Source organism: Coregonus clupeaformis, chromosome 24, assembly GCF_020615455.1.
Source record: "Coregonus clupeaformis isolate EN_2021a chromosome 24, ASM2061545v1, whole genome shotgun sequence".
NCBI lineage: Eukaryota > Metazoa > Chordata > Actinopteri > Salmoniformes > Salmonidae > Coregonus > Coregonus clupeaformis.
This window is the reverse complement of record NC_059215.1, coordinates 35,626,521-35,770,699: the sequence shown is the minus strand read 5'-3', so window position 1 is coordinate 35,770,699 and position 144,179 is coordinate 35,626,521. Positions and strand designations below refer to the sequence as shown.

Here is a 144,179-nt window from a genome sequence, read left to right as displayed (position 1 = left end):
GGTGTCCACTACAAGGGACGGAACGCCACACAGAGATGGGTTTATTATTGGGTCGGTGGTGAAACCACTGTCAATATCATAGCCCACAAGACGATAAACTCCTCAGCACAATAAAGCAACTCAAAATAGCTCAGGGAAAGTGTTACCCTAAATATCACCATTCATCACAGGCTTGAGCTCACTCCAAAATAAATGAGAACAAAGTATCTGTGCTACAAACAGATCACAGAACAGGTAGGCTACACAAACACAGGTTTGAAGTTGATCTAAATTTAAAACTGCCACGGTTTCTATGACATACACACTATGAGGTTTAGATTTGGTTAGATTTGTTTTTATTTGACCTTTATCTCTATCTTTTTTTTTGGGGGGGGTGGAAGCAGCAGTACTAGCCTAGCATAGAGACATTTGTTGCTACAGGTTTACTTGGGACCCGGGTGACGTTCAACATAGAACAAACGTGCCTCTCTGACGTGTAGAATAAGGAATCACGTCAACTCTAATAATGAGAATCCACAACGTTCACCTAGAGCTTGGCCCCAGGTTCAGAATCAAAAACGAGCCAACATCCATGCCACTGCGTCACTCACCGTCCTCCCAGGTGCAGCGGTAGTAGTCGTGTTTCTGGGGCGACTCTGCGAGATGCATGCCCGTGGCCGGGTCCAGGCCAGTGTTGTGGGCCTGTCGCTGGGCGTGACGGAGGATTGCGCCCCCCATGTCACGGAGACGCAGGGCAGCACGGTGGAACAGTGTATCCTTGGTGTTGTACAGCAGGCAGTTGGCCACCATCAGGTTGAAGTCTGCCTCCAGGTGGGCCAGCGAGCTGTAACTGTGGGCTTCCAGCTTGGAGCGCATGGTGGAGAAGTCCATGGGCTGGCTGATGAACTCCAGGTAGTCTGGGACCTGGGGGGACAGAGGGGGAAGAGCAGAAAGACAGTCAGGGAGACGGACACATATAGATAGTCTAAAGCAGGGGTCTCCAACCTTTTTCCCCATGAGAGCTCCTTAGTGTACAATAGAAAGTAGTGCACTGTTCTCTTTCTGCCAATATACCAAGGCTAAAGGCTGTTCTTATGCACGACGCAACGCAGAGTGCTAGGACATAGCCCTTAGCCGTGGTATATTGGCCATATATCAAACCCCAGAGGTGCCTTATTGCTATTATAAACTGGTTACCAATGTAATTAGAGCAGTAAAAATACATGTTTTGTCATACCCATGGTATACGGTATTGTTCATAGAGAAACAACAAAATTGGATGTTCTGAGTCCATGTCAATGCTTAAATAATCATATCAGAAGACCATTATTTTTTTGTCAAAGAAAACCAACCCATTTTTATTTGAGTGTAATTCCTCGCATCTAGCGAGTGAGGAATGTGCCGTCTAATGTGCCGGTCTAGCGATGGTTCTGCACCGTTGCTGCTCATTTAATGGCAAAGTTTGCAAATAAGATACAAATGATATCGCGATCAACCTGTTGGAGACCCCTGGTCTAACGCCAAGCCGCCATTATCATATTGATGACATTAATCTGTTGCAGATCTGAAAGGACTTGGGATGCGGGGTGATTTGGGGCTGAGTAAAAAACATAAGCACCCTAAACTAAGCAACAGAGGGAAACGGACTATGAACGGACAACGGGTCTAACATTGACTTGTCGGCAGTTCCCAACAAAGCTGAACAGAACACGTGGTAGTCTTTCATGACGGATGCAGCAGGACACATCACTACACCCCCGCAACACGCCATAAACCATATGAAAGAATCAAATAACCAGTATCAAATAAAACAGATCTCAGTACTGTGCAGGCTATGTATCATTTTCCCTGATCCTCAGAGATTCAGGACTGGAGGTCATTGGGGAAAATAAAATGTCAGTGACTTTGAAATTCATGTAAAAACAGCTTCTAACCTTTATAAAAAAATATTGACAGCGTAAATTACCATGGATTTTCGAATAATTTAGCCAGGTACTGTAAATATGTTTTTAACACATATGCAACATTTACGTTTGTCTGTAGCATACACAAGTTTTGCATTTAATACCCGGTTTGATATTGCCCAATCGGTTGACCAGTCAGTAACTCTGAGGTTCTACAGTATTAGCATGGTGACTGACCTCCTGGAGGTTGACGGGCTGTGCAAAGATCTGGCCCGCATCTTTCTCCTGCAGCTGGTCCAGTGTGGAGCACAGCAGCACCTGCACTGGGGTCAGCTGTAGCTCCAGGGCCGCCTGGTGAACCTTGATCTTTGTGGGAGTGGAGGGTGAGATGGGTTCGAGTTCGGAGGGGAGACCAGCAACACACATGTAAATCTAAATTCCTCAGCAGACTATATGGAGGTACTGTATGAAATAGTTTTTTTGTGAAGAGAGCATCTTAACCTTTATTTATGTGGGGAAAACACTGAGAATAAGTTGTATTTTTTCAGTAACAACCTGAACAGTCAAAGCATGGACAGACATATAGAGCAAGTGCATAAACAGACAGTCTAGTCTCCATACCTGCTCTCTCTTCAGTTTCTCCCGCTTGCGGATTAGCTCCACCAGTAGCCGGGCTCTCTCCAGGTCCTGTCGCAACTTCTGCCAGTACTTCAGCTCCTCCCTCACAGCACACACCTTCTCATCGGGCTCCGGCTGCAAACACAGAGATGAATTCAAACAACTCCCCGACACACAATATAGGGGGTGCTTCAATTGTATGAGGCGTGGCTTCCACTTGTCTTCTCATTCCCTTCATCTGCCATGTTGGGAAAGAAATTGGACAGGCCAAAAGCAAATTCCGGGTAAAGTCCCACCATATTGCTTTCACCTGTCCGTTTTGTCCTATTTATTCAGTGAAGATGAAGGGAGAAGAGGCCTCTACATAATATTTTTGAGATGCAGCTGGGGATTTGAATTGACTTAACATAATCATTGTTATAGGATACTCCGAGGAGCATATTCAATTTAACAGTTAGAAATTTATTAGAACACATGATTCCAAAAACATACACAATTTTAAATGGAGCCAGCCAGCTCTACCGATGATATTTCTTCAGATTGTATATTTCTACTGATATCTGCACTGTTCTATTACGTTGAATACGACAGAATAACCTCCTGATGTTAACGCCCCCTTTGACCTTGGAGTGCCCAATGACATCTGACCTGTTCAATGTGCCTCTGTGATTGGACATGGGAATGCAGGCGACGAATGAGTGCGACCCCGTTCCGTGACTGGCGTTTCAGGAGCCAATAGTTGTGCAGCCTTTGCATGAACTGGTTCTTCCTCTGGACGAGAATCCCTTTGCAGATGGCGTTCAACCTGTGTGGCATCGGGAGGAGTTTAACACACTATTCATTACTACAACATTTGAAAGTTATTCTTGTCATAAGCACAATGGGCCAAATCCTAACTTAAGATACCGTCTGGGCAACATGAAACTTTGCACATTGTCAACGTGCATCTGGAGTTAGGATGAGGCCCCATGTACGTTTAAGATACTTACACACTAATATATACCTACGAGCCAAATGCAGATGGCAGTATAGGTAGAATCCTGCCAGCTAAAGTTCCACTAACAACAATAAGAAGCTGGTGAACACAGACAGACCTTGGAGTGGGGATCTGTGGAACTACGATCATCGGTGTAGTGGCGGCACGGTGGGCAGCTGCCTCCAGACCCTTCTTCCCCTTCCTCTTCCCGTGCTTGACCTCCTTCTTGCGCCGCTTCTGCACCTGTGGGGCCTCAGTGTAGGCACTGCGCCCCCGGCTGGCCCGGCCCCCCAACGCCCTCCCCGTGGTATCCTCCTCGTCCGATCCCCCCGCGCCCCTCTCCTGGCCCGGAGGTGAGTGCACCTCACAGAAGGCGGTCTTCTTTACCGAGAAGGTGGTGCCGTTGACGTTGGTCTCTCGCACGGGGTCGATCTTCATGAAGAGCCCGGCGCGCTGGGCGCATGTGACATGGAAGGCTGTGTAGCAGTTGGCCTTGTGGCACTGGATGGCAGCGCCACGGCCCTTCTGCTTGCACAGGTAGCAGGTGAGCTTCCAGCGGGCGGGCGGGATGTTGTCCACCCCTTCCACGGGCTCCAGGAACACAGTGTTGGCGAAGCACACCTCGGGGATCCAGATGGCACACACCACGTGGGCCCAGTGCCCATCACTGGTCTGCTTGAAGGCGCCACCCCGGTTGGGACATAGCACACAGTCCACAGGCCGCTGGGGCGACTGCAGGCAGCAGCGGCACAGCCACTGGCCCTCTGGGATGTAGGGCACGCCGTAGCACTCCTGGTGCACAGCCAGGTTGCAGGCATCACAGAAGAGGATGACGTTGCTGTTGAGGCACTCGTCGTCTAGGCACACACAGCAGAAGGCATCGTCGTCGATGGCGCTCTGCGAGGGCGCCCGGCTGCGAGCCTCCCGGTATGACTCCTCCTCCAGGCGGTCCACCAGCAGCTCGAAAGTGTCGGGGGAGACTGTGGTGTGGCCGTCTGACATCCGCCTGGTGTTCACCATCTCCAGCCAGGCCGCGTCCTCCTCATCCATGTCATACTCTGCCTCCGCCTCCTGCTCCTCCGCTGAGCGCTCTATGTAGCGGTAGTAGGCCATGGGCAGAGGGGGCGCCGCACAGGGGCTGAAGGCCTCCAGCATGCGAAAGGTGGGCTCGGGAAGGGGGGTGTGATGATGGTTGTGTGAGGAGGAGTTGGTCTTGTTGTGAGGTTGTGAGTGAGAGTTGGGGCAGTGGTTCTGAGGGGTGGAGGAAGAGGACGATGTGGAGGAGGAATGTTTGGAGTCTTTCTTGCGGCCTCTGGGCATGGCGGGCGGCTTGCGTCCGGGGTTGGCGCTGGCGAGTGCGACGGGCTGCTCGCTGTTCTCTTTGTTGCTGTTGCACTCAGTGATGTCCTGGGCCGTCATCTCGCCCTCTGTGATGACCGTCAGAGGGTCCACGATGGAGATCCGGTGGAGCCTGCCATCCAAGTCAACTTCCACCACTTTCTGGGCCTGGGAATAAGTCAGTGTCTCTCTGGTGGGGGACACCTTGAGGCTGTAGGGTGAAGGGGAGCGCTGCCGGGCCCCCCCTCGTCCCCTACCAGCTTGGTAAGACTTTCTCCCACCCGCATCCCCTCCCCCGGCCAGGTGGCCCCTCCGCCGTGGCTTCCTCATGGGCCTCCAACCACGCAGTGCCCGACACCCACTGCTGCAACCAGATGAAGGCGAGAACATACCATTAGAAACTCAAAACTGCAAATGGCTAGCTAAGAATGTTTAACAGATGGACAGCCAAGGCCAACCATTGCCTTCTAAATGTTATGCCACTCAATGTGTGCGCAAATTATTTTTAGTTGGCCAACGATAGCCATCTAACCACATCCACACAACATTTCAACCATCATTGTCAGTGACACACGGTCTGAATCTGAGCAAAGTAACCATGCACCCTTTTAATTTTGGCAGGTCCTAGGGGCGGAGTTATGGCTTAACTGATAGTACAGGAACTTGGGGGAGCTATGGCTATACTCAAATGGAATGAAAACTGTCAAATAGTGGATTGCACACCACAGTCAACACATACTAAACTAGCTGTAGTCTACTACAGTACCCTCCACAGCCAGTAAATCACGAGTTGATGTTTCTGTAAGTTATCCTTTGCGTCATCTCGTCACACAGACAGCAACTGCCAACAGCAGCGTTTGGTCAACCCTACAATACTAGCTACACAGCCAATCATTTCTCCCGTTATTTGGATCAAGCCACCTCAAAACCAATCAAGTGCCTAGTTCCCTTTTCCAGATAAAATTATCCGCCATTTGTTTTAAACAAATTGAAAACCCCACACAAACCCAATCATTAAACATTATAGAACTGACTAACGTTAATTTAACGTGCTAACGTTAGCTAGCTAGATCGTTTGTTACGACTGTTAAACAACTCATAAAATGAAGCGATATGAGATCTGACCAAGAAAGTCCAACACTTGCTAACTAAGTTAGCTAAGTAACTGCACGTGCTAACGTTAACTAGCTAATTGAACAACTGTAGATAGCGGTGGTAGCTAACTAGTTGCTCCAAATGAGTACACTTAGCTGGCATTGGCTAACGGAATAGCTAGCTAAGTTACGTTAGCTCTTTAGCTCGCGCTTCTTTTACCAACCTACTAGTGACGTGTAGCCGCTACTACAGGCTAGCTACCGTTACTGGGAAGTCAAATGCGGTTCCTAACATATATGTGTATGATATGAACCAGCTAATCCTTATCGTTGTCAACTGTAACAACGATGTTATCTTACCTTCACTGGCAGTTCGGCAACCGGTAATGAAACAGGTTTATCGTTGGCTAGTTTAGCTAGCTAACGTTAGCTCACCCTGCTACACCAAAAGCCAGTAACGTTACAGTAGATTTCGTTGATAAAACGTATGTTGCCTCAGTCCTTCCTTAAATACACGACCAATCGTTTCCAAATACTGACATTAAACATAGCTAGCTAATTTATTGTCCTAGTATAAAAACGAGTAAGTTGTCGACCCAGTTTTGACAAGGAGAATAGCATTTGCTAGCTAACAGCAACCTCGGATGTGCGGTACGGAGTAGGGAAAGCGAGGCTAAAACACGCCCTTGACCAAAGCAGGCCATCCGGAGGTTATGGTTTCGCGCGCCGGCTACACATTTGATGAAAGAATTTAACACTTTCAAACGACACTTATGGCTTTTGATTTTGTTAATATGTATGGATATTTACACATACGAGTATCAATACAATTGAGACAGTTGTTGCAATGCCTCAACTTTGCTCCGCAAGGGAAACACAGTCAGTACGAAAGAGCAAGTTGTAATGCCTAATTGCAGATCAGGTTGCAACAGCAAGCGCTATACAAACGACTCTCGGAAATACTTTGACGCAGTTTGATGCGAAATCACATAGGCCAGCAGCCAGGCCTACAACCTGTGCAAAATAATTAGACTAAAAAGTATGACAGCGCAATGAGCATGAGGTGAAAACAAATTAGTTTAAAAGTTTAGTGTATTAAATGTTTGCTTTCTTTTCAAACAAACACGCAATCCGTTTTAGCTGGCCTATATTGTTTTACACTAAACAGAAACAATAATGCGCTAAGAAATTATGATTTTAGTCTGTTTGAATAGTCCTTTAAATTAGCCTACTTGTATTTCAACTGAATCTTGTTTAGAGAATACTGAAAAGGTAGAGGAATTAGTTTTTTAGATCAATTTTTTTTTTTTTTGCCACATGCGCTGAATACAACAGTTGTAGACATTACCGTGAAATGCTTACTTACAGCCCTTAACCAACAATGCATTTATTTTTTATAAAAAAGTTAAAAAACAACAAAAGTGTTGAGAAAAAAAGAGCAGAAGTAAAATAACAGTAGGGAGGCTATATACAGGGGGGTACTGGTGCAGAGTCAATGTGCGGGGGCACCGGGTAGTTGAGGTAATATGTACATGTGGGTAGAGTTAAAGTGACTATGTATAAATCATTAACAGAGTAGCAGCAGCGTAAAAATATGGGGTGGGGGCAGTGCAAATAGTCCAGGTAGCCATGATTAGCTGTTGAGAAGCCTTTTGGACCTAGACTTGGCGCTCCGGTACCGCTTGCCGTGCGGTAGCAGAGAGAACAGTCTCTGACTAGGGTGGCTGGAGTCTGTTGATAAAACAAGTTTACTGGAGAACGGAGACCAAGTAGAGACTTTTGGACAAGGTGGATAATTGTATAATATAAGGCAGTTTATTCAGAGGTAAAGATATCTGAGAATAGCGTGCACGGACCCGTTCGTCAATCTCGTAGGGAGATATCTGAGAGAGAGCCCCTAAACATTGTGTGCTGACATTTTATACAATAAAATAAAGTAGGTTGATTCTAGTAGTTCTGATCTTCTGATTGGTCCTGATGAGTTGGTCGAGGTCACCTCCATTGCATTGGCTCTGAGTCGGGTTCTCTGTCTTCAGATGTTCAGCCTAAGAGAAGGGGGTTTTTGTGTGTGTGTGTGCTTAACAATGATGATGTGTGTGTGTGTGTGTGTGTGTGCGTGTGTGTATGTGTGTGTGTGTGTGTATGTGTGTGTATGTTTAACAATGATGATGTGTGTGTGTGTGTGTGCGTGTGTGTATGTGTGTGTGTGTGTATGTTTAACAATGATGATGTGTGTGTGTGTGTATATGTGTGTGTGTGTGGGGGGTGTGTGTGTGTATGTCCTCAGAGCAAGAAGTCGTGAGTTGGGAGAACTGAGAGACCTATGGCGTGGGTGTTGTCCATAGCCACCTGCTGATAAGGCCGACAAGATAGAAGTCTCTTGTGTATTGTATTAAATACAAAGGCCCAACACAAGATGGGTCATGCACAAGATTTTAGTCAGACCAAGCTATAACATTATATATATTTACTACGACAAGTCTTTGACAATTTTGAGGGCCTTCCTCTGACACCGCCTGGTATAGAGGTCCTGGATGGCAGGAAGCTTGGCCCGAGTGATGTACTGGGCCGTATGCACTACCCTCTGTAGTGCCTTGCGGTCGGAGGCCGAGCAGTTGCCATACCAGGCGGTGATGCAACCAGTCAGGATGCTCTCGATGGTGCAGCTTTAGAACTTTTTGAGGATCTGAGGACCCATGCCAAATCTTTTCAGTCTCCTGAGGGGGAATAGGCTTTGTCGTGCCCTCTTCACGACTGTCTTGGTGTGTTTGGACCATGATAGTTCGTTGGTGATGTGGACACCAAGGAACTTGAAGCCCTCTACAGCCCCGTCGATGAGAATGGGGGCGTGCGCAGTCCTCTTTTTCCCCCCCTGTAGTCCACAATCATCCTTTGTCTTGTTCACGTTGAGGGAGAGGTTGTTATCATGGCACCACACGGCCAGGTCTCTGACCTCCCTATAGGCTGTCTCATCGTTGTCGGTGATAGATGAGTTAGGTCGGAGAAAAGCATTCAGAAACCGAAGTAAGGCTATATGCATAATTTGCCATTTATTGAGAAAACAAAGTCCCTATCACATACAGTGAGGGAAAAAAGTATTTGATCCCCTGCTGATTTTGTACGTTTGCCCACTGACAAAGAAATGATCAGTCTATAATTTTAATGGTAGGTTTATTTGAACAGTGAGAGACAGAATAACAAACAAACAAATCCAGAAAAACGCATGTCAGAAATGTTATAAATTGATTTGCATTTTAATGAGGGAAATAAGTATTTGACCCGCTCTCAATCAGAAGGATTTCTGGCTACCAGGTGTCTTTTATACAGGTAACGAGCTGAGATTAGGAGCACACTCTTAAAGGGAGTGCTCCTAATCTCAGCTTGTTACCTGTATAAAAGACACCTGTCCACAGAAGCAATCAATCAATCAGATTCCAAACTCTCCACCATGGCCAAGACCAAAGAGCTCTCCAAGGATGTCAGGGACAAGATTGTAGACTTACACAAGGCTGGAATGGGCTACAAGACCATCGCCAAGCAGCTTGGTGAGAAGGTGACAACAGTTGGTGCGATTATTCGCAAATGGAAGAAACACAAAATAACTGTCGGCCTGGGGCTCCATGCAAGATCTCACCTCGTGGAGTTGCAATGATCATGAGAACGGTGAGGAATCAGCCCAGAACTACACGGGAGGATCTTGTCAATGATCTCAAGGCAGCTGGGACCATAGTCACCAAGAAAACAATTGGTAACACACTACGCCGTGAAGGACTGAAATCATGCAGCGCCCGCAATGTTCCCCTGCTCAAGAAAGCACATATACAGGCCCGTCTGAAGTTTGCCAATGAACATCTGAATGATTCAGAGGAGAACTGGGTGAAAGTGTTGTGGTCAGATGAGACCAAAAACAACTTCACCGCATCAAAGGGACGATGGACGGGGCCATGTACCGTCAAATCTTGGGTGAGAACCTCCTTCCCTCAGCCAGGGCATTGAAAATGGGTCGCGGATGGGTATTCCAGCATGACAATGACCCAAAACACACAGCCAAGGCAACAAAGGAGTGGCTCAAGAAGAAGCATATTAAGGTCCTGGAGTGGCCTAGCCAGTCTCCAGACCTTAATCCCATAGAAAATCTATGGAGGGAGCTGAAGGTTCGAGTTGCCAAACGTCAGCCTCGAAACCTTAATGACTTGGAGAAGATCTGCAAAGAGGAGTGGGACAAAATCCCTCCTGAGATGTGTGCAAACCTGGTGGCCAAATACTAGAAACGTCTGACCTCTGTGATTGCCAACAAGGGTTTTGCCACCAAGTACCAAGTCATGTTTAGCAGAGCAGTCAAATACTTATACTTATTCCCTCATTAAAATGCAAATCAATTTATAACATTTTTGACATGCTTTTTTGTTGTTATTCTGTCTCTCACTGTTCAAATAAACCTACCATTAAAATTATAGACTGATCCTGTCTTTGTCAGTGGGCAAACGTACAAAATCAGCAGAGGATCAAATACTTTTTCCCCCTCACTGTACATAACATGTAACTCATCTTTAATATGTCAATATATAGAAAAAGAAAATCATACAGTAAAACCATTAACCATCAGGTATGAGAAAACATGAACAATTGTGATACATAGAAGGAACAAATTAATAGTACACTGACGGGTGGGGACATGGGGTTGAATTTGAAACAATCTGATTGCTGAAACACTGACTCACAATTACAAATTAGGCCAAAAGAGACAGACAGCACAATGGAGTTCAATACTCCCCTATTCGAAAAACAGAGTATTACAGGATTGTTTCAGGGGCAACATGGTGTAGTTAGGCCTACTGCCGTTTGCTGGTGTGTGGTAGCAGTGTTTTCTGATATCACAAGCATGAAATCACGGAGAAATTGTCAGTGTGTTTCGCCTCTTGGAGTCCCGTCGTGGAAATGGCACAAAGCTCTTCACCTCTTTGAAGGATAACCCTAGGAGAAGGGCAGACAATGGAAAGGCAATGAAAGGGTTCAAGGGAAGACAATGAAATACAATACATTGCAATAGAATTCTGTGGGTAAACACCTAAAGTAGCTTCATAATTAAACACATTCTGTTACATTGTGACACTGACATATGACTGGCACAGAATACAAAACGATCAAATTTAACAAAAATACACTATAAAATTCCAAATTAAAATAGACTTCGCACTTACGCCTCCAATCCTCCAGAGGCAGCGTGGCATTGTCGTGACTGTCATCATATGGCTGTGGCTCAGGACAGTCCTCTGGATCTCTCAAGCCATCAAAATACGGGTGTGTCAGAGCACTCTCTGCAGTAGGCCGAGTCTCACCATCCAGAACCAGCATCTTCTCAAGAAGGTCAATCGCTGGGAGAGCAGTTGAATAGAGAATGAAAGCCAGAAACATGCCACAGGTTGGAGAACTTATTGGCCACACAGAGACGTATATAAAAATGCATACGCATTCATCAATTGTCAGTTTGTCTGTCGAAAGTTAAAATCATTTAAACTTTTTCCATTCAAGTTGCATCCTTTAACTCACCATGTGCACCTGCTCTGGGGAACAACTTAGAGAAGTCTTTTCTGGGAAAGTGAGGGAGGGACCGCACATAGCTTTTTGCCTATCAGAAGACCGGAAGAAGAGAGAGAAAAAAATAACTAGTTCAAGGACCCTGACTGAGGAGTTTGTTTCATATTCCAATTCAAAATAAGGGAATTATGCACAATTGACAAAATATACAATTCAAAATATCAAGTATACTATCAGTGATATCCAGGTGCCAACTCTACCTCCTGACTGTCCAGTTTCTGAATGAAGTCAGGTCCGGGTACTCCAGTTACTCTCATGATCTGAGTCAGCTGATCCATGTCTGGGAGTCAAGAGTTAAAGTCAAGGTCACTCAGGCCCAACACATTCTAGTACATGTCCAAACAATTTCAACATTTACATTTTAGTCATTTAGCAGACGCTCTTATCCAGAGCGACTTACAGGAGCAATTAGGGTTAAGTGCCTTGCTTAAGGGCACATCGACAGATTTTTCACCTAGTCGGCTCGGGGATTAGAACCAGCGACCTTTCGGTTACTGGCACAACGCTCTTACCCCCTAAGCTACCTGCCGCCAGGAGCAATATCATAGATTACCCTCTTCCCATAACTGTATGTGCCATAGCCAACTCTTCTATTATTTGTTGTCATGCCTGTAGATTACTCTACTGGGCGATAGAAGAGTCGGCTATGGTACAGCACATACAGTATGGGACGACGCTAATCATAGATGGGTTTGTCATGCTTTGATTTTCTGTCATTGATAAATAGCTGGCTTGGGTCAGGTCACAGAGTATGTGGTACAGACACTATACAGATAAGAAAAGAGCAGAAGTAGAGGAGTAACAGGATACAGTCTTTCCCTTTAAAAAGGGTCTTCCCATTGATCATCTCTCCCATGATACAGCCCACAGACCAGATGTCCACTAAAATGGAGGAACAGACATAACCAATCAAATAGTGACATTGAAAACAAATTGAAAACAAAGCAACGCCTTGCTGTTTGCTCAAGGGACTAGTCTCAAAGCAACCCTGTGTAAAGGATTGAGTGTGGTAGTATTATGGAGACAACTTGACTCCAAGGCCAGGCAGCTTGGACTAACCAATAACAATGATAACACAGCACTGATTGTGAACAACTACAACTATCATGCACAATGTGGCAAATATTGTAAAAGAGCACATACAGAACCTTAAACAGAGACCTTTTACCTCAATAGTTACTGTGTTAAGACTACTGTAATAACCCTCTACTAAGTAAAAGTACACACTGTTGTGTATAAAAACACAAAGGTAAAGAAAATCCACTGTAAATGTCAAGTGTTACTCAAATAGTCTTCATCAAAACACATTGCACAAATGAAATGAAAGTAGACTGTCAGCTCTGTTTTGTTTCAGGCTGTACGTAGCAACATGTTAGCGCCGTAACACACTACATAAACAAAAGTATGTGGGCACCTACTCGTCGAACATCTCATTAAGAAATCATGAGCATTCATTTGGAGTTGGTCCCCCCTTCCCTGCTATAACAGGCTCCACATCTGGGAAGGCTTTCCACTAGATGTTGGAACATTGCTGCAGGGACTTGCTTCTATTCAGCCACAAGAGCATTAGTGAGGTCGGGCACAAAGGCGTTCCAATTCATCTCAAAGGTGTTCGATGGGGTTGAGTTCAGGGCTCTGTGCAGGCCAGTCAAGTTCTTCCACACCGATCTCGACAAACCATTTCTGTATGGACCTCGCTTTGTACACGGGGGCATTGTCATGCTGAAACAGGAAAGGGCCTTCCCCAAACTGTTGCCACAAAGTTGGAAGCACAGAATCGTCTAGAATGTCATTGTATGCTGTAGCGTTAAGATTTCCCTTCACTGGAACTAAGGGGCCTAGCCCAAACCGTGAAAAAGAGCCCCAGACCATTATTCCTCCTCCACCAAACTTTACAGTTGGCACTATGCATTGGGGCAGGTAGCGTTCTCCTGGCATCCGCCAAACCCAGATTTGTCCGTCGGACTGATAGATGGTGAAGCGTGATTCATCACTCCAGAGAACACGTTTACACTGCTCTAGAGTCCAATGGTGGCAAGCTTTTTACGTTTACGTCATTTTTACTACTCCAGCCGACGCTTGGCATTGAGCATGGTGATCTTAGGCTTGTGTACGGCTGCTCGGCCATGGAAACCCATTTCATGAAGCTCCCGACAAAATAGTTATTGTGCTGACGTTGCTTCCAGAGGCAGTTTGAAACTCGGTAGTGAGTGTTGCAACCAATGACAGATGATTTTTACACGCTTCAGCACTTGGCGGTCCCGTTCTGTGAGCTTGTGTGGCCTACCACTTCGCGGCTGAGCTGTTGTTGCTTCTAGACATTTCCACTTCACAATAACAGCACTTACAGTTTACCGGGGCAGCTCTAGCAGGGCAGACATTTGACAAACTGACTTGTTGGAAAGGTGGCATCCTATGACGGTGCCACGTTGAAAGTCACTGAGCTCTTCAGTAAGGCCATTCTACTTCCAATGTTTGTCTATGGAGATTGCATGGCTGTGTGCTCGATTTTATACACCCGTTAGCAACGGGTGTGGCTGAAATAGCCGAATCCACTAATTTGAAGGGGTGTCCACATACTTTTGTATATATAATGTATCAGGCTGTACGTAAAACATACTGCCAGCTCTGTAATGTTTCAAGCTGTACATTAGTCCGTCAGCTCTGTAACGTTTCAGTCCGTCTGTAAAACAGCCTGTAAACTCCGTAACATTTCAGGTTGTTATGAAGCTGAGCAGACAGGCCTTCGGGATGGATGAGGCCGAGAGTGAGAGTTTTTAATATATATGATTGTCTTGCCAGTCTGGGTGTAGTGCATCCAGTTTAGAATGACCTCTGGTGCCCGGTACCAGCGGGTCACAACATAGCCCGTCATCTCTGCCTCGGCATGGCGAGCAAGACCAAAGTCCAGGATCTGCAAAGCAAAGCATAATATGACTTTTCCCCCATATAATTATTTATCTAATGAACTTCTATTCATGTTACAAACCTTTAATTCACAGTCTTGATTGACAGCCAAGTTACCAGGCTTCAGGTCCTGGAAAATAAACATTTGACAAACATAAAAGTGTGGCCATTGCGTGCCTGAGATTAAGACATGAACATGATCATACACAGCACAGAAACTGTGTCAATAATCTAATTCCAGAAATAATATTGAGGGTTTTTGATAAGGGCAGATACAATACATAGATATTGTTTGCATATCCAGTCAGGAAAACTGTGGGCTTCCTCTATTCCTCTTATAGTTTATAGCCAAACAAACTCCAAATTAATACAGATATTAGTACACACATGGATGTGTCTTTACAATTCTAGACATGCATGGAGACATCCGTGGCATATCAGAAAGAAGGCCTACTCATCCTACATGTTAGGGCAGGGATGGCCATGATGACTCAATGTCCATGATTATTTAAAATACGGAGCGGCTGTGGATCCGACTTTTCCCTGACCTTTTTTCCCCTGGACTAAACCTCCCGTAGCTTCTGCGTATGTGCGGATAACGTTCAATTTGACCTCAATCAGTTTCATGGGGATATACATTTAGATCTTCTTGAGTTATAACAGTGTTGTCTTGAATGATGTACAGTGAGCGAATTGTAGAGCAGATGGTGTTAAACTGTAGCATAGCCTACCTATGTATTTTGCCTAGTGGCACACGCTGTGAGTTTTGGCCACATGAGAGAAAAATGCGGTGGTGTTATTTGATTTGATTTATTAGGACCCCCATTAGCCGACGCCAATTACGACAGCTAGTCTTACTCGGGTCCAACACAACGAAAAAGTCATTACAGACCAAATACTTTACAATTTACATACATTTAAAAACATGAACATGTAGAGTGCATCTATCAGTTACACATACATGTCAGTACATACACACAACAAGCAGGTCACATGGGGGATATACTGCACTATTATAGCTGGTTCTGTTATGTAGAATACTATCATTATGTGATCTTACAGACGTTGATTCAGCTTTGATCTAACTTTATTTAACAAGCAACATTCGCCAGAGTAGCTTGTTCTCTACGAGTAGAGCACATTTGGTTTCTCAAATGACTGCCTCGCCTGGTTCACCAACTACTTCTCAGATAGAGTTCAGTGTGTCAAATCGGAGGGCCTGTTGTCTGGACCTATGGCAGTCTCTATGGGGGTGCCACAGGGTTCAATTCTTGGGCCGACACTTTTCTCTGTGTATATCAATGATGTCGCTCTTGCTGCTGGTGACTCTCAGATCCACCTCTACGCAGACGACACCATTTTGTATACATCTGGCCCTTCATTGGACACTGTGTTAACAAACCTCCAAACGAGCTTCAATGCCATACAACACTCCTTCAGTAGCCTCCAACTGCTCTTAAACACTAGTAAAACTAAATGCATGCTTTTCAATCGAACGCTGCTGGCACCCGCCCACCCGACTAGAATCACCACTCTCGACGGGTCTGACCTAGAGTATGCGGACAACTACAAATACCTAGGTGTCTGGTTAGACTGTAAACTCTCCTTCCAGACTCACATTAAGCATCTCCAATCCAAAGTTAAATCTAGAATCGGCTTCCTATTTCGCAACAAAGCCTCCTTCACTCATGCCCAAACATGCCCTCGTAAAACTGACTATCCTACCGATCCTTGACTTCGCGATGTCATTTACAAAATAGCCTCCAACACTCTACTCAGCAAATTGGATGTAGTCTATCACAGTGCCATCCGTTTTGTCTCCAAAGCCCCATACACTACCCACCACTGTGACCTGTACGCTCTTGTTGGCTGGTCCTCACTACATGTTCGTCGTCAAACCCACTGGCTCCAGGCCATCTATAAATCACTGCTAGGCAAATCCCTGCCTTATCTTAGCTCATTGGTCACCATAGCAGTACCCACCCGTAGTCTGCGCTCCAGCAGGTATATCTCACTGGTCATTCCCAAAGCCAACACCTCCTTTGGCCGCCATTCCTTCCAGTTCTCTGCTGCCAATGACTGGAACGAATTGCAAAAATCTCTGAAGCTGGAGACTCTTATCTCCCTCACTAACTTTAAGCATCAGTTGTCAGAGCACCTTACCGATCACTGCACCTGTACACAGCCCATCTGAAATTAGCCCACCCAACTACCTCATCCCTATATTGTTATTTATTTTGCACCCCAGTATCTCTATTTGCACATAATCTCTTGCACATCTAGCATTCCAGTGTTAATACTATTGTAATTATTTTGCACTATAGCCTATTTATTGCCTTACCTCCATAACTTGCTACATTTGCACACACTGTATATATATTTTCTGTTGTATTTTTGACTTTGTTTTTTTACCCCATATGTAACTCTGTTGTTTTTATTGCACTGCTTTGCTTTATCTTGGCCAGGTCGCAGTTGTAAATGAGAACCTGTTCTCAACTGGCTTACCTGGTTAAATAAAGGTGAAATAAAATAAAAAAAGAGACTGTGCATAAAGTAGAGAAACACACACGCAGAAGCTTCTTTAGTCTGGGGGGGAGGTCTGTGAAAAGTCAGATCCACTGCCACAGCCTTTAAAAGAACATTCTCATGAGCCACAATAGAAATAGTGCTGGTTTAAGATGCTGTGGCAGTGTGTTACCAATGGCTCAGCCAACTTACCCTGTGGATGATGCCAGCTTTGTGAATGTACTGCCAGAAAAACAGAGAATACATCATTATTAAGTGCTGTGATTAAGCATAGCAATGGTAATTAACTAAGAGTAACATTGAATCTGATATAAACAGAATCACATTGCAAAAGATTTGCAGCACCAGAATCCACATTTATTTTAAGACTTTAAGCACAAACAATCTCACCCTTAGTCCACACAGCATCTGATAGACAAGGAACTGCACTCTGTCTTCAGTGAGAAGCCCTTTGACTTTGGAGAGGTCGGTGAACATGTAAGGCATCACCAGGTAGCTGTGGACAGACAAATCACTCCATCTATCGAACTCCTCAACACCTATATGGACTTAAAATTACACCTGGGTTGCGTTCAGTGGGGTCCAATGTTACAGAATGTCCAGACAGAAATATAGTACTAGAACAGACATGCTTTTGTCATAGAAGAGAGGGAATCATGTCAGCTCTACACAATATTTATCTGCAACATTCAGAATGTTGCTCCCTCCTTTACGTTGGGCCTAGGTCATATGCCAGGGAGTCAATTTTAGTGTGTGGGCACTATGGATGCTGATTAGGGAGGTGGTGCCTCACAGAGTTAATCTATAGTGTGTTTGGGTTGGCTTTGTCCTGATGTGAAATTAGAACAATATTTCACTGGATGGCTAATGTAGGTTACGCTTAGTGCCTGTTCATACCTGTCCTAAGACTGCACATCCTATTGTAGTGTTATGTAAATAGGAATCAGTACTGGCTCCCAATAAATATATTGAACAAAAATATAAATGCAACTTGCAACAATTTCAAAGATTTTGCTGAGTCACAGTTCATATAACGAAATCAGTCAATTGAATTAAATTAATTAGCTATGGATTTCACATGACTGGCAGGCGCGCAGCCATGGGTGAGCCTGGGAGGGCATAGGCCCGGGCAGTGGCCCACCCACTGGGGAGCCAGGTCCAGCTAATCAGAATACGTTTTTCCACACAAAAGGGCTTTATTACAGACAGAAATACTTATTCGCATCCCCCCCTCCCCGACAATCCCGCAGGTGAAGAAGCCGGATGTGGAGGGGCTGGCATGGTTACACATGGTCGATGGTTGTGAGGCCAGATAGACGTACTGTCAAATTCACTAAAACAACAATGGAGGCAGCTTATGGTAGAGAAATTAACATTCAATTCTCTGGCAACAGCTCTGGTGGACATTCCTGCAGTCAGCATGCCAATTGCACACTCCCTCAAAATTGAGACATCTGTGCCATTGTGTTGTGACAAAACTGCACATTTTAGAGTGGCCTTTTATTGTACCCAGCACAAGGTCCACCTGTGTGATGATCATGCTGTTTAATCAGCTTCTTGATATGCCACACCTGTCAGGTGGATGGATTATCTTGACAAAGGATCAAATGCTCACTAACAGGGATGATTTGTGCACAACATTTGAGAGAAATAAGCTTTTTTGTACGTACAGAACATTTGAGACTTTTATTTCAGAATAATGGGACCAGCACTTTACATGTTGTTTATATTTTTGTTCAGTGTATATGAGCCCCGCCAAATCACCAAAGCCATTCTCTGCCTCTGACTGCCATAGGCATTACTCTGTGTGATATCACGGTGTTAAATACTCACAAATCTGTGAAGTCATCGAGCCCAGCAGCAGGCGTAAACACATCCAGAAGCCCTATCACCTGAAGGAAGTTTGCACATGAGAGAAGAAAAACAAGTTGAGGAATAAGTCCCACTAGAGGGAAATGGCTCCCACCATCTTATGCCAGCAATAGCTATTAGACTGAAATTGTATGTCAGCAAGTGTCTTGAATCTGCTGATTTGGCTATATAAAATCTGTGAAGAGCAACACATCATGGGTGGGAAGATGTGCGAGTCAAGGAGACTGGAGGGATAGAAGACAACGATAGTGGTATTTGATTAGGATCCCCATTAGCTGTTGCAAAAGCAGCAGCTACTATTACTGGGGTCCACACAAAACATTACATAATACAGAACATTAATAGACAACAGCTCAAGGTCAGAACTACATACATAAAAATAAAAATTAAAATTGTGCCAGGATGTGTCCAGTCCATACTCACATTTTCATGTTTCATGTGCTTGAGCAGTCGAAGTTCCCGATAGGCCCTCTTCGCAAAAATCTCAGACTGGAAGGGCCGATGAAGCTTCTTAATGGCCACTTTCTCATTGGTCTTTACATTTATTACCGAGCTGAGGCAGAGAATATTGTTATTGCATAACATACTTCTCAGGAAATGTGGCGTCTTCCCTTATGAGAAGGATAGTTAATAAATACTGGTAGGTTATAAGGCCTAGGCTGCTGAATCAAAGTGATAAGTTCACATGAACAACACATGCTTTCATTTGTTCAGACAAAGATTATACCCTACATCGTGCCTCAACATGTTCACTGAAGCTCTGCAACAAGTAATGGAAAGAAAAGCCAGGCATGCGCTCCTACACCATATCCGCCTACACCAGGGTTCTTCAATTCCGGTCCTGGAGGGCCGAAACACTTCTGTTTTTTATTTCTACCTGGTAGTTAATTGCACTCACCTGGTGTCTCAGGTCTGAATTAGCCCCTGATTAGAAGGAGAGGATGAAAAACAGAGGTGTTTCGGCCCTCCAGGACCGGAATTGAAGAACCCTGGCCTACACAGTGGATTTGATTTATTGGTATTGTAGCAAATTGATGCGTCATTTAACGTGCAGTGAGCGAGGTTTACATATATATTTTTTAACATTGTAGGAATTAATGCAAGCGATACATTATTCCAGAACAGAAGAAAGTCGATATCTTTCTTTCTTTCTGATTGATAGCCCTGTCAAGTACTTGACAACACACCCCAGCTTTGGATAGCGGCATCGTCAACGACTCACCAAACGGAACCGTACGCCCCTGTCCCAATTTGCTTCAATCGCGTGTACTTCTCCGGCACTTCCCAGATCGTGCTGTTGATCTCCTCTCGGATGTACTGTGTCTGAGACTCCATGTTGTCGCAATATGGTGAAAATGAGCTCCTCAAAGAAAATTTGCGGACGACTCCTTTCCCCACCTCCCACGCGCTCTTTCTGCAACCACTTGGTAAAAAGGTCACGGTACCAGTCCCAGTCGAACTAATAGCCTACTCTGTCAATTGCTCACTTGATAGCGAGGTTTGCATGATAATTTGTTGCAAGAGCTGCAGTTGTGGATTGAGTGACCGTATACTACTATTTACTATAGCCTAACAACAGCAGCAGCATACCCCCCCATCCTCCATCAATAAATCTGACGACCAAGTAATGGTAATCATCATCGCCCTCGGAATAATCGTGTTGTTTGCCTGTTCGGCTCCGGTTTCCGCTCACACCCATAAATAGAAGTCCTAAAACCCGGAAATGAGTTACCGCTTGTTCGTTCAGCCAAAGCGTATGGATATACTGACAAGCTACTATCCGCCCAAACAATGAGAGTTGTTGTCTACAACGCCGCACCGAGGCCTGTCTCGCTCCCGCCTATCCTTTCTTTGGATTGGTGGATACATCTCATTATTTTAATCAATATTTGAATATTCGATGAGGGTTGTTGACGTCATCCACCTCTATTCAATGGAGAGAGACGCTATGCTACTAGTCTCATGTCATGAATATGCATAGCCATCTCGACAACTCCGATATTTTCTCAAAGTTGCCGAGATGTCACGTGTCCTACTTATATCAGTAAACTCTTAACAACTTAAGCATTACGAAACTTCTAAACGATCAAATAAACATCATGTAGCAAATAAGCCATTACATTTTTTGTTGACCAAATTCGACACTCATTGAACTCCATACAAAAACTCCTTGCTTGGAGGGAGACAGGTTTTCCGGCAAATTGGGCATCTTTCTTCCTCTTCCTCTCTGGTTCAGCCATCTCTATGGAAAAAATGAATGGGGAAGAATTGGCGCTAACTCCGCCATTGGTTCGTTGGACAAAGCCTATGGGGAAAATGAATGGCGTTTTTGTAGGGATTTTGGATAAACGCCGAAAATAAGGTCTGAGGTTAACACAGATCATATACGTCTAGTTCTATAAGATAGCCTAATAGCATTCAGCTAACATAACCTTTATGATGAAGCCTTTGTGTGTTTTTTTTATTACATAAATTCTTCAGAATTCACAAAATGTTACTTTAGCTGATGAAGATTATCTCATAGAACAAAACGTATAAAATCTCCTAAGCCTGTGTTAGCCACATACCTAATTTTCGGCGTTTATCCAAAATCCCTACAAAAACGCCATTCATTTTCCCCATAGGCTTTGTCCAACGAACCAATGGCGGAGTTAGCGCCATTACTATTTCTCTCTATAGACAGTAGGTGGGTGGTACTGTAAGCCTACTTCTTAGGAATAATTAACCTCCATATTATTACATTGTTATTGAAATAGAAGCCTAGTAAAAAATAAATAAATAAAAACATCCCATGAAAATGAGGTCTAATTAATAATGAATCAATTAGGCCTATTTGCTTGATTTAATTTAAAGTCATTTTTATTACTGTAGCGAAAATGGTGACTCAACAACAACGTATATTAGCTCTTTATTGTCACATGCTCTTATGTCAGTCTTATTAAAACTGCAGAACTGGCAGTGGACATTCTCAAACGTTTATTAACACAACAATAGAGTACTTAAAGGGATATTTCGGGATTTTGGCAATGAAGCCCTTTATCTACTTCCCCAGAGTCAGATGAACTCATGGATACCATTTTTATGTCTGCATCCAGTATGAAGGAAGTTAGAGGTAGTTTCGCGAGCCAATGCTAACTCGCGTTAGCGAAATGACTGGAAGTCTAAGGTATCTGCTAGCAGTTACCATAGACTTCCAGTAATAATAATAATAATAAGCCATTTAGCAGACGCTTTTATCCAAAGCGACTTACAGTCATGCGTGCATACATTTTTTTGTGTGTATGGGTAGTCCCGGGGATCGAACCCACTACCTTGGCGTTACAAGCGCCGTGCTCTACCAGCTGAGCTACAGAGGACCACATTGCACCAGTCATTGCACTATTGCTAGTTAGCAACTGCACCCAGAGATATAAAAATGGCATCCACAAGTTCATCGAACTCTGGGGAAGTAGATAAAGGGCATAAAATCCTGAAGTATCCCTCAACACTTCAACTCATTCCTCCACTAAACCATGCCTCCCAACCTATGAGGAGGCCTCTACGTTACATTGCCCCTAGTCTCGGGTAGCCAGACCTCGAAATCGTATTGTTTTCACACCTTTGGAGGTCTGGAGAATATTCTAGGCTATTAGCCGATAGTCTACAATGGTTCGCTGGCTTCCAGCAGCTACATTTTTATTGGATGTTACATTTCAAGAACCCTCCCCCCACATGCCTGTAGAAGGGGTGCCTCGTCTTATGTTCGTCACTGTTTCCCGGCAGAGAGTTGTTGCATATGCTAGTTTGCAATTTGCAGAAAATGGAAGAAAACCTTTTTCAGGAAAAACAGCATTCTGTTTTGCCAGAATGCTGTTTCGAGTCGATGAAGGCATTACAACTCCTCTGCTTGAACACTCTACTAATAAAAAGAGACGTTATGGCGTGTCAACCTACAGTACAGGCTATGGCAGGGGCGTAGGAACGACTGACATTCTAGTATCTTTTCAGAAAAGGATACAGACACATCTTAGCTTACAAATTGACAAATGTATAAGGCTAAGGGGCAAGCACATGCCCCCCAAGGGTAGATTAAAATATTACAGGTGAGAGTGCGTTAAAATGTACAAATTCACAGCGCCGAATGGTCCAAGTAAGAGAGGAGAGGCTACCAGATTTGATCAAATGTTGATAATTTATTGCTCAGACTATATCTAATTAATTCTAAGTGTAGAGTGTAATTTGGTAGAGGGAGCTTCCTTCCTTTTCCAAAACAACAACATAAATGTTTATGCCGAAATGAGACTGTAAGAGATTCGTTGTTTTTGGGGGTTGGTTAATCTGTTTAGGGTTTCTGACACTCCCAGGATAATCAGAAGCGGGTCTGGGTCAATTGAAGTCTCCAGAACTTCAGAGAGTATCCTACAAATTCCACACCAATAACCTTACAATTTAGAGCACAGGGCAAAGCAGTGGAGTAGTGTACCCCCCCGCAGCATGACATGTATCACACATAGGGGATGTATCAGGAAATATCCTATGCAGCTTAGTAACCTTGAATTGTATGAGACGATGTCTGGAGTTAATGGAGCAGTTGTGGATATACTCCAAGCTATCTTCCCAGTCTGCCACAGAAATGTCAGTCCCTAGCTCTTCCTCCCATTTTGCCTTAATGGCATCTGTAGAAGGTGTGCTAACAGATTGAAAAGTGTCATATAGACGAGATATCAGTTTGCCTGAGGTAGGACATCTTTTTATGCATCCGTCAAACATGGAGGGTTTAGCATTTCCAAATGCCGGAAGATGTTTTCTAACAGTCTCTAATCTGTAGTTATCTGAAAAAGTTACTTCTGGAAAGATTATAGGTTTCCCTCAGAAAATCAAAGGAGGCAAAGGTCCCTTCTATATATAGATCCCCTATGGTATTTATCCCTAGCTCTCCCCATTGCTCAAAGGTATTATCAAGGTTAGAGGGGGCAAAGGAGGGATTCCTCGCAATAGGGAGCAGGAATGATATTGGTCTAAGGTCAAAGTGGACCTTAATTTGCTTCCAGATTTAATTTAATATTTTCAATTTATAATACAGTTATTATACTGTAATAATAACCAGCAACATACATAGTTAAAAACTGTTTTAATAAAAAAAAAGGTTAAGCATGAAAGTTCAAACTGAAATTAATCTTCACTCTACACAATTATCAAAAATTAAATATCATGGCTGCCCCTCTACTGCATGAAACTGCTCCTACTTAAACTGCTATCATTTCATAAAAAATCATATATAATAATTCAGATGTATTTACACTATGACAGATCATCAGTCTATGAACTCTATGAGCTTGAAGAGGCACTTCTCACTATCTTATGGTGGCGTGTTTTCATGGATGCCAAAGGAAGCAAGGCTTCCCCTAAAAAAAATTGACCAAGAAAAAATAATTGTGTTTAATAATTTTCCTTCAATTCGCAAGAGGCTGAATGTACAGTATCTCACAGGAGAAAGCATCCGAACAAGCGAAACAGCACCCCTCTGTCTTTGTATGTGTAGGCCATCTATCTGATGCTGTCTGGTCCAAAAGAGTATGACATTGTTGCTCCCATCGCATTGAATGCAAGGGAAGCCAGCGAGCATCTGGCCTCACTTGATAAAAAAAGTATAAAATAATAGCCAATCAGCGTTGAGCTAAACTGAGTGAGCTCAACTGTGAATGGTCCTGGCGCACCAAAAAAAAGTGTCAATGGGAAGCCAGTTTGGATTTGACATCACTCCTATCAAATCGTATTGAGAGCAAACGTCATTGAAAGAAACAACTTGAATTGTTGCATCTCGTTGTGTTGTTGTCCTCAGGTGGCTAGCTAGCTAGCTAAAATGGACCCTTTCCTAAATTAGCCATGGACGGAGATAGGGATTTGGACTTGTGGTTTTACTTAATTCTCCATACTGGCCAATGATTATAACTGCGATTTTGATCCAACCATTAATTCATACATTGTGCTGCTGGCCTGAGAGGATGGAAGTTCAATATGTAGCTAGATGTAGAAGGTTAATGTTAACTAGCTAACGTTGCCCATGAGAGGAAGTTAGGCTAGCGAGCAAGCATTTTAGCCAGGTAGCCTAGGACAACAAAAAATAAAAGCGTGTACTGTATGACAGAGTGATAGACCGTTTTGTCAACATGAAAGAGAGGAGGATGGCATTGGCGTTTCTCTACAAGTAGGGTGAGTCAACATGTTTTTTCTACTTGCACGCACGCACACACACAGAAATCAGAACCATGGACAGCCACATCATATCTAGCTTACGTTGATTGGACTAAATTGTTTTAGGTATCTTTTAGTTGTCACTGTATTAGACTAAGCATAGGTGATTTGTTGATGTTGAAATGTTGAAGTTGAAATGGTGCTGGAATAGTGGAGGCAGCTCCTGTTTTCTTTGCGACTTGTGGTAACTCTCCATGGTTCTAAATCAATAGTTGTTTAGTGGTCTGAAAATGTCAGAAACATTACCTTGCTTGACCATGCTGTAGGTCATTTAACTGTTGTTACATGCAGTATGCTTTGTTACCGCAAAAATGGAAGAGGCAAGTGGAAGGGGGGAAAGTAAGCATTAAAGACCAATATTGGTTAAAGAAAATGGTGATAAAAAAGTATACCAGTTTAATTTAAGGACAAAATAATTGACAGTTGTGCCATATAGATTGCAAAATAGTTGGGAAGAGATTTTCGATGTACCGATTCCATGGCACATGGTTTATGAACTGATATGCAAATCAACGCCGGATTCAAAACGTATAATTTTCCATTTAAAATTCTTGCAACCAATAGAATACTTCACCGGACAGAGGTTGCTCTCCAGTTTTGTGATGAAACAAAGGTGTGGTTGAATATATTCTGCCACTGTGTCTTCTTATTTCCTTGGCCTTTAGGTTTATATATCACAGTTGCAAGGAATATGAACTAACAGGTTATATAGCAAACAACGCAATTATCACAACACATAGGTTGTAATATGGCTTTTTTTTCTGGCTTCTCATGTTATCTTACCTGTTGGTTTGTGGCCTCTCGCTCCCTCTCTGTCTGTTCATGGCTGTCACTCTCCTGCCATTATCATGATAACACCAAACAAAGTCTAAACACATGAAACACACCTTCATGACCCATAATCACTGTGGTGAAGTTAAAGACATTAAGCTTAAAGCACTCACATTTTCAAGCTAGTTTGCCAGGGGTGGTGTGCTGGCTATTGCCAATAACCGTACAGTCCTTTGAAAAACAGTCCTTTTTTCTCTTGTTGACTGGTGGCACACCCGTTGCTAACTTGCTGACCCTATGATGAAGACAGTGATTGTGCATGTAATTCTGTAGCTAGAAGGTATTCTTGGCTTCAAAACATTCACTATCAGTTTTTCACACAACCAGAACTACCCAGCGTTAACTTGTTTTTCTAAATATAGGTCTGGCGGATGTTTGTTTTTTTGAGGGGGAGAGGGACATTAATTTTTTATTTTTTATTATTATTTAAATTTTATATATATATATATTTTTGTGGGTAGATCAGCTTTAATATTACAGATAGATTGTAACTTCCATCAATGTAATTGTCTGCATCACTTCCAATCTCCCATAAGTATTTAGTCAGCCAACAATTGTGCAAGTTCTCCCACTTAAAAAGATGAGAGAGGCCTGTAATTTTCATCATAGGTACACGTCAACTATGACAGACAAAATGAGATTTTTTTTCTCCAGAAAATCACATTGTAGGATTTTTTATGAATTTATTTGCAAATTATGGTGGAAAATAAGTATTTGGTCAATAACAAAAGTTTCTCAATACTTTGTTATATACCCTTTGTTGGCAATGACACAGGTCAAACGTTTTCTGTAAGTCTTCACAAGGTTTTCACACACTGTTGCTGGTATTTTGGCCCATTCCTCCATGCAGATCTCCTCTAGAGCAGTGATGTTTTGGGGCTGTCGCTGGGCAACACGGACTTTCAACTCCCTCCAAAGATTTTCTATGGGGTTGAGATCTGGAGACTGGCTAGGCCACTCCAGGACCTTGAAATGCTTCTTACGAAGCCACTCCTTCGTTGCCCGGGCGGTGTGTTTGGGATCATTGTCATGCTGAAAGACCCAGCCACGTTTCATCTTCAATGCCCTTCCTGATGGAAGGAGGTTTTCACTCAAAATCTCATGATACATGGCCCCATTCATTCTTTCCTTTACACGGATCAGTCGTCCTGGTCCCTTTGCAGAAAAACAGCCCCAAAGCATGATGTTTCCACCCCCCATGCTTCACAGTAGGTATGGTGTTCTTTGGATGCAACTCAGCATTCTTTGTCCTCCAAACACGACGAGTTGAGTTTTTACCAAAAAGTTCTATTTTGGTTTCATCTGACCATATGACATTCTCCCAATCCTCTTCTGGATCATCCAAATGCACTCTAGCAAACTTCAGACGGGCCTGGACATGTACTGGCTTAAGCAGGGGGACACGTCTGGCACTGCAGGATTTGAGTCCCTGGCGGCGTAGTGTGTTACTGATGGTAGGCTTTGTTACTTTGGTCCCAGCTCTCTGCAGGTCATTCACTAGGTCCCCCCGTGTGGTTCTGGGATTTTTGCTCACCGTTCTTGTGATCATTTTGACCCCACGGGGTGAGATCTTGCGTGGAGCCCAGATCGAGGGAGATTATCAGTGGTCTTGTATGTTTTCCATTTCCTAATAATTGCTCCCACAGTTGATTTCTTCAAACCAAGCTGCTTACCTATTGCAGATTCAGTCTTCCCAGCCTGGTGCAGGTCTACAATTTTGTTTCTGGTGTCCTTTGACAGCTCTTTGGTCTTGGCCATAGTGGAGTTTGGAGTGTGACTGTTTGAGGTTGTGGACAGGTGTCTTTTATACTGATAACAAGTTCAAACAGGTGCCATTAATACAGGTAACGAGTGGAGGACAGAGGAGCCTCTTAAAGAAGAAGTTACAGGTCTGTGAGAGCCAGAAATCTTGCTTGTTTGTAGGTGACCAAATACTTATTTTCCACCATAATTTGCAAATAAATTCATTAAAAATCCTACAATGTGATTTTTTCCCCTCAATTTGTCTGTCATAGTTGACGTGTACCTATGATGAAAATTACAGGCCTCTCTCATCTTTTTAAGTGGGAGAACTTGCACAATTGGTGGCTGACTAAATACTTTTTTCCCCCATGTACATATCCTTTTAAAATATATATTTCCTTTTATTACTTTCCAACCACACCACCCCTTCCCTAATTGGATAATAATAGTAATTGGAGCTCTGCCCAAGCAAGGCATTTGATCAGGGGCGGCCTGTTCAATAGGGCGATATGGGCGACGCACTGCCAAACGGGAAAAGGAAGGGATTTTTTTTCTAATCAATTATATCACGGCAACAGTAGTTATTAGTGTTGTAATCTATACGTCTGATCTGCCACAGTGCCACACTGCCACTAAATGTCGAATCAGGCTAAAGTCGTGCTTCAAATGGCTCCCCCTTTTTGGGGGCGATTTCAGTCAGGTTGAAAATCGCCCAGAAGTCTCTCATAGCCTCTAATGTAAAATCTATTTTTTTCAAATTTCAGAGCCTTCAATACAATCTCTATGGGTGTCTGAGGGCTTGCACTTACGCGTCGTCATACGTAACGTAACGTAACCATGAACGTAACTAAGAAAAGAGCGGATTGTGTCTTTGAAAGAAGTTCCTTTTTGTCGGCGAACAAATGAAGATAAATTGGCAACGAAACAATTAGGACCTCCCAGACCAAATTTAATAATTCAACAGGTTTCTACTAAAGGCGGAAAGTCCTACACCCGAGGATTTTCCAAAAATTGGTACGAACGGAAAAATAACATTGCCACTCAACTTGATGAGGGATACAGGCTAGCTGTCCGCCGCCACAACGATGAGGTTAGTGTTGATAATCACAAGTTTACTGGAGAACTGAGACCAAGTAGAGACTTTGGACAGGGTGGATATGGTATAATAAAGGCAGTTTATTCAGAGGTAAAGATATCTGGAATCGCGTGCACGGACCCGTTCGTCAAACTCTTAGGGAGCTATAAATTAAGCCCCATTACTTACCATATCAGATAAGAGAAATTGCTGCAGCTACATATATTTTACATCCTGGCCCTACATAGTTCACTATTTGCATCACTTACCAAAATATTACATGTGGTCATATATGCTTGGAAAGTGGAGATGCCATAGAACGTCAAAAAAGTAAACATTGCTGGAGACACATTGCCGTTTTGGAGAAGACATCGCGTTTGCTAGCGAAGAGATTTGTTGTGGCAAATGAACTTGGGCTGGGAATTGCCAGGAACCTCACGATAAGATATATGCATCAGCATTGCGAGTCTCATGATTCTATACGTATTGCGATTCGATACTGTGATTTTATTGCGCACCATATGTCTGTTGCAGAGGGATCAGAAAGCCATGAGAACGAGTTTTGATCAGTCATGGAAATAAAAGTGCTGAAAACAAATTGGCTCCCAATGTGAAAAGATTGAGAACAAGCTATGAAGGAACAATAATGGTGTTTTGGTGCAGGTACAGCCAACTAGCGCTAAAATATTGCGATATTGTCAATACAGTATATCGTAAAGTATCACTATGTAACTCGATTTCTTTCACCCCAATCCCTCAAATTAACGGTAAATAACTGAATTGTTTGCCCCACATTTAGCTAAGATGATTAGCTAGCCAGCTAAAATGTTTTATTTAGTTAGCAGTCGCATCTACAATAGTTTACTGTCAATAACATGTCTCCAAAAATGACGTGGTGTCTCCAATTGTGTTGACATTTTACAATTGCGATGCGCATCCATGAGTATCCACTTTCTGTAGCTCAGCTGGTAGAGCATGGCGCTTGTAACGCCAAGGTAGTGGGTTCGATCCCGGGACCACCCATACACAAAAATGTATGCACGCATGACTGTAAGTCGCTTTGGATAAAAGCGTCTGCTAAATGGCATATTATTATTATTATTATTATTATCTGAAGAGAGCCCCAAACATTGTGTGCAGACATTTTATGCAATAAATGAAGTAGGTTGAATCTAGTAGTTCTGATCTTCTGATTGGTCCTGATGAGTTGGGCGAGGTCCCCTCCAGGCTACTGTCACTGTTGCATTGGCTCTGAGTCGGGTTCTCTGTCTTCAAATGTTCAGCCTAAGAGAGGGGATTTTTGTGTGTGTGTGTGTGTGTGTGTGTGTTTAACAGTGATGATGTGTGTGTGTGTGTGTGTGTGTGTGTGTGTGTGTGTTAAACAGTGATGATGTGTGTGTGTTTGTTTGTGTGTGTGTGTGTGTGTGTCCTCAGAGCAAGAACTCGTGAGTTGGAAGAACTGAGAGGCCTATGGCGTGGGTGTTGTCCTTGGCCACCTGCTGACAAGGCTGACAAGATAGGACCCTTTTGTCCATTGTTATTGGATAGGAACAGAACTTATAACCAGCTCCTGACCTAAATAGATCTTAGCACAACATTTTACTCAACATATCATATTCCATATTCACTATAACAAATATATTTACTACGACATTAGCAAGAACCGCCACATCCTCAGCCGGCTAATCCAGTGTGTGAAGTTTTGCGGAGTGTTTGAGTTAGCTTTGCGAGGCAAAGATGAAACTGAGGGCTCCACCAACCCTGGTAAGCCAACACTTTTGAGATCAGTCAATAAATGCTTCTGGTATTGACTTATATGCTGCCCCTGTCTTCATGTTGTTGCTGGACATATCTTTTTTAAAAATGTGTGTAGGTCACCTAAATCATCAGAAAAATTGCCCCCCCTGAGAATTTTTTCAGGAGCCGCCACTGCATTTGATTGGTTTGACGTGTTGCAAGGCGTCACTGATTTACACTGTGTTTCAGCTACTTTCTGCCATTGACTTTACCAGGCTTTCCGATTAGGGAAGCCTGGTTCTTGACAAGGCTACATTGCATCCACCTAAAGGGTCAGACGTCCCGGGCGACCCCCAAAGTCCACCACAAGTCCAGAAGCCAAGGCAGGGGCCTCCGACAGCGCCATCCTGCTGCCCGTGTGCCATTCTGACATTGCTTCTCTGGTCGACAGACTGCATGCTCCGCTGCTCTCAGGCCAGTAAGTCTCTGACACTGGCCAGGCTTCCGCTGGCAACCGTCAACCCAGACCACCTTGCCAGGCTGGAAGGACCGGTCTTCAGCCCGGGTGCCAGCCGCTCTCCTCTGTTTCTTTTTTTCTGCCTCCAACACACGGCACCGACTGTAGATTTGACGACAGCCAACCGAGTAGAACTTATCTCTCAGGCGCTGGAGGGTCTCTGTCTTCTAGGAGCAGTGGAGGTTCCTCAGAGGATGAAGGGGAGGACCATCCTCCTCAGTGAATTTCTATTTTTTATAGTGAAAAATTAAAAGAAGTTATCCTTTTTAGATAAAACTATACTAAATATATTCACGTCACCAAATAATTGATTAAAACACACTGTTTTGCAATGAAGGTCTACAGTAGCCTCAGCAGCACTCTCTGGGATAGCACCATGGTGTAGACAGCTAGTTTCTGTCCTCCTCTGCGTACATTGACCTCAATACAAAACCGAGGAGGCTCGTGGTTCTCACCCCCTTCCATAGACTTACACAGTAATTATGACAACTTCCGGAGGATGTCCACCAACCTATCAGAGCTCTTGCAGCATGAACTGACATGTTGTCCACCCAATCAAAGGATCAGAGAAAGGACTGAAAGCATAAGCTACAGCTAGCTAGCACTGTAGTGTATAACATGTGGTGAGTAGTTGCCTCAAAGAGAGAGAAAGAAAATAGTTGAACAGTTTTGAACAAATTAATTTCTTAAAACATGAAGGAGCAGCAAGAGAGAGAGAGTGCGAGAGAGAGCTAGCTATATTTCGTTGTATTATTTTCACTTACTTAGCTAGCGAATGCAGCTAGATAGTTCAGCCTACTCAAACACCCGGCTCAAACAGAGAGGGATGCTATGTTAGCAAACTGGCTATGGCTATCCAACACTGGAACTCTTCCAAGTCAAGGTAAGCTTTTGGTTTTATTAATTTATTGCCACCGGGGCCGGCCGGTGTAACTGCTAAACTCCTTACTGTACACTGATTGTAGCGGGTTTACTAACGCGTTAGTCCTAGTAGCTATGTTGACTATGACGTTAGCTAATATGGTGACAACGATGTAGGCTGTGTGTAGCGATTAGCGTTTATAGTATGAAGGTTTGGCTTGGAAAGTTTTTTTTGCCTGGTCACAGACAGCTGTTGTGTTGTACACCGAAGGGAAAAGGTGAGAGGAGGAGAGAACGTTGATGCGAGAAGGAATTATACAACGAGCAAAGTGATCATGCTGATTGTTTGTGGCTGCTATGAAAGTTAAATTGAGCTGGAATATGAGAAGTAGGCCTTCTCGCAGTGGAGAAGCAGCAGGAGGAGACGCTACTCCAGGCAGGCTTCTGGCCGGCCTGCAGCCATCCCTGCACAGTTGCCAACACTGGGTCAGCTTCCTGTTCATCCAAAGCCTCCAAAGAGAACATTCACCCTGTCTGCCACCTGGATGGTGACCCTGCCCACCCGTCGGGGCACACGTGTGTAGTCTCAACACTTGCTCTGGAGCGCAAACAGTGGATATCCCTCTCTAGTGTAGTACCTCATATCTGGGGTGCCAAGGATCTCTCCATTCTTCCTTCGGCTACCTGCCAGGTTATCCTGCATGTTTTCACTTGCGTCTCTCCAATCAAACCTGAGCTTCAATATTGTAGTCAGGGACACATGGCACTGCCATTTCCCGCTGGTTCCATCCATTCAGCCACGGCGCTAGCTGGAACTGTGCTAAATACGGCTCCCAAGGCTCTGTTCCACTATAACAAGCTACCTTCATGGTCCCTCCCAGGGGACCTTCATCTTCCAACGGCCGCTCTTCTTCCATCTGCTGCTGTGTGGAGCGCCCATGTGGCAACGCATCTTCATACAGAAATACATTATCTATATAAGTATTCAGACCCTATGCTATGAGACTCGAAATTGAGCTCAGGTGCATCCTGTTTCCATTGACCATCCTTAAGATGTTTCTACAACTTGATTGGAGTCCACCTGTGGTAAATTCTATTGATTGGACATGATTTGGAAAGGCACACACCTGTCTATATAAGGTCCCACAGTTGACAGTACATGTCAGAGCAAACACCAAGCCATGAGGTCGAAGGAATTGTCCATAGAGCTCCGAGACAGGATTGTGTCGAGACACAGATCTGGGGAAGCGTACCAAAAAGTTTCTGCAGCATTGAAGGTCCCCAAGAACACAGTGGCCTCCATCATTCTTAAACGGAAGAAGTTTGGAACCACCAAGACCTTTCCTAGAGTTGGCCGGCCGGCCAAACTGAGCAATCAGGGGAGAAGGGCCTTGGTCAGGGAGGTGACCAAGAACCCGATGGTCACTCTGACAGAGCTCCAGACTTCCTCTGTGGAGATGGGAGAACCTTCCAGAAGGACAACCATCTCTGCAGCACTCCACCAAATTAGGCCTTGATGGTGGAGTGGCCAGACGAAAGCCACTCCTCAGTAAAAGGCACATGAAAGCCCGCTTGGAGTTTGCCAAAAGGCACCTAAAGGACTCTCAAGATTCTCGGGTCTGATGAAACCAAAATGTAACTCTTTGGGCTGAATGCCAAGCGTGATGTCTGGACGAAACCTGGCACCATCCCTACGGTGAAGCATGGTGGTGGCAGCATCATGCTGTGGGGATGTTTTTCAGCGGCAGGGACTGGGAGACTAGTCAGGATCGAGGGAAAGATGAACTGAGCAAAGTACAGAGAGATCCTTGATGAAAACCTGCTCCAGAGCGCTCAGGAACTCAGACTGGGGCGAAGGTTCACCTTCCAACAGGACAACGACCCTAAGCACACAGCCAAGACAATGCAGGAGTGGCTTCGGGACAAGTCTCTGAATGTCCTTGAGTGGCCCAGACAGAGCCCGGACTTGAACATCTCTGGAGAGACCTGAAAATAGCTGTGCAGCGACACTCCCCATCCAACCTGACAGAGCTTGAGAGGATCTGCAGAGAAGAATGGGAGAAACTCCCCAAATACATGTGTGCCAAGCTTGTAGCATCATACCCAAGAAGACTCGAGGCTGTAATCGTTGCGAAAGATGCTTCAACAAAGTACTGAGTAAAGGGTCTGAATACTTATGTAAATGTGATATTTCCGGTTTTTTTTGTTATACATTAGCAAAAATGTCTAAAAACCTGTTTTTGCTTTGTCATTATGGGGTATTGTGTGTAGATTGATGAGGGGGTGAAAAAACAATTTAAGCAATTTTTGAATAAGGCTGTAAAAGTCAAGGGGTCTGAATTTTTTCCGAATGCGCTGTACACTGAGTGTACAAAACATTAGACTGACCAGTCAATGACATAGACTGACCAGGTGAATCCAGGTGAAAGCTATGATCCCTTATTGATGTCACCTGTTAAATCCACTTCACTCAGTGTATATGAAGGGGAGGAGACAGGTTAAAGAATGATTTTTAAGCCTTTAGACAATTGAGACATGGATTGTGTATTTGTGCCATTCAGAGGAATTTAAGTGCCTTTGAACTGGGTATGGTAGTAGGTTCCAGGCACACTGGTTTGAGTGTGTCAAGAACTGCAACCCTGCTGGGTTTTTCACGCTCAACATTTTCCCGTGTGTGTATCAAGAATGATCCACCACCCAAAGGACATTCAGCCAACTTGAAACAAATGTGGGAAGCAATGGAGTCAACATGGGCCAGCATCCCTGTGGAACGCTTTTGACACCTTGTAGTCTATGCCCTGACAAATTGAGGCTGTTCTGAGGGCAAAAGGGGGTGCAACTCAATATTAGGTTACTAATGTTTTGGACACTCAGTGTCAGTAACAGCTCTTTATTGTCACATGCACTTATATAAGTCTCATCAAGACTTCAAAGCTGGCAGTGTACATACTCAATCATTGTTATTATCAAACACAACAGAACACATGAACTGGTATGACAATCAGTCTCACGGGTGGCAACAAAGCACTAGCCTAATGCCACACTCCCACCAAACCACGACACCCAACCAATGAGGAGGCCCCGTTGTTATACTATATCAGAGATAATGAGGCCTGCATTCACAAAGCGTCTCAGAGTAGGAGTACTGATAGGCCTACTGTAAATGATCAGTTTGACCATTTAGATTACATGGACAGGGGGGGACCTGATCCTAGATCAGCACTCTTACTCCTAGGTTTATGAATACCTACCCTGTTCTCTACAGTTGGCCGGAGGACAATTCCAAGCTGCCAAGCAACAAGTTATTAATCATGATTAGTCAAGGTTGTGGCTGGCAGATAATCAGTCAGACCACATATGAGACTTGTCAGCAATGGTTTAGTGCAGTCGATGTAACTGATTATAAACTCAGCAAAAAAAGAAACGTTCTCTCACTGTCAACTGCGTTTATTTTCTGAAAACGTAACATGTTTAAATATTTGTATGAACATAACAAGATTCAACAATTGAGACATAAACTGAACAAGTTCCACAGACATGTGACTAACAGAAATTGAATAATGTGTCCCTGAACAAAGGGGGGTCAAAATCAAAAGTAACAGTCAGTATCTGGTGTGGCCACCAGCTGCATTAAATAATAATAATATGCCATTTAGCAGACGCTTTAATCCAAAGCGATTTACAGTCATGCGTGCATAAATTTTTGTGTATGGGTGGCCCGAGGTTCGAACCCACTACCCTGGCGTTACAAGCGCTGTGCTCTACCAGCTGAGCTACAAAGGACCACATTAAGGCCTACATAAAGTACTGCAGTGCATCTCCTCCTCATGGACTGCACCAGATTTGCCAGTTCTTGCTGTGTGATGTTACCCCACTCTTCCACCAAGGCACCTGCAAGTTCCCAGACATTTCTGGGGGAATGGCCTTAGCCCTCACCCTCCGATCCAACAGGTCCCAGACGTGCTCAATGGGATTGAGATCCGGGCTCTTCGCTGGCCATGGCAGAACACTGACATTCCTGTCTTGCAGGAAATCACGCACAGAACGAGCAGTATGGCTGGTGGCATTGTCATGCTGGAGGGTCATGTCAGGATGAGCCTGCAGGAAGGGTACCACATGAGGGAGGAGGATGTCTTCCCTGTAACGCACAGCGTTGAGATTGCAAGCAATGACAACAAGCTCAGTCCAATGATGCTGTGACACATTGCCCCAGACCATGACGGACCCTCCACTTCCAAATCGATCCCACTCCAGAGTACAGGCCTCAGTGTAACGCTCATTCCTTCAATGATAAACGCGAATCCGACCATCACCCCTGGTGAGACAAAACCACGACTCGTCAGTGAAGAGCACTTTTTGCCAGTACTGTCTGGTCCAGCGACGGTGGGTTTGTGCCCATAGGCAACGTTGTGGCCGGTGATGTCTGATGAGGACCTGCCTTACAACAGGCCTACAAGGCCTCAGTCCAGCCTCTCTCAGCCTATTGCGGACAGTCTGAGCACTGATGGAGGGATTGTGCGTTCCTGGTGTAACTCAGGCAGTTGTTGTTGCCATCCTGTACCTGTCCCGCAGGTGTGATGTTTGGATGTACCGATCCTGTGCAGGTGTTGTTACACGTGGTCTGCCACTGCGAGGATGATCAGCTGTCCGTCCTGTCCCCCTGTAGCGCTGTCTTAGGCGTCTCACAGTACAGACATTGCAATTTATTGCCCTGGCCACATCTGCAGTCCTCATGCCTCCTTGCAGCATGCCTAAGGCACGTTCACACAGATGAGCAGGGACCCTGGGCATCTTTCTTTTGATGTTTTTCAGAGTCAGTAGAAAGGCCACTTTAGTGTCCTAAGTTTTCATAACTATGACATTAATTGCCTACCATCTGTAAGCTGTTAGTGTCTTGACGACCGTTCCACAGGTGCATGTTCATTAATTGTTTATGGTTCATTGAACAAGCATGGGAAACAGTGTTCAAACCCTTTACAATTAAGATCTGTGAAGTTATTTGGATTTTTACGAATTATCTTTGAAAGACAGGGTCCTGAAAAAGGGACGTTTCTTTTTTTGCTGAGTTGATATGAAATAACATAGGATACATCAATATAGTTTGCGGTACTCTATGACATGTTATGAAGAACACAGTGCACAGGCAGCACTTCTCAGTGGATGCCAAGAGCGTTGTCTACTTTTGAAGTAGTTCAGGTATTGAACACAAGATGGAGACAAAGCATTAAATATCATTATGTGTGATCTCTTTTTACTCTGAAGAAATATCTATCTGTGTGTGTGTGTGTGTGTGTGTGTGTGTGTGTGTGTGTGTGTGTGTGTGTGTGTGTGAGTGAGTGAGTGAGAGAGAGAGAGAGAAGGGGACAGTGAGGGAGAAAGGAGAGAGGAGAGAGAGAGAGAGAGGGAGAGAGAGATAATTTCATCTGATGACCCATTTAGAAGGTTAAACTTAGACGTACCTTTTCTGATGTAGCCTTGTATTAACTTACAGTATACCCATTTACAGCCAGTTAAATTATCTTGCTTTTATACCTAGATATATGTAAGCCTGTAGCAGTTAAAATAATTCAGTTAGCTTTTAACTGAGACGTTCCAGCAGTAATTCACTAATGTAAACAGAGGAAATATATATATATATATACAGTACCAGTCAAAAGTTTGTACACACCTACTCATTAAAGGGTTTTTCTTTATTTTTACTATTTTCTACATTGTAGAATAATACTGAAGACATCAAAACTATGAAATAACACATATGGAATCATGTAGTGACCAAAAAAGTGTTAAACAAATAAAAAAATATGTTATATTTGAGATTCTTCAAAGTAGCCACCCTTTGCTTTGATGACAGCTTTGCACACTCTTGGCATTCTCTCAACCAGCTTCACCTGGAATGCTTTTCCAACAGTCTTGAAGGAGTTCCCACATATGCTGAGCACCTTTTGGCTGCTTTTCCTTCACTCTGCGGTCCAACTCATGCCAAACCATCTCAATTGGTTGAGGTCGGGTGATTGTGGAGGCAAAGTCATCTGATGCAGTACTCTATCACATCTTCTTGGTAAAATAGCCCTTACACAGCCTGGAGGTGTGTTGGGTCATTGTCCTGTTGAAAAACAAATGATAGTCATTTTACATTTTACTCATTTTAGCAGACGCTCTTATCCAGAGCGACTTACAGAAGCAATTAGGGTTAAGTGCCTTGCTCAAGGGCACATCGACAGATTTTTCACCTAGTTGGCTCGGGGATTAGAACCAGCGACCTTTCGTTTACTGGCACAACGCTCTTACCCACTAAGCTACCTGCTAGTCCCACTGAGCGCAAACCAGATGGAATGGCGTATCGCTGCAGAATGCTGTGGTAGCCATGCTGGTTAAGTGTGCCTTGAATTCTAAATAAATCACTGACAGTGTCACCAGCAAAGCACCCCCACACCATCACACCTCCTTCTCCATGCTTCACGGTGGAAACCACACATGCGGAGATCATCAATTCATCTGCTCTACGTCTCAAAAAGACACAGCGGTTGGAACCAAAAATCTCTGATTTGGACTCATCAGATCAAAGGACAGATTTAAGGCACACCTGTTAATTGAAATGCATTCCAGCTGACTACCTCATTAAGCTGGTTGAGAGAATGCCAAGATTGTGCAAAGCTGTTGTAGTATCTGAACATTCTATATTGTTGGTTAAATGAACTCTACTTTGCTTTGCTGAAACATCTGGAAAGTATTACTATAGGGGCCCCCTAAGACAGTGGACATTGGGATATGTGGAGGCCAGGGATTGGTCTATTCAAAACACGCCATCTTGTGTTACATAGGATATATACCATGTTTTAACAAAGGGACGAGGAGAGTGATCATATTTGAGATTGGGTTTGTTGCGCTCCAGATTCTGCAGAAGTCTGTAAATTGATGCTGAAATCTTTTGATATAATAAACCTTTATAATCAAAGTACAGTGTCAGCGGATTCCTTGTCAACACAGCATTGCAGCATCGTTGTTCGGCCACCACAGAAATTGGCGACGAGGATTTTGGGACGTGTTGCGTCTGTTTCAACGTTCCATCATGGGCTCCGAGCTGACTCTCGCTCCAGAGTCCGGCAGATAAGGGTGAGCTTTCTCACAACTTTGGGCGCTGGTCAGTTCGTGTGACTGTGTGTGCGTTGGGGGGACGCACCGTGACGGACCTGTGTGTGCCGTGCTGTTTGCTGTGTGATGAGTTTCCGTTCTAAACAGGGGGGCGTGTGTATATAATACAGGATCAAAGGAAAAAAATGAATTGATAACACTGGGCCCAGGGAAATGTGGCTTGAATAAAATTTAAGGGAAAAGGGAAGGAATAAAATAAGGAACTAAGGAAAACGGTATACTGATTAGGACGTCGCTGATCTACGGAAGCCCTCAAACGAGGCGATCATTAGATGGGCCACAAATCCTGTGAAGTCACTAGGTGAATTTTCGGGTCAGTTCCAAGGGACTGTGAGGTTGTAGAATACACATTCAATTGTATGTTACCTCTCGGTATATAGTTGACGAGGTATATGTCCGAAGTAGCCTCTCATTGAATATCTGCAACTCAAGGTAGCACAAATTTAGGAAGAAAATAAGGAATAGGAACGACGGAAGCATGCTTTTGGAATTGTATGAATGGATGCATTCTGGTTGATTGAATAGTTTTCATGTGTGTGTGAGAGAAAGAGAGTGTGTGTGTGCGTGTGTGTGCAAATAAATATGTCTCTGCTGTGTTTCAGCTGTGTGTCGACTCATGCTATGATAAGATTTTATGTTAGACATATATACATATATATGTTGTGGTTGAGAACAGGGGTTTTAGTTTTTTTGTAAGGAAATCTGTTAATTACGGTTAAAACCTTAGGAGTCTCCATTTGAGAGAACGTTTTCAAATTTGTTAAAATCTATGAGCCCCCGGGAGGACATTATGATTGTATAGAGAGGATTTGTAATGGATAAGAAAATAACTATAAATATGCAGATTAGAGTAGAATGGGTGAAGAAAGAGGAGAGAGAAAATAGACTAAAGTAAAGTTAAGAAACTTCGAAGTAGGATTTGTGTTCTATGTTTTGTGTTGGTTTGTGCGTTTTGTTCAGTGTTACTGTTGTCTGTGTGGTAAATGTGGTTTGTTGGAAAGAACGGAGAGACAGCTGGTCTGTCTGCTGTTTGACTTAGAGAAAAGTTACTTGCGGGAGCGCTCCTCTCACCCTGAAGTCGCACTAATAAATGAACTACGCATGTGTGGAGTTCTAGGGTTTGTAGTTAAACAGAACGAATATGCCACTCCCCTGCCTGCACTGAGCTGCTGGGACACGCAGACTTATAGCTGAAAAAAGAAAGGGGGAGATTTTGAGTACACACAAATAAAGTAATCTGTTTGTTAAAGTGGCTGTTGCGTAACTATGAACCTATTTGATTGAGATTCATTGAATTTATAAATGGGGGCTATGTTGACAGATAAAAAAAAAAAAAAAAAAAAATGTTATTGCGCTATTTATAATATTCCTGAGTTAAGCTGTTTGCTTATTTCTTAGCGCGAATGTGAACATAGTTATGTCTAAAAGGGTATTGTATGGTTGAAATAACCCAGTGAGTACATAAAATACTAAATTGTTGTCTGTTTCTTTTGTTCTCCTGTGGTGTGAGAGACGAGAGGGAGGAGACAGAGAGAGAGGAGGTGCTGACCAGTGCGTCACGCGATAGCGTGTGCTGTTCCGGATCCAGTCCAATTAAGGCCAGTACTGTTCTATCCACAAACTTACTTTCCCTTACAGGATATTATAGATGAAGGGCATTTATCTGTTTGTGTATGCCTATAATATTTCATGTTGTGACCATTTAACAGGGACTTGGCAACAGACTGATCAATTGATGTAATTGAGAATTGCACATTGAAGTTTTTTTGTGCATGGGTTGTTTTGATTAGAGTTGTGTTGGAAATCCAGCACTGAGATTATTCTGTAAAATTAAGGTGATTGGGTGCTTATTAAGCAATTGGTTTGTGGGTGCTGTAGTGTTGCTGGATTACAGGTCTTTCTTTTTGATTGCTCTGAAGTTGACTAGTTTCCTTTACTTTTCTTTATCGGATGTGGAAAGATTGCCACTAATCAATAATTTGGTAGAAAAAAATAAAAAATAAAAATAGGAGGGAATGATACATAGCTTAAAGTATTTTTTGGTTTACAAATTAATTAGTTTAAAATAATAATAATAATAATAAAATAATTCACAATAAAGGAATATAAAAGAGTTGTTACAATGCGGAAAAAGGACATAAAAACTATGAAAGTAATTACTCCTGTTGTAGTACAAAATAGTAACCCTTTAGTTAATGGTATTGCAAGGTTATCTGGAAAATGGAATAAACGTTGGCCTGACATTGAACAACCATGGCCAGTGGAAGGGACTCTTAATCCAGACGTAATTAAAGTAATGCAAGTGCTTGTGTCCACATATAAGGCAGATCAAAAGAAGGGGAAAAAAGGGGAACAGCGTAAAGAAAAGAGACAAAGAGAGCAGGGTGTTCTTAAGTTGTTTGAAAATGAGGGACAAAAACTGATAAAAGATACAAAATATAAAAGAGACAGAGGTATAGAGAAAATGGCAAAAGAGGCGAAGGTAACAGAAAAACTAATGGCAGAAGTCAATACACCTTTCTCACATAAGGATTCAGCAAAAAGACCCCCACCTTACGAGGAAGAAGTAGAGTTTAAGGACGTCTATCCTCAGCTTCCAGTGATAATTCAGGAGGGTGATTATTGCATCAGAGATGAAGATGAACGAATAATAGAGAGAGGATAAGCAGAAACGACCATAAAGATGAATCCAAACTCCAAAAGTAAGAAGAAAACGACATGTCTGGAAACTAAGGGTAGAGTGAGGTTCAGGAGGATGGAATTTGAAGATGATGATGATGATGATGATCAGAGTGATTCAGAAGAGATCATGGGTGGATATGACCCTGTGATCAGACGGAGGTTGGCCATAGCGGAAAGAAGGGGTGATGGAAGTTATAAGAAGAAGGATACAGGAGATTCGATCTCTGATGAAAGTGAAGATGGAGACAGCGATGAAGATTTGGAGATTAAAGGTGCTTCATGTTCAAGAGGATTTTATCCTACAATGACTAGCACAGAAGAAATAGAAAGAGATATAGATCGATGCATATCATGCTTGGATAAGGTGAATAATTTAGAAGAAGTAAGATAATTGGAAGAACAACTCAAGAAGTTGAAGATACAGAAGGAAAAACTGCTGAAAAAAGAATCCCAAAAATTGGAGAGGAGGTATACATTGCGGTCAAGAAAAGGGAGCACAAGTAAGAAGATGATGCCAGTGATAATCCGAGGACAGAATCTGGAGTATAAGCCTTTGCAGAATACCGATATGTCAGATATACTTGAGAAGCTGCCTACTCTTCAAGATGGAGCATATCCTTGGATTTCAAAGTTGGAAGAAATTACGGTGGGAACACAGTCTGCCATAGGAGACATTAAGAGCCTTTTGGCTAATCTCCTTGGGATTCCAGGAATGGAAGACATTTTTCAGAGAGCTGGACTTAATCGATATATGGGGACTGCGGTGAATGATCCTGAGTTGTTAGCTGCAAGTAGAAATAGGCTGTGGAGAGCACTGAAAAATACGTTTCCAACAAATGTGCATCCTGACAACATTCTGATTGACCCACTAGGACAACAAGAAAATCAGAGAGCATATGTGTCAAGAGCTCATCAAGTGTGGAGAAATATTACCGGAAATGATCCAGATGTGAGTCAAATAGAGCAGTCAATTTTGCGAGCTAAACTGAAGATGGGGCTGCCCTCACCAGTAAGGAGCAAACTGGCAGAGGTGGTTGGACTTGGAAGCATGGCAAAAGGTGTCTATCCAGATCATATAGCCCATCAAGTGAATCTATACAGGAAAAAGGAACACAACCAGAAAGAACAGGACCAAGAAACTCTCAGAAAACTCAATCAAATACAACTGGTGGAGAATAAGAAGAAGGAGAAGAAATAGGCTTTGGTTATGTAGAATCAGTGTTCACCAAATCAACAATCACTGCTACAGCTTCAACTGAACCAGGTCCAACCGCAATTGTCCTAGCCACCACTAGTGGGACCAGTTGTTTCATATCCATAGCCAGTTTCCGGACAGACACAGAATTGGAGAGGAAGAGGACGAGAAGGCTTAGGAAGAGGAAGAGGAGGAAGATTTAATCCATACTTCCAGCAATCTTGAGAAGTGTGTTATAATTGTGGACAGGTTGGTCACTTTGCCCGTGAGTGTAATGGGCCAGGAGGAAACACCAGAGGAAATTTCAGAGGAAGATACAGGGGCCAGTCAAGATCATTTGGAGGACCGGTGAACCCTTATAGGGGCCCGGAGCCAAGATTCTAGAGGTGCCCAGAAGATCCGAAAGGGGGGTGTCAGCTGGTAGCATCAGGACCGAAAAAAGATCCAACAATTGAGGTGAAAGTAAACAACCGACCATTGGAAGTGATGGCGGATAGCGGAGCTGCTTTCCCCTGTGTTCGGCCTGAAGATGCTACACATCTCCCTATGTCCAATCAACTGATTCGGACAATTGGATTTGAGGGAGTGAAACAGCTGATTCCTCTTACGGAACCAATTGAGCTCTGCTATAAAAATCAGAAAACTACAATACCCATACTGGTATCGGAAAATACACCTATTGCATTGTTGGGAAGAGATGCATTGTGTAGATTGAATTGTACAATAAAATGTACGCCAGATGGCTGTCTGGTAGAAGTGCCAAAAGAAACGGTTACCTTTGAGAGCTATGGTTAAGGATACTGGGAATGGTCAACTCCATAGCAATCTTTCCTGGACACAGGAAGGCCTTGTAGCATTTGAAACGATCAAACAGAGGTTACAAGAAGCACCAGCACTCACACTACCAGACTACTCTAAGAATTTCTTGCTATATGTGTCTACTTCTACTGGAGGTAAATATGCTTTTGCAGTTCTTTGTCAGCCGACAGGTACAGGGAGGAATCCTCAACCTATTTCCTACTACTCTACTGCCTATTCAGAAGTAGAACTAGGGCTACCACTGTGCTACAGAGCAATGGTGGGAGTATATTTAATGTATGACAAAGCATCATCTGTTACGATGGGTTACCCAGTAACAATTCTTACCCATCATAGTCTCAGAAATCTTCTGAACTATGGAAAATATACATTGACTATGCCTAGGCTCAGAGACTATCATAGGCTCTTAGAGCAGGAAGATGTCACCCTAGTGAGGTGTGATACGGTGAATCCAGCTGAGAATTTGTCAACTTCAGAGGATGGTGAGCCACATGATTGTGTTCAAGAAGCAGAGAAATACTTGAGGCTTAGATCAGATGTGCAAGCCCTTCCATTACGTGAGGCAGACCTGGAGTATTGGACTGATGGGTCTTGTTATCGTGTGGGAGATAAATTGTGTGCTGGCTATGCAGTAGTTAAAGCCCAAGGAACTGGATTTGTTGTTGAAAAGGCTGAAGTAATACCACAGCCTGCGTCCGCACAACTTGCTGAGCTTGTGGGGCTAACAGAAGTGTGTTTGTTAGCAGAAGGAAAGCGAGTGACGATATATACTGATTCTGCATATGCACATAGTGTATGTCATTTGTTTGGAGCAGTGTGGAAAGGTCGAGGGTTTAAGAAAACGGATGGTTCTCCGATACAACATCATGTGCAAATAATGAAACTGTTGCATGCTATGATGAAGCCTAAAGAGATAGCGATAGCTAAGTGTGCAGCTCATAAAACAGATGTGTCAAAAGTCACACAAGGGAACAAAGCTGCTGATGAAGCTGCAAAAGCCGTCACAGGAGCGGACAAATTGGGCAAGGTTTTTCTGATCACTCATGGAGTGGACTTGGAAGACAAAATTACGCTTAAGGATGTGATTTTGATGCAGGAAGCTGCTTCTACGATTGACAAACAGTTATGGCTAGACCGAGGTGCTGTCAAAGATGCTATGGGTATTTGGAGAAACCATGAGGGGTTGATAGTAGCTCCTCTATTAGGTCTGATGATTCAGGAAGCACATGGGTAAGCTCATGTTGCAAGGGGGGAGGTTAGGAGAAAGATCACAAAGGAGTATGGTTTTTGGGCACCATATTTGCTTGAAAGGGTTGACTATGTCATAGGCAGGTGCACTGTCTGAAAAAATTTTTTCGCAGGGGTGTGACTGTTCTTCCTGGTTAAATTCCAACACCGAGAGGTCCTATGCGTGAATTGGTTATCGACTTTGTTGATATGATCAAACCAGTTGAAGGGAAAATATATTCTGGTGGTTGTAGATAGATTTTCACGATGGCCGGAGGCATGTCCAACCAAGCGAAAAGACGCTCAGTTGGTTGCCAAGTTTTTGTATGAAGAAGTCATAAGCAGGTGGGGATTTCCCGATCGAATATCCTCAGATAATGGGAAAGAGTTTTGTGGATAAATCAGTGAAATTGATTTAGCAAAAATTGGGGAAAAAAGTCAGACCAAAACGTTACGAAAACTAGGGTTGAAGTAACTCTAGACATTTTTGAATATCTGATTGTGAGATAATTTTCACATTTCTTTGCATATTGTTGTGATATTTAGTGTTTCTTATGAATCAAAGGGGGGAAATGGAATGTGATTCATTTATATATATCATTTTTATATTTAGATATTGATGTTTTAATTTTCATGTGTTGCTTTGCAAAATATACTGGTTGGTGTTTTCTTTTCTTCCAGAAGCATATGGGAAATGTGTAGAGTGGGATTCAAATACTCAAACATGGACAATATGAATGGACTGGAGGAAGTTGAACAAGGAAGGTGTGGAAATGTTCAGATTCCATCATCGACATTGCATTGAAAGTCGACACTGCTGAGGAGCTGCAGTGTAGTGGACTACATTCCAGTGTCTGCAATGATTTATATACATATTTGCATGTGTAATACATAATTTGTGTCATATTCTTTCTGTATTAATTTTTAGAAGAATGATGTTTTCTGTTGTTGGGTACATGTGGGGACCTCAGATGTTTTTTTTTTTTGACACTTAGGGATATTGGGTCTAGGCAGGGACAGAGAGAATCCACAGGGGGGTTCGATGGGTCGACCAGCCTGAATGTGGATGGGTTTTTGATTGTATTTTGTTTTCTGAGGCTTTCATGTGTATTTGATTGTACCATAGCTTAAAATGCATTGATAAAGATTTATAAATTGATCTGTAGTACTTAGGTGGTCGCCTGAGGCAGAGGGTCCGTGAGAGAATTTTACTGTCTTGATTGATTGATTGGATATTTGGAAAGAAAGCTGCCAGACAGGTTTTTCGCTCTTACACTTCATAAAAATGTGTTCACACTCCATAAACTTGGTTTTATTGCTAAAGTTACACAATATTTGTCATAATCCTATTCTTTTTGTTTTCGAGACTTAATTAGTCTCGAAGGGGGGAAATATGTAGTATCTGAACATTCTATATTGTTGGTTAAATTAACTCTACTTTGCTTTGCTGAAACATCTGGAAAGTATTACTATAGGGGCCCCCTAAGACAGTGGACATTGGGATATGTGGAGGCCAGGGATTGGTCTATTCAAAACACGCCATCTTGTGTTACATAGGATATATACCGAGGAGAGTGATCATATTTGAGATTGGGTTTGTTGCTCTCCAGATTCTGCAGAAGTCTGTAAATTGATGATGAAATCTTTTGATATAATAAACCTTTATAATCAAAGTACAGTGTCAGCGGATTCCTTGTCAACACAGCATTGCAGCATCGTTGTTCGGCCACCACACTGTCATCAAGGCAAAGGGTGGCTACTTTGAAGAATCTCAAATATAAAATATATTTTGATTTGTTTAACACTTTTTTGGTACTACATGATTCCATATGTGTTATTTCATAGTTTTGATATCTTCACTATTATTCTACAATGTAGAAAATAGTAAAAATTAAGAAAAACCCTTGAATGAGTAGGTGTGTCCAAACTTTTGACTGGTACTGTATGTCAATTGTAAAGTATTTTGTCTGTAGAGGAGGACAAGCACCCCCACTTCTGAGAGGGAACAAGGTTCTTGGGCTCAGGGGGTATGTAAACACACTCCTCTTGATAACCTAGCAATTGAAGGCAGCCATTTTATTAACTGTCAACAGCAAGTTGTTGTCAGTTAAACACTAATACTAACAAACACAGCTTTGCCTTTTAAACGTTGACATGCAATCCAGTTAGCAGTTGTCTCAAGTCTCAGTCATTTTTATAGAAAGGAGAACATTGGTCCTAGGACATAGAAACTGGGCATGAATTCACCTGGCAGTTTATCCACTAAGGTTTGAGACTGTGAATGGCAGTTTTATAATCTTAATGTTTAAGTCAGCTGCTGTTGAGCACTAGTCAGAAAACCAGAGGGACAGAAGTCCAAACACGAAAATGAAATCACATGAATTGGACCTCGATTACATTGACCATTTGTTTTTGAAATTCCGGTTTCACTGTTCAAACTGCTTTGTCTTTGTCACTATTTATCTTTGTCCCTAGGATTCATTGGCTATGTTCCGAACCTCAAAGAGATGGTTGCTGACTGGACAGGGGAGGACGATGACAGTGATCAACTTTTCTTCACCAAGATTTATATCAACCCAGAGAAAAGAGTAGGAATCTACCTCTGTACTGATCTTGTTATGGTGCTTTAAGTGGTCTCTCTCAGAACTACCTTAGCACTTTACTACCTATGCATTTCTTCTTGGTATGAGTACTGTATGTGTATTATACTCTTGTTTCTGGCTCAGGAATGCTGGAAGGTAACTCTAACCCTAACCCTAAGGTGGAGAATTCATGGATATTGTTAAGTTTGGCTTTAGAGTACAGCACTGTAAGCAGTTTGAGTTTGTACTGTTGTTTGCTTTTATTTAACCAGGTAAGTTATAGAGAACACATTCTCTTTTAAAACCTAACGACCTGACCAACAAGGATCAATGAATCATGCCGCAAAGCAGCAGAGAAACCGAGATTCTGAAAGAGGAGGCCTGCTGATACATTGGTTGCTGGTCGAATTTGAAATGTAAGAGCCGGAGACATTAATTGAAGTGTATCAATGAATTCAATGTTTAATCTACATTAGGCTTAGGCTATTATTGTGTGTAAATGTGTATTCAGAATCAGAAACATTATGATCTATCTGGCACTACAGTTCATATGACCACTGGGTACCTCATTTGGACTGTACTGGCTGCTGTAAGAGAATCCGTGAGAGATTCGGAAAAGTAAAAGATGACTTTTATACTACATAACTTACATACTGGGCTCCCGAGTGGCGCAGTGGTCTAAGGCACTGCATCTCAGTGCTTGAGGCGTCACTACAGACTCCCTGGTTCGATTCCAGGCTGTATCACAACTGGCCTTGATTGGGAGTCCCATAGGGTGGCGCACAATTGGCCCAGCGTCGTCTGTAGGTGTAGGCCGTCATTGTAAATAAGAATTTGTTCTTAACTGACTTGCCTAGTTAAATAAAGGAACGATTAAAAAAAGACTTACAGTTGAAGTCAGAAGTTTACATACACCTTAGCCAAATACATTTAAACTCAGTTCTTCACAATTCCTGACATTTAATCCTAGTAAAAATTCCCTTTCTTAGGTCAGTTAGGATCACCACTTCATTTTAAGAATGTGAAATGTCAGAATAATAGAGAGAATGATTTATTTAAGCTTTTATTTATTTCATCACATTCCCAGTGGGTCAGAGGTTTACATACACTAGTATTTGGTAGCATTGCCTTTAAATTGTTTAACTTGGGTCAAACGTTTTGGGTAGCCTTCCACAAGCTTCCCACAATAAGTTGGGTGAATTTTCGCCCATTCCTCCTGACAGAGCTGGTGTAACTGAGTCAGGTTTGTAGGCCTCCTTGCTTGCACACGCTTTTTCAGTTCTGCCCACACATTTTCTATAGGATTGAGGTCAGGGCTTTGTGATGGCCACTCCAATACCTTGACTTTGTTGTCCTTAAGCCATTTTGCCACAACTTTGGAAGTATGCTTGGGGTCATTGTCCATTTGGAAGACCCATTTGCGACCAAGCTTTAACTTCCTGACTGATGTCTTGAGATGTTGCTTCAATATATCCACATAATTTTCCTTCCTCATGATGCCATCTATTTTGTGAAGTGCACCAGTCCCTTCTGCAGCAAAACACCCCCACAGCATGATGTTGCCACCCCCGTGCTTCACGGTTGGGATGGTGTTCTTCGGCTTGCAAGCCACCCCCTTTTTCCTCCAAACATAACGATGGTCATTATGGCCAAACAGTTCTATTTTTGTTTCATCAGACCAGAGGACATTTCTCCAAAAAGTACGATCTTTGTCCCCATGTGCAGTTGCAAACCGTAGTCTGCCTTTTTTTATGGCGGTTTTGGAGCAGTGGCTTCTTCCTTGCTGAGAGGCCTTTCAGGTTATGTAAATATAGGACTTGTTTTACTGTGGATATAGATACTTTTGTACCTGTTTCCTCCAGCATCTTCACAAGGTCCTTTGTTGTTGTTCTGGGATTGATTTGCACTTTTCGCACCAAAGTACGTTCAGCTCTAGGAGACAGAACGCATCTCCTTCCTGAGCGGTATGACGGCTGCGTGGTCCCATGGTGTTTATACTTGTTTGTACAGATGAACGTGGTACCTTCAGGCATTTGGAAATTGCTGAATCATACTTGTGGAGGTCTACAATTTTTTTCTGAGGTCTTGGCTGATTTCTTTTGATTTTCCCATGATGTCAAGCAAAGAGGCACTGAGTTTGAAGGTAGGCCTTGAAATACATCCACAGGTACACCTCCAATTGACTCAAATGATGTCAATTAGCCTATCAGAAGCTTCTAAAGCCATGACATCATTTTCTGGAATTTTCCAAGCTGTTTAAAGGCACAGTCAACTTAGTGTATGTAAACTTCTGACCCACTGGAATTGTGATACAGTGAAGTATAAGTGAAATCTGTCTGTAAACAATTGTTGGAAAAATTACTTGTGTCATGCACAAAGTAGATGTCCTAACCGACTTGCCAAAACTATAGTTTGTTAACAAGACATTTGTGGAGTGGTTGAAAAACGAGTTTTAATGACTTCAACCTAAGTGTATGTAAACTTCCGACTTCAACTGTACATTCTATATATTCTGATGACAGTATAATCCATTTGATTGCTCTCATCATTTTCACTCTCGTTACTCAGCTTCATTCATGTTGTATGAGGCTCTGGTTCACACACCACACTAATTAGTCCCTATCCTAATAGCTTGTTGCTATATGAAGCATAAGCCCCTTTAACAAAGCGGTCACCCTGCTACTGTTTTGTTAAAAAGCTGAGAGAGAGAGAAATTGAAAGAGAGAAAGAGAGAGAGATATAGAGATAGAGGGAGAGAGAGAAGGTAGCCCACCTTTTCATGAAAGGGCAGAATGAGAAGAAGACATCCATTCTCTATAGTACATGCCAAGGGGCCACGGCCCCTAATGAGTCTTCCCAAATAAATTAAAGGTGTCCTCTGAAAGGCGCTCCTCTCTTTCGCTACTTAAAGATAATTCATTATTGGTATCAATCAATGATTCTATCTCTCAGTGCCTCTTGGTTAAGGCGGGGGAGATGTGTGAATCCCAAATAGCACCCTATTTACTTTGTAGTGCACTACTTTTAACAAGGGCCAATAGAGGAGTTCACTATGAATAGGCAATAGGGTGCCATTTGGGATACTGCCAGGGAGACAGTGGCATTTAGCTCTGATTAATGAAGTGAACTTCCCTACAGCCTCCGTTGTGTCACCGAAAATCTATTCCATTTCAAAGTGACCTAGGGAGTTCGAGGGAACAGCCTATGCACTCAGCATCCAAATGCACTAAACACTAGCAGAGTGTTGACCTCCAGAGCGGTAGCTATGATTGTTGTCCTGCTGCTGAAGCAAATTATTTGTACTTCTCTTGTTTTCATAAACCAGGTTTTTTATTTTTATGTTGGATAAAAAATGTCAGACATGCCTGATGGAAACAGCTAATTTGTCATTAAACTTTCCAAATGTCGACAAAACAAAATACGCTAGATAAGACGGGATCTTTTTGTGTCTAAAATTAATTATGTGAGAAATGGCAGTGGAATAAAAATAATCTCACTCTTTTGCCCATAATAATCTCATCATGTAGGCTAACCTACCCGCATTGTATATCTGCAGAGTGGGCACATTCACTATATAACACCATATGTTTTTGTGACAAAACCATCAGTGGAGTTGAACATGTGACGGAAACCCATTTGTCGTATTTTCTATTCGGTACATGGAATTTAACCGCAAAAGTTATTTTATGTGCACCACGTCATCACGCACAGTCTTTTATCTGCAACAAGTCAATTAGACGGAAAAACATCTCTGGCGGGAAAATGTGCATAGAGTGGGGAAAAAAAGTATTTAGTCAGCCACCAATTGTGCAAGTTCTCCCACTTAAAAAGATGAGAGAGGCCTGTAATTTTCATCATAGGTACACGTCAACTATGACAGACAAAATGATAAAACAAATTCCAGAAAATCACATTGTAGGATTTTTAATGAATTTATTTGCAAATTATGGTGGAAAATAAGTATTTGGTCAATAACAAAAGTTTCTCAATACTTTGTTATATACCCTTTGTTGGCAATGACACAGGTCAAACGTTTTCTGTAAGTCTTCACAAGGTTTTCACACACTGTTGCTGGTATTTTGGCCCATTCCTCCATGCAGATCTCCTCTAGAGCAGTGATGTTTTGGGGCTGTCGCTGGGCAACACGGACTTTCAACTCCCTCCAAAGATTTTCTATGGGGTTGAGATCTGGAGACTGGCTAGGCCACTCCAGGACCTTGAAAGGCTTCTTACGAAGCCACTCCTTCGTTGCCCGGGCGGTGTGTTTGGGATCATTGTCATGCTGAAAGACCCAGACACGTTTCATCTTCAATGCCCTTGCTGATGGAAGGAGGTTTTCACTCAAAATCTCACGATACATGGCCCCATTCATTCTTTCCTTTACACGGATCAGTCATCCTGGTCCCTTTGCAGAAAAACAGCCCCAAAGCATGATGTTTCCACCCCCATGCTTCACAGTAGGTATGGTGTTCTTTGGATGCAACTCAGCATTCTTTGTCCTCCAAACACGACAAGTTGAGTTTTTACCAAAAAGTTCTATTTTGGTTTCATCTGACCATATGACATTCTCCCAATCCTCTTCTGGATCATCCAAATGCACTCTAGCAAACTTCAGATGGGCCTGGACATGTACTGGCTTAAGCAGGGGGACACGTCTGGCACTGCAGGATTTGAGTCCCTGGCGGCGTAGTGTGTTACTGATGGTAGGCTTTGTTACTTTGGTCCCAGCTCTCTGCAGGTCATTCACTAGGTCCCCCCGTGTGGTTCTGGGATTTTTGCTCACCGTTCTTGTGATCATTTTGACCCCACGGGGTGAGATCTTGCGTGGAGCCCCAGATCGAGGGAGATTATCAGTGGTCTTGCATGTCTTCCATTTCCTAATAGTTGCTCCCACAGTTGATTTCTTCAAACCAAGCTGCTTACCTATTGCAGATTCAGTCTTCCCAGCCTTGTGCAGGTCTACAATTTTGTTTCTGGTGTCCTTTGACAGCTCTTTGGTCTTGGCCATAGTGGAGTTTGGAGTGTGACTATTTGAGGTTGTGGACAGGTGTCTTTTATACTGATAACAAGTTCAAACAGGTGCCATTAATACAGGTAACGAGTGGAGGACAGAGGAGCCTCTTAAAGAAGAAGTTACAGGTCTGTGAGAGCCAGAAATCTTGCTTGTTTGTAGGTGACCAAATACTTATTTTCCACCATAATTTGCAAATAAATTCATAAAAAATCCTACAATGTGATTTTCTGGATTTTTTCTCTCTCAATTTGTCTGTCATAGTTGACGTGTACCTATGATGAAAATTACAGGCCTCTCTCATCTTTTTAAGTGGGAGAACTTGCACAATTGGTGGCTGACTAAATACTTTTTTCCCCACTGTATTGTTTTATGCTGATTTTAGAATAGTCGCATGAAAATCTGCCGCTAATTGGATGGAAACCTAGCTACTAACATGAGGCAAGCTATAATGACACTTAAGCCAACTCAAATGCCTGCTCTCTCAGTCTATAAAGGGGTGATGATGATTGGAATGGTGACGATGATGATTATGGTGATAGTGATGATGATGATGATGTGATACCGATGATGAAGAAGGCTATTTGTATGATTTCTAAGAAGACTACATTGTATGTCTGCCAGTGGTTATATTATGACTGTAGCAAAACAGTACTTATTTAACATGCATTCAACAGGCCCTGTGGAACAATTTGACCCTTTCCATGTCTCATATCTGTCATAATATGCGCTGGGCATGAATGGTTGAGTACTATCTAGCGAAAAGGATTCCCCCTGTCTTGCACATATCTAATTCATTTTTAATAGATAAACATTTGGTGATAGATGATAACATGCACACACACCACACGCACGTTGTACGAATGTACACACACACTTTATGGTCACTCACAATTCCACTAAGAGCCAGTGTCAGAGATGGGAAAACTCTGGTTCTTTTCTGTCCCAGTGCAATTTCAGGAAGGATGAACGACAACCAGGCAAGTTTCATAATTAATCATCGTTTATTTGGAAAACTTAGGAAGTATCTCTTAAAAATGGTGGTACAAAAATGTGCAATGTCTTTTTAAAAGACTCTTCTCAAAAATAGCAATTCCTCAATTTTTTTTACTATTGTGAGAGATTTATTATTTTTTATAATTGATGGGATGACTAACTTAGAAATAATGCATTCTAGACTGGGCTAATGTAGGTTGTGTTACCTGGCAAGCTGTGATGGATGTGAAGAGCTGTTTTAAGGGGTAAAATGAGATAAGGATTTGTGTCTCCAAATACTAGACTATACTGGTTCTTTGTGATCTGTGAACCATCCTTGGACGTAGGAATGGTGTCTAGGGGAGCTGGCTCTTCTTACTATGACAGGTTGTTATGATAAACGTATGCCTGGTAACAGAAGAGGCGGGGGACTAGCCTGTGCGCCAACGGATAGGCTGAGTAAGTCTAAACCACGCTCAAGTCTCTACTCTGATTGGCCAGCAGAGAGGTGGGAAACTCTCTCTGTAAGAGTATTTGAAGAACAATCTGAAACAATGGATTAGTTCTCTGAAGTGCCCTGCGAGGTATTTCAAAGAGCCCGTATATACGAAACATCATATTTACCATTGAAGGTTTTTGCATTAATTAAAATAACTAGTATATCTTAGAAGTCATGTTGACCTCTTTTGTTCCTAATGCCAGATTTGAATTGACGCAACTTTGACACTATTGTGTAAACTCCATCAATAAACATTTATCTTAATTTCCAACAGTCAATACTCATCCACGTGTAGCCTCTGTTGTCGACTCCGCCCGTGGCGTCAGTTCCTCCATTTTTAGTAAGGCCTTTTCTCCTTGGCTCTCCATTGACTCTCTCTCCTCACGTTCCAGTCTCCGTGAAGGGGTGAAGGGAGGGTTCAGGTCCGTCCTCTGGAAGAAGAAGGCAGTGTAACGTAGGGTTTTCACCAACAACGAATTCAGCAGGAGAAGTTCCGCCCCGATTAGTTTTCAATGAGGGCACGCAGAGAAATGTATGGGGGATTGTGGGAAGATGAGTGGCAAGAACCCTGCTAGCGGAGCAGTAGAAAAAGTTGAGCTCTGCTCTATTGTATGCAAATTTCAAGCGAAGCGAAGTGTTGGAGCGAAGCGTTGTCAAGAGGAGGCGCCGCCTCTAGTCTATACCCACTGTAATTATCAGAGTCAGATAGATATCACAGTTTCCCTGTATTAATTCCCATTTACTTCTATATCTTCAGCACAATGTTAGCTCATATCCTGCATAATCATAACTTATCCAAAGTGCACACCTTACAGAAGTGACGTTGATCCGTAGATGATAACGTCCAGGGCGAGAGGAAAAGAGTACTTCCCTTTGGTTCATCGTTTGTGTTGGGAGCGACGAGTGTTCAGAGACAGGCGTGGATAAGGGCTCTGTGCGTCCTAGGAATGGGCGGCCACCAGATAGCTGTGCGCCACGGTGCGGGGAGAGTGGTGCGCTCACTGGCTGTGCGCTCCTGTCTTTTAGGGTGTCCCGTTCATTTCCTTCACCTGTGCACAATCAAGAGTCGAAAGAGAGGCACGCAGGAATGTCGCCTCTCGATTTGGGTTAGAGCATATCACTGGCAAACAAGCATAATAGATGGCACTCGTGAGAATTAGGGACATTCGTTATTGGTAGCACTCGTGAATAGGTTGGCACAGAAAACGTATTTAAAACATGTGAACACAGCCAATGTGAGAGGAAAAAAGGAAGCTCTTCGTCACCTGGTGACACCAATACTATCAACACACTGGTTACCACCCACTCTCCGTTACACTAGTCTGTTGCCCAGATCCTGCCAACCTGGCCAGCCAATAGCATGGCACACTCTTGAGGAGTCCCCACTGTGCCACTTTACTTAGCCTGGGAGGCATGTACTTAGCTGGTCCATCGTTTGTCTTATTTACTCATTAATGTTGGTAGTGGGGTAGTGCATGAGAGATTTTAGCTTACCGCTGTTTGTTTTTTTGGCGATATGCCCACTGGTGAGTCAATCATTTCTAATCGGTTGTGTGGTCTGAAATGTGTTTCTGTGTATGGTCTCCTGTTTGTGTGTGTGTTTGTGTTCCTGTGTTTGTGTTTGTACGTGTGTATGTGTGAGTGTGTGTTGGCGAGCATGTGTCACAGTGTGTTAGCGTCCAAGGGAGAAAACGTGTTACTTCCGCTTGTCATCCCCCCTCGTCCGCTGTCAGGCGTGAGGAGACAGTGATGCAATGTGTCCCGCTCCCCCTGGACAGCCAGCCACCACTGGTAGTTCTACTACTCACACTAGACTCTACTATTGCTCTTCCTATTGTCCTCCCTTGCTTTTTCACTACTGCCCCCTCTCTCTCCCTCCCCATATCTCTCTCTCTCTCATCTCCCTGTCTGTCCCGTTGCTCTCTCTTGCCCTCCCTTCTGTCCCACTCACCCCTCCTTCCCTCTCTCCATCCCCCTCTCTGGTCCTGTCCAATGGCCCTTATCTGATGTTTGGCACACACACGCGCCCACAAGTTTTGAATGGCATATAGAGGGAGCCAACTGTCATAATTTATCATAGTTATGGGAATGTCTATGATATAGCCTATTTACTGCTGTCGCTGTAGTATATACAGTATTATACACAGGGTTCCCTCAAACTCATATGAAAGGTAGACTAATAATTGAAATACAGAAAATACATGGAACTATACAAATCACATTCGATTTGCTAATGATGAATAATCTATATCCAACATAATAAATAAGGTATGCAACAATAGTGTATCAGCACATGAAACACATGTAGCACACCTTGCTCCAAATCAAAGGTTACAACACCATGTATCTATAGACCTTCATTGACACCATAGTAGCAACTTCCTCATATCAATCAAGATGTGTGCCTCCAAAAAAAACAGATCCCTGTAATAATATGTGAGCAGCAGGCAGCACCCAGTCAAGATAATCCACTGATATCCAATTCACTCCCATGAATGACAAATAGTCATTTTATTATCTCGCATTTACATTCCAGATGTGCCTTGCTTTATTACACACTTTCTCTTCTTCTCCTGCTATCAAAGTGCTGCATCATTAAGCGGGATAATGTCATTTTTACAAAGCTGACAGACTCTTTGGTTTTTTTACATTTTATTTTATGAGCACTGGGGCTGCTGTTGTGGAATGGTGATGAAACCATATGGAGACTGGGCGGCGTAAATGGCTTCTTAGGAAAGCAGCGAGATGTGAAGGACGGACTGACGGGAAACGGGAGCGCGGTGGGCACACTAATGAGCTACATGCTTCAAACTGAGACACAGGGGAGGGAGGGAACGAAAGAAAGCGAGAGAGAGAGAGAGGGAGGGAAGGAAAGGGGTACTGAGAGGAGGACAGAAAAAAAGAGAGAGAGAAAGGGAGAGAGAAAAGAGAGGGGGATGAAGGAAAGAATGAGGAAGAGAGTGAGTGGTGGAGAGAAGGGGTGAGAAAGAGAGGGGGAGAGAAAAAGAGAGAACTGGTATGCAACAATAAAGTTGGTTAGTTGTGTGGGCATGCGATTTCACAACATAAGCATACAACAAAATACCTTTGAGACTTTAAATGCATTATGTTTTGTCTCTCCAACGTCTTGATGCTATCTGTATACAGTGAGGGAAAAAAGTATTTGATCCCCTGCTGATTTTGTACGTTTGCCCACTGACAAAGAAATTATCAGTCTATAATTTTAATGGTAGGTTTATTTGAACAGTGAGAGACAGAATACCAACAAAAAAATCCAGAAAAACGCATGTCAAAAATGTTATAAATTGATTTGCATTTTAATGAGGTAAATAAGTATTTGACCCCCTCTCAATCAGAAAGATTTCTGGCTCCCAGGTGTCTTTTATACAGGTAACAAGCTGAGATTAGGAGCACACTCTTAAAGGGAGTGCTCCTAATCTCAGCTTGTTACCTGTATAAAAGACACCTGTCCACAGAAGCAATCAATCAATCAGATTCCAAACTCTCCACCATGGCCAAGACCAAAGAGCTCTCCAAGGATGTCAGGGACAAGATTGTAGACCTACACAAGGCTGGAATGGGCTACAAGACCATCGCCAAGCAGCTTGGTGAGAAGGTGACAACAGTTGGTGTGATTATTTGCAAATGGACGAAACACAAAATAACTGTCAATCTCCCTCGGCCTGGGGCTCCATACAAGATCTCACCTCGTGGAGTTGCAATGATCATGAGAACATTTTACATTTACGTCATTTAGCAGACGCTCTTATCCAGGGTGACTTACAGCTAAATGACGTAAATGTAAAATGTTCTCATGATCATTGCAACTCCACGAGGTGAGATCTTGCATACATGTTTGTTTTTTTTCATACTGGCCCCCCGTGGGAAATGAACCCACATCCCTGCCGGCCAAACCCTCCCCTACCTTGGACGACACTGGACCAATTGTGCGCCGCCCATGGGTCTCCCGGTCGTGGCCGGCTGTGACAGAGCCTGGACTCGAACCAGGATCTCTAGTAGCACAGCTAGCACTGCGATGCAGTGCCTTAGACCACTGCGCCACTCGGGAGTGTAGTTCTGGGTGAGGTATCAGCCCAGAACTACACGGGAGGATCTTGTCAATGATCTCAAGGCAGCTGGGACCATAGTCTCCAAGAAAACAATTGGTAACACACTACGCCGTGAAGGACTGAAATCCTGCAGCGCCCGCAAGGTCCCCCTGCTCAAGAAAGCACATATACAGGCCCGTCTGAAGTTTGCCAATGAACGTCTGAATGATTCAGAGGAGAACTGTGTGAAAGTGTTGTGGTCAGATGAGACCAAAATCGAGCTCTTTGGCATCAACTCAACTCGCCGTGTTTGGAGGAGGAGGAATGCTGCCTATGACCCTAAGAACACCATCCCCACCGTCAAACATGGAGGTGGAAACATTATGATTTGGGGGTGTTTTTCTGCTAAGGGGACAGGACAACTTCACCGCATCAAAGGGACGATGGACGGGGCCATGTACCGTCAAATCTTGGGTGAAAACCTCCTTCCCTCAGCCAGGGCATTGAAAATGGGTCGTGGATGGGTATTCCAGCATGACAATGACCCAAAACATACGGCCAAGGCAACAAAGTTGGGAATGGGTGGTTAAAAGAGAAGCTATACTATATAGCTATCTCATGCTAAATATAGATGAGTGATGAGTATTCACAGAATCTGGCCGACAGACTAGTGTAACGAAGAGTGGGTGGTAATGGGTGTGTTGATTGGGTTTGCTCTTAGTGGAATAGTGAGTGACCATAAAGTGTGTGTGTGTGTGTGTGTGTGTGTGTGTGTGTGTGTGTGTGTGTGTGTGTGTGTGTGTGTGTTTGTTATCCATCTGTCACCAAATCTTTATCTATAAAAAATAAATTTGATATGTGCAAGACAGGCGGAATCATTTTTTGCTCAATATTACACATTCCATTTAAAGCCATCTCCTCTGAGCTGATGAATGTAGCCATTTACATCTCTCTCTTTTCCTCTTTTACTGGAGATAAGAGTTCATTACTAAAAGGCCTCTCTAATTCACTCATTAATGTAGACGTCCTCCGTTTCATGCCAGAGAGCTTGGCTATGTCGCAAATTGCTTGTCCCTGTAATACTTTATTAGGGTCTATAAGTGTTCACTCTCTCTTTTAAACTCCCTTTAGTCTAACTCACTCACTCAATCAATCACATTCTCTGTCTCTCGCTCGCTCGTGCCCATGTACTCACACTCACACACACACACACACACACACACTGCACGCACACACAGACACATGCACACACCTCTAAATCAGTGACTGCTGTAGACCAGAAATGCCAAGGACTACAGCTAGATTTTGACAGAGTATGGGGTGATTCTAATGTAATTGGGAATAAACTGCATATTTCTGTCCACAACTTGAGGCAGGCTGCTGTAAGTGATGAAACACTAAGCTAAAACAATGGAGCAGATTAAGATCTGGGGCCTTTATGTGCACCTCCTTGCAATGATCATGACTCACTGGAAATTGAGTCAAGAGTGATGGACAGATGGATGATGATAAACTGAAAAGATAGCACTCTTTTGAAAACCTTTTTTGGTTCCAGCTAGAACCCTTTCACCCAACGCAGAACCCCCCTTTGATGAAATAATCAATATGTGTGATAATCAGCAGAAAAGTTTGTCCGCACGGGTGAGAGAGGATGTTCAATTGAAGCAGAAGCTATAAGGTTTTGAGAGTTGTCACCACCATGTCAAAATCCAAAGTTGCTATCTCTTCTGTCTCTATGGTAATAATCTGACCCTGTCTGTGTCTGGATTCCACTGGGGAGAGGGTTAGCTGACAAGAGATTGCCAGGTACTACAGACTCTTTGATGACATGGTGTAGGAGGATGCTGGGATCTCCACGCACACAAAATGGACCCGTTGATATTATGGCTGTCTCTCCTCTCCACCTTGCTACAGCAACACCAGGACTGCTCAGGCTCGCTCAATGACTCCCCCTATATACCACAGAGATCAAACACACTCTCATTTCATGATAGTGGATCTCCTGAAGGGATTGGTGATGACTAATACTGTTGCTCATCATCGTCTCACTGCTCAGCCCAGATAACTTCAACTGACCTGAGGTGGATCAGAAGCAACAACTGGTCACAATTACCCAGAACATGGAAGGAAGATACCATCAAAGTAATGTTTGATGTTTCTTCGACAAAACACACGCAATCATATATTTGTTTTTTACAATATGTTTATTCCTTAAATAAATAAAAAAAAGACAGAAATACAAACATTGACATTCATTGTACTGTTGAATGGGTTGGCAAATTTAGAGGACAAAACAAAACTTAATTCACACATACAAAAACAAACAAAACAAAAAACAATCCTATTAGGTTGTACATATTATAAGAAGACAGCATACAGTCATTACAAGCAGTGTAGTTAAGCCAAAAATAAATATTGAGTGGAGTACAGCACAGAGTAGCAGCAGAGCATCAACCCAGTTATGAAGCGGGACTAGACCATTTATCCAGTATTGGCTGCCATATTTTGTAAAACAATGGACTTCTATTGGAGGTATTGTATCAAATATTTTCCATATGCATTACATTCCCTAAATCCCGTAACCACATTTCAAAGGTAGATACAGTCTCCTTTTGGCTAATAGAGTACAAAGAGAGACAGCCTTCCCTTCCTGGTTATTCCCATCACCTGTACATCAGGGTTTTTAATGGCTTTGGTCAACACTGGGGTTTAGATAAATCAATCTACTTGTGTAACAGGGTAAATTCTGTCCATTCCTCACTGGGCTCAACCAGCAATCTCATATTCCCAACAATAACTCAGCACTCTAATCAACGTTACCTGTCGTACCACAAAAGCCTTGGCCTTTGCAGAGCAAGGGAAACAACTACTTCTTAATCTCAGAGCTGGTGACATCACTGATTGGACGCTACTAGCGCACACACAGCTAACTAGTAAGCCATTACACGTTATCTGCTACACTTGAATTTCTCATGATCTCTTTATGCTGCTTAGTGGTTATTTTCTACTCCAACTCCATGCCTTGGGGTGATATAAAATAATTGCAGATATGGACTTTCAAATAAGTACTTACACTGAGAACACTGGACTCTTGAAGGTCAAGTGAGAGAGTGGGGAAGCCATTTAAAAAAAGACCACAGTCTAGTCATTGAAATTCATTTATACAACTTTGGTCTGTGAGGCTTTTCAGAGATAAAATTGTCATGCTAATTCATTTTGATTGCTACATTGGGGTGGCTAAACAAAATAAATCACTGGGCCAGATGCGACCACTGAGGCGTAAAGGGGATATTTCATAGTGAATTAGCCTGATCGACTTGTGGCATGGATCTTCATACATTTCTGATCAAACATTCACACATGGGAAATTGCTATCCATATTTTTTTTGTAGCATTCATTTGGATGTTTAATAATTGCTGTAATGTTGAATTAACTTTCTGAGTGAAAAAAGGATTAAATGATGCTATGACAAGTATGGACACTCTATATCTTTCTCTGACACTTAGGTCTACCTCAGGGAGGAAATATTTCAAGGAAAAGTATCATCATGAACTAAAAGGTCTAGCTCTGATTCCTTCAACTAATAATTTTGCACCTGCTCTTTTTGTTTCTTGATAATGTATTGATCTGAATTGTTTTCTTTCTATAAGGTGATAATAAAGGTATTATTAGGAGTTGTTGGAGACATAACATGCAAATTCATTCAATAGCACAGCCGTTTGTTGCATTATAAAACATTTATCAAAGTTGAGAAGAAGAAAAATCATGTGTTTGTCATCCCAATATACATTTACATTTACGTCATTTAGCAGACGCTCTTATCCAGAGCGACTTACAAATTGGTGTATTCACCTTATAGCCAGTGGCATAACTACTTTACATTTATTTTTTAGAAGGATTACTTTATCCTATCCCAGGTATTCCTTAAAGAGGTGGGGTTTCAAATGTCTCCGGAAGGTGGTGAGTGACTCTGCTGTCCTGGCGTCGTGAGGGAGCTTGTTCCACCATTGGGGTGCCAGAGCAGCGAACAGTTTTGACTGGGCTGAGCGGGAACTATGCTTCCGCAGAGGAAGGGGAGCCAGCAGGCCAGAGGTGGATGAACGCAATGCCCTCGTTTGGGTGTAGGGACTGATCAGAGCCTGAAGGTACGGAGGTGCCGTTCCCCTCACAGCTCCATAGGCAAGCACCATGGTCTTGTAACAGATGCGAGCTTCAACTGGAAGCCAGTGGAGTGTGCGGAGGAGCGGGGTGACGTGAGAGAACTTGGGAAGGTTGAACACCAGACGGGCTGCGTCATTCTGGATGAGTTGTAGGGGTTTAATGGCACAGGCAGGGAGCCCAGCCAACAGCGAGTTGCAGTAATCCAGACGGGAGATGACAAGTGCCTGGATTAGGACCTGTGCCGCTTCCTGTGTAAGGCAGGGTCGTACTCTCCGTACTCTCCAATATAATCTTTATTCTACCACAAGTAGGGGAAAACCCCATTCCAAACCCTATTGGCTTAACCATCTAACACATAACCACTTAGAGACCATCGACTGTGTCATACATCTCCAGACCAATGAGCAGACAGCTCTGTCATAAAGTCCTCAATGGTGCATAGGGAGCAGTGTTCTGCTGGATGAGACAAGAACAGCTTTCCAGTGAGCCATCTGGACAGAGCCCACCCTGGGGACAGAGGGCAACGCATGTTGGATCTCTCCCTCTACTTCACACACTATCTATCTATCTCTCTCTCTCTCTCTCGTCCGTACGCCCCCCCCCACCCCCTCTCTTTCTGTCTCTGTCACTCTCTCTGGCAGGCTGCATCACATAACACTCACCATGCGAGACAAAGAAAAAAAGCCTAACTGGGAAGAATCTCCCACTCACTAGCAACAAGTCATTGACAGTCTCTGTTTGATGTTTTATCCCCATGTCTATCTTTCTCCATCTCTCTGTCACTCTCTCTCCCTCTCGGTCAGTTGTGGGGCTGTTGGGGCCCTTAGGGTATTGATATGAGCGGTGGGGGACTTGTGATTCGCAGACAGGCTCCCGCCTCGGTATTCAGTGAGCCTCAACTCCCCCACACACACACTCTTTAGGCACTCCTGACACCCTCAATCTGTCACAGTTGAAACCCAAGGGTCCCGCGCCTCAAACTGGGACGGCTTGGACAATGCATGGAGCTGTGAGTTGCGCTAATCTGGCTTGGCATGACAAATCGCCTGGAATGCCGACTTTGTTTCTTTTCAGACGTTTTACAGTGGAAAAAAATATATTTCGTTTGGTTTTGAGGCACTGGAAGAAAGTTTGTCCCAGAGGGCAAGCATGTAATGTGTTCAATCACCCATATGATGTTAGTGAACAAAAAGAGATAAAGGGAGATGGAAAGGAGAGAAAGTGTTTTGGCTCTCCTGATATTTGTGTTGCTACTACATACAGCTATCAAATAGGCTTACACCAGAAATGAGCTCATATGGACAAGTGAACATTGCAGATTATGTTTAGCCTAAAAAGAAAAAGATCAACCTCAATTACATTCCTATTCATTGCAATTGACTCTCTGAACCTAAGTGTTACACAGTTAGAGGGTACTTCCTGTCACCTGGTTTTAAGCAGCAGCCTATCACAATAGTTCAGTCGGTGTCATGAGCACTCTCTCTCCCTGGTAGCAACATTAATTGCATTCAATTATCTTCCACTCTGCTCACCTCCCTCTCTCTACTCAGCCTAACTAGCTCCACCTGCCCTGCTCTGCTCTTGTTACCTGGCCAGCTGCACTGCATTTCCCACTCACCATCCTCACCTTGCCTCACTCTGTTCTAATTACTCTGCCAGCTGAACTGCATTTCCCCACTACCTCTCCCAGTATATCAAGCCCTGGTTTTCAGCCAAGCCCTGTCAGATCGTCTTCAAACCCGGACCAGTAACCTGCCTGTCTGCGCTCTGACTCCTGTTTGTGATACCCGATCTTTTCTTGACTGCCTCCTTGTTCTACTGCCCCGTCTATCCCAACCTGCCTTCTGGACCTCGACTACTCTCCGATCTTCAGCCCCTCCGGTAACTCGTTTCTGCCTTCTGTCTCTCACCACGATATTTGCCCAGCCCTGATCTGTACTTCTGCCTGCCATTCATATTGCTGTTGTGTGTGTGTGTTCCCCCAGGTCTCCGACCACCAGATGAGCGTGCCCAGACGTTTCACCACCCTCAGCCCGATACGCCGCTCCATCACTGGGGAACACACACACTAAGCACTTGGACTGGACACCCCCGGACATTTGGTGACCCCCGGAGCACAGGTACCCACAGGAGGACCCTGAAAGACCCCTGACACCCCTGGGACTCCTCTTCCCGCCTGTAACCTTGAATAAAGAACTCTGAATTTGAACTTGCGCTCTTGGGTCCTCTTCTGTTCGTGACAGAACGATCTGACCATCATGGACCCAGCGCACTCCCTGACCACGATGGAGGAAGAGCCAGAGAGGACTGCCCTACAGCGACTGGAACGCTCTGAGGGAGACATAAATCGGATGGCTGGCGACATCGCTTCCCTTCTCCAGCTATTCAACCAGCAGCAACAACAGTTCCAACTGCAGCAACAACAGCTAGCCCAAGCCCTGCAACTACTCTCAAGCCCGGCTACTCCACCTGCACCCCCCTGGTCCTTTTGTTCCTGTACCACCGATACTCCTTCATCCCTCCGCTGGAGGTCCCAATGCTGCAGGCCCGGCAGTGCTGCCACCAGATCCCCACGCTCCTGAACCAAGGATTGGGAACCCGGAACGTTTTGATGGCAACCAGAAGCAAGTAAGACCATTCTTGAGCAGCTGCCGAATCCAGTTTGCACTACAGCCCAGGACTTTCTCAACAGAGGGAGCCAAGGTGGGGTATGTCATCACACATCTCACCGGTCGAGCTCGGTTGTGGGGAACGGCGAATTCGACCGGCAAACCCCAGCCTGTGCCTCCTTCAGTGCCTTTGAGGAGGAGATGTTAAAGGTCTTTGACCTAGGCTCGCCAACAGCCGAACGTCACAAGCTCTGCTCACCATCCGTCAGGGCAATCGGACAGTGGCAGACTTCTCCATTGACTTTCGTACCCTGGCCAGTCAAAGCTCGTTTAACCCAGAGGCACTGGTGCAAGCCTTCCTCCATAGCCTGGCGGACTATATCAAGGACGAGCTTGTTTCCCATGACCCGCCCTCAACGCTTGATGCCGCCATTGACCTTGCCGTTCGCATTGACCGCCGTATACAGACCCGGAGGAGGGAGAAGGGCCGTCTCAGTCAACCTGCCATCCGTACTCGGGTCGATACCGCTTCTGTCCAGCCCCTGCCTGTCAAGTCCCATAGCCAACTCAATCAGCCTGAGCCCATGGAGATTGGCCGTGCCTCTCTGACTCCCGAGGAGCGTCGGCGCCGTCTAAGCTCCAACCTTTGCCTCTACTGTGGTGGCGAGAATCACCGTGTCGCTACTTGTCCGGCAAAAGCCGCAGCTCACCAGGTGTAGGGGAGATCCGGGTGAGCTCAACAAGCCTTCAGTCTCCCTCCATCCGAAAGACCCTGCTTCATCTCCGCCTTCAGCTTTCTGACAAGACTCATACATTGGCCGCCCTTGTGGATTCCGGAGCCGAAGCAAACATCATGGACCCTGAGCTTGCACAGCAACTGGGCGTGAACCATCATCAACTGACACAACCCATTCCTGCACGAGCCCTGGATGGGCATCATCTTGGCACTGTCACTCATATCTCCGCCCCTGTGACAATCCTGCTGTCAGGAAACCACCAGGAGTCCATCCAGTTTCACCTCCTACACTCACCTGGCCAACCACTCATTCTTGGATACCCGTGGCTTCGTCAGCACAACCCCCCACATCGACTGGGAGACAGGAACAGTCCGTGAGTGGGGAAGGAGTTGTCACCAGACCTGTTTAAGGGGGGCCACCCTGCCCGTTCACCGGGAAGGATCTAGCGCTACCTCCGACATATCCAATGTTCCGGCCTGTTACCACAGCCTGAAAGAGGTGTTCAACAGATCCAAGGCGACATCTCTACCCCCACACAGACCCTATGACTGCGCGATTGATCTCCTGCCTGGCACAGCACCTCCCAAGGGTCGTCTGTATTCACTGTCAGCCCCGGAAAGAAAGGCCATGGAGGACTACATTAATGACTCTCTTGCCTCCGGGATAATTAGACCGTCGTCTTCCCTCGCAGGAGCGGGATTCTTCTTTGTCGGCAAGAAGGACGGTTCTCTTCGTCCATGCATAGATTACCGGGGTCTGAACGACATCACGGTTAAGAATCGCTACCCACTGCCCTTACTTTCGTCTGCCTTCGAACTGCTGCAGGGAGCCACTGTATTCACTAAGCTGGACCTTCGCAATGCCTACCATCTGGTGCGGATGAGGGAGGGAGACGAATGGAAGACAGCGTTCAACACACCTACCGGCCACTATGAATATCTCGTCATGCCCTTCGGCCTCACCAATGCCCCAGCAGTTTTTCAAGCCCTAGTGAATGATATCCTCAGGGACATGCTAAATACGTTCGTATTTGTGTACCTTGACGATATTTTAATATTCTCAAAGACTCTGTCAGAACACACGCACCACGTCCGGTTGGTCCTGCGCCGCCTGCTGGAGAACTCTCTTTTCGTGAAGGCAGAGAAGTGCGAGTTCCATGCCAAGACCGTTTCATTCCTGGGGTATGTGGTGACCGAGGGCAGCATTCAGATGGATCTCACGAAGGTGTCGGCTGTCACTTCCTGGCCAGTTCCTGAGTCTCGGAAGAAGTTGCAACAGTTCCTGGGCTTTGCCAACTTTTATAGGAGATTCATCAGAAACTATAGCACAGTGGCTGCACCCCTCACGGCGCTAACCAGCACTAAACAACCGTACCAATGGACATCAGCTGCTGATAAGGCCTTCAATATCCTCAAGACATGTTTCACTTCTGCTCCCATCCTCCAGATGCCAGATGCAGCAAGGCAGTTTGTGGTGGAGGTAGATGCTTCGGACGTGGGAGTGGGTGCAGTGCTTTCTCAAAGAGCAGCTGAGGATGGCAAGATGCACCCCTGTGCCTTCTACTCCCGTCGGCTAACCCCTGCCGAATGCAACTACGACATTGGGAACCGCGAGCTGTTGGCTGTCAAGCTCGCCCTTGAAGAATGGCGGCACTGGTTAGAGGGGTCAAAGGAACCATTCGTAGTGTGGACAGACCACAAGAACCTGGAGTATATCCAAACAGCCAGGAGGCTGAACTCCCGTCAACAGCGGTGGTCTCTGTTCTTTACGCGCTTCAATTTCACGCTCTCCTACCGCCCGGGATCTCGCAACATCAAACCTGATGCTCTTTCCCGGATGTTTCAGAAGGACGAGACCACCGCCATGACAGCTCCCATTCTTCCCAGCCACTTGGTCGTAGCGGCCCTCACCTGGGAGATCGAGAAGCAGGTCATGGAGGCTCTTCGGGACCAGCCAGGTCCAAGCACCAGCGCCCCCAACCGTCTGTTTGTTCCAGCAAATCTCAGGTCACCTGTGATTCAGTGGGGGCACGAATCCCGTCTGGCCTGTCATCCCGGCATCACTCGCACCCTTCATCTGGTCCGCCAGCGGTTCTGGTGGCGGGGGATGAGACGGGATGTCCGAGAATTCATCCGAGCTTGTCCCACTTGTAACCGAAACAAGACTCCCAACCAGCCTCCTGCTGGGTTGCTGCAACCCCTACTCATACCCAAGAGGCCCTGGTCCCACGTTTCACTGGACTTTGTTACGGGCCTTCCGCCCTCTGACGGACACACAGTCATCCTTACCATTGTTGACCGCTTTAGTAAGATGACCCACTTCGTGCCCCCTTCCCAAACTACCCTCTGCTAAAGAGACCTCCCAGGTGGTCCTGGAACATGTGTTTCGTATCCATGGCCTACCCCAGGATATAGTGTCAGACCGGGGCCCGCAATTCTCAGCAACCTTTTGGAAGGAGTTCTGTCATCTCCTTGGGGCCACCGCCAGCCTATCGTCTGGATTCCACCCGCAGTCAAACGGCCAGACTGAACGCATGAACCAGGAGCTGGAGAAGGCACTGAGGTGTGTGGCTTCCCAAAATCCCCGGGCCTGGGCTCAACACCTGCTCTGGGTGGAATATGCCCATAATTCACTCACCAGTTCCTCCACCGGGCTCTCCCCCTTTCAGTGTGTCTACGGGTATCAACCTCCACTGTTTGCCAGCCAGGAGGCGGATGCCACCTGTCCGTCTGCTCTTGCGTATGCCCGCCGCTGCCGCCGCACTTGGGCCCAGGCTCGCACTGTGCTCCTGAAGTCTGGAACCAGCTACGCCGTCGGTGCCAACCGACGGAGGACCCCAGCACCTACTTACCGGGTTGGTCAGAAGGTCTGGCTGTCTGCCCGGGATCTGCCGCTGCGGGTTGTATCACGAAAGCTGGCCCCTCGCTTCATTGGTCCTTTTCCTGTGCAGAAAGTCATCAGTCCAACGGCGGTCCGACTTCAGTTGCCCGCTTCCATGCGGGTCCACCCCACCTTCCACGTCTCCAAGGTCAAGCCGGTCCATGAAAGTCCCCTGGTCCCTGCAGCTCCGGCGCCACCTCCTCCGCGCCTCGTAGATGGCGGTCCTGTCTTCACCGTCCGGCGGCTGCTCCGCTCTAGGCGAAGGGGTAGGGGTTTCCAGTACCTCGTTGATTGGGAGGGATATGGTCCAGAGGAGAGGACCTGGATCCCGGCCAGGAGGATAGTGGACCGGACCCTTATCACTGACTTCCACCGACTACATCCTGATCAGCCTGCAATCCGTAGGGGCCGTCCAAGAGGGGTTCCTAGCCGTCCGGCCCGCCCTGCTCCTGTCTCAGTGCCTGTCCTGTCTCCCGACCGTGACCCTCCAGCTCCTTCTGAGGATGAGGAGATTCACTCGGACCGCTCGGAGGAGTTCTGACCCGCCGCCTGCTCCCCTCCACCCTCCCGGCATGATGTTGTTCTTGGGACTTCTGGGGCCGTCCCTTGGGGGGGGGGGCCTGTCATGAGCACTCTCTCTCCCTGGTAGCAACATTAATTGCATTCAATTATCTTCCACTCTGCTCACCTCCCTCTCTCTACTCAGCCTAACTAGCTCCACCTGCCCTGCTCTGCTCTTGTTACCTGGCCAGCTGCACTGCATTTCCCACTCACCATCCTCACCTTGCCTCACTCTGTTCTAATTACTCTGCCAGCTGAACTGCATTTCCCCACTACCTCTCCCAGTATATCAAGCCCTGGTTTTCAGCCAAGCCCTGTCAGATCGTCTTCAAACCCGGACCAGTAACCTGCCTGTCTGCGCTCTGACTCCTGTTTGTGATACCGATCTTTTCTTGACTGCCTCCTTGTTCTACTGCCCCGTCTATCCCAACCTGCCTTCTGGACCTCGACTACTCTCCGATCTTCAGCCCCTCCGGTAACTCGTTTCTGCCTTCTGTCTCTCACCACGATATTTGCCCAGCCCTGATCTGTACTTCTGCCTGCCATTCATATTGCTGTTGTGTGTGTGTGTTCCCCCAGGTCTCCGACCACCAGATGAGCGTGCCCAGACGTTTCACCACCCTCAGCCCGATACGCCGCTCCATCACTGGGGAACACACACACTAAGCACTTGGACTGGACACCCCCGGACATTTGGTGACCCCCGGAGCACAGGTACCCACAGGAGGACCCTGAAAGACCCCTGACACCCCTGGGACTCCTCTTCCCGCCTGTAACCTTGAATAAAGAACTCTGAATTTGAACTTGCGCTCTTGGGTCCTCTTCTGTTCGTGACAGTCGGTCTGTGAGAGAGAGATTGACAGATTTCAGATGGATAGACACAACCCTATCATTCATTGACCCAAGAGTTAAATGATGCCACTTATACACTATGGGCTACAGGGCCAGTATAGGAATGCCTAGTCCTTGACATAAAAAAGCACTTGCAATAGAGATTTTCCATTGAGATGCTTTTAAGCAGCCCTTGAGGGATAGAAGAGGTGGCATTGGAGAGTACTACAGAATGTGTGCATTAAATGTAGCATCTTTTAGGTCACTGTTGTTTCACTTATAATACATTTAATTTCTTATATATTATCTTTATTTCTTTAGCTTAGGTCTATTAGCCAGGTCTCTTTGAAAATCAGGCCACTTTCAGAAAGTAAATTATGCGAAATACTCTTATGTACCTCGCAGGGGTACAACTTTCACTGGGGATGGGGGGGGTCATGTCCTCCCCACATTCTGAAATTGCACTTTTGTCCCCCCCAGTTGTATCATTGCAGTGTGATACAAAAAGCAGCAGAAGTGTGCTTTAGGACCATACGGACGCCTCAGAGCGGTCGGGTAGGCTGTTTGGAGTTTTCAGCCGGCTAGATTTAGGATCGTGCGGACACCACAGAGCGGGCGGACAGGCTGTGTGAAAGGCAAAGCTTCTGGAAAGCTGGCTGGACCAGCACTGGAGAGCTGAACAGAGGCAGCTGCTGTCAGTGTGTTGCGCTATTTCTTCGAGTTGTAAAAGCAAGTAGAGCAGAACTGGCTACTCTTTAGTTGACTGATGTAGCTGGCAAGGTAACTGCTGTTTAACTTAACAGAAAAAAACGAAACTACTGTTTATTCCCAGTGCTGAGCTATTAGCTAGTGTAACTGACATGTAACGTTAGCTAATGTTTCATCCCCTCTCGACTGAGGTGAATCAATTAGCATCTGTCAGATAGCGATATGAGGTGGCTATTATTACTATCTAACAGGTGTTGTTTGTATGGAAATGTTTTGTAGCCTTTGTTTTGTCCTGTTTCAACAGAAGAAAATTAACTTGGCTAGCTTTCGCCAGTTGATGTACCGTTAGAGACAGCGCTGGCCAAAAGTTGTCTAACGTTAGCTATTATTTTTGCCTCAATCACACGAAACCTGATTCAAACGATGAAACCAGCGGCCAAACAACTGAAGACCAATATTCTGACGTTTTTTTCAGTGCAATGTGAGTTTTTATTAGTCAGTATAGCAATGTAACATTATTGATCTATCAGTTTCCCTAGCTAATTCCCTACTTTTCACACAAACACAGTAATAAGCAGCTCTACAGGCTTCACTGTCATGGTGCACAGTCGGTACACAACACTATGCTCATCATGTCTTAGCAGGATCAGATGGGGACAGGTGTCCCAGCAGGGTCAGACAGCCAGGGAAGACCACTCTATGGAGCTCAGATGAATTTTGCAGTATATTAACATTATCAGTGAATGATCCAAAGTTACATCTTGAGTTGATGGGTAGACCTACAGTAGCTACAGGACAGCAGCTTAAGCTTAAATCTACAGTCTGGGATCTGGGAATAATGGTAATTTCAATTATTGAACCATTGATCCTATCCTTGGATAATATAATGTATAAATGTACACCAAGGTCATTCTTTGTCATACTTCATCTTAGGAGGATCAGATAGTGACAGGGGTGTCAGCAGGGTTAGGCAGCCAGCAAAGACCAGTCTGTGATGGAGCTGAGGTGAACAAGCCAGATGCTTCAAATATACAGTGAGGGAAAAAAGTATTTGATCCACTGCTGATTTTGTACGTTTGCCCACTGACAAAGACATGATCAGTCTATAATTTTAATGGTAGGTTTATTTGAACAGTGAGAGACAGAATAACAACAAAAAAATCCAGAAAAACGCATGTCAAAAATGTTATAAATTGATTTGCATTTTAATGAGGGAAATAAGTATTTGACCCCTCTGCAAAACATGACTTAGTACTTGGTGGCAAAACCCTTGTTGGCAATCACAGAGGTCAGACGTTTCTTGTAGTTGGCCACCAGGTTTGCACACAACTCAGGAGGGATTTTGTCCCACTCCTCTTTGCAGATCTTCTCCAAGTCATTAAGGTGTCGAGGCTGACGTTTGGCAACTCGAACCTTCAGCTCCCTCCACAGATTTTCTATGGGATTAAGGTCTGGAGACTGGCTAGGCCACTCCAGGACCTTAATGTGCTTCTTCTTGAGCCACTCCTTTGTTGCCTTGGCCGTGTGTTTTGGGTCATTGTCATGCTGGAATACCCATCCACGACCCATTTTCAATGCCCTGGCTGAGGGAAGGAGGTTCTCACCCAAGATTTGACGGTACATGGCCCCGTCCATCGTCCCTTTGATGCGGTGAAGTTGTCCTGTCCCCTTAGCAGAAAAACACCCCCAAAGCATAATGTTTCCACCTCCATGTTTGACGGTGGGGATGGTGTTCTTGGGGTCATAGGCAGCATTCCTCCTCCTCCAAACACGGCGAGTTGAGTTGATGCCAAAGAGCTCGATTTTGGTCTCATCTGACCACAACACTTTCACCCAGTTCTCCTCTGAATCATTCAGATGTTCATTGGCAAACTTCAGACGGGCCTGTGTATGTGCTTTCTTGAGCAGGGGGACCTTGCGGGCGCTGCAGGATTTCAGTCCTTCACGGCGTAGTGTGTTACCAATTGTTTTCTTGGTGACTATGGTCCCAGCTGCCTTGAGATCATTGACAAGATCCTCCCGTGTAGTTCTGGGCTGATTCCTCACCGTTCTCATGATCATTGCAACTCCATGAGGTGAAATCTTGCATGGAGCCCCAGGCCGAGGGAGATTGACAGTTATTTTGTGTTTCTTCCATTTGCGAATAATTGCACCAACTGTTGTCACCTTCTCACCAAACTGCTTGGCGATGGTCTTTTAGCCCATTCCAGCCTTGTGTAGGTCTACAATCTTGTCCCTGACATCCTTGGAGAGCTATTTGGTCTTGGCCATGGTGGAGAGTTTGGAATCTGATTGATTGATTGCTTCTGTGGACAGGTGTCTTTTCTACAGGTAACAAACTGAGATTAGGAGCACTCCCTTTAAGAGTGTGCTCCTAATCTCAGCTCGTTACCTGTATAAAAGACACCTGGGAGACAGAAATCTTTCTGATTGAGAGGGGGTCAAATACTTATTTCCCTCATTAAAATACAAATCAATTTATAACATTTTTGACATGCGTTTTTCTGGATTTTTTTCCTACACTGTATATATATTTTTTAAAGCAGTCTGACAAACCTCTAAAGTTGATTTCCAAACTGTATCAAGGATTGATTGAGGCTTTTGCCAATGACACAAAACATGTAAAACAAAAATGTGAGGAAGACCTGGTAGAAGCTATTGATGATGATGAATGGATACAGATATGTTTGAATGCCCAGTCATGTTCATATAATCTCAGACATAAATTACTGCAGTTTAAGACCATCCAGAGAACGTACTATTTGCCAGTGAAACTGAATTACATGCACTCAGAAATGTAATTCCTCTGCTGGAGGTGTAAAACACAAAAGGGGACATATTTGCATATGTTATGGTCTTGTGAAGGTTGGCTGAATTCTGGCAAAGAGTATGTTCTTTTATCTCAGCATGTCAATAGATTCTCTTTTCTCCCTGTTTTTGTTTGCTTGGAAATGTTGATACTGGAGACTGTTATCAGAAGAAACTGTGTAACCAAGCATTTATAGAGGCTAAGAAATGCATTGCCATTAATTGGAAGGTTGGTTATCCTCCCACAATTTCCCAATGGATGGCAGAAATGTCAAGTTATGTATCACTAGATTTGATTTATTACAATATTAAAGGTATACTGTGCAACTTTCATAAGGTCTGGATGCCTTATATGGAATACAGTATGAAAGGAGTCTGTATTGAAAACATGCCCATGTCAGGGGAGATACCTATTTAGGCAATCCCTAGCTGCTGGGCTGCTCAGTTCTGGCCCTGGGGGTCTGCCGTCCTGTGGGTTGTCACTCGGGCCTTGGCCTAACACACCCAAAACCAATAATGAATGTTTCACTAAGATCCTAAAGCTGAGTGGGGTGTGTTGGGTTGAGGCGCTGCAGGGCAGTGGACCCCTAGGGGCAGGACGGGACGACCCAGCTATATTGTGTGCAAGTAAAAAGAGCTCTACAGTACTATTAGGCCCATGATATGAATGATACTGAACAAAAATATAAACGCAACATGCAACAATTTCAAAGATTCTGCTGAGTTACAGTTCATAAAAGGAAATAAGCTAGCTAGATAACGTTAGCTGGCTGGCTAGCTTGCTAACGTTACGTGTATGATCTGTGTAGTAATATTATTCGTATCTCAGATCATTTGCATTGCTAGTTATAGCCTAATGTTAGCTAGCTAACATTGATCCTGGTTGGTTAGCTACCTGCAGATTCATGCAGGGTAGTAACATTATGAGTTGGTATTATGGTTAATTGTTTAGCTAGCTACATGTCTAAACAAAAGACTCCAATATGCAAGTAACTATTTAAATAGAATGTTTATGATGTCACTGTGACAACTGTCGATAGACGTGGCTGGTAAATTCGCTCTGGCTATCTACTCCGATTTCAGAGCACTCTCGTCTGAGTGTGCCAGAGCGCAGAATAACTGACGTATTTACGAACGCTCAACACCCGTTGAATATGGCCGGTGTCAGTAAACTTAGGCAAAAAAGCATAATTAAATTGTTGCCAGCAGCACAGTTGCAGACACCAACGCTCTGGATAACATAAAAACAGCCTAACCAGCTCTGCTAGGGCTGTCAGAGTGAGCTGTTCTCTCATTTATGTCTGGAAGTAGCTAGCAAGCTAGCCAACGTTGACTCCTGTTGTTAGGGCCAGAACGCTTGGATCAACCCTACTTTTCGGCCAGAGCGTCCAGTGTGCGCTCTGAACGGGCTGAGAGTGAAACGCTCTGAATTTACGAACGGCCAATCTGACAACGCTCTGAATTTACGAACGCCCAGAGCACACTCTGGCACTCCAGGTTAAATGTACCTTTAGTCTTGAAATCTTTGATTGTTTAGTACATAGCCTCACATGTGAATCCATAAAGAGATGGGTGGGGCTAAAGCTTAAAAGGGTGTGAACGGTGCTGAATGGGTGTAGACAAAGAACAACTCTCCAGTAGGTACCAAAACATTCAAAGGCCATTTTCTCAAAAGTGAGGTTACAAGTTTATCAATCAAAATTTCAATCAAATGTATTTATAAAGCCCTTTTTACATCAGCAGATGTCACAAAGTGCTGTACAGAAACCCTGCCTAAAACCCCAAACAGCAAGCAATGCAGATGTAGAATCACGGTGGCTAGGAAAAATTCCCTAGAAAGGCAGAAACCTAGGAAGAAACCTAGAGAGGAACCAGGCTTTGAGGGGTGGCCAGTCCCCTTCTGGCTGTGCCGGGTGGAGATTATAACAGTACATGGCCATTAAGGCCAGATTTTTCTCCAAGATGTTCAAACGATTATAGATTTTCAGCAGGGTCAAATAATAATCACAGTGGTTGTAGAGGTTGCAACAGGTCAGTACATCAGGAGTAAATGTCACTTGGCTTTTCATAGCCGGGCATTTAGAGGTTGAAATAGCAGGTGCGGTAGAGAGAGAGAGTTGAAAACAGCAGGTCTGGGACAAGGTAGCACGTCCGGTGAACAGGTCAGGGTTCCATAGCCGCAGGCAGAATAGTGGAAACTGGAGCAGCAGCACGACCAGGTGGACTGGGGACAGCAAGGAGTCATCAGGCCAGGTAGTCCTGAGGCATGGTCCTAGGGCTCAGGTCCTCCGGGAGGGGAGGGAGAGAGGGAGAGAGAGAGAATTTAAGGGAGCATACTTAAATTCACACAGGACACCGGATAAGACAGGAGAATAACACCAGATATAACAGACTGACCCTAGCCCCCCGGCACATAGACTATTGCAGCATAGATACTGGAGGCTGAGACAGGGGGTGGGGGTCAGGAGACACTGTGGCCCCGTCCGACGATACCCCCAGACAGGGTCAACCAGGCAGGATATAACCCAACCCACTTTGCCAAAGCACAGCCGCCACTCCACCAGAGGGATATCAACAGACCACCAACCTACTACCCTGAGACAAGGCATGAGACCAATTAGGAGACACTTTATGAGGAACTGGGATTGCAATGGCATGTCTTCCAACAGAACTGGGAAGGCAGAGGCTTGTATACCAACAGAACTGGGATGGCAGAGGCATGTATACCAACAGAACTGGGATGGCAGAGGCATGTATACCAACAGAACTGGGAAGGCAGAGGCATGTATACCAACAGAACTGGGATGGCAGAGGCATGTATACTAACAGAACTGGGATGGCAGAGGCATGTATACCAACAGAACTGGGATGGCAGAGGCATGTATACCAACAGAACTGGGATGGCAGAGGCATGTATACTAACAGAACTGGGATGGCAGAGGCATGTATACCAACAGAACTGGGATGGCAGAGGCATGTATACCAACAGAACTGGGATGGCAGAGGCATGTATACCAACAGAACTGGGATGGCAGAGGCATGTATACCAACAGAACTGGGATGGTAGAGGCATGTATACCAACAGAACTGGGATGGCAGAGGCATGTATACCAACAGAACTGGGATGGTAGAGGCATGTATACCAACAGAACTGGGATGGCAGAGGCATGTATACTAACAGAACTGGGATGGCAGAGGCATGTATACCAACAGAACTGGGATGGCAGAGGCATGTATACCAACAGAACTGGGATGACAGAGGCATGTATACTAAAATAATGGATGGATGAATATGGTGAGTAACTTACAAACAGAAACAGCTCATATGGTTTTTAAATTATTGAAATGACTGTTGTGGGATTTTAGACTAGAGTTTTTGGTCGAGAACATTTTTGAATCCCATTCTCATATTATTAAATGTGGTGGTCATATTTTTGAATCCACACCTAAATAATTTGTGTGTGTGTGTGTGTGTGTTATGCTCAAAAGGACAGCGGTGCTGCAGAACACTGGCTAAATTCAGCCCAGCCTCTCCTTGACTCACTAAGTGAGGGGAGTGGAGGATGTTGTGTTCTGCATAAATGCTCAAAGCAAAACAGAATTTATAGAGACCCATAAAAAAACACCATTAAAATTCACAACCCAGGGAGTGTCGCCTGACCCCTTGAGAATTATAAATTAGCCGTGTTGCGCACGTAAAACGACAATTTTACACCGCTATCTTCTCTCCATTCTCACTGTACACTGAAAAGGCCCCTATATACACACTATACGCCAGCATTTTTGTATTTTCATACATATCTGTTTTACCGTTTAGAAATTAAAGCACTTTATGTATCTAGTCCCCCCCATTTGAAGTTTTTTTTCCATAAGTATTTGGACAAATTCACTTATAGTGTATTAAAGTAGTCAAAAGTGTAATATTTGGTCCCATATTCCTAGCACGCAATGACTACATTAAGCTTGTGACTCTACAAACGTGTTGGATGCATTTGCGGTTTGTTTTGGTTGTGTTTTAGATTATGATTTGCCCAATAGGAACTGAGTTGTGAATAATGTATTGTGCCATTTTGGAGTCACTTTTATTGTAGATAAGAATAGAAGATGTTTCTGAACATGTACTGAATACATTAATGTGGATGCTACCCTGATTATGGATAATCATGAATGAATCGTGAGAAAGTTAGAGGAACAAAAAAATGCTAACCTCCCCTGTTAATGGTAATGGTGAGAAGTTAGCATTTCTTGGGGGGTATGATCTTCGTTCAGATATGTATGAAAATACCCTAAAATAAAAGGTGACGTGTACTGTCGCCTCATATGAAACAATTGATCTCAAATCCCAAATGCTAACGTATGGAGCCAAATGTACAAATTGTAGCTTCACTGTCCAAATACACTGAGTGTACAAAACATGACATAGACTCACCAGGTGAAAGCTATGATCCCTTATTGATGTCACCTGTTAAATCCACTTCAATCAATGTAGATGAAGGGAAGGACAATTGAAACATGGATTGTGTATGTGTGCCATTCAGAGGGTGAATGGACAAGACAAAATATTTAAGTGCCTTTGAACGGGGTATGGTAGTAGGTGCCAGGCACACACGTTTGAGTGTGTCAAGAACTGCAACGCTGCTGGGTTTTTCACGCTCAACAGTTTCCCGTGTGTATCAAGAATGGTTCAACACCAAATGGACATCCAGCCAACTTGACACAACTGTGGGAAGCATTGGAGTCAACATGGGACAGTACCCCTGTGGAACGCTTTCGACACCCTGTAGTCCATTCTCCGACAAACTGAGGCTGTTCTGAGGGCAAAAGGGGGTGCAACTCAATGTTAGGAAGGTGCTGCAACCACCAAACAATTGCTCTGTCTAGGCCTGCCTGAACTCACCTGCGCTGTCTAGACTGTCTCATTAATTACTGTTGTCACGTACTCTTGCATAATTCAACAAGTGTGTCAATAGCAGGATACCATTGGATTAAAAATCAACATGCTTGGCTCTAGATTACACCTATCCAAACATACTTCACATTGTTTGCGAGATCAAACGTGATCACTATAATCCAAGTGTTCATTTTCGAAAGTTGCTTTCATTTGAGCGCATCTAATTTGTAAACATTTCAACTGTAGCAAATTAATACTTTTTCAATTCCACAAAAAAATTAACAACCATCAAAATAAAGTTATTTTTCTTCTCTTTCTTGCGATGTAAGTGTCGAGATGGTGCATTAAATGCCCGACGAAGCTTTAGTGTTCTTATAGATTCAACGGAAAGACACTGTATTCCATTGAGCCCATTTCAGCTATTACCGGAGTGTATTTGACAGGACATTACAAATGTTTCCGCGGTCGTACTGTTAACGGGAAAAAACGACAGGCACAAGCAAGAGTATGAAGAGTCGCAGGAATGAAATGAAAGCAATCAATCCAGTGAGATTTAAGTGACGGGGATTTTGCACCCCTCATAGGAAAAGGAAATACCTCAGGTGGGCGGTGCATGAGGGTTGCTATATGAAGAGAAAAGTGAAATGAAATACTTTGTTCTCTAATCCCATCCCAGTTCTTGATTGCTACCATATCTTCTCTTCAAGACATCATAAAACAGGATCATCAACTAGATTCAGCCAAAGGCCGATTTGTTCTTGAGCGGATGGTCAGGGGGACAGAACATAATGACAAATAATTTGTAGACTGCAAATTGACCGCAAGAAGTCCAAACAGATAATATTTGACTAAAACATAATCATTTCATACCTTGCTTATATTTGTATACGATCACATATATCTCTCTGTAACGCTCAGAAAACTTTTGGGGCCATATCAACCTCAGTCCAAAAACGTCCCGCGAGCCGCCAGTTGGGGAACCCTGTCATAGAACTTTCATTGTGTCATGCATCTGATGTGGATTCAGAGCTTCATCCATGGAATCAGATTAAATCAAGGGGACATTTTATTTGTGTTGGGTAAAAAAAACAAAGACAAAGTAGTGAAAGAAAAGGACATGGGTCCAGATGGGAGTAATTAAAGTGAAGTGTAATCAGGTGATAATTGTGGTGTTTTCTTCACACACACACCAATCAAGCATCAAGCACACACGACTACACACACCAGTGCACGCACACAAACGGACACACTGAACATGTGCACGCACACCCACGCCTGCACTCATACACATATGCCCATGCATGTACTTACACATACACGCACGCACACACACACTCATGCACACCACACACACACACACTTTAAGAAAGGAATTACATTAGCCCCAGGGATGGAAGGACTGTCTCTCAAAGGAACGTACAGTATATCTTTCTGGTGAAAAATAATAACTCCATTTCAGTGATATGCGTACAATGTCCTTATGGTCTCACTCTTTCTGTGACACTCACTCTCTCTCGTAATCTCGTAACATAAATTAAGTTAGAAATATCCATGGGACATTATACAGTGAATGTATACATTACACCCAATAAAACAGCAGCACTTTGCAAGTAGCATACCTCCATACATGTATTTCATGTAAAAAGATAGGCAATTTAAACCATAACTTTGAAATAATGAATCAGTACTATACATTGATTATTATTACTGCTTTTAACTTATGTGACATAGATCTTTCAATATAAATACACTTTTGTATTAAAAACATGATTCTTCTGTATGATGCTGTAAAGCTGAAATCGGCATAAGGTGAAACAGCGGCACTTCGCTCCAGCGCATTTTGTTTTTGTTTTGTTGATGAAACGGAGGAGATGAGCATCCAGCATTGTGGTAAAAAAAATTGCAGTAAATACTCTGCTGTTCTATCGTGCGTGCAATGATGTGCAGTGATGTCCGAGGGAAAAAACAGTACTCATTGTTTGAAGTAACTTCTTTGTTGTAATATTGCAAATGGACGTGGCAGTTTCACCAAGTACGGATTCCAGCTTTAAATCATTGATCATCCCTTAAAACATGATTAACATGAGCTTCAGGTACAGTTTTGACAGAAGTACAGTACTGGATGTGTCAAACGTAAGAACAAGATTATGTCAACTATTTCCCATTTCACAGTGTATATCAGGAGGCACAGACATCCAGACGCGCACACACACACACACACACACACAAAATAGTTAGAACACAGGATAAAGAACCAGGCAGGTGTAGTCTGTCAGTAAGTGTCTCATAAAGATCTCCTATAGTGGGTGGTTTCTCCACAGACAGTATTAGGGAATCCTTACTCGCAACAGTCACATCAGTCCTAGGCACCAGATAAACAAAGCTTTGTCAATGTCAAGTTAGATAGTAACTGACAATCCATCCAAAAGTTTCTCCTCCAGAACTGTAAATGTTTAGCATATATTTGATCCTTCTTTCACTGTAGAGATTGACGACAAGAGAAGAGCATGATACTCGCATGGAATTTCCTCCTTTTCTCTCTATCTTTTCATCCCAAAACCTCTTGGAATCCAATCCCTCAGATAGCCAAGACAGGTGGTGGTGTTTTTTGGAGGATGGAGAAATATGCCTAAAGACTGGTACCCATTGGCATCATATCCTGCTTCCACTAACCTCCTGTGTCCACCAAACCAATCATGGCTCTTCAATAGGACAAACCAACACCTTAACCAAACAGACTATTTCAGTGGGTGAAAAGACCCTGAATGGTTCTTGTATCAGTACTCATAAAATAACTGTTGACTAGTCTAAACCAAGTTACCAAAAATGCCTTCACATTGTGTTCCATAGGGGTAGGTGGTGAACTGGTTTCCTTACACATGTTTAGACTCCCAGTCATATCCTGCTTGCCGTGCTGAAACAACACAGGTTATATACAGTTTACGGTAGGATTTGTCTTTCAGTTTGTGATATGGTTCCAATAACGATGCTGTGGAGAGTTGCTTTCATGGGCAGGTACGGACCTTTGGACCAATGAGGGAGTAGAGGTGTGTCACTGTCACATAGTAGGGCTCCTTTGATTGGTGGTGGTGGTGGTGGTGGGGTGGGGGGGTAGTAGTGGTTTGAGCACAAAATTGGCGAATGGACACAAACTGTGCTTGCCTGGTCATTGGCCTCTGTTCCCCTTCTGCCATGACTGGCAATAAACCTGGGATGGGGGTGGAGGGGTTAGAGAGTGAGAGAAAGGGGGGTAAACAATGGAGTTGAGAAAACAAGGCACTCATGGTTGTTCACTGTCCTTTCAGGATGACTTTGAATCTTGAGTGCACTATGGACTCCATAATAAGAAAAAAAGAAAGCAACTTCACAAGTAAGATGACTATACACACATTCATATTAATACTCCAACAAGTATAATAATATAATAATAATAATATGCCATTTAGCAGACGCTTTTATTCAAAGCGACTTACAGTCATGCGTGCATAATTTTTTTTACGTATGGGTGGTCCCAGGGATCTCTATTAAAATAGATTTTACTTCAACGAGAATAACCTGTATAAATAAAGGTTAAATCAAATATCTTGTTTTAGTCGTCCATATCTATTTTTACATGCTAAATCAACTATTCTAAAGCAGTTTTATTAGAATTACATTGAGTTCAATAACAATAAAACCATATAAATATGCCATACATTTAAATGTATAATTCCACATAATAAATGATCTGTCGTGTCTGCCCACCCGCATGTCTGTCTGTCTGTTTGGTGTATCTGTCTGGTCTGTCTGTCTGGTGTATCTGTCTGGTCCGTCCGTCTGGCGTGTCTGTCGTCTGTTGTGTCTGTGTGTCCGAGTGCCAATTCACCGTGGCAATCTTAAACTTTTACACCCTAGATTGTCCATATGAATCTTTAATACAATTTAATAAGAGTCTGCAAAGAATTTCATGAATTTATAGCCAACCGGAAAATACATATTTATGTTGCCCCCAATTCTCATTCTCTCCCTGTCTCTGGTAATTGTCTGTGATTCATTTTGTTTTCTCTGCGGAAAAACGTAAATCCATCTTAGAATATTGACTGTGACACATAGGCTTGGAGATTCGACAATATCACCCACTTTTACGGCCATTGTCTTTTTCTAGGCTGGGATTCACACAAACCTGCACTATGGACAAACAACATTGTTATTGTTCCACATGAAAGGTGTTTTCATGGAATAAATTAACAAAATAAGCAATCTGATAAATTGCAGTAGCCAATGTTTACCTTGAAACAAAACAAGAGTTCAGGTACAGTATGTTTCCCCAGTTCAGGTTTTCTGTGGTGGGGTGCTTGTTTGACTTAATAAGGCTCTTTAGTTTTCTTTCCTTCTCAGTCCAAAAATAACACAAACTCTCAACTCCACCTTGTATTTCCTTAGTCCTCTTAAACAACGCAGCCATTTGAAGTAGCCTCTTTGGGCTTTATTAATTTGTAACCCTCTGAATTAGGCTACTTTCTACCACTATAGCTCCCTTTGATCTATCTTTTTGTCTTTTTTTCCATGCATCAAAGCCATTTTCTCACAGGAAACTGCAGCCACCAATTGTGTATTTTCTATGTAAAAGAGAAAAATGTAAACCACGAGTAGGTGGGAGTTGTCCTTACTTTTACCTTTTGAACTCCAGTGAGTATTGGGAGATGATAACACTGTCTCAGATGTGCAATTCTGCTTGTCCCACAGACCAGACAGCTGGCAGTGCAAAAAAGAAACAACATACACTTTGAGAAATTGATGAATCCAGACTCACCTATCCACTGAGCTCTGAACTCCTTACGATGGCTCCTTAGGCAAAGGCTAGAAAGAAGATAAAAGAAAAGGTTGAAAGGCAGAGAAACATCAGGACAGACACAGCTCTCAGGACAAACTATCATGCTTTTTTTCAGCGTAATGGCCAGGAGCATGGAGCATATAACATATGTTCATTTTGAAGCAAAGATGGCAAGACTAAATTATATCTGAGGCTAGATGATAGAAACTTAAGGACTGTTGTACTTTTTCTGACCTTTAAACTATACACTACCAGGAAGTACTAGCAGGTAAGGTGGGTCCATATGGGTTCCTGAGGCATTACCTTCCAGTGTCAGAATAGAACAATTACAATATACTGCCTGTCCAGTGAAAATCTATACCATAAATCTATATTATAAATCTATAGCAAAACAAAAATAATCACACATACAGTGAGGGAAAAAAGTATTTGATCCCCTGCTGATTTTTTACGTTTGCCCACTGACAAAGACATGATCAGTCTATAATTTTAATGGTAGGTTTATTTGAACAGTGAGAGACCGAATAACAACAACAAAATCCAGAAAAACGCATGTAAAAAATGTTATAAATTGATTTGCATTTTAATGAGGGAAAAAAGTATTTGACCCCTCTGCAAAACATTACTTAGTACTTGGTGGCAAAACCCTTGTTGGCAATCACAGAGGTCAGACGTTTCTTGTAGTTGGCCACCAGGTTTACACACATCTCAGGAGGGATTTTGTCCCACTCCTCTTTGCAGATCTTCTCCAAGTCATTAAGGTTTTGAGGCTGACGTTTGGCAACTCGAACCTTCAGCTCCCTCCACAGATTTTCTATGGGATTAAGGTCTGGAGACTGGCTAGGCCACTCCAGGACCTTAATATGCTTCTTCTTGAGCCACTCCTTTGTTGCCTTGGCCGTGTGTTTTGGGTCATTGTCATGCTGGAATACCCATCCACGACCCATTTTCAATGCCCTGGCTGAGGGAAGGAGGTTCTCACCCAAGATTTGACGGTACATGGCCCCGTCCATCGTCCCTTTGATGCGGTGAAGTTGTCCTGTCCCCTTAGCAGAAAAAACACCCCAAAGCATAATTTCCACCTCCATGTTTGACGGTGGGGATGGTGTTCTTGGGGTCATAGGCAGCATTCCTCCTCCTCCAAACACGGCAAGTTGAGTTGATGCCAAAGAGCTCGATTTTGGTCTCATCTGACCACAACACTTTCACCCAGTTCTCCTCTGAATCATTCAGATGTTCATTGGCAAACTTCAGACGGGCCTGTATATGTGCTTTCTTGAGCAGGGGGACCTTGCGGGCGCTGCAGGATTTCAGTCCTTCACGGCGTAGTTTGTTAACAATTGTTTTCTTGGTGACTATGGTCCCAGCTGCCTTGAGATCATTGACAAGATCCTCCCGTGTAGTTCTGGGCTGATTCCTCACCATTCTCATGATCATTGCAAATCCACGAGGTGAGATCTTGCATGAAGCCCCAGGCCGAGGGAGATTGACAGTTATTTTGTGTTTCTTCCATTTGGGAATAATCGCACCAACTGTTGTCACCTTCTCACCAAGCTGCTTGGCGATGGTCTTGTAGCCCATTCCAGCCTTGTGTAGGTCTACAATCTTGTCCCTGACATCCTTGGAGAGCTCTTTGGTCTTGGCTATGGTGGAGAGTTTGGAATCTGATTGATTGATTGCTTCTGTGAACAAGTGTCTTTTATACAGGTAACAAACTGAGATTAGGAGCACTCCCTTTAAGAGTGTGCTCCTAATCTCAGTTCGTTACCTGTATAAAAGACACCTGGGAGCCAGAAATCTTTCTGATTGAGAGGGGGTCAAATACTTATTTCCCTCATTAAAATGCTAATCAATTTATAACATTTTTGACATGCGTTTGTTTTTGTTGTTATTCTGTCTCTCACTGTTCAAATAAACCTACCATTAAAATTATAAACGGATCATCTTTTTGTCAGTGGGCAAACGTACAAAATCAGCAGGGGATCAAATACTTTTTTCCCTCACTGTATATACACTACCGGTCAAAAGTTTTAGAACACCTACTCATTCATGGGTTTTTCTTTATTTTTACTATTTTCTACATTGTAGAATAATAGTGAAGACATCAAAACTATATGGAATCATGTAGTAACCAAAAAAGTGTTCAACAAATCAAAATATATTTTATATTTGAGATTCTTCAAATGACAGCTTTGCACACTCTTGGCATTCTCTCAACCAGCTTCATGAGGTAGTCACCTGGAATGCATTTCAATTAACAGGTGTGCCTTCTTAGAAGTTAATTTGTGGAATTTCTTTCCTTCTTAATGCGTTTGAGCCAATCAGTTGTGCTGTGACAAGGTAGGGGTGGTATACAGAAGATAGCCCCATTTGGTAAAAGACCAAGTCCATATTATGGCAAGAACAGCTCAAATAAGCAAAGAGAAACGACAGTCCATCATTATTTTAAGACATGAAGGTCAGTCAATATGGAACATTTCAAGAACTTTGAAAGTTTCTTCAAGTGCAGTCGCAAAAACCATCAAGCGCTATGATGAAACTGGCTCTCATGAGGACCGCCACAGGAATGGAAGACCCAGACATTAGACCGGTTGAAATTTGTCCTTTGGTCTGGAGTCCAAATTGGAGATTTTTGGTTCCAACCGCCGTGTCTTTTTGAGACACGATGTGGGTGAACGGATGATCTCCGCATGTGTATTTCCCACCGTAAAGCATGGAGGAGGAGGTGTTATGGTGTGGGGGTGCTTTGCTGGTGACAGTGACTGTGATTTATTTAGAATTCAAGGAACACTTAACCAGCATGGCTACCACAGCATTCTGCAGCGATACGCCATCCCATCTGGTTTGGGCTTAGTGGGACTATCATTTGTTTTTCAATAGGACAATGACCCAACACACCTCCAGGCTGTGTAAGGGCTATTTTACCAAGAAGGAGAGTGATGGAGTGCTGCATCAGATGACCTGGCCTCCACAATCCCCCGACCTCAACCAATTTGAGATGGTTTGGGATGAATCAGACCTAGAGATCCTGGTTCAAGTCCAGGCTCTGTCGCAGCTGGCCACGGCCACCGGCCGCACAATTGGCCGGCCGCACAATTGGCCCAGTGTCGTCCAGGTTAGGGGAGGGTTTGGCCGGCAGGGATGTTCTTGTCCCATCGCGCACAAGCGACTCCTGTGGCGGGTGCAATGCACGCTGACACGGTCGCCAGGTGTATGGTGTTTCCTCTGACACATTGGTGCGGCTGGCTTCCGGGACCTTCGCCTCTCCCGTGTCCGTACGGGAGTTGCAGCGATGGGACAAGACTATAACTACCAATTGGATACCACGAAATTGGGGGGTAAAAAAAAAAAAAAAAAAAAAACATAAATAAATACCATCTTATGACTACGAAAAACTATCTTTATCTAGAAAACGATATGCTCGCTCCAGGTTGTTTAATAGTAAAAGACAACTCTTTCTTTCCATTTTACTCTAGTATTTTTGTGTGTCTCATTCATCCCCCACAGCTGGAAAGCACTTGCTGTTGTTTCCTTCCCTTCCTCAAATAAACTCGTGATGGCATTTAAACTGGTAGGGGGGGGGATGAGATACGTCTGAGGAGCTAATGGCTAAGCTGATCATAATCAGGAAGCTAATGAGCTGTGCAGCCAGTCGAGGCCGTGGTGCAGTGGGCAGTGGTAAATGCCCCCCCCCGCAAGGTCCGAGCAAGGTCACCCCCCCCACCATGTCTCTCAAAGGAACAAATGTACACTCATGGGCCACCCTGCGGGGGTGTGTGCTACGCCAGTGGCAATGGCATTCCCCAGAGCCTCTCTTCTCTGCTGTTCTGAGTTCCTGCAGCAACAACGGCCACAGTTGGTATTCCACTGCCCACCCGTCTGTCGGCTGGTTGGTCTCTCAGCTGGTTGGTCTCATGTCTCTCTGTCTGTCTATGTTCTCTGTCGTGTCTGTCTGTCCATCTGCCCGTCCGTCTGTCGTGTCTGCCCACCCGCATGTCTGTCTGGTCGGTCTGGTCTGTCTGTCTGGCGTGTCTGTCTGTCCGGGTGCCCTACCTAGAAACACTCCTCCGAATGGTGCTGATCCATCGCACCTCTCTGACAATGTCATCTAAATGCTAAATACTTCTACTGCATCTTTAAATCAAAACAAGAAAAGGGGTGAGGGGAAAAAAAGCTTATAGTATCTTCTGAGCACAAGGTTTCTTGATTTTATTTATTTTTCTTCGGTTGAAGGCTGAATGCCTAGAACATTCTCTACTGGTGGTGTGTGAGAAGAATTCCAAGACCTTACTATCTATTATAAAAGTACAAGAACCGAGGAGAAAGCGAAGTATTGATATACCTGACTTTGGCACTTTTCCCTAATACCCCCCACCCCAAAAGGCGAGTCATGATTGCGCTGGTACTTCTCCAACAATAGAGTGCCCTTCTCTTGCTACCTCTCTTAGAAATCGATTGTTGGGACACTAACTCAGGCTAAAGTGCTGAAATGGCAGTGGTGCTAGCTTGGCACTATTAACTGCTCACACTAATTAAAAGGCTAGTTGGGCCCAGAAGAGGAGGTGGTGTGGGATAGACAGAGTGGCCGGCACCACTGCCAGCCAAACAAACAGCTGAGCAATGCCTAGTGTTCACAGGACAGGAAACCCATGGACATCGCAGACAAAGTCCTCTCCTTAGGCTACAAAGAGATAAAAATAAAGATTGGGAGAGGGACAGAGAAAGAGAGAGATACAACAAACGTACTAGTGAGTTTTTCACTAATTAGCTATTTGTTTTATTTAAAGGCATAAACCCTGTCCCTGAGCTCCAGGGGCTGTATGTGTCAAACGTCTAATAAAGTGCTGATCCATGTAATCTTTTTCATTATGATCTAAAAAAAGAAAACTGATCCTAGATCTGTACTCATAAACTGAGACACTTTGTGAATATAGGCCATTAGCTGTTTCATGGCTCAGCTGTTGTTGAAAAAGTATACTGACACTAGCTCTCTCTGAGGAGTTGGATCACAACAAATAAAATCATAACCCTAAAAAAGGATGTGTCTCTATGTAACCTGCTTCACTGTGCTGCTAACAGCTTCACTTCCTCAACTGTCCCCTTACCAGGCTCGAACCAATGGTCCTCTGATCGCTAACACACGTGACCACCTACTTGACAATGTACAAACCAGTAGTGCCACTACAAAGTATCTGATTCAGCACCATTTGTCACATTTCAAGCTCTGGGGTGAGTTTATCCGGTACGATCTCACTCCATTACATCTACAAATACTGCTACATAAAATCCACTATTACTGTTTACTCAAGTAAGAATGCTGTTCATCGACTACAGCTCAGCCTTCAACACCATAGTGCCCTCCAAGCTCATCACTAAGCTCAGGGCCTGGGTCTGAACCCTTCCCTGTGCAACTGGGTCCTGGACTTCCTGACAAGCCGACCCAGAGTGGTGAAGGTAGGCAACAGCACCTCCACCACGCTGATCCTCAACACGGGGTCCCCACAGGGGTGCGTGCTCAGCCCCCTCCTGTACTCACTGTTTACCCATGACTGCATGGCCACGCACGTCTCCAACACAATCATCAAGTTTGCTGACGACACAACAGTGGAAGGCCTGATTACCAACAACGACGAGACAGCCTACAGTGCCTCAACGTCAACAAAATGAAGGAGCTGATCGTGGACTACAGGAGACAGCAGAGAGAGCACGCCCCCATCCAGTTCGACGGGGCCGTAGTGGAGAGGGTCAAAAGCTTCACTGGAGAGGATCAAAAGTTCTTGGTTAAACAGCTTCACCACTAGCCGGCCTCCACCCAGTACCCTGCCCTGAACCTCAGAACCTGTCACTAGCTGGCTACCACACAATACTCTACCCTGCACCTTAGAGACCGCTGCCCAATGTCCATTGAGTCATTCAACACTGGTCACTTTAATAATGTTTACATACTGTTTTACCCACTTTATATGTACACTGAACAAAAATATAAACACAACATGTAAAGTGTTGGTACCATGTTTCATGAGCTGAAATAAAATATCCCAGAAATTTTTCATACGCACAAAAAGCTTATTTGTCTCAAATTTTGTGCACAAATTAGTTTGCATCCCTGTTAGTGAGCATTTCTCCTTTGCCAAGATAACCCATCCAACTGACAGGTGTGGCATATCAAGAAGCTGATTAAACAGCATGATCATTACACAGGTGCACCTTGTGCTGGAGATAATAAAAGGCCACTCTAAAATGTAATGTTCATTTCTTTACCATAAGCCGGCCTCCAACGTCGTTTTAAAGAATTTGGCAGTACATCCAATCGGCCTCACAACCGCAGACCACGTGTATGGCGTCGTGTGGGCGAGCGGTTTGCTGATGTCAACATTGTGAACAGAGAGCCTTCATGGTGACGGTGGGGTTATGGTATGGGCAGGCATAAGCTACGGACAACAAACACAATTGCATTTTATCAATGGCAATTTGAATGCACAGAGATACCGTGACGAGATCCTGAGGCTCATTGTCGTACCATTAATCCGCAGCCATCATCTCATGTTATAGCATAATAGTGCACGGCCCCATGTCGCAAGGATCTGTACACACTTCCTGGAATCTGAAAATGTCACAGTTCTTCCATGGCCTACATATTCACCAGACATGTCACCAAATGAGCATGTTTGGGATGCTCTGGATCGATGTGTACAAAAGCGTGTTTCAGTTCCCGCCAATATCCAGCAACTTTGCACAGCCATTGAAGAGGAGTGGGACAACATTCCACAGGCCACAATCAACAGCCTGATCAACTCTATGCTAAGGAGATGTGTCGCGCTGCATGAGGCAAATGGTGGTCACACCAGATATTGACTGGTTTTCTGCTCAACACCCCTACTTTTTTTTAAAGGTACAGTGGGGGAAAAAAGTATTTAGTCAGCCACCAATTGTGCAAGTTATCCCACTTAAAAAGATGAGAGAGGCCTGTAATTTTCATCATAGGTACACATCATCTATGACAGACAAAATGAGATTTTTTTCCCCAGAAAATCACATTGTAGGATTTTTAATGAATTTATTTGCAAATTATGGTGGAAAATAAGTATTTGGTCACCTACAAACAAGCAAGATTTCTGGCTCTCACAGACCTGTAACTTCTTCTTTAAGAGGCTCCTCTGTCCTCCACTCGTTACCTGTATTAATGGCACCTGTTTGAACTTGTTATCAGTATAAAAGACACCTGTCCACAACCTCAAACAGTCACACTCCAAACTCCACTATGGCCAAGACCAAAGAGCTGTCAAAGGACACCAGAAACAAAATTGTAGACCTGCACCAGGCTGGGAAGACTGAATCTGCAATAGGTAAGCAGCTTGGTTTGAAGAAATCAACTGTGGGAGCAATTATTAGGAAATGGAAGACATACAAGACCACTGACAATCTCCCTCGATCTGAGGCTCCACGCAAGATCTCACCCCGTGGGGTCAAAATGATCACAAGAACGTTGAGCAAAAATCCCAGAACCACACGGGGGGACCTAGTGAATGACCTGCAGAGAGCTGGGACCAAAGTAACAAAGCCTATCATCAGTAACACACTACGCCGCCATGGACTCAAATCCTGCAGTGCCAGACGTGTCCCCCTGCTTAAGCCAGTACATGTCCAGGCCCGTCTGAAGTTTGCTAGAGTGCATTTGGATGATGCAGAAGAGGATTGGGAGAATGTCATATGGTCAGATGTAACCAAAATATAACTTTTTGGTAAAAACTCAACTCGTCGTGTTTGGAGGACAAAGAATGCTGAGTTGCATCCAAAGAACACCATACCTACTGTGAAGCATGGGGGTGGAAACATCATGCTTTGGGGCTGTTTTTCTGCAAAGGGACCAGGACGACTGATCCATGTAAAGGAAAGAATGAATGGGGCCATGTATCGTGAGATTTTGAGTGAAAACCTCCTTCCATCAGCAAGGGCATTGAAGATGAAACGTGGCTGGGTCTTTCAGCATGACAATGATCCCAAACACACCACCCGGGCAACGAAGGAGTGGCTTCGTAAGAAGCATTTCAAGGTCCTGGAGTGGCCTAGCCAGTCTCCAGATCTCAACCCCATAGAAAATCTTTGGAGGGAGTTGAAAGTCCGTGTTGCCCAGCGACAGCCCCAAAACATCACTGCTCTAGAGGAGATCTGCATGGAGGAATGGGCAAAAATACCAGCAACAGTGTGAGAAAACCTTGTGAAGACTTACAGAAAACGTTTGACCTGTGTCATTGCCAACAAAGGGTATATAACAAAGTATTGAGAAACTTTTGTTATTGACCAAATACTTATTTTCCACCATAATTTGCAAATAAATTCATAAAAAATACTACAATGTGATTTTCTTGATTTTTTTTTCTCATTTTGTCTGTCATAGTTGACGTGTACCTATGATGAAAATTACAGGCCTCTCTCATCTTTTTAAGTGGGAGAACTTGCACAATTGGTGGCTGACTAAATACTTTTTTTCCCCACTGTATCTGTGACCAACAGATGCATATCTGTATTCCCAGTCATGTGGAATCCATAGATTAGGGCCTAATATATTTATTTCAATTGACTGATTTCCTTATATGAACTGTAACTCAGTAAAATCTTTGAAATTGTTGCGTTTATATTTTTGTTCACTATACAGTATATACTGTATTCTAGTCATGGCTCATCCTATATAACTAGTGCTATACACACCTTTTCTATTCACATACTGTCTATACACACCATTCACATACATATACAATTTGTTATTTATATTCTGGACTCAGGTCTGGACGCTAATTTCATGAAATTCTATCTATTTTGCTTATTGGGTTTTGTACTGTGTATTTACAGTTGAAGTCGGAAGTTTACATTCACTTAGGTTGGAGTCATTAAAACTTGTTTTTCAACCACTCCACACATTTCTTGTTAACAAACTATAGTTTTGGCAAGTCGGTTAGGACTTGTGCATGTCACAAGTAATTTTTCCAACAATTGTTTACAGACAGATTATTTCACTTAAAATTCACTGTATCACAATTCCAGTGGGTCAGAAGTTTACATACACTAAGTTGACTGTGCCTTTAAACAGCTTGGAAAATTCCAGAAAAGGATGTCATGGCTTTAGAAGCTTCTGATAGGCTAATTGACATAATTGGAGGTGTACCTGTGGATGTATTTCAAGGCCTACCTTCAAACTCAGTGCCTCTTTGATTAACATCATGGGAAAATCAAAAGAAATCAGCCAAGACCTCAGAAAAAAACTGTAGACCTCCACAAGTCTGCTTCATCCTTGGGAGCAATTTCCAAACGCCTGAAAGTACCACGTTCATCTGTACAAACAATAGTACGCAAGTATAAACATCATGGGACCACGCAGCCGTCATACCACTCAGGAAGGAGACGCGTTCTGTCTCCTAGAGATGAACGTACTTTGGTGCGAAAAGTGCAAATCAATCCCAAAACAACAGCAAAGGACCTTGTGAAGATGCTGGAGGAAACAGGTACAAAAGTATCTATATCCACAGTAAAACGAGTCCTATATCGACATAACCTGAAAGGCTGCTCAGCAAGGAAGAAGCCACTGCTCCAAAACCGCCATAAAAAAGCCAGACTATGGTTTGCAACTGCACATTGGGACAAAGATCGTACTTTTTGGAGAAATGTCCTCTGGTCTGATGAAACAAAAATAGAACTGTTTGGCCATAATGACCATCGTTATGTTTGGAGGAAAAAGGGGGACGTTTGCAAGCCGAAGAACACCATCCCAACCGTGAAGCACGGGGTGGCAGCATCATGCTGTGGGGGTGCTTTGCTGCAGGAGGGACTGGTGCATTTCACAAAATAGATGGCATCATGAGGAAGGAAAATTATGTGGATATATTGAAGCAACATCTCAAGACATCAGTCAGGAAGTTAAAGCTTGGTTGCAAATGGGTCTTCCAAATGGACAATGACCCCAAGCATACTTCCAAAGTTGTGGCAAAATAGCTTAAGAACAACAAAGTCAAGGTATTGGAGTGGCCATCACAAAGCCCTGACCTCAATCCTATAGAACATTTGTGGGCAGAACTGAAAAAGCGTGCGCGAGCAAGGAGGCCTACATACCTGACTCAGTTACACCAGCTCTGTCAGGAGGAATGGGCCAAAATTCACCCAACTTATTGTGGGAAGCTTGTGGAAGGCTACCCAAAACATTTGACCCAAGTTAAACAATTTAAAGGCAATACTACCAAATACTAATTGAGTATATGTAAACTTCTGACCTACTGGGAATGTGATGAAAGAAATAAAAGCTTAAATAAATAATTCTCTCTACTATTATTCTGACATTTCACATTCTTAAAATAAAGTGGTGATCCTAACTGACCTAAAACAGGGAATTTTTACTAGGATTAAACGTCAGGAATTGTGAAAAACTGAGTTTAAATGTATTTGGCTAAGGTGTATGTAAACTTCCGACTTCAACTGTATATCCTGTATTCTCCACATAGCTCATTCTAATATTTCTACTACTGCATTTTATTTACACTGTTCATACACACCACATATTTATTTATACACTGGATTCTTGACATAGCTCACTAATATATCTACTGCTGTACATATCATTCTTAGTATATCTTGTGTAAATTCATCCGGTGTATATACGTGTAGATTGCATTTGGATTACTGTTACAGTGCTATTTGGGTTAATTGGATTCGTTCCAACATTTCTTAATTTCTTTCTTTTTACTTTTTGGATTATGTGTGTATTGTTTTGTATTGCTAGGTATTACTACACTGTTGGAGCTAGAAACACAAGCATTTTGTTGCCCCGGCGATAACATCTGCAAATCTGTGTACGTGACCAATAAACTTTGATTTGAAGTACCCCTAACAGCATGGTTGAGTACTGTGTAGGGGTATACTGCGCCAGAGTTGGGGCAGTACTATATTAACACCAGTGGCGACCTGTCATTCAGAGCAGAGCCCCACCTGTTTTGAGCCCCACCTGTTTAGTTCTGGCATTAGAGGCACATTTCAGTTTGCAAACAATGTCAAAATAAAAAATATCCCATAGTTAATAAAGCCGCATACAAACATGGTCTCTTTCTTGAGTAAGGCAGCTTCAAAATGCAGCTGTTTCAGCCTAGCTCAGTGCTTTCTGGGCAGCCAGCGAAAGCACAGAGCGTAGGCATTGCTAATCTTCTCTAGTTGCGCAGTGATTGGTTCAATCTTCTGTTAGGGAATGGCCAGCAGGGATGTAGCTCAGTTGGTGGAGCATGGCATTTGCAACGCCAGGGTTGTGGGTTCGATTCCCACGGGTGGTATGAAAAAAAAAACTTACAAAAAAAATGAAAAGTGTGCACTCACTACCTGTAAGTCGCTCTGGATAAGAGTGTCTGCTAAATGACTAAAATAAATACAAATAAACAGATGTGCCTTCTTAAAAGTTCATTTGTGGAATTTCTTTCCTTCTTAATGCGTTTTAGCCAATCAGTTGTGTTGTGACAAGGTAGGGGGGGTATACAGAAGATAGCCCTATTTGGTAAAAGACCAAGTACATATTATGGCAAGAACAGCTCAAATAAGCAAAGAGAAACAACAGTCCATCATTACTTTAAGACATGAAGGTCTGTCAATACGGAACATTTTAAGAACTTATAAAGTTTTTTTCAAGTGCAGTCGCAAAAACCATCAAGCGCTATGATGAAACTGCCTCTCATGAGGACCGCCACAGGAATGGAAGACCTAGAGTTACCTCTGCTGCAGAGGATAAGTTAATTTGAGTTACCAGCCTCAGAAATTGCAGCCCAAATAAATGCTTCACAGAGTTCAAGTAACAGACACATCTCAACATCAGCTGTTCAGAGGAGACTGTGTGAATCAGGCCTTCATGGTCGAATTGCTGCAAAGAAACCACTACTAAAGGACACCAAAAATAAGAAGAGACTTGCTTGGGCCAAGAAACACAAGCAGTGGACATTAGACCGGTGGAAATGTGTCCTTTGGTCTGGAGTCCAAATTGGAGATTTTGGGTTCCAACCGCCGTGTCTTTGTGAGACGCGGTGTGGGTGAAAGGATGATCTCCGCATGTGTATTTCCCACTGTCAAGCATGGAGGAGGAGGTGTTATGCTGTGGGGGTGCTTTGCTGTTGACACTGTCTGTGATTTATTTAGTATTCAAGGCACACTTAACCAGCATGGCTAACACAGCATTCTGCAGCGATACGCCATCCCATCTGGTTTGGGCTTAGTGGGACTATCATTTGTTTTTCAACAGGACAATGATCCAACACACCTCCAGGTTGTGTAAGGGCTATTTTACCAAGAAGGAGAGTGATGGAGTGCTGCATCAGATGACCTGGGCTCCTCAATCCCCCGACCTCAACCCAATTGAGATGGTTTGGGATGAGTCGGACCGCAGAGTGAAGGAAAAGCTGCCAACAAGTGCTCAGCATATGTGGGAACTCCTTCAAAACTGTTGGAAATGCATTCCAGGTGAAGCTGGTTGAGAGAATGCCAAGAGTGTGCAAAGCTGTCATCAAGGCAAAGGGTGGCTATTTGAAGAATCACTTTTGAACACTTTTTTTGGTTACTACATGACTCCACATGTGTTATTTCATAGTTTTGATGTTTTCACTATTATTCTACAATGTAGAAAATAGTAAAAATAAAGAACAACCCTTGAATGAGTAGGTGTGTCCAAACTTTTGACTGGTACTGTATTTAAAATGGTAGGCTAACCACCTCTCTCTCTCTCTCTGTGTGTGGTGACTTAAAGAAGAGTAAAGTTAAGGCTTTGCTGAATTTATCTGAACTAACATATCAGAATTTCTGTCGGTGTCCATATTGAAAGTGCTGAATGAATAGGCCTACTTCGTCGCAGATCGTTTGCTTGCACTTGCTTACACTTAGAGCTAAGTGTTAATGATATAAGAACAAACATTATGAATTTACTGAACATAAATGTAATAATGTTTGTGTATGGTTCAAAAGTCAAAACTCATGTCGGCATTCGTTATTATTCTTATTGAGTTCCACAAATCCACAAGGAGTCAGTAGAAACCATATTTATTTAAGCATGTCAGCCATATCAGCTATGGTTTTTAAAAAGGCAGTAAATGAGGCTGAATGAACAGTTACACTGCCAGACGAGGCTACGCTGATAGCCAGGTGTAGCGGTGGTAAGGATTCACTTCATAGTGCTGAAAATAAATATCTGCTGTTGGGACAGCTTTATGTAGGCCCTAACAGTTTGTGGGCTCCGTTCGTCACCATTATAGTGCAATTAATGTATCGTTTAGTGTTGTGTAGTGGCTTTGAATGCATCCATCTAAAAAAATTGGTTGAGTTTGCCCCACCAAGATTGACATGCTAAAATCGCCACTGATTAACACTAGTGGTAGTTCAGACGAGGACACCAATTCTCACCCTCACAGTTCCCCCAGCCATTGTAGACACTGCAGGCACTTTGCCATCACAGCGATGACTAAAAACCCCTTTCCCTTGACCAACCCCCCTCGTCCCGCACCAAAAGTGGACTGTACTGCACAGTGATGTGCTAGCATCCTAGGGTGGCCTTCAGCGGGTTGGGTTATTCATTTAAAGATTCATCCAGCTCTGAGCCACTTACAACCAGTACAGCTACTATTATTCAGCCCCCAAATATACAACATGCCAGAGTGCATGCTATCAGACCAAGCCAGGGAAAACGCACACACACGCACGCACATTTGATCTCAAATCCAAAATGCTGGAGTACATAAACTAAAAGTTTTAGCTTCACTGTCCAAATAAATATGTAGGGGAGTGTATGCATAGCAATCAGTGGTGGAAAAAGTACTCAATTGTCATACTTGAGTAAAAGTAATGATACCTTAATAGAAAATGACTCAAGTAAAAGTGAAAGTCACCCAGTAAAATACTACTTGAGTAAAAGTCTAAAAGTATTTGCTTTTAAATATACTTAAGTATGAAAAGTAAATGTAATTGCTAAAATATACTTAAGTATCAAAAGTAAAAGTATAATTCATTTCAAATTCCTTAGATTAAGCAAACCAGATGGCACAATTTTCTTGTTTTTTATTTATGGATAGCCAGGGGCACACTACAACACTCAGAATAAAGCATTTGTGTTTAGTGAGTCTGCCAGATCAGAGGCAGTAGAGATGACCAGGGATGTTCACTTGATAAGTATGTGAATTGGACCATTTTCCTGTCCTGCTAAGCATTCAAAATGTAACAAGTACTTTTGGGTGTCATGAAAAATGTATGGAGTAAAAAGTACATCATTTCCTTTAGGAATATAGTGAAGTAAAAGTAAAAGTTGTCAAAAATATGAATAGTAAAGTAAAGTACAGATACTCAAAATAAATACTTAAGTAGTACTTTAAAGTATTTTTTACTTAAGTACTTTACACCACTGATAGCGATGGAGACTGAATATGTATCGTCATAACCTAGAATGATCATGCCACTGGACATACTGTTGGGCGGTACCAACTGTGACTAATTGATGTGTAGTCCTTTCATATTCTTTTTTTGTTGTTGTACTTTTTACCCCTTTTTCTCCCCAATTGGTAGTTACAGTCTTGTCCCATCACTGCAACTCCCCTACGGACTCGGGAGAGGCGAAGGTCGAGAGCCATGCGTCCTCCGAAACAAGACCCTGCCAAGCCGCTCTGCTTCTTGACACACTGCTTGCTTAACCCAGAAGCCAGCCGCACCAATGTGTCGGAGGAAACACTGTCCAGCTGGCAACTGAAGTCAGCTTGCAGGCACCCGGCCTGCCACAAGGAGTTGCTAGAGCGCGATGGGACAAGGAAATTCCCTCCCCTAACCCGGATGATGCCAATTGTGCGCCGCCTCATGGGTCTCCTGGTCACTGCCGGCTGTGACACAGCCTGGGATTGAACCCAGGGCTGTAGTGGTGCCTCAAGCACTGCGATGCAGTGCCTTAGAACGCTGCGCCACTCGGGAGGCCCCTTTCATATTCAACACAATCCAGACCATTGCAGATAAAGTTGCTCTGGATAAGAGCATCTGCTAAATGATGCAAATGTAAATGTAATAAAAAATTTACAAACCCCATTTTCGAGAGCATCCAGAGCCATTCTACCTATATTTTCTATCTGCTGCATTCTGAACGTTACACCTCAACAGAACACAATACACCCCAGGTCTGCTACTTTTACACCAGACAACAGTCTGCAGAGGAAAACGGAGCTGAGTAAAACAAAAATGACAGTTCAAAGAGTAGGCAATGACAGAAGTTGAAATGGGAAATGGACTGAAAGTGCTTTAAGTGACAGGGAAAGGAGTGTGTTTAGAGAGGGTCTCTGACAGGAACAAGAGAGGGGTAAACATACGCCGAGGAGAAAATAAAAGGAAAAAACTAGATGAATTTATAGAGTGTGGCAGCACCAGAGAAGTTGCTTTATTTATCCTTACAGGGGTCTGTGCCCAGGGACATATCAGTTACTGTGTATGACATCATGAAATCCACGGTACTGGCTCTTAAAATGGCCATTGGAATGTCAATGAGAAGAGGGAACAATAGCGGAATCATATTGAAATTCTTTCAACAGTCATCTTTCATTCTTTCATTTTAAGTAATCTTTCTTTCTACATTTCTTTCTTCCATCTATCCATACTGTTTCATCGAAGGCCAAGAATCAACAGCAACACGTTTTAATGCATAGGCTTGTCAAAATATGGCTAGTTTCCTGGACCCGGATGAAGTCTACTGCTTGATGAAAAAATAAGCTCAATGGAGAATCTTCAAATGGGTCCTTAGAGTCTACAAGCATTTAGTGCTGGCTAACAACATGAGGGAGAGGGAACAGTTGGCAGAAAGCCACCGGGGCAGAATAACAAAAATTTGCAAAATGTGATGCAAGTCTCTGTGACCAATTGGGTCATCCTGTATGTGCTGTTTCTTTTGTAGAGAGCTAGCAATTTCATCCAAAATGCATGACTGAAACTTCCTCTGGCCCTTACAACATCCAAAGACACATTTCCTACAGCATCTATTCTTATACTCTCCCTTAAATGAAATAACCCTATTTATAGTAAGCATCATTTTAATTAGTGACCTCAAATATTATACAATACACACAAAGAGCTTGAACTTGCCCAATAAGAACTTGCCCAATGGCTACATTTAGAAAGGGTTTCAGGTACAAGGGGGAGTGTATGCGACAGCCGACACTCCCCGCTGCCACACACACACACTTCACTTGGCTGCACGCCCACCTGTAGTCTGTGTCACTCCTGCTGTCTGCCTAGCTCTCTCGTCCCTCTCTCCCTCTCCATCCTAGTCTGTTCAGCCCTCATTACATATTTTTCTCATTTCCATCCATCTTGAGCATTCTTCCTCCATATTGTGGTCTATCAGTCAGTAGCTTTGCTCTTCATCCAAGGCATCATCAATACACAATTTTACTACATTCACAATCGGGTCCTTCAACAGCTAATGGACAAAACATACTGTATGTAATCTGCATTTTCAGCCAATGACAAACAGTAAACTGTCAAACCCAGATGATGTAGCGATGAGAGTGTGAAATGTGTAGCAGCTGCCTGCACCTCCCAGAAAGACTATAATACACACACTGAAACCTAGCAGACATGATGCAGTCACTGGATGACCTTTCACCCTACGTACCTGACAATGAGGACAGCACTGGATCTCTCCATGTACACAGGCACGCACGCACGCACGCAGGCAGGCAGGCAGGCACACACAGGAACACACACAGGAACACACACACAAACACGCATGCATGCACACACACCCTATCTCTCACTTGGTGTATCATAATTGTGAATCAAAGACATTTACAAAGGACGTTGACAGCACAATTGAAAATCCTTCATTTAAAAACCTTACAAATGCCCCCTCTCTCCATCCCTGTTCCAAAGCTAATGGCAGTTGCATGTTTCAATATGACTCCATACATGACTCTATGAGGCTACATCTTACCGTGACTGTCTTGATACGGCCACTGCCTTTGGTACAGGTCCAGCCAGAGCGGTTGAAGAGGAGGCCACACACCTCTCCCTCCAAGCAGGGCGCCATCTCACACCACTGTCTGGCCCTCACGATACGCGCTGAGGGGACAAAGAGAAGAGAGAGAGAGAAGGGGGGAGAGCGAGAGAGAGAGAGAGAGAGAGAGAGAGAGAGAGTTAGAACCTAGGTTAAATTAGATACTGTACATCAACCTTTCAATGTCACACTTTATTTAAAGTGCATTTGAACACAAAAATGGCTTGATGATGGGTAGTGACACTGTCAAACGTGCTATAGAGATATAGTGTAATTGCTTTGTTGATGGGCAAGATAGATGCAGAACTTACTCATATTTACTCTTATGGCATGTCAGCATTCATCACTGTTGTGACATTGTATATTAGCTCACTATGCTAATCGGTAGATGCTAGTGCTTTGTCAGTGACTGTGTTGCGTGCATATGTATTTACCCCCTTTGCTATGAAGCCCCTAAATAAGATCTGGTGCAACCAATTACCTTCAGAAGTCACATAATTAGTTAAATAAAGTCCACCTGTGTGCAATCTAATTGTCACATGATCTGTCACATGATCTCAGTATAGATACACCTGGTCTGAAAGGCCCCAGAGTCTGCAACACCACTAAGCAAGGGGCACCACCAAGCAAGCGGCACCATGAAGACCAAGGAGCTCTCCAAACAGGTCAGGGACAAAGTTGTGGAGAAGTACATATCAGGGTTGGGTTAAAAAAAAAAATCCGACACTTTGAACATCCCACGGAGCACCATTAAATCCATTATTAAAAAATTGAAAGAATATGGCACCACAACAAACCTTCCAAGAGAGGGCCGCCCACCAAAACTCACAGACCAGGCAAGGAGGGCATTAATCAGAGAGGCAACAAAGAGACCAAAGATAACCCTGAAGGAGCTGCAAAGCTCCACAGCGGAGATTGGAGTATCTGTTCATAGGACCACTTTAAGCCGTACACTCCACAGAGCTTGGCATTACGGAAGAGTGGCCAGAAAAAAGCCATTGCTTAAAGAAAAAAATAAGCAAACACGTTCGGTGTTCACCAAAAGGCATGTGGGAGACTCCCCAAACATATGGAAGAAGGTACTCTGGTCAGATGAAAATTGAGCTTTTTGGCCATAAAGGAAAATGTCTGGCGCAAACCAAACACCTCTCATCACTCTGAGAACACCATCCCCACAGTAAAGGATGGTGGTGGCAGCATCATGCTGTGGGGATGTTTTTCATCGGCAGGGACTGGGAAACTGGTCAGAATTGAAGAAATGATGGATGACGCTAAATACAGGGAAATTCTTGAGGGAAACCTGTTTCAGTCTTCCAGAGATTTGAGACTGGGACGGAGGTTCACCTTCCAGCAGGACAATGACCCTAAGCATACTGCTAAAGCAACACTTGAGTGGTTTAAAGGGAAACATTGAAATGTCTTGGAATGGCCTAGTCAAAGCCCAGACCTCAATCAAATCAAATCACATTTTATTTGCCACATGCGCCCGAATACAACAGGTGTAGACATTACAGTGAAATGCTTACTTACAAGCCCTTAACCAACAATGCAGTTTTTAAGAAAAATAAAATAAAAAAGCAAATAATTAAAGAGCAGCAGTAAAATACAATAACAGTAGGGAGGTTATATACAGTGAGGGAAACAAGTATTTGATCCCCTGCTGATTTTGTACGTTTTCCCACTGACAAAGAAATGATCAGTCTATAATTTTAATGGTAGGTTTATTTGAACAGTGAGAGACAGAATACCAACAAAAAAATCCAGAAAAACGCATGTCAAAAATGTTAAAAATTGATTTTCATTTTAATGAGGGAAATAAGTATTTGACTCCCTCTCAATCAGAAAGATTTCTGGCTCCCAGGTGTCTTTTATACAGGTAACGAGCTGAGATTAGGAGCACACTCTTAAAGGGAGTGCTCCTAATCTCAGCTTGTTACCTGTATAAAAGACACCTGTCCACAGAAGCAATCAATCAATCAGATTCCAAACTCTCCACCATGGCCAAGACCAAAGAGCTCTCCAAGAATGTCAGGGACAAGATTGTAGACCTACACAAGGCTGGAATGGGCTACAAGACCATCGCCAAGCAGCTTGGTGAGAAGGTGACAACAGTTGGTGCAATTATTCGCAAATGGAAGAAACACAAAATAACTGTCAATCTCCCTCGGCCTGGGGCTCCATGCAAGATCTCACCTCGTGGAGTTGCAATGATCATGAGAACGGTGAGGAATCAGCCCAGAACTACACGGGAGGATCTTGTCAATGATCTCAAGGCAGCTGGGACCATAATCACCAAGAAAACAATTGGTAACACAGTACGCCGTGAAGGACTGAAATCCTGCAGCGCCCGCAAGGTCCCCCTGCTCAAGAAAGCACATATACATGCCCGTCTGAAGTTTGCCAATGAACATCTGAATGATTCAGAGGAGAACTGGGTGAAAGTGTTGTGGTCAGATGAGACCAAAATGGAGCTCTTTGGCATCAACTCAACTCGCCGTGTTTGGAGGAGGAGGAATGCTGCATATGACCCCAAGAACACCATCCCCACCGTCAAACATGGAGGGGGAAACATAATGCTTTGGGGGTCTTTTTCTGCTAAGGGGACAGGACAACTTCACCGCATCAAAGGGACGATGGACGGGGCCATGTACTGTCAAATCTTGGGTGAGAACCTCCTTCCCTCAGCCAGGGCATTGAACATGGGTTGTGGATGGGTATTCCAGCATGACAATGACCCAAAACGCACGGCCAAGGCAACAAAGGAGTGGCTCAAGAAGAAGCACATTAAGGTCCTGGAGTGGCCTAGCCACTCTCCAGACCTTAATCCCATAGAAAATCTGTGGAGGGAGCTGAAGGTTCGAGTTGCCAAACGTCAGCCTCGAAACCTTAATGACTTGGAGAAGATCTGCAAAGAGGAGTGGGACAAAATCCCTCCTGAGATGTGTGCAAACCTGTTGGCCAACTACAAGAAACGTCTGACCTCTGTGATTGCCAACAAGGGTTTTTGCCACCAAGTACTAAGTCATGTTTTGCAGATGGGTCAAATACTTATTTCCCTCATTAAAATGCAAATCAATTTATAACATTTTTGACATGCGTTTTTCTGGATTTTTTTGTTGTTATTCTGTCTCTCACTGTTCAAATAAACCTACCATTCAAATTATAGACTGATCATTTCTTTGTCAGTGGGCAAACGTACAAAATCAGCAGGGGATCAAATACTTTTTTCCCTCACTGTACAGGAGGTACCGGTACAGAGTCAATGTGCGGGGGCATCGGTTAGTTGAGGTAATTGAGGTAATAAGTACATGTGGGTAGAGTTAAAGTGACTGTGCATGAATAATAAACAGAGTAAAATTGTGGACCATGACAGTTTGTTAGTGATGTGGACACCAAGGAACTTGAAGCTCTCAACCTGTTCCACTACAGCCCCGTCAATGAGAATGGGGGCGTGCTGTCCTCTTTTTTTTTCCTGTAGTCCATAATCATCTCCTTTGTCTTGATCACATTGAGGGAGAGGTTGTTATCCTGGCACCACACGGCCAGGTCTCTGATCTCCTCCCTATAGGCTGTCTCATCATTGTCGGTGATCAGGCCTACCACTGTTGTGTCGTCTGCAAACTTAATGATGGTGTTGGAGTCGTGCCTGGCCATGCAGTCATGGGTGAACAGGGAGTACAGGATGGGACTGAGTACACACCCCTGAGGGGCCCCTGTGTTGAGGATCAGCGTGGCAGATGTGTATTTACCTACTCTTACCACCTGGGGGCGGCCCGTCAGGAAGTCCAGGCTTCAGTTGCAGAGGGAGGTGTTTAGTCCCAGGGTCCTTAGCTTAGTGATGAGCTTTGAGGGCACTATGGTGTTGAACGCTGAGTTGTAGTCAATGAATAGCATTCTCACATAGGTGTTCATCTTGTCCAGGTGGGAAAGGGCAGTGTGGAGTGCAATAGAGATTGCATCATCTGTGGATCTGTTGGGGCAGTATACAAATTGGAGTGGGTCTAGGGTTTCTGGGATAATGGTGTTGATGTGAGCCATGACCAGCCTTTCATAGCACTTCATGGCTACAGACGTGAGTGCTACGGGTCGGTAGACATTTAGGCAGGTTATCTTAGTGTTCTTGGGCACAGGGACTATGGTGGTCTGCTTGAAACATGTTGGTATTACAGACTCAGTCAGGGACATGTTGAAAATGTCAGTGAAGACACTTGCCAGTTGGTCAGCGCATGCTCGGAGTACATGTCCTGGTAATCCATCTGGCCCATGCGGCCTTGTGAATGTTGACCTGCTTAAAAGTCTTACTCACATCGGCTACAGGGAGCTTGATCACATAGTTATCCGGAACAGCTGATGCTCTCATGCATGCTTCAGTGTTGCTTGCCTCGAAGCGAGCATAGAAGTGATTTAGCTCGTCTGGTAGGCTTGTGTCACTGGGCAGCTCGCGGCTGTGCTTCCCTTTGTAGTCTGTAATAGTTTTCAAGTGCTGCCACATCCGACGAGCGTCAGAGCCGGTGTAGTACGATTCAATCTTAGTCCTGTATTGACTCTTTGCCTGTTTGATGGTTCGTCTGAGGGCATAGCGGGATTTCTAATAAGCGTCCGGGTTAGAGTCCCGCTCCTTGAAAGCGGCAGCTCTACCCTTTAGCTCAGTGCTGATGTTGCCTGTAATCCATGGCTTCTGGTTGGGGTATGTACGTATGGTCACTGTAGGGATGACGTCATCGATGCACTTATTGATGAAGCCAGTGACTGATGTGGTGTACTCCTCAATGCTATCTGAAGAATCCCGGAACATACTCCAGTCTGTGCTAGCAAAACAGTCCTGTAGCTTAGAATCTGCGTCATCTGACCACTTGCTTATTAACTGAGTCACGGGTGCTTCCTGCTTTAGTTTTTGCTTATAAGCAGGAATCAGGAGGATAGAGTTATGGTCTTATTTGCCAAATGGAGGGCGAGGGAGAGCATTGTACGCGTCTCTGTGTGTGGAGTAAAGGTGGTCTAGAGTTTTTTTCCCTCTGGTTGCACATTTAACATGCTGGTAGAATTTAGGTAGAACGGATTTAAGTTTCACTGCATTAAAGTCCTCGGCCACCAGGAGCGCTGCCTCTGGATGAGCGTTTTCCTGTTTACTTATGGCCTTATACAGCTCATTAAGTGCAATCTTAGTGCCTGCATCGGTTTGTGGTGGTAAATAGACAGCTACAAAAAATATAGATGAAAACTCTCTTGGTAAATAGTGAGAATCTGTGGTATGACTTAAAGATTGCTGTACACCAGCGGAGTCCATCCAACTTGAAGGAGCTGGAGCAGTTTTGCCTTGAAGAATGGGCAAAAATCCCAGTGGCTAGATGTGCCAAGCTTATAGAGACATATCCCAAGAGACTTGCAGCTGTACTTGCTGCACGCTCAAGTTTTCTGTTTTTTTGTCAAATTTGTTCTTTGCTTCACAAGAAAAAATATTTTGCATCTTCAAAGTGGTAGGCATGTTGTCTAAATCAAATGATACAAACCCCCCAAAAATCAATTTTAATTCCAGGTTGTAAGGCAACAAAATAGGAAAAATGCCAAGGGGGGTGAATGAGCTAAGAGAGAAAGCAAGAAGAGCATTCTATGCCATTAAAAGGAACATTAAAATTCCAATTAATATCTGGCTCAAAATATTCCAATCAGTTATAGAACCAATTGCTCTACAGTTGAAGTCGGAAGTTTACATACACTTAGGTTGGAGTCATTAAAACTTGTTTTTCAACCACTCCACATATTTCTTGTTATTATTTCACTTATAATTCACTGTATCACAATTCCAGTGGGTCAGAAGTTTACATACACTAAGTTGACTGTGCCTTTAAACAGCTTGGAAAATTCCAGAAAATGATGTCATGGCTTTAGAAGCTTCTGATAGGCTAATTGAAATAATTTGAGTCAATTGGAGGTGTACCTGTGGATGTATTTCAAGGCCTATCTTCAAATTCAGTGCCTCTTTGCTTGACATCATGAGAAAATCAAAAGAAATCAGCCAAGACCTCAGAAAAAAAACTGTAGACCTCCACAAGTCTGGTTCATCCTTGGGAGCAATTTCCAAATGCCAGATGGTACCAGGTTCATCTGTACAAACAACAGTACGCAAGTATAAACACCATGGGACCACGCAGCCGTCATACCGCTCAGGAAGGAGACGCGTTCTGTCTCCTAGAGATGAACGTACTTTGGTGCGAAAAGTGCAAATCAATACCAGAACAACAACAAAGGACCTTGTGAAGATGCTGGAGGAAACAGGTACAAAAGTATCTACAGTGGGGAGAACAAGTATTTGATACACTGCCGATTTTGCAGGTTTTCCTACTTACAAAGCATGTAGAGGTCTGTAATTTTTTATCATAGGTACACTTCAACTGTGAGAGACGGAATCTAAAACAAAAATCCAGAAAATCACATTGTATGATTTTTAAGTAATTAATTTACATTTTATTGCATGACATAAGTATTTGATCACCTACCAACCAGTAAGAATTCCGGCTCTCACAGACCTGTTAGTTTTTCTTTAAGAAGCCCTCCTGTTCTCCACCTATTACCTGTATTAACTGCACATGTTTGAACTCGTTACCTGTATAAAAGACACCTGTCCACACACTCAATCAAACAGACTCCAACCTCTCCACAATGGCCAAGAACAGAGAGCTGTGTAAGGACATCAGGGATAAAATTGTAGACCTGCACAAGGCTGGGATGGGCTACAGGACAATAGGCAAGCAGCTTGATGAGAAGGCAACAACTGTTGGCGCAATTATTAGAAAATGGAAGAAGTTCAAGATGACGGTCAATCACCCTCGGTCTGGGGCTCCATGCAAGATCTCACCTCGTGGGGCATCAATGATCATGAGGAAGTTGAGGGATCAGCCCAGAACTACATGGCAGGACCTGGTCAATGACCTGAAGAGAGCTGGGACCACAGTCTCAAAGAAAACCATTAGTAACACACTACGCCGTCATGGATTAAAATCCTGCAGCGCACGCAAGGTCCCCCTGCTAAAGCCAGCGCATGTCCAGGCCCGTCTGAAGTTTGCCAATGACCATCTGGATGATCCAGAGGAGGAATGGGAGAAGGTCATGTGGTCTGATGACACAAAAATAGAGCTTTTTGGTCTAAACTCCACTCGCCGTGTTTGGAGGAAGAAAAAGGATGAGTACAACCCCAAGAACACCATCCCAACCGTGAAGCATGGAGGTGGAAACATCATTCTTTGGGGATGCTTTTCTGCAAAGGGGACAGGACGACTGCACCCGTATTGAGGGGAGGATGGATGGGGCCATGTATCGCGAGATCTTGGCCAACAACCTCCTTCCCTCAGTAAGAGCATTGAAGATGGGTCGTAGCTGGGTCTTCCAGCATGACCACGACCCGAAACACACAGCCAGGGCAACTAAGGAGTGGCTCCGTAAGAAGCATCTCAAGGTCCTGGAGTGGCCTAGCCAGTCTCCAGACCTGAACCCAATAGAAAATCTTTGGAGGGAGCTGAAAGTCCGTATTGCCCAGCGACAGCCCCGAAACCTGAAGGTCTGTATGGAGGAGTGGGCCAAAATCCCTGCTGCAGTGTGTGCAAACCTGGTCAAGACCTACAGGAAACGTATGATCTCTGTAATTGCAAACAAAGGTTTCTGTACCAAATATTAAGTTCTGCTTTTCTGATGTATCAAATTCTTATGTCATGCAATAAAATGCAAATTAATTACTTTAAAATCATACAATGTGATTTTCTGGATTTTTGTTTTAGATTCCGTCTCTCACAGTTGAAGTGTACCTATAATAAAAATGACAGACCTCTACATGCTTTGTAAGTAGGAAAACCTGCAAAATCGGCAGTGTATCAAATACTTGTTCTCCCCACTGTATATCCACAGTAAAACGAGTCCTATATCGACATAACCTGAAAGGCTGCTCAGCAAGGAAGAAGCCACTGCTCCAAAACCGCCATAAAAAAGCCAGACTACGGTTTGCAACTGCACATGGGGACAAAGATCGTACTTCTTGGAGAAATGGCCTCTGGTCTGATGAAACAAAATAGAACTGTTTGGCCATAATGACCATCGTTATGTTTGGAGGAAAAAGGGGATAGCTTGCAAGCCGAAGAACACCATCCCAACTGTGAAGAACGGGGGTGGCAGCATCATGCTGTGGGGGTATTTTGCTGCAGGAGAGACTGGTGCACTTCACAAAATAGATGGCATCATGAGGAAGGAAAATTATGTGGATATATTGAAGCAACATCTCAAGACATCAGTCAGGAAGTTAAAGCTTGGTCACAAATGGGTCTTCCAAATGGACATTGACCCCAAGCATACTTCCAAAGTGGTGGCAAAATGGCTTAAGGACAACAAAGTCAAAGTATTGGAGTGGCCATCACAAAGCCCTGACCTCAATCCTATAGAAGATTTGTGGGCAGAACTGAAAACGTGTGTGCGAGCAAGGACGCCTACAAACCTGACTCAGTTACACCAGCTCTGTCAGGAGGAATGGGACAAAATTCACCCAACTTATTGTGGGAAGCTTGTGAAAGGCTACCCGAAACATTTGACCCAAGTTAAACAATTTAAAGGCAATGCTACCAAATACTAATTGAGTGTACCAAATACTAACTTCTGACCCACTGGGAATGTGATGAAATAAATAAAAGCTTTAATAAATAATTTTCTCTACTATTATTCTGACATTTTACATTCTTAAAATAAAGTGTCTGATCCTAACTGACCTAAAACAGAGAATTTTTACTAGGATTAAATGTCAGGAATTACGAAAAACTGAGTTTAAATGTATTTGGCTAAAGTGTATGTAAACCTCCGACTTCAACTGTATATGGCTGCGAAGTATGAGGTCCATTCTCCAATAATGAATTGACCAAATGGGTCAAACATCGATCAAAATTACGCATGTAGAGCAGAATTGGGCCAATACCTTCCTTATTCGAATTTGACATGCATCTAAAAACAAGCGACCCCAAAATATTTAATCACACAGCCCTACAATGTCAAGAGATGAAACAAGAGAAGAGGCTGATTGGAAAGACACCACAAAAAATCTCAATAAACTTCAATCCTATTTAGCTCTAAACAGACAGGACACGGTGACCACTGTGACTGATAGAAAACTGAGGAAAACACTGACTATGTACAGACTCAGTGAGCACAGCCTGGCCATAGAGACTGGTCGTCACAGGCAAACCTGGCTGCCCACTCTGTGCTCCCTCTGCTCCCGGGGAGAGATATAGAGACAGAGCTGCATTTCCTTTTACACTGTGACAGATACTCAGACGTAAGATAATATTTATTTCCCCAAATTATCATTCATTGCAAAGAATTGTAATCTATAAAAGATGAAGAAAAAAATAACATTACCACTACTACTAGGTTGTTGTTATATTTGTACTTTGACAATTAATTAATTTAACTTGCCATGTCAATTAAGTTTATTGAATTGAATTGAGAGAGAGAGAGAGAGAGAGAGAGAGAGAGAGAGAGAGAGAGAGAGAGAGAGAAAGAGAGAGAGAGAGAGATAAGTTTATTGAATTGAGAGAGAGAGAGAGAGAGAGAGATAAGTTTATTGAATTGAGAGAGAGAGAGAGAGAGAGAGAGAGAGAGAGAGAGAGAGAGAGAGAGAGAGAGAGAGAGAGAGAGAGAGAGAGAGATACTTCACAATCAGTGGCTCTTGATTAGATTATTTGAAAGTGATCTGTCTAGACACTAGATGGTGTCACCATAATGACGGCCACTCTCTTGTGTTCTCTATATAATCTGTCCGGACGACATTGAATTAGCATTAGTCTTTGTTGACGCTGATTAAAACAGATTGTTCCTCACAGTGTGTGTGTGTGTGTGTGTGTGTGTGTGTGTGTGTGTGTGTCTGTGTTCAAGCTCTCTCAAAGGTTATCGGTCCTCTCAGGACCTGGCATGAGCTGTTGTCCCTTTCTGGTCCCTCAGGGTTTACGGTGGTGGGGGCGAATTGAAAGAGAGTGAGAGACAGAGGGGCTGCAGTGGCAAATTTCCACAATGAGAGTAAAGGAGTTTGTGTCCCTCCTGATTGTGACATTGTGACGCTAAAGGATAACACCTTGTTGATGTTTTCAATAATTGCTTGTATCAGGTTGTTTCTTCGAGACGGATATTGCTGCCCTGTATAGGTCTGTCATTCCATGGGACTATGTATGCACGTGCACGTACGCATGCACGTAGGCGCACACACACACATACACACACACACACACAGTAAGAGGACACTGCAAAAAAGGATCTCTGGCTGCCTGAACACCAACTGTTTTCCAATATCATATTATGAATGGGAAAGGGTACAAAAAAAAGACCACAAAGGCCTAGCTTTAAGGAGAAAAACATTTAAAATTCCCTTTAAATTCTTCTGTGATTCCTTCATCAGCTGCAAAAGTATAGCTATCCTGCCCCTGACACTGCAATTTCCCTCTGTGAATTGGATCGTCAGCGCCATCCATCAGCCGTAACAAAGCACAGATTGATCAGTCATTCGTAAACGTAGTTGTGAGTATATCATGTGACAGCTAAACCCAATTGCCGAGGGGCTAAAGAAATAAAGCTGAGTTTGCTAAGCTGGTTGAGTGTGCAGAGAGACCAACTGAGAACTATAGCACAGCCTTGCTAAAAGACACACTGAAACAGCTGGGTTGAAAACATTTTGGGAGAAAACATTTTGAAACACAGTGAAACGGGTAGGCGCAACCTGAACTCGTCTAATAGGAAACGTTAATTTTATTTTTCAGAATGCTGTGCCCTACAGAACACAACCCATAGGGCACCACAGAGTGGAGAGCTGTGACTGACACCTGGGTGGCCTTCCTGTCATTCTCCCTGTCATCATGGCCCCCCCACCCCCCAGACAGGCTGGATGCTGGTTCGTTTCCCATGGGGGTATGAAAAGAAATTACAAAATAATAATGTAAGTCGCTCTGGATAAGAGCGTCTGCTAAATGACGTAAATGAAGGTCCTATGGGCCAGCTCTCTCCTGCCACTGTCCCTCCCTAAGAGCTCATGTGGCCATCTGTCCCCTAGCAGACCCTGCCAGCCAGGACCACAGAGAGAGAGAGAGAGAGAGAGAGAGACAGAGAGAGAGAGAGAGAGAGAGAGAGAGAGAGAGGGGGGGGTCTGGAGTGTATTGGAGAAATAGAGAGAGAGTGTAGTAGAAATAGATAGAAAGAGAAACTGACAAAAATTCATCTGCAGATTTGAACCCGAATAACCATCAAATATGCAAACATTCCAACATCTCCAAATCGTATAAATTTCCAACACTATACCAACCACATCCCGAAAAAAACATTTACAGGCTAAGTTCCCCAATCCACCCTCGACACAAATCAACTAGTCTTCACTACATCTCTGTGCTGTAATTCCATTAAGAGATGTGATGACAGAACCCGTTCCCGTTCTCCATAGTGGCAGCTAGTGCGCAACAGGTCCGTATTTAATGGACTGGCTATTAACGGTGCGCGAGAGCCACGATGGGCAGCCAGTAATAATCAATTTCCTGCTGCTGTAATCATAGTTCTCTCTTAGTTAATCAGCGTTGCTGGAGCGTTATGTGGAGCTGTCTGCAGAGACAGCATTACAAAGACAGTGTGGTACCAGAGAGGAACACGTTACGCCAGATATGGCCTGTTGTTTATGTACTGTAGAGCAGTGCGGGCTGGGGACGGGGGAGGAGTCGTGTGGTTGACCTCCATGTTAGATGAAGATGACCATAGAGAGATACCGCTCCAGAAACTGGAAGACTCCTACAATCAGGAGGGAATAAGCAGGAATTCCGGAATCCTCCAACTAGGATTATTGGAAAATCAGGGGATTTTACCAGCATTGTGCAACCCTAGATACAGCTTAATTTAACTACAGTTGTTCACACTCACCGTCGACGCAGGCAGGCCTGGCTCGCGTGGTGCCAGCGATCTGGCCTCTCCTGCAGGCACAGCGGGCAGTCTGACGGTCGATGGTGCGCCTGGGCACGCTGCTGTCTCTGTTGAGCGTCACGATCTCACACGTGCCCACCACCAACTGGCCTGCAGAGACAACAAGAGGAGAGTCCATTACATTATCTGCGTCTCAAATGGCATCCTATTATGTAGTGCACTACTTTTGACCAGAGTCTGCACTATATAGGGAATAAGGTACCATTTCAGACACAGTCTATGTTACATTACAATCATTCAGCAGAAGCTCTCATCCAGACCTGGATTCAGATAGTATTTGCTTTCATTCCAATACTTCAGCTGCACTTGATTGAGCTTGCCTGGCACTTTGGAACCAATGGAATAGTCCCCTGCCCATCTGGAATTCCAGGCCGGCTTCAATTTTAGAGCATAGGTGGTTCTTTACATCTTTCCCAGAAAATAAATACTAAGATGAACAAGGTTGCTCCATGAAGGTGAACTTTTAGCTCTACTTCCTGACTTGAGGCACTATATTTCACCTCATCCCCACAATGCAATTCCAACAGGAACAACACTGTTGGTATCTGGTCAATAATCTCACACACAGCTGAGTCAGACAGACTCTCCTGTGCAGCCTTCCCTGCTGAACGTCAGATACAACGATTAGCGAACGAGGCAAATGTAGCAGAAGAGTTTGAACATCAAGATGCCTTGTTAAAGTCAATTATGCTACATATTAGGAAAGATCCCTGCATGGCCTTCTACAATTATATTCATTTTTGAACTGCTGTTGTTTAGGTTTGGGAGGAACATCCACAAACCCCAGAGAGTAAGTAATGTCTTGCAGTTTAAGTTTAGTCTGCTTCTACCTGGTAGTACTATAGTTATTATCAGTCTGGTGAAGAAGACTGATGAGGACCCAGGTGGTCCCCTTAAGGTCCTATCTCCCAATCCATTCACTCCCATGGCCACTTAAAGCAGTAGCCTTCCACTTTCATCCCTCATAACGCACTCAACACGTATCTCTACCAGTCAACCACTGAATTAAGATAGGAGCATTACAACACAATCAGATTCAAGTGAGGAGTCGCACAGGCTATCTGTAATTTAATTTAACACACATGCACACACTGACACACAGGCACGCATTCACAAAAATACACACACACAGTCTCACACACACAGTCTCACACACACACGCATGCACGCACGTCTCTCACACACACAGTCTCACACACACTCTCACACACACGCATGCACGCACGTCTCTCACACACATATTCTCACACAGTCTCACACACACACCCCCCCAATCACCACCACCACCTCCCCACATCCCTGTCCCTCCCCCCACTCTGGGGAGTTATGGCTGTGCCATCAGATATTAGTGCTGAGCGATTAACCAACATTTCGGTTATTTTTAGGTTTTTAAACAACTAATTGACTGACGTCGATTCAATTATTTGAATTCCATTTCGTTCGTTTTTTTTCTGTGAGCTGGATGCGCAGTTTCTGTAGAGATTTTTTTTGATAAATCATGGCCAATATTCTACATAGCTTAGGGCAGAAAACGTGGTAATTAACTACAATGACCATAATCCATTGTGCGCGCGCCTACTTGTCCAGTCTGTGTGGAGCAGACATGGAGACAGAGAGAAGAGAGAATGCGCAATCAACAGGGATAGAAAGCAGTTGCTTTGCGAGGTATCGCTTCCTGAAAATACATGATCTAAGTAATTGATAGTTGGTATTCTGCAGTCATAAAAGTATGCCTTATTTACTTTGAAGAACTACAAAAATAGTGATTTTGTCAGACAGCATAGGCAGCAGCTCTATAGAGTTGAGATGATGACTTGGAATGAAATAATAAAGTCATCAAATAAAACAAATATTTTATGAAAGTAAAGTAATGTGAATAACTGATGGTTAATAAGTGATACGCAGTAATGGGCAGTCACTACCATCATGGGACTTTTATTAATTGTTTAATTCTGCTGTTACAGCATTCAACCCACATAATGCATAGTGCATTTAATGTAAAATAAATCATCTGAAATCGAATATGTGATTATTTTTTATAATCGAACCGACCTCAAAAAGCACTAATCACTCAGCACTAATCTGCTGCACATAGGACTCTGGTCCACATGTTTCAACAGCTACCAGATAAATGAGACCATGTGCAATAAGCCTAGAGGATAGTGCGGGAGAGGAGGGAGAGATAGAAAGAGAGAGATGGAGAAAGGGAGATGGTACAGAGCATTACAGGCTTCTTAATGTGCCCTAAGCCACTGCAACCCATTCCATCACGCCGAGCAGGAGTTCATTCATATGACAGGGGGTTTCTGTCACTTGGTGATGTGAAGGCGCATGGCCTTGTCTCTATTTCAGATGATGAAATGCACATACTGTGGGGACACAGAGTGAGGTATGGCGGGGGGGGGTCGCCCACGCTCTGTTTCCATCACACATGACACCTACATATGTAGGATCTTAATTTGATCACTCTTTTGTTGATGATTCTTTTTTAAAAGGCTTCTATAGTTTGTAATTCCCACTTTAAAATGTCAGACATGATTTGCCCTAACAGAAAATGTATCAACCCCTACAAAAAATGTCCATTAATTATAATCCAAATAATAATTAAAATGTCCTGTTGCTGCAGGATTATTTTCCTGCTGTAGCAAACTGGCTTAAATTAATATCCTACATCTGTACAGGTGCTGGCACACGCTACCGAGTAGAGGTTCTAGCTCCACCGGGGCAAATGACCTTCACTGACTCACACACACGCCCACATACAGAGATGCATGGATACACACAAATCCACACACACACGCCCACATACAGAGATGCATGGATACACACAAATCCACACACACACGCCCACATACAGAGATGCATGGATACACACAAATCCACACACACACACGCCCACATACAGAGATGCATGGATACACACAAATCCACACACACACGCCCACATACAGAGATGCATGCGCCCACATACAGAGATGCATGGATACATACACACACATGCACACACAAACCGCAAAGCAAATGTATAGTGAGCAGTGTTATTTTGACTCTGCACTGCTTATGTGTTTGTGTATATGATATACTGTATTTACAGTGGGGTCCGAAATTATTGATACCCTTGATAAAGATGAGCAATTATGATTGTATAAAATAAATAATTCAAATGCTGAGCTATATTGTATGCTCCAAATAATTGGGAAATTATGTTATTTTATACTAATAAAATTGCTCAGAGAAAGAGATTTTGTTTGTAATAATAGTTTTCTCTCAAAAAGGTAGGGGTCAAAATTTTTGACACCTCTAAAGATTTGTATAAATAAAGTATTCAAAAATGTAGTATTTGGTCCCATATTCCTAGCATGCAATAACTACATCAAGCTTGTGATTCTACAAACGTATTGGATGCATTTGGAGTTTGTTTTGGTTGTGTTTCTGATTATTTTGTGCCCAATAGAAATGAATGGTAATTGTATTGTGTCATTTTGGAGTGACTTTTACTGTAAATAAGAATAAATATGTTTCTAAACATTTCTACATTAATGTGGATGCTACCATGATTATGGATAATTCGGAATGAATCATGAATAATGATGAGTGAGAAAGTTACAGAAGGGTCAAAGATCATACCCCCAAGACATGCTAACCTCTCACCATTACAATAACGTGAGGTTAGCATGTCTTGGGGGTATGATCTTTGACCCTTCTGTAACTTTCTCACTAATCATTATTCAGGATTCATTCAGGATTATCCGTAATCAATTATGACCCCAACCTTTCAGGAACCAAAAAAGATTATTCTTTCTTTGAGCAATTGTATTAGTATAAAATAATTTCCCCAAAATGTTTTTGCATATAATATAGCTCAGTATTTGTATAACAATGCGCATGCTATCTATTTCCTGTGTTTGAGGGATGCAGAATCCACTTGTCACTTAAATTTCGCTGGATTGATTGCTTTCATTTTACTCCTGCGACTCTTTCATACTCTTGCTTGTGCCTGTTGTTTTTGTCCCGTTAACGTTACGACCGCGGAAATGTTTGTAATGACCTCTCAAACACCCCCCAGTAATGGCTGAAATGGGCTCAATGGAATACATTGTCTTTCCGTTGCATTTATAAGAATGCTAAAGCTTGGTCTGGGATTTAACACATAATCTCGACACTTACATCATAAGAAAGAGAAGAAAGATACCTTTACTTTGATGGGTGTTCATTTTTTGTGGAATTGCAAAAAGTAATAATTTGCTACAGTTGAAATGTTTACAAATTAGGTGCGCTGAAATGAAAGCAACTTCCGAAAATGAACACTCGGATTATAGTGATATTATGTCTGATCTTGCAAACAATGTAAAATGTGTTTAGATAGGTGTAATCTGGAGCCAAGCATGTTGATTTTTAATCAAAGGGTATCCTGCTATTGACACACTTGTTGAATTATGCAAGGGAACGTGACAACAACAGTAATTAATTAGGCAGTCTAGACAGCACAGGTGAGTGATGGTAGGGTAGACAGAGGAATTTTTTGTGGTTGCAGCCCTGTTCCACCTCTTTATGTTAATGTATTCATATATACAAATACACGCAGTGTATTTATGTAAATTAGGCACATCATTTTCTTTATTTTAACACAAAATATAAAAGAAATACCTGATACCATTAGAAAATGTATATATGAGTGCATTCTAAGAAAAAAAGATTGACATTTGACAATACATTTAATACCAGAATTCCCACCAAATTCCCTGAACTCTGTGCCTGTAAAATGTTTTATAATTCAGTCAATACCTGATGGATATTTTTTTTTTGTTGTTGTAGTTTCTTCATTCAATTTTTCCAACTGTTGCATTTATTAGAATTGTTTTTAAAACCTTTTAATAATTTTGATGACCGTATTTATTTTATACATTCATTACTGCTCATCTTTATCAAGGGTGTCAATAATGTCTGACCCCACATATGTATGACTTTCATGTTTCAATATAACAATATGACTTCAATATGAATTTTCTGTTAACATGACAGCAACAGTAAGTGTTGAAAGCCTGGTAAGTTTTCAAAGTACCTACAGTAGATTAACACATATTTAAAAGGAGACCAGCTGATGTGTGTGTGTGTATATGAGTGTGTGTGTATGTGTGTGTGTGAGTGTGTGTGTGTGTGGGACCAGGTGCGTGTGACTGTGTGTGTGTGTGACCGCGTGCATGTGACCGTGTGTGTGTGTCTGTGACCCTGTCCTGTTCAACCTACAGTCACCCACTATGAGTTCCTGTTATAAGCAAGTAGGCCAGAGGAGAGCTGGAGCGCTACAACATATTAATGCACATCTTTTAGTCATGATGACCTGGTTGGCTGCAGTTCAAACTACCACTCTGTAACTTCATCTGCATGTGTGACAAAATCTTGGTCTCATACCTTGTACGTTGAAATCACGTGATTCAGCAAACGAAACCACCCACCCACAACCAGCAGCCCTACTGTATACATGCCCCACTTCAAAGGGGATTGTGAAGCTGAGTCACTTGATTTCCAAATTACTTTGAGATAATTTGTGAATAAAAATAAGAGTACGCTCATAGCCTACTCATAATACTCAAAAGTATGTAGGGGCCAATCATTCTCTTTGGTTTATGGTCATCATTGAACCAAAAAGTAGTCCAAACCCAGATTGGGGATTTCAATCTCTCCTGGACCATACTTTTCTTAGGGAAGGAAATATTTTTGTGTTTTTGTAATTTGGGTAAACTATACATTTAAAATGCATGAGGGAGGTCCTTTCATTGAGTAAAATAGATCAAAAAGACTGGGGGTGATGGAAGGAAACAGAGTAGGACAATAACTTGAAGGGACATTACTGATAATATTTACACTTTTCACCCACACTCTCCCTGAAATCAAGAATTTTAACCTCCAATGCATTCCACAGACAAAATAACTCGACGCTCAACCCAGAGGGAGGCAAACAGCTGATGCTATTCAGGGAGCTGTGAAATATGGGCCTTGGCGTGCAGCAACATTGATTTTGCCATAAAAACCTTTTCATTTTCCCATAGTTTTATGACTTCATTACCTATCGAAACAGGAGTATATTATTATTATTATTATTATTATTATTATATTATTATTATTAGGAGTAGTGGTTTACTCACAATTTATGGAGCAAAATCGTCCTCCCTGTAACTTGAACCACTGAACTGAGCTTCTGGAGGAGACTGAAATCTTCCTATCAACCTCACAAAGCATTCTTCATTGAGCTTCAAATGGACAAATAAAATTGACTTAGTAGGCTAAAGCACAACATGCTGTTGTAACACCACTGCTAGTGACAAACGTACCATTCCATCCTCACCACCTTTTGATGCGGATACAGTCCAAGAAACACACACCTCCACCTCATAAATCTCGGAGAACATATTTCTCGCCACCCTCTCTTCTGACCCATATCCACAACAACGGTGGTGAGGTTGACAAAGCGAAGAGAGAGGGGAGCTGCTGGTCCACTGAACAACTGGAAGAATTGGCTCCGTTGAGGGAAATCCAGACATTTCCAAATTTAGCGTTGAATAAACTGCCGAGAATGGAGAGGGGCTTGGCAGGCTATCCATCTGTGTGGGGCAGGGGCCCAATGGCATGAGAAGGACAGGCTACTGCACTTTGATTTCCTGTCGCTGTGACAGATGGTGCCGCTATGGAGTGGAGACGATGCAGCCAGTCATGGCAGGATTCACGACCGCCCCGGCCCCCAAGACCTCTCTTTGTTAGGCTACCAGGGGCCTCCCGGGAGGTGGAGATCGGACCTAGGAGCACTGAGTGAGTATCTGTGTAAGGTCAGGTGTGGTTGAGATATGTGCACAGTCATACATTAGAGAAGCAGAGGTACATTTATGTCCATACTACCTAACAGGTATCTGACTTGAGTGATGGGAAACTTGAGAAGACTTCAAATGCTGGAGGAGCGCCCAATGCCAAATCAAATCGACCCATATACTAACCCCTATGGACTTGTGGAGATTTGAGAGGACTGGACAGGTGTAAGCGATATGGATATAATTTCCATCTAGTCAATCAGAGGGTAAGGTGAAGCTACAACATATCATACCATATCTAACCCTCTCAGATCTCCACAAGTCCATAGCGGGTAGGGACAAGTGGTTGATTTGGGATCGACACAAAGAGAAGTCTAAACAATGTATCCAGATAATCAACATGGCTGCCAAAGGACATCCTCATCTTTGTGACTGTGAATCTTTCTTGGTTGGTGGAGAATAACAACCTAGTAATTTATCCCAAAACCGAACTACTGTACATAGAGAGAAGGTCAAAGTGCAGGTTTGATCAGTATCCTGAGGGCAGGCCATAGTATTTCATAGTTCAGGGGTTTATACTGTACAGTCTAGAGTGTATAAATGATCTGTGAAGAATCTATGTAGTTCATATGAAGATGACGGTCTGTGTATATTTGTAAACAACAGCTGGTTCATAAAATCTAATACTAAGGAAGTCTCAAGGTTTTGCTCGCCGGAGGTAGAGTATCTCATGATAAGCTGTAGACCACACTATTTACCAAGAGACTTTTCATCTGTATTTTTCGTAGCTGTCTATCTACCACCACAAACCGATGCTGGCACTAAGATTGCACTCAATGAGCTGTATAAGGCCATAAGTAAACAGGAAAACACTCATCCAGAGGCAGCGCTCCTAGTGTCCGGGGACTTTAATGCAGGGAAACTTAAATCCGTTCTACCTCATTTCTACCAGCATGTTAAATGTGCAACCAGAGGAAAAATCAACTCTAGACCACCTTTACTCCACACACAGTGTGATGAGGTGTGAATGATGGAGTCAGGCGCAGGAGGTAAAACACCGAAATCAAGAGTTTATTCAGTGTACAATAATGTAGCGCATATAGCGACAGAACGAAACTAGCACAAGGGAAAATCAACCTTGGCTGCATACAAGTAAAGAGTAGCTCAACCGAGCTACTCACTCTCACAACGAACAATCACTCACAAAGGACAAGGGGGCAGAGGGAACACTTATACACAGACTAATGAGGGAATGAGTACCAGGTGTGTGTGATTGACAAGACAAGACAAGACAAATGGAGTGATGATAAATGGAGCGGTAGTGGCTAGTAAGCCGGTGACGACGAACGCTGAAACCTGCCCGAGCAAGGAGGAAGGGCAGCCTCAGCTGAATTCGTGACACACAGAGACGCATACAAAGCCCTCCCTCGCCCTCCATTTGGCAAATCTGACCATAGCTCTATCCTCCTGATTCCTGTTTATAAGCTAAAACTAAAGCAGGAAGCACCAGTGACTCGGTTAATAAAAAAGTGGTCAGATGACGCAGATGCTAAGCTACAGGACTGTTTTGCTAGCACAGACTGGAATATGTTCCAGCATTCTTCAGATAGCATTGAGGAGTACACCACATCAGTTACTGGCTTCATCAATAAGTGCATCGATGACGTCGTCACCCACAGTGACCGTACATACATACCCCAACCAGAAGCCATGGATTACAGGCAACATCCGCACTGAGCTAAAGGGTAGAGCTGCCGCTTTCAAGGAGCGGGACTCTAACCCGGACGCTTATAAGAAATCCCGCTATGCCCTCCGACGAACCATCAAACAGGCAAAGAGTCAATACAGGACTAAGATTGAATCATACTACACCGGCTCTGACGCTCGTCGGATGTGGCAGGGCTTGAAAACTATTACAGACTACAAAGAGAAGCACAGCCGCAAGCTGCCCAGTGACACAAGCCTACCAGACAAGCTAAATCACTTCTATGCTCGCTTAGAGGCAAGCAACACTGAAGCATGCATGAGAGCACCAGATGTTCCAGATCACTATGTGATCACGCTCTCTGTAGCCGATGTGAGTAAGACTTTTAAGCAGGTCAACATACACAAGGCCGCAGGGCCAGACGGATTACCAGGACGTGTACTCCGAGCATGTGCTGACCAACTGGCAAGTGTCTTCACTGACATTTTCAACATGTCCCTGACTGAGTCTGTAATACCAACATGTTTTAAGCAGACCACCATAGTCCCTGTGCCCAAGAACACTAAGATAACCTTCCTAAATGTCTACCGACCCGTAGCACTGACGTCTGTAGCCATGAAGTGCTTTGAAAGGCTGGTCATGGCTCACATCAACACCATTATCCCAGAAACCCTAGACCCACTCCAATTTGCATACCGCCCCAACAGATCCACAGATGATGCAATCTATATTGCACTCCACACTGCCCTTTCCCACCTGGACAAGAGGAACACCTACGTGAGAATGCTATTCATTGACTACAGCTCAGCGTTCAACACCATAGTGCCCTCAAAGCTCATCACTAAGCTAAGGACCCTGGGACTAAACACCTCCCTCTGCAACTGGATCCTGGACTTCCTGACGGGCCGCCCCCAGGTGGTAAGGGTAGGTAAGGTTAGGTAGTCCTGTGTAGCTCAGTTGGTAGAGCATGGCGTTTGCAACGCCAGGGTTGTGGGTTCGATTCCCACGGGGGGCCAGTATGAAAATGTATGCACTCACTAACTGTAAGTCGCTCTGGATAAGAGCGTCTGCTAAATGACTAAAATGTAATGTCAAATGTAACAACACATCTGCCACGCTGATCCTCAACATGGGGGCCCCTCAGGGATGCGTTCTCAGTCCCCTCCTGTACTCCCTGTTCACCCATGACTGCATGGCCAGGCACGACTCCAACACCATCATTAAGTTTGCCGACGACACAACAGTGGTAGGCCTGATCACCAACAATGATGAGACAGCCTATAGGGAGGAGATCAGAGCACGCCCCCATTCTCATCGACGGGGCTGTAGTGGAACAGGTTGAGAGCTTCAATTTCCTTGGTGTCCACATCACCAACGAACTATCATGGTCCAAACACACCAAGACAGTCGTGAAGAGGGCACAACAAAGCCTATTCCCCCTCAGGAGACTGAAAAGATTTGGCATGGGTCCTCAGATCCTCAAAAAGTTATACAGCTGCACCATCGAGAGCATCCTGACTGGTTGCATCACCGCCTGGTATGGCAACTGCTCGGCCTCTGGCTGCAAGGCACTACAGAGGGTAGTGCGTATGGCCCAGTATACCAGGCGGTGTCAGAGGAAGGCCCTCAAAATTGTCAAAGACTCCAGCCACCCTAGTCATAGACTGTTTTCTCTGCTACCGCACGGCAAGCGATATCGGAGCGCCAAGTCTAGGTCCAAAAGGCTTCTCAACAGCTCAACCCCCAAGCCATAAGACTCCTGAACAGCTAATCATGGCTACCCGGACTATTTGCACTATTTTGCTTTTACTTTTTTTACTTAACACTTTTTCTATTTTCAATTTATTTTATTTTATGCATTGTTCATTAAGGGCTTGTACGTAAGCATTTCACTGTAATGTCTACACCTGTTGTATTCGGCGCATGTGGCAAATAAATTTGGATTTGATTTATGTAGGCCTATGCTTTACAAATCCTTTAGACATACCCTGAGGGCTTTTTCTGTAGCATAAATTACTTACTAAATGGGAGTGGGTTGTGAAAAATGAAACTCAGTTGATTGGTTAGTTTCTACACCTCCATAACAAGGTTATGAATGAATAATGTTAAAATCATTAGTATTGTAATAGACTCCAAGACAGCATCCTTTAGTCAATCATTTTGGGTCAAATAAATGAATATCCTTTTTAGGGATAAAATATTGTTGAGGAACACATAGACATTTGCCTTGTGAATCAGAGAGAAGAAAATTAACATGGTAGTAATAAATGAATAACCAAGTTCCTAAGCTTTGGTGTCCTTCTCTGTTAGACAAGACTATGGAGTTCCAAATTGGTTTAGTTCAGGGCAGTAGCCTATGTAGCAGAGGGAAACGTGTTTTTGCTTTCCATTCTGTGGAAAGGTGTAATTGCACTACTAGTGCATACATAATTCAACAGGGTGTGCTACTACTGTCATGGCATGGCAAGGAATGAATATAAACCAGTATGAAATCATAAGGCACATGATGAAGAATAATAGACTAGGCCTAATGGCAAAATAAATAGGCTTCATCATAGCCAGGGATCGTCCACAGCATACATGACAGTAGCATTGCTTCCAGCATTCATCTTTTGAGTAGCCTAACAACAAATAATCCCTTAATACACTCGACAACTGGCGGCTGCGGGTAGGCCCAGGTGTGGATATATTTGGCCTCCCAGGTTTTCTAAGCAATTTATTAAATATATTTTTCATTGTTGGACATAAAAGACTGTAAAAACACCAGGAAATCAGCTCCAAGTGGTTTTAATTTTGGAAATCTGTTTCCAAGTACTGTATTCCCACGCATAATAGAGAGACGTGTGATCATATATACAAATGTAAGCAAGGTTTGAAATTATTATGTTTTAGTCAAATATTATATATGTTGGGGCTTCTTGCGGTCAATTTGCAGTTTACAAATGATTTCTAATTATGTTCCGTCCCAGACCATCTGCTCAAGAAAAAATCGGCCAGCGGCTGAATCTAGTGGATGATCCCTGGTCTAGAATACCAACCCAAGAGAGGGTCATTTTTATGTAAAAAGCAATAGAACAAAGCAAAACAACAACATTATTCTGTAAAAAATAATTCTACACTGAGATCAAGCAGTATCAAAACAATGAATGATCCATGTGTATCTGTCCTGTCTCCTTGCATTAGAAATTACAGTAAGTAGAGTCGCATAACCGTGGCATGCATTGCATGGCATCATGTAGATGCACTTACCCTCTCTCATGAGATGGGAGTAGATGACCCACAGGAGCAACAGACAGCAGAGTGACGCTCCTCCACCTGCCGAGAGCGTCTTCATTCCCTTTCCCGACTGCATTCTTTCTCTCCCGTCTCGTCGTATACCTCGTTATTCCCACTTTTAAGGTGATGTTCAAATGGTTGAAGACTTATATATGGTGTTTCGATAGCCCGTCGTTGGCATCTATTTTCCGGGGTAAATTAGTGGAGGAAAATCCAATAGAGTAGCCTATGATTGACACGATCCCTTATTAGTAAATTCCCTTTTTATCTTTTTCTGTGACTGTCAATGATTTGCAGTGAGTGCAACGCCGATCGAAGCTTCATAGCAGCCCAAGTTGAATGTAAATGAGATGTCCATTTGGCAAGTTTCAAAAGACATGCAGGAGTCAGGAGAGGATTCTCATGAAACATCACCATATGATATGAAGTAAATACTATTCATCATCCCCGGTGGAAGTTACAGGTTTATTCCGTAGACCGTATGGTTTATCCATTCACAGATTGCAGATCTGACTCACAGTTCAAGCAGTCTACTGCAAGACGCGGAGGCGAACACCAAGACCTCCGCAAGCATCGTCAGCTTCTTTGCGCTTGAGCGTGAATTTCCTACGACGGCGCACTAGCCCGTATTCACTGTTCCTTTAGTTTAAAGGCCAAGAAAAATTAAAGTTAGGCTACTGCAAAACAAAACAGGATATAGGCTATTTATGCACGGTTGCTAGTGAAATGCAATCGACTGCAATAAACATCAACATAAAATCCTAAAGGTCACAAATACACGGTGTTGGGGAGTAGTGGACTATGTTTAGTCTAGTTCAACTAGTAGCATAGGCCTAATTTAACTACATTTGTGTAGTAGCTTGGTGGTAGTTTAAAGGCCCAGTGAAGTCAAAAACTTGATTTTCCTGTGTTGTATATTTCCACACTATGAGGTTGGAATAATAGCCTACTGTGAAAATAATGAAAATGCCAATTTAGTGTAAAAGCTGTTTGAAAAGACCGGCTGAAAATTCAGCCTGTTGTGGTGGGATGGAGTTTTGGCCTGCCTGGTGACATCACCAGGCGGTAAATTAGTTATTAGACCAAGAAGAAAGAGTTCCAAACCTCTCTGCCATAACAGCTAGTTTTTTATTTTCCCCTCCCAACTCAGACTACTCCCAGAAAGTCCTAGCAAAATACTTGCTTGAGAAATTGCTCTTTGCCAAGAAGCTATTTTTGTTTGTTTTTGACCATTTTAATTGAAAACAATCACAATAAGGTACTTAATTGTTACCCATAAATGATTTGATATTGAAATAAAAACGGGTGCATTGAACCTTTAACTAAATTCAAATCTTGGTAGTGTTTTCAGTAGTTAATTACTTTTCTGCAGTGGTAACTACTGGAACTACACACTACTTTTTTTGCAAAAATAAAATATGGGTTTTGTGAATATCTGACTCTAGAGTGATCTGTTCTTGCAATTTGTAGTCTATGACATTTCAAAGATATAATGTTTCACATGGTTTGGATGTAGTGAACAAATTTCAGAGTAGCTTCTCCAACACTGCAAATAAAGGCCGCTTAAATAAAAGTGCTGTTTTGTCGGATTCGTTTTGTATTAGGTTACACTCACAAAAGTGCAATGTCCAAGGCTATAGCATTGGTCAGTTATTGGAATTATTTGGCCAAGATTGATGATTAAAAGTAGGCTATCGGTATGTCAATCTCTGTCGAAGTCTTGTCACCTGCATGAGCCAGATTTCATCTCATGCATTTTTGCTATGATCCAGTGACAGCAGCTCCACAAATGTCGGTGGTCTATTGTGATTCAATCACATTGCCAAGTCCACCGAATTCAGCTCTCGGTCATCCACCGACTATATTGCTAAATAAATAGGCAATGTCTAACCTGTTTTGACGGGACAGCGAGAAAAGAATAGATCCCAAGAGAATTGCTTCCCCTCCAAGGAGTCAATTTGTACAGGCTATGCAGCATTTAGGCTACATGTCAGCTAGGATTTCCATTGGAATGCCTGTACCTCTCTCTCTCTCTCTCTCTCTCTCTCTCTCTCTCTCTCTCTCTCTCTCTCTCTCTCTCTCTCTCTCTCTCTCTCTCTCTCTCTCTCTCTCTCTCTCTCTCTCTCTCTCTCTCTCTCTCTCTCTCTCTCTCTCTCTCTCTCTCTCTCTCTCTCTCTCTCTCTCTCTCTCTCTCTCTCTCTCTCTCTCTCTCTCTCTCTCTCTCTCTCTCTCTCTCTCTCTCTCTCTCTCTCTCTCTCTCTCTCTCTCTCTCTCTCTCTCTCTCTCTCTCTCTCTCTCTCTCTCTCTCTCTCTCTCTCTCTCTCTCTCTCTCTCTCTCTCTCTCTCTCTCTCTCTCTCTCTCTCTCTCTCTCTCTCTCTCTCTCTCTCTCTGCTCAACACACGCACATACACAGACATACAGCCAAATCTCTGCCCTAATTCCTTAGTGAAAACTGGAAACTTCGGGTTGCAGGCGATGATTCACATTCTTTGGATAAAATAATCTAATTTAGACAATATTGTTATGCCAAAACTCCATTGCAAAGAGGAGCGGGGGGATGTTGGCCATGTTGGGAATTTTACTATTCAGACATAAGGTGTATGAGAGATGAGATTGGACAACAGTACAATGCATTGGGCATTGGAGAGCTTCTCAAACCTCTCCTTTGGGGACCACATATGTTCCATGTATTTGATCTATTCCAGAGCTAGCACACCTGATTCAACTTGTCAAATAATCATCAAGCCCTTGATTAACGAATCAGGCGTGCTAGATCAGGGCTAGAATACAATTGTGAAACATCTGGGGGCCCAGAGGAGAGGTTTGAGAACCACTGAGGTAGAGCACATGGAAGAACACAATGTCTCTGAAGACAGTGGGCCTGAATTTGTATCCCTCCACTGTGGAGTCAGTAAATCAACAATGTGGTCATAGCAACATCTCTAGATAACTGGTTATATTGTTTTAGAACATTCTGAAACATACAGAAATAGCCTTTGTATGTGTATGTGTTTGTGGTGTGTGGTGTGTGGTGTGTGTGTGTGTGTGTTACCTCTGAAGATGCCACTCTATCTTCTAAATTACTACCATTAAAACTCCCTGGCTGTTGAGTACCAGACCTCCACTACACGACCAGTCAGTCAGTCTGCACTGTATTAGCAGATGGAAAGGAGGTCTCAGTTCAGGTCTATTCATCCACTCTTACAGGGATGGATCTTAGGATGAACTATACTGTAACAACCGTAAGGTAAATGACAGTGGGGTTATTATGTTACTGGCTTTTAAGGACTATTGGTGTGTTGAATATGAACAAGAATGTCGTAGTCTTGTGTACCAGACTCATGAGGCTCTCTGCAGCTGTTAAAAGAGACTAAAATAAGACAAAGAGATGGATTGTTATTGATAAAATAGGCCCAAACACACATTCGGACCAATAGTCTTATGCCTGTACCACACACTGCCATTGTGTCCTTGAGCAAGGCACTAAAACTAATATTTCAGCAAGGCACTGAAATTAATATTTCAGCAAGGCACTAAACTTAATATTTCCTTAGCGTGAAAGCGCTCATGCTATAATGCTCTTCTTTATCCAACAACCCTACATAGCCCAGTCTCTTCCCTGGCCTGGTCCTGCAACCTAGTCTAAGGTTTATTTGTTTGATTTGGAATGTTTTTTTTGTGTCCCTCCATTTGGCTAGGTCCATAGTTACACCACCAGCACTCTGCTCGACCTCACAGCTACTCCAACACCCATGTTCCACACCAATTTTTGTTTGGCTATTACTATGATTACTTTCTTCCTGCTCTCTTCTTCTATGGACAACACAGTCGGCAGGCAGCACTCAAACGGTGCGACACAGAATGGCCCTCTTTCTGCTCCACTGGAGTGAAAGCCGTGTTGACAAGCTCTCTGCAAAGGGACGGGAACATCTGTCCTTTAGAGATGCAGCGGACCTTGAAAGGAAAACACAAACAAATCCGCGAGCAGCAACAAGGCCCTTCCACAATTACAAAGCGGACACACGTGCCTCTCATAACAAACTGGGGTTCTAAGGAGTTTAGTTCTCTTTGAACTGGACTTTATTTCTGTGGCTCGCCTCAAAAATAATTGTTGACAGAATTGTCACTGGGTAGCTGCTGGGTAGTTCTCAGAGTCCGTAGCCTAGGAGGCATGTTGGACTAAGCAGTCTGGTGAAGAAAAATAAACTCTAATTTGCACTTTTTAGCTTTTTCCCCCAATTAGATGTATAAAGCATTACAGGGATGATGAAACCAAGACACTCCACTTAGTATGATATGTTACGTTTCATATGGTATGTATTAATTTGTGGATGTCCATCACCCATTTCTTATGATATGTTACAAATTACAATTCGTATATTATATGTCGCAAATTTGCAAAATGTACAACATGTTACAAATTCTAGCTAGGTGGCTAATGTTAGCTGGCTGGCTAACGTTAGCTAGGTTAGGGGTTAGGGTTAAGGTTAGGGTTAAGTTTAGGAGTTAGGTTAAAGGGTTAAGGTTAGGGTTACGGGAAGGGTTATCTAAAAGGGTTAAGGTTAGGGTTAGGGGAAGGGTTAGCTAAAATAGTTAAGGTTAGGGTTAGGGGAAGGGTTAGCTAACATGTTAAGTAGTTACAAAGTAGCTAAAAAGTAGAAAGTAGTTGAAAAGTTGCTAATTAGCTAAAATGCTAAAGTTGTCCGTGATGAAGGTTAAGGTTAGGGTTAGGGGAGGGTTGGCTAAAAAGGTTAAGGTTAGGGGAAGGGTTAGCTAACATGCTAAGTAGTTGCAAAGTAGCTAAAAAGTAGTAAGTAGTTGAAAAGTTGCTAATTAGCTAAAATGCTAAGGTTGTCCGTGATGAGATTCGAACTCACAACCTTTTTGCCTTAAGTAACCATCTGTGTTATGTAACCATACCAAACGTAACATATTATACTAATTTGAGTATCCTGGATTTACATTTACTATGTTACGTCTAGTCTATGAGCAGGCTAGATGAAATGGTCCTTTAGAGAAGGATCCTTAAAGGATGTTTTGAAAGGCCTACAACAATGCATGAATACACAAAAGATCCCAGTCCTAGTTGCTATATAGCAGTCAGAAATCCTGAGTTTGTAAGGATATGCAATAATTTATTTATATGAAAAACATTAGCTAGCACATGCCTAGCGTTTCTGTCTGTAGCCTTGGCCATGGGTGTTCTGCCCATATTGGATAAGCAGTAACTGTAAAGTTCCTTACATTACCTATTGTGATAATGCAACTTATCAATGGGACTGAGTCAGTCCTCGAATAGTCATTGCTTCTGATTTACTTCCTTCATTGGTAGTCTCAAATTGAGTGGCACAATGTCGAATGGTTGCAATGAGAAATGGTTGCTTTTCTATCATGAAAGGTGAATGTGAAAGTCAAGGGCATAACTTTAATTTGAAATATGGGGGGACAACATTAGGGGGGGAGTATACAGTACCTCTCAATACAGGAGTGGCTGACCCTCTTACTGGAAAGCTTTTGCTCTAGCCCTCGACAGTCCAAACTTCTGCAGGCCAGGATATTCACTGCCTGAATGGAGGACACATACAGTGGCTTGCGAAGGTATTCACCACCCCCCTTGGCATTTTTCCTATTTTGTTACCTTACAACCTGGAATTAAAAATAATTTTTAGGGGGTTTGTATCATTTGATTTACACAACATGCCTCCCACTTTGAAGAAGCAAAATATTTTTTATTGTGAAACACACAAGAAATAAGACAGAAAAACAGAAAACTTGAGCGTGCATAACTATTCCCCCCCCCCCCCCAAAGTCAATACTTTGTAGAGCCACCTTTTGCAGCAATTACAGCTGCAAGTCTCTTGGGGTATGTCTCTATAAGCTTGGCACATCTAGCCACTGGGATTTTTTCCCATTCTTCAAGGCAAAACTGCTCCAGCTCCTTCAAGTTGGATGGGTTCCGCTGGTGTACAGCAATCTTTAAGTCATACCACAGATTCTCAATTGGATTGAGGTCTGGGCTTTGAATAGGCCATTCCAAGACATTTAAATGTTTCCCCTTAAACCACTCAAGTGTTGCTTTAGCAGTATGCTTAGGGTCATTGTCCTGCTGAAAGATGAACCTCCGTCCCAGTCTCAGATCTCTGGAAGACTGAAACAGGTTTCCCTCAAGAATTTCCCTGTATTTAGCGCCATCCATCATTCCTTCAATTCTGAACAGTTTCCCAGTCCCTGCCAATGATGGTGTTCTCGGAGTGATAAGAGGTGTTGGGTTTGCGCCAGACATAGTGTTTTCCTTGATGGCCAAAAAACTCAATTTTAGTCTCATCTGAGTACCTTATTCCATATGTTTGGGGAGTCTTCCACATACCTTTTGGCGAACACCAAACCTGTTTGCTTATTTTTTTCTTTAAGCAATGGCTTTTTTCTGGCCACTCTTCCGTAAATCCCAGCTCTGTGGAGTGTACAGCTTAAAGTGGTCCTATGGACAGATACTCCAATCTCCGCTGTGGATCTTTGCAGCTCCTTCAGGGTTATCTTTGGTCTCTTTGTTGCCTCTCTGATTAATGCCCTCCTTGCCTGGTCCGTGAGTTTTGATGGGTGGCCTTCTCTTGGCAGGTTTGCTGTGGTACCATATTCTTTCAATTTTTTAATAATGGATTTAATGGTGCTCCGTGGGATGTTCAAAGTTTCAGATATTTTTTTATAACCCAACCCTGATCTGTACTTCTCCACAACTTTGTCCCTGACCTGTTTGGAGAGGTCCTTGGTCTTCATGATGCCACTTGCTTGGTGGTGCCCCTTGCTTAGTGGTGTTACAGACGCTGGGGCCTTTCAGAACAGGTGTATATATACTGAGATCGTTTGACAGATCATGTGACACTTAGATTGCACACAGGTGGACTTTATTTAACTAATTATGTAACTTCCGAAGGTAATTGGTCGCACCAGATCTTATTTAGGGGCTTCATAGCAAAGGGGATGAATACATATGCACGCACCACTTTTCCGTTACTTATTTCTTATAATTTTTTTTTATTTTTTATTTTTTCATTCCACTTCACCAATTTGGACTATTTTGTGCATGTCCTTTACATGAAATCCAAATAAAAATCCATTTAAATTACAGGTTGTAATGCAACAAAATAGGAAAAACGCCAAGGGGGATGAATACTTTTTCAAGGCACTGTACATGTACATCATACTGACAGGGTCCATCTCATCCTCTCCATGTCTGCTTCCCTTTATCTGCACTGATCTGAAAACACAAGCTAGGTTAAAGCAATATGAAGGATGTTTACTGACTACCGGGCATTTGCTTTCACCTGTCCAGTTCTTTAATGTCAGTGCAGATGGAGGCAAGCACGTGAAGAGAGGAAGTGTTGAGTTTTCTCTTCAATTTGCCAATAGCGAACATGAATCCACTGTTGATCGTCTTCGTCATTGTGAAACGGGAATTGGAGTAGCCTTGAAGTGTTTGTTTTTGATTAGCAGTGTTTAATGGTCTCTACACATTCAATTATCAGCCTCTTTGGCAGTCAATAGTCATCCGCTCATTAATGGCCCAGAACTGATTACCAAGGAGAGGAGGAGTGAAATGTGATTAATTTAAAACCACTAATTGATTAAATCCACTTAGAGGAAGGTGGGAATTTCAAACCTGAGCAAGTTTGCAGTTGAATGACACCCCCTTAGTCTTTGTAATAACAGGTCTCTGTTGTAAAAGGGATATTTAATATCAAAGGGATACCTGTATTTGATACAGGATAGATAAGAAAAACACAGAATATTTGGTTCACAGTACAGAAATACTAACCTGCATGCCAGCCTGATCAATTTGCTTTAAACTCTCAGGCTGGTTAAAAGGCTAGAAAAATGCACAGCAGATAAGTTCAGAGGATAATTCCTCAGCTGTACATTTGCTTACACTCTCCTATCAAGTGTATTTTTTTCTATATCTATGTAATGTATGTAGAGTATGTGTAAATTCCTCTTCTATATTCTGTCTGTATATTTAGTCTATTGCTGGCAGCACCATTTCACCAAGTCAAATTCTGGGTATATGTAGGTCTACTTGGCAAATAAAGATTATTCTGATTCTGACTCAATTCAAGATTATCTATACTTTACAAGTGGCTGTGGTTAAAAGTGCTCAAATTATACAGTTGAAGTCGGAAGTTTACATACACTTAGGTTGGAGTCATTAAAACTCCACACATTTCTTGTTAACAAACTATAGTTTTGGCAAGTCAGTTAGGACATCTACTTTGTGCATGTCTGGTTCATCCTTGAGAGCAATATCCAAACGCCTGAAGGTACCACGTTCATCTGTACAAACAATAGTATGCAAGTATAAACACCATGGGACCACGCAGCCATCATACCGCTCAGGAAGGAGACGCGTTCTGTCTCCTAGAGATGAACGTACTTTGGTGCGAAAAGTGCAAATCAATCCCAGAACAACAGCAAAGGACCTTGTGAAGATGCTAGAGGAAACAGGTACAAAAGTATCTATATCCACAGTAAAACGAGTCCTATATCGACATAACCTGAAAGGCTGCTCAGCAAGGAAGAAGCCACTGCTCCAAAACCGCCATAAAAAAGCCAGACTACGGTTTGCAACTGCACATGGGGACAAAGATCGTACTTTTTGGAGAAATGTCCTCTGGTCTGATGAAACAAAAATATAACTGTTTGGCCATAATGACCATCGTTATGTTTGGAGGAAAAAGGGGATAGCTTGCAAGCCGAAGAACACCATCCCAACCGTGAAGCACGGGGGTGGCAGCATCATGCTGTGGGGGTGCTTTGCTGCAGGAGGGACTGGTGCACTTCACAAAATAGATGGCATCATGAGGAAGGAAAATTATGTGGATATATTGAAGCAACATCTCAAGACATCAGTCAGGAAGTTAAAGCTTGGTCGCAAATGGGTCTTCCAAATAGACAATGACCCCAAGCATACTTCCAAAATGGCTTAAGGACAACAAAGTCAAGGTATTGGAGTGGCCATCACAAAGCCCTGACCTCAAAATGTGTGGGCAGAACTGAAAAAGTGTGTGCGAGCAAGGAGGCCTACAAACCTGACTCAGTTACACCAGCTCTGTCAGGAGGAATGGGCCAAAATTCACCCAACTTATTTTGGGAAGCTTGTGGAAGGCTACCAGAAACGTTTGACCCAAGTTAAACAATTTAAAGGCAATGCTACCAAATACTAATTGAGTGTATGTAAACTTCTGACCCACTGCAATACAAAAAATGAAATACATAAAAGCTGAAATAAATCATTCTCTCTACTATTGTTCTGACATTTCACATTCTTAAAATAAAGTGGTGATCCTAACTGACCTAAGAAACTGCATTTTTACTAGGATTAAATGTCAGGAATTGTGAAAAACTGAGTTTAAATGTATTTGGCTAAGGTGTATGTACACTTCCGACTTCAACTGTACATGTCTATATGTGGAGCCATATGCATACAGCCGCAGAGGTAGCTGCAACTGTAATTTATTTATTCTACATTTATCTGTCTCAGTCAGATAACTGCTGGAATACTGCTCCACTAGAGCCCTATTTGGAGGGACAGCATCAGTGCAAAGTGGAGCTCTCTTGTGCGGGCTCACACAGGCATACAGTCAATGTCCTGCTGTTTTTTTTCAGGACCCCTTGGCACAAACACTCCCACCAGAAATATTGGAGAGGTGTGTATGTATGTGTGTGTGTGTGTGGTTGTGTGTGTGCGTGCTTGTGTGTTTTTGATTCACGGTTCCATTCGAAGGATATGTCAATGAGTAAGACTGCCTCACTGCCCAATCATGCGCAATCTGAGCAAAGCTAATTTGCTTGGCTGTTGCTCCACATCAGCAACATCAACTAAGCTGGCAGGCGTCTTCTCGGACATCTTCAACATGTCCCTGTCCCAGGCTGTAGTCCCCACATGCTTCAAGACAACCACCATTGTTCCAGTGCCCAAGAAAACCAAGGTGACATGCCTAAATGACTATCGCCCCGTTGCACTCACCCCATAACCCTGAAGTGCTTCGAGAGGCTGGTCATGGCCCACATCTCCATTGCTATCCACACGGCCCTATCACACCTGGACAAAAGGAACACCTATGTAAGAGTTCTGTTCATTGACTATAGTTCAGCATTCAATACCATAATTCCCTCCAAGCTTGTCACCAAGCTCAGGGCCTTGGGTCTGGAAACCACCCTCTGCAACTAGATCCTGGACTTCCTGATGAGCATACCACAGGATGTGAGGACCGGCAACAACATGCCCCTCTACCGCTGCACCATCTAGCGTCCTGAGCAGCTGGATCAAGGCCTGGTACAGAAACTGCTCCATTCACAACCACAAGGCTCTCCAGCGGGTGGTGAAGACCACCCAGTAATTCACTGGAGCGGTGCTCCCACAGCCAGGTTAAAGATGTGCTGTTGCTATTACTTATGATTTTAAGCCCATCCAAACACATCTCTTCATGTACTGCAGGGTTCTTCAATTCCGGTCCTGGAGGGCCGAAACACCTCTGTTTCTCATCCTCTCCTTCTAATCAGGGGCTAATTCAGACCTGGGACACCAGGTGAGTGCAATTAACTACCAGGTAGAAATAAAAAACAGAAGTGTTTCGGCCCTCCAGGACCGGAATTGAAGAACCCTGATGTACTGTATCAATAGTAACACATCACACTGAATTGCTAGATGGTAGGTTTCCATCCACACATTCCCACATACGGTATACTCTATCGTACACAATGTACGGACTTGATAATAAATCAGTAAACTGATATGGATTTCGCACGCACAAAGATAAAAAAAGGAGCAAACAGCAGATGGGCTAAGGTCTTCGAGAACATTCTCATTCTCAGAGGACTGGAAAAGTTGCCCGTCTATACAGTATGAGAGGTTACATTAGAGTGCAGACTGAGATCCTTTTGAAAGAACTAGGCAGTTTCTCAATGCTATTAGCGCTTCCTAAGACACCATGACAAAGTGGTGCCACGCAATCCTATTCATCTTGCAGCTCTGGCCTGGAGCCTCTCACACTTCCCTACAGACAGAGGCTATGTCCCAAATGGCACCATATTCCCTATATAGTGCACTGCTTTTGACCAGAGCTCAATGGGCCCTGGTCAAAAGTAGGGCACTACATAGGGAATAGGTTGCCATTTAGAACACAGACAAAGGGAAATGAGAATAGGGCAGCAAATACTATGCTATTGTATCTGTGGAGGGATGAGACTTATCCTGGTGCAGTTCGGCCACAGTTTTCAATGCCAAAGTGTAATGTTACTGTGAAAACTTGGGAAACATATTGTGACTCAAACACAGGACTCTGTGTTGAGTGTTCAGTAAAAGGGAGTTGTACATACTCCGCTGTTTCTTTCCTTGTGCGAACCACACCAATCTACTGCCATCTCATTTCAGAGAATGGACCCAAAATAATATTCGTCAAAGCTGCAGGAAGTAGTTGGAGTTCAGCTGTCAAACTATCAGCAGGTAAAGTGACTCCAAGGCCTGGTAGCAGCTTGCTTGTCTCTGCCACTTCAACCACTGCTGCCTCCCTGTCACATCCCAACTCTTCCCTCTCCTCCCCAAACCACAGGTAGCAAGCAACTCCACGTTATTTCATGGGTAGATATTCAAAGAGACCCAATTTTCCATGTCTCTCCCAACACATCTTTGAAATCGCTTGTTGATAGTTGATCTGAAACGGTAACCTCTCTTTATGCTATGAGTGTAGATAGAGGGATAGTGTTTTAGTGTGTGTTTGAGTGAGAGTGTGTGTGTATGTGTGTTTGAGTGAGTGTGTGAGAGTGTGTATGTAGTGTATGTGTGTGTGTGTGTGAGAGAAAGAGAGATGGAAAGAGAAAGGAAGCAAAACAGACAGAAGCAAACGAAGCTCACGGGATGGAGATGAAGAGGGGGAGAGCAAGGGAAAGCGAAAACTCATAAGATGTAATCAAGCGTGCGCCCATTGTGCAGAATTTACAACTGTAATTTGGGATTCCAGGGCTCCTGTCTGGATGGAGAAGCACGGCAGATTCTCATTTGCCAGAAATGTCTCTGCTTGGTAGGCTTTCTGCCTCCCTCCAACAGCTCAAGGCGCGGGCCACAGAGTGGACCAGTTACAACCCAGCACAGTGCAAAAGAAACCTGCAACAGAGGACAGAGACCACTTACTGTGGAAATACTGTAACACCTCACAACTGAAGGCACAATGGCAACGGAATTATTACTCTTCAGGAAGAAGACCTGAAAAATACTTTGAACCAGGACAGAAAAAGACATATTTTCATAAGGAGAGCTTAATAAAGAAACTAGATCGAAAATGGCAAAATTAGTGACCACCAACAATGTCAATCTAAGGTTTAAATTGAGTTCTGGGCCCATATTCATAAAGTGTCTCAGAGTAAGAGTGCTGATCTAGGACCAGGTGCCCCCTTTGTCCATTCATTATAATCTTAAACTAAACTGATCCTAGATCAGCACTCCTACTTTGAGAGACTATGAATACTGTCCCTGACCACTTTGAGAGCTCACCACCTCTAATAGCAGAGTAGGGTTTTGTGAATGTGTGTTGCAGGATCAGAACAAGACACACATATTTATGCCGGTCAACTCCTCTCAAGGCAATTAAACACAGAGTAAAAAATACTTCTGTGCCTAGTGTGGGAGTTCACTAGCTGCTCACCCATTGTATAGTTACCTTGAAGAACAGCCTGTAGTTTGATTAGAAAGCTGCTGGCTCCGTTGTGCTGGGTGGGCTGAGGGGGAAGTCAGGAGGATTGAGCACTCACTCGTCGCTCGGATCTTAACCAGACAACAAGCAAACATGGCTCCATGAATCTCTCTGACTGAGAGACTGACGGCCATTTGCTTCAAAATCTACAGAAACAAGTCAAAAGACAGTTTTGATCGAGATCAAATGGAATGAGCATGTTATGCTTGTATGTGTGTGTGTCTTAAAGCCAAAATCTCCTAACTAACATAGAAGGATGGAATGAGCAACTATTAATAGTTTATTAAATTGTGTGTGTAGTTAGACGCGTCTGTATCTTACAGCCAGAAGATTGGCGTCCAACCAAGAGGCAGCAGTGGATCGGTATTTCCTTTGTGACTGTAAATAGCTGTGCTGCTGTGTTGTGCTGTGCTGTGGTCGCCGGGGGAAAGCAAGCTGTTGTAGGGCCAGCAGCACCAGCACTATTGAGTAAATGTCATAATGCTCCTATGATGTCTTCATATGGAGGAGAGTCACTGCTGGGTGCCCGCTGTTTCGCTGTGTAATGAAATATGTCGGCCGTGATGTATGGCTGTGAGAGAAGCCCAAATTGAAAATTGAATCACACTAACTTAATTTGTGGTCTGGGCAATCAAATTACCTGTTTTGGCTGCAGTGCTGACGATGAATTCATCTTTGTGACAAAACTGTCACACCAGCGTAAGGGGACGGAAGGGACAGAGTATGTAGGGGCTATAGAAGAATTTGCTGTTAGTGCTGAGTTGTAGATGTATGCTTGTGGCCACCATAAAGCACATAGTATTGTGAAATATGTTTGAAATATGTTTGTAAAGGCCCTACTACATACAGACTTCGTAACACCTACATAGGCATGCTCTACAAAACACACAGATAAATACAGAAACATGTATAAATGCCAACGTCAGCTTATGTTGTGAGACACTTATTGACATAGGGTATAAAGTGACATGCCAACCTACGGTTGCTGACACAGGCCTGGGTATTTCCTACTGTGTGATCATGGTGTAATGGCTTTCCCAGAAAGTAGCTAGTATGTTTTGGAACTGGGAGTCTTTCTTGAAATATATTTATTGGGGTGGTGAGTAACAAAATGGTCTAGACAAGGGTACACTGGGAACAGTGTTGACATGGTATTTCTATCCCTCACTTAACGCGTCGTAAAGATAGACCCCACAGGCATAGCATGCCGATAGAGCAAATAAATCAGATAAAATAAGAAATCACAGAGTTCTTGTGTTTTATTCACTGAGTTATTAAGAATCAATGAATTGTGAAATGTGGTCACTGTTCAACCAATTATTCCAATTGTGACAAAATGTCTGACAGACCATTAAAATGATGGCAATGTGTACACACACTTCACACCCACACTCTTCCCCACACTCTCTCTCACTCTCTCTCTCTCTCTCTCTCACATGCCGTTGAATCGCGGTACCTGAATAGCGAGACAATCTCAGAGCAATGCACCCAAGCAAAAAAAGGAGCAGAGATACACAACCAAGCTTAAGTAATGGAGAAACAAACACATCAACACCCATAATCACACTTCTTTGAACAGAAGTGCTGATGATCACAAACAATGCGGACAGAAGAACTTTCATCGTTATCATCATTACAGATCGCCATGTCTCTTTGTCCAATGTGTCATCTGTTACTGAAGCAGATCACTGCCTTAAGCCCAATGTCAACCTCATCCGAAGAGGACATTTGGTCTAATGGTTAAGACGTTGTTGGGTTTCCAAGCAGGAGAGCCAGGTTCACATCCCACCAGCAACATACGGACATAATATGATAGCATTCTTCTACTTCATTCTGTAATAACACCCAATCAAGAGCCTTCGCCTATGGTGTCACACTGTGAAAGCCACATTACCAGACACACCTGTCTCTAACACACCAGACCACTACTGTCATCCCCCTTTTTTGCGGTCTTCTTCTTGCTCTATGCAGAAAGTGCAGGGCATTTAGAATCTTTAAGGAAAACAAGCCCCTATAAATAGCCCTGTTTACCCCTTTGTGTTGTGTCTGTGTCCTGCTGTGATCAACCCACTGTTTTGCTTTGGTGGAGAGTCACATTCTATAAAAGCAAGATGAGAAACAGAGGAAAGCAATTTGAGAAAGAGACTACTGAAGAAGAGGAGAAGAAAGGCAAAAAGATGGAGAGATTGGAGGTGAGTTGAATCGAAGGGGCTGCTGCTCGTGTGAGAGGGGCTGACATGCACGGTGATGTCATCCCCCTCAGTGGCCAGTTGTCACGGTAATGATGCGGAAGTAAGATATAGTCATTTTATCACCACACTCAGGCTCTAACATAGCCTGGGCCTTTGTCTCCCCTGCTCCCTCTGTCTTCGGTTCCAAACTCACTGTAAGTGACAAATTGATCCTTGGAGACATGTCTTTTTGTCCCTGCTTGCACTGCTGAACAATGAGAGAAAGGAACAGACAGAAAAAAGACTAGGAAGTACAATATCTGGGAGCCTGGATATGGCTAATGTGGTAACTGCCTGATAGCAGGGCTATAATGGTTCCACAACCCTATTGTCTTGGAAAAAGTCGACTACTCACGCGGCAATTAATTTGTGCAATAAGATGGAATTTAGTTTTACTTGTGCACCTCGCGTTATATAAAGGCCTAAACATGCTCTCGTCCATATACCAGTGGAGGCTCCTCAGAGGAGGAAGGGGAGGACCATCCTCCTCAGTGAATTTCATAACAATTAAAAATTAAAAACATTGAAAAGTTATTCTTTTTAGATAAACTATACTAAATATAATCACGTCATCAAATAATTGATTAAAACACACTATTTTACAAAGAAGGTCTACAGTAGCCTCACCAGCTCTCTGTAGGATAGCACCATGGTGTAGCCGGAGGACAGCTACCTTCCATCCTCCTCTGAGTACATTGACTTCAATACAAAACCTAGGAGGTTCATGGTTCTCACCCCCTTCCAAAGACTTACACAGTAATTATGACAACTTCCGGAGGACGTCCTCCAACCTATCAGAGCTATAGCAGCATGAACTAACATGTTGTCCACCCAATCAAAGGATCAGAGAATGAATCTAGTACTGAAAGCATAAGCTACAGCTAGCTAGCACTGCAGTGCATAAAATGTGGTGAGTAGTTGACTCAAAGAGAGAGAAATAAAATAGTTGAACAGTTTTGAACAAATTAATTTCTTCCTAAATGAAGGAGAAGCGAGAGAGAAATAGAGAGAGAGAGATTCCTTTTTTTCACTTTCAGTTTCACTTACTTAGCTGGCAAATGCAGCTAGCTAGTTTAGCCTACTGAAACACCCTGCTGAAACAGAGGGATGCTATGTTAGCTAGCTGGCTATGACTATCCAACACAACACTGGAACAACACTGGAACTATACTGCATGATTGTAGCGGGTTCACTAACGCGTTAGTTCTATTAGCTATGCTGACTATGACGTTACTTTAACTTACTTTAGGCTGTGTGTAGCGGTTTGGCTTGGAAAGGTTTTTTCACCTGATGTGTTGTGCATTGAAGTCCACAAGCATAGGGAAGAGGTGAAAGGAGGAGAGCGCATAACGTAGATGCGAGAAGGAATACAACGTGGCTGCTATGAAACTGTGAACTGTGTTTACGCGTGATCAGGGGTGTATTCATTCCGCCGATTCTGTTGAAAAACATTTCTTAAACAGAAGCAAACGGAACAAAACGGGGATAAACATACCTGAATTTGTCCAATAGAAACTTTTGTTTGCAACTGTTGGACTAATGATTACAACCAATAGCTAGATGCAGGCAAGAGTGTGCAAGGCGGTATTGAATGTCACTGTCTGTCCATGTGTCACTGTCTGTCACATCACATTTTTCTCTCGACCTGTGTGCACCTACATTGTCATCTTTCATTCATAAGCTAGGTTGTAGCAACCTCATGATGGGTAAAAATTTTAGTATCACGAAGTAGCCTAAACCTATCGCTGTTACATTTAACTGAGTGAATGGAATATGAATGACAGTCATCCAATATACTGTAATTGAAATAAGGTCATGCTCATGAAAAAAATATTGTCCTCCCTCATCTTAAACGGCACTCACCGCCACTGATATACACTTGTACTAATATCGAATGAAAAACTGAGGGCATACAGCTGAGCTGTAACCCATCAAATAACCCCAAACATCACAGATATCCTATTCTTTCATCTAAATTGGCTTCCTCCACATCCCATCTCCTCTAAAACAAAAGGAGTTATTGTGAGCGCATCTGGCTGCCCTTTTTCTGACCTCCTTCGCAATTGAGCCAGAGGACAAAAAGCGAGGAGAGTGACAAGAGAAACAAAACTGGAGAGAACTTACCAGGAAGAGGAAGAGAGAAGGATGAGAGCGTACATGGACTAACCTTGTACCAGAGAAACCTATAGCAGGGGAAAGAACGTGTCTTGCCTCCCAACACCTCTGGCTGTCAGACACGGTTATGATTATGAGACACAGGCAGGGGTCAGTGCACCAGCGTGGGTATTAGAATAATATACCACTACACCAGGGCTATAATAAGAATAGAGCTCTGACTCAGATCTGACTGTTCTGCACTGTGTTTAGGCCTATGTTGTATATGGATAGGGCATGTTCTGTAGATGAGTAGCTAGCGCAGCATAAATCCATCAAAGCATAAGTCAGACTCTTCACAGCTGATTTATTGAGTCACTGCCATTGGATGACTCATGCTAATTCAACAGTGGCTGCCTTTGCTTGTCTCCTTGTCTCCTTGTTTCCTTTCTTTAGTAGCCATGGAGCTGTAGTAAAGTGTTACAGAGAGTTGGAAAGCTAATTTAAAGCCATTAACTTAAGTATGTGAGGGAAAGATTGATAGAGATATTTATTTGGTACAAGTAGTCTTGTAGCTAACATCGTTATATCAGGCCTAACTGTAAAGGCCATCCAATCACTTGATTGCCGAGTGTTGCATTGCATAACACCGTAGTAACCACTTATTGTTAAACCAAGACTTTTGAGGAATCCAAAGCAACATAATGACTAATGTAGCTGTAGAGCCACTCTCGAAAACCTGATGTCTTTGAAATGTTTCAACATCATTCTCTCACACGCTTTTCTCCCTCCCTTCTCTCACAGTCTCCCACCAACTCTTCATTCCATCCCTTCCCTCTCTCTCAAAAAATCTATTTCTATGTTTTCACCACTGTGTCTGATTGATCATGTGCCGACATCATCTCACACTCCGATGCCTTTTACAGGCCCACTGTTGATCGCCATTCAGCTGCTTTTTATGATAAATAACAACAGGAGACGTAATGGCGGGCCCCTATGGTAAATCAGAGCTCAGAGACAGTGGTGGTCTGGTCAATGGAGACAAGCTGAGGACAGCCGAGTGTAGGGTTGCAAAGGGAGGGTATATTACTGGTAACTTTTGAAGTTTACCAGTAAACTACCAGAATTTTGGTAACTTTCAAGGATTTCATGGAATTTTATCACATGACATCTAGCGGCCTTTTTGGGTACTTCAGATTATCACAGGCGTCTGTAATGATCTGTGGCCTCTGTGCGGCCATATCACATGTGAAATATATTAAATCATCAAATAAGATGATTTAAAATTTATTTATTTACAAAGCAGTTAAACATTATCCTAAGTATAAACCATCAACTTAGTGAATATCATTGGCATTTAATAGGAGAGTTTCAGCATGAAATGTCCTTTATATTTCTTTTTACACACTTTTATTTATTATACTATGTCAATGTCTTTGTTTTAAATGTTTTGGCGCCAAACTGGTGGCAGTTGTGAAAAAAGTAAATACTTGGAGGAGTTGCAGAGTTAATTGAAAATAATGCCATTGTTGATTAGATGCTTTTTAACATGAATTAGGCTATTTCCTCTTGAACCATATGGTATATCCACTAGAAACACATAGACCATATGGACACAGATATAAAAAATGAATACTATATATGAATACATTGTTAAAAGTAATTCAAGTATAATTTACCAAGGTTACCATAGATTACCGGTAGTTTTCCAACCCTAGCCGAGAGTCAATGGGTTAGGCCCATCTAACGATGCAGTGCATGATTTTGATGTGTCTGGACGATTCAAACACAAAATGTACTAGATATCAACTGTATTTAAAATTCAAATGGGTCAGAAAATCTTACTTCTCAGAATCACCTTTATTTGCCAAAAACATTTGCATGTCTATGTGGACTCTATATTCTGTTTGCATATTGTCTATTGCTGGCAGCACCTTCTCCCTAAGGCAAATTCTGGGTATGTGTAAATGTACTTGGCGAATAAAGGTTATTCTGATGTACAGGAATTTGACTTGGTGAAATGGTGCTGCCACAATAAACAGAAAATACAGACAGACGATGAACAGGATATACAGACAGACGATGAACAGGATATACAGACAGACGATGAACAGGATATACAGACAGACGATGAACAGGACATACAGACAGACGATGAACAGGATATACAGACAGACGATGAACAGGATATACAGACAGACGATGAACAGGATATACAGACAGACGATGAACAGGATATACAGACAGACGATGAACAGGATATACAGACAGACGATGAACAGGATATACAGACAGACGATGAACAGGATATACAGACAACATAGGTAGAACACATGTAGAAAAAAACCATTCACTCCAGATCAGAAGTACCAACTTTCTGTGTGAAAAGCCCCAAAACAGCCAAAGACCAAGGTTATGGCTGGGAATATATAGAGTGTAAGTAACGAGGACAAAATAAATGATACAACTCCCCCACGCCTGACGTCCCTCCAACTCACATTAGCAACCAGGGTAAAAGGGGCAAGTCAAGATGACCTCCTTAGGGAGCAGCTCTCCACATGGCTAAACTTCTGTCAAGTTCATCGATACTGGCTTGTTTCTATACCAGAGTGCACAAAAACAGGCTGCTACTGCCTGCTAACCCAGCTTTGTCCACAGCCAGATATTGAACTCTCCGATCATCAATACCACCCCTCTGTCTTCACTGTTAACCACTTAAAAGAGAAAAAGTAGAGGGGACAGGAGTCAACTGTAATGTGAGAGTTGTTAAGAAAACAGCAAGGATGAGATCATTGGACGGTGGCCATATCGGCCGGCCGACTTTTTGGTTTAACCAGCATACAAGTGCATGGGGCGAGGGTGAATCTAAATTGCATTTCCTTGATTCCGCATATACTCAATCCTTGCCAGAAGATCCAAAGTTGCTCCCCTCTGACCTTCTCTTCCAATGAGCTTAGAGAAGGAAGCGAGGAGAGAGGATGCGAGGAATGAAGGAAATACAATTGAGATTCATCCCTGGTGTAATGTTCACACTCATATCATGTGACAAGACTTTAAAGCATGTGCTTGGGAAAAATACTGTTTACCAAAGGTTACTTCATAGTGCATTACAAGGTAGAAAATAGGTAAGCTGCTTAGGACAGAAATGCTTATGGCACAAAATAGAGGATTGTATATAAAGGTATAAATATTTTACACTGAGTGTACAAAACATTAGGAACACCTTCCTAATATTGAGTTGCTCCCCCTTTTGCCCTCAGAACAGCGTCAATTTGTCGGGGCATGGACTCTACAAGGTGTCGAAAGCGTTCCACAGG

At 43.4% G+C, this 144,179-nt stretch overlaps 3 protein-coding genes across 4 annotated transcripts in view; all 3 read right to left on the bottom strand.

The window, feature by feature from the left end:
- The window catches only part of LOC121538238 (bromodomain and PHD finger-containing protein 3), a 13,595-nt gene extending 6,757 nt beyond the window's left edge, over positions 1–6,838 (bottom strand). The window contains exons 1-7 of the mRNA XM_041846083.2: positions 6,270–6,838; positions 3,596–5,179; positions 3,150–3,306; positions 2,505–2,636; positions 2,121–2,249; positions 591–903; positions 1–8 (exon numbers count right to left, since the gene is read on the bottom strand). The exon at positions 1–8 is cut by the window's left edge and continues 268 nt beyond it. Coding sequence (XP_041702017.1) covers positions 1–8; positions 591–903; positions 2,121–2,249; positions 2,505–2,636; positions 3,150–3,306; positions 3,596–5,145 — 2,289 coding nt within the window. The 5' untranslated portion in view covers positions 5,146–5,179; positions 6,270–6,838. The remainder of the gene's footprint in view (positions 9–590; positions 904–2,120; positions 2,250–2,504; positions 2,637–3,149; positions 3,307–3,595; positions 5,180–6,269) is intronic.
- Positions 6,839–10,443: 3,605 nt separating this feature from the next.
- On the bottom strand, positions 10,444–20,646 carry LOC121538239 (mitogen-activated protein kinase 13). 2 transcript variants are annotated; one of them, XM_041846084.1, is made up of 12 exons: positions 20,035–20,646; positions 19,236–19,365; positions 18,774–18,832; positions 17,331–17,436; positions 17,133–17,162; positions 14,497–14,544; positions 14,307–14,421; positions 12,318–12,389; positions 11,708–11,787; positions 11,460–11,538; positions 11,111–11,284; positions 10,444–10,883 (listed from the first exon to the last, which is right to left on the bottom strand). In XM_041846084.1, exons 1-12 carry the CDS (start codon positions 20,145–20,147, stop codon positions 10,798–10,800), a joined length of 1,092 nt encoding a protein of 363 aa, XP_041702018.1. In that variant the 5' UTR covers positions 20,148–20,646; the 3' UTR covers positions 10,444–10,797. The 2 variants fall into 2 exon arrangements, with proteins under 2 accessions (XP_041702018.1, XP_041702019.1); XM_041846085.1 differs by lacking the exon at positions 12,318–12,389.
- Positions 20,647–79,200: 58,554 nt separating this feature from the next.
- On the bottom strand, positions 79,201–124,321 carry LOC121537464 (chemokine-like protein TAFA-5). The gene is made up of 5 exons (XM_041845089.2): positions 123,770–124,321; positions 111,953–112,102; positions 99,968–100,095; positions 82,981–83,027; positions 79,201–81,396 (listed from the first exon to the last, which is right to left on the bottom strand). The coding sequence occupies exons 1-4, from the start codon at positions 123,870–123,872 to the stop codon at positions 83,004–83,006; spliced, it is 405 nt and encodes a 134-aa protein (XP_041701023.1). The 5' UTR covers positions 123,873–124,321; the 3' UTR covers positions 79,201–81,396; positions 82,981–83,003.
- Positions 124,322–144,179: the final 19,858 nt, after the last annotated feature.

Bases quoted from the DNA above. Each gene is read 5' to 3' on its own strand.
- LOC121538239 (XM_041846084.1), bottom strand. From the start codon at position 20,147: ATGGAGTCTCAGACACAGTACATCCGAGAGGAGATCAACAGCACGATC. The intron at 17,163-17,330 runs GTGAGATTGTTT...TTTTTCTGGCAG, and splicing joins AGATGCTGTGTGGACTAAGG to TACATTCACAAAGCTGGCAT. The intron at 11,788-12,317 runs GTATCCTGTTAC...CTTGACTCCCAG, and splicing joins CCTTTTTAAAGGGAAAGACT to ACATGGATCAGCTGACTCAG.
- LOC121537464 (XM_041845089.2), bottom strand. From the start codon at position 123,872: ATGCAGTCGGGAAAGGGAATGAAGACGCTCTCGGCAGGTGGAGGAGCG. The intron at 112,103-123,769 runs GTAAGTGCATCT...TTGTCTCTGCAG, and splicing joins CTCCCATCTCATGAGAGAGG to GCCAGTTGGTGGTGGGCACG. The intron at 100,096-111,952 runs GTGAGTGTGAAC...TTGTCCCCTCAG, and splicing joins CAGGCCTGCCTGCGTCGACG to CGCGTATCGTGAGGGCCAGA.